The sequence below is a fragment of the Tenrec ecaudatus genome, chromosome 10 (assembly GCF_050624435.1).
Source record: "Tenrec ecaudatus isolate mTenEca1 chromosome 10, mTenEca1.hap1, whole genome shotgun sequence".
Classification (NCBI taxonomy): domain Eukaryota; kingdom Metazoa; phylum Chordata; class Mammalia; order Afrosoricida; family Tenrecidae; genus Tenrec; species Tenrec ecaudatus.
The window spans coordinates 777234-909592 of NC_134539.1; the positions used below are offsets into that span (position 1 = coordinate 777234).

A 132359-nucleotide genomic window follows, 5' to 3' on the forward strand; every position below is an offset into this window, starting at 1 on the left:
AGGACACGGGTCCTAAGAGCTCGTCTGAGCGTGCAGGGGCCTGCCCAGAGGGAGTTTGGCTGCTGACTGCCTTAGTCCTGGCATCTGATTTAGGAAGCTGGCTTAGAAAGCTGAGCTGTAGGACTGGGGTGGGGGTGCTGCTCAGGGCAGGGGGAAGTCTGGAGGGTGGGCAAGAATGAAGGAGCTGGTTCTTGGGCAGTTCCCAGACTTCCAGGGGGTCCCCAGGGCCAGGCTGAAGAAAGCAGGGCCTCCCTCTCAGACTGGCCAGGGTAATGCACGGCCTCTCACCAGGCTGCCCCGTGAGGAGGCCACTGCAGAGCTTGTCCAGCCAGACTGAGGGCCGTAGAGCCCAGGGGAGGCCCGTCCCCAGATTGGGACCTGAGGACAGCGGAGGAGAGGTACCTTTGTCCTGAAAGGAGTGGCAGGGGTGGCCAGACAATCCGTTGGGGCCAGGGGAGGAGCTGGCAGCTGTGGGGACAGAGAGGCCTCTGTATGAGGGGAAGGGCTCAGCTGGCTGGGGCCTCAGGTCCCCTTGAAACCCTCCTGGCACCAGAGAAGCACCCCACCCCCACACCCCTTAAGCTAGGGCCTGTGGCCAGGGAACTTTCAGGGAAGAGTGCCCCAGGGGACTGGTAGAGGACAGGTAGGGTCCCTGGGGGGGCGCACCTCTATCCTTAAACCACGGGGCCACCTGGGGACAGGTTTTCAGCAAGACACCAGGCTCCGCCCCTCTGAGCCATGGCCAGGGTGGCTCAAGAGGCCTGGGAGGAGGGAGGGGGTGCAGCCATCGCAGGAGGCCTGGTGGCAGTCGCCCGAGGGGGGACCCAGAGGAAGGCCCACTCTGGGCTCCCTCCCTATCTCCTCTAGGGTGGGAGAGGAGCCGGAGCAAGGGGTCCGGGCTTGCAACCTCAGCACCCCGCCGACAGCAGCGCCAGAAGGGAGGGCCCCGGACAGGAAGACTCAAACCCGGCTGGCCGCCGCTCAGCCAATCGGGGAGGCGGTGGGTCGGCGTCGGCCAATAGCTGCCGCGAGTGCTAATGAGCGGTGACGCGGCAAGGTGGGCCCCATTCAAAAGTAGCAACTATTGTCGCGCCGGCTGCGCGCGCGGCGCCGGGCTCGCCGCCTGGATGCTGGGCGGGTAGGTTCGGCTGCGGGCCGGAGACGAACCCCGGGGGGGCCGAGCGGGTCCACTCAGAGGTGGGCCTCGGATCGGGGCCCCGGGTGGCCGCGCGGGCGCTCATGGCGGCGGGCGCGATGGCCGAGGCGGGCCGCGTGGTGGCCGCCGGCGCGCCCGCGCCGAGCCTGGGCACCGAGGGGCTGCCGCGCGCCTTCCTGCAGAGCCTGCGCACGCTCTTCGACATCCTGGACGACCGGCGCCGCGGCTACGTGCACCTGGGCGAAATCGAGTCGCGGTGGCAGGGCGCGGACGCGCGGGAGCTGCCCCGTGGGGTGCTCGAGGGCTTGCGGCGGGCGGCCCCGGCCAGCGGCTTCCTGACCTTCGAGCGCTTCGTGGCCGGCCTGCGCGCCTCACTGCTGAGCGCCGAGGCCGGCCCGGGGACGCGGCCGGTCCAGAAGCCGCCGCCGCCGCCACGCTTGCTCTTCGCCCCGGCCGACGAGCCACGCACAGTGCTGGAGCGCAAGGCCCTGCCGCCCGGCGTCCGCAGCCTGGAGCGGCTCTGCGGCCAGCCTGAGCTGGCGACCCGGCAGGCCGAGATGGAGCGCAGCCCAAACGCAGACCTCGGTGAGTAGGGCCGCCCTGCTGTCCTTCGGCCCATCGGTGCCGCGCACTTCCCAGGGGTTCCCGAAGGCAGCCCTTTGTGGACACCTGGCGCCCCTCCGTGGGCCTGGAGGGAAAGGCGACCCCCAGGGACCTGAGCGTGAGCAGTCCCCCCACACCCACCCCAGCAACTCCGTGGATGGCTCCACCGACCTGCCCAGGCTCCCGAGCTGGCCCTGCAGACCCCAGCCTGCCCCGAGGAAAGCCTCCCGTCAGGCCTGCCCACACCTGAGACCCTGAGTCTCCGTGCAGTCTGACAGCTCAGCGGGGTGGGGGGGGGCACCCTGGGGAGGGGGGCTGCTGGACTGAAGACCTGGCATTGGTTTCCTGGGTATGTAAAGGAGCACTTGGGACCCCCAGCAGCTGAGGTCAGGCAGGGCCACACGGGAGGTCCCTTCTTCAATTCCGGACCTGTTGGCAGAGATACCAGGAGACAGCCCAATGTCCCACCTCGGCCTCCCACTCTGCATTCTGGCGTGAGACCATCCAGCCGGCCCATGTGCATTTGAGCATCCCCATCTGCCCACACACCCCTCATCCTGCCCTCCCACCCCATGCACGTAGCATCTGCCCGCCTTTCTGTGCAGCGACCAGCTCTGCCTGGCTCTGCAACCCCTCCCCTGCTCCCCAGCCCTGTGGTGGATGCTTGGGGTGACGCCCGCCCAGCTGGCAGTTCCCCTATCAGGCTTCCCCTGTGCCCCACCCACCCAAGCCTTCTTTCCCTAACCCCATGGGGCACCTAGGGTAAATGACCCAAATGCCAAGCCAGGGCTATCTCTCTGGTGTCAGATGGGCTGGGGGGTTCTTTGGAGGCCCTGGAGCCCTCTGGATGGCTGGCTTCCTCAGTCACTGTCTTCATGGCCAATGCCCACCAGGGGGCAGCACGCACTCTGGGTACCCCAAAACATCTCCCATTAACCCCTGCCCACAGAATTGGCAAGACAGCTCACTCTGGCAGAACTGCCAAATCCCAGCTCTTAGGGACAGAAAGCAGCTTCCCAGGCCCCCCCCCTTCCTTCTCCCCACCTGTGGGTCGCCAACCCTGATGGACATCCAGGTGCTGCAGCCTGGGTCCCGGAGCTGCCTGTGGGTCTGAGTGTGCAAGCCATCCCAGGAGTTCGTCTCTGTGCCTCTCCTGGGGGTGTCCCTGCTCCCACATCCACTGGCAGCTTGAGACAGGAATACAGGCCCCTAGGAGTCATTTTGCTCTGCTGACCACCTGGTTGGGGTCCTCAGGGTCCTAGGGACATGACCTTCGAGTGCGACCCTTGTGCTGTCAGGGCTGGAGAGCTGAGGGAGAGATGCTTTGCTGGGAGCGTGAGGGGTGGGAACTGCAAACACAGCCTCAATCCAGCAAGGCAGCCAGAGCACCTACCATGGCCCTTACCCGACACCCCTGGCAAACGTGTCGGTGGGGGACCCTGTAGGCTCAGGGCTGGCTCCACTGCAGTTACACCCCGCCCTCCAAGAAGTTAGCTCCATCGCTTGCAACCAACCCTGGTCCTTAGAGGGCCATGCATGTGAGGGGAGATGCAAAGGGGACTAGGGGTGCAGGCACCAGCCAGGCCAAGCCCCTGCCCCCTGAGCTGGTTGTGGGGGTTGTGAGCACAACCGGTACACATCTGTAGTGGTATGTGGGCCAGGCTAGACTGGGACTGGAGATGAGGTGGGGGGGCAGTGGGAGGGGTGTGGGGGAACTTAGCTGGCCTAGACCCCGAGGGCAGCTGCACTGCTAGGTGCCAGGGGCGGTCCTGGCTCAGGGCGTAGCGGAAAGCCCCAAAGGTTGTGAGTGAACGGGTAACCCCCCTCTGTATAGGCAAAGTGCTCTGCAGAGCTGCAGAGGTGGACTCGGGGAACGCCCAACGGCCCCCACGTGCCAGAGGGGGACATCGGCGACACACGATCACCAATGGCGTAGACTGTGACGTGGTGAGTGGGGGCCTGTGGCCATCACAGTGGTCCAGTAGAGGCCTCTCTCCAGCAGGAGACCATTGGGGGGGCAGTCAGGAATAGTGTGACTGCATAGAGTGGGCCCCTTCCCCAGGACTGCCCTGCTTTCTGCCATGTTAGGCCATTTCACTCGCCCCCTAGTGTGTCACCTGGGACAGGCAGGCCCCTGAGCTCAGAGGCCAGTCGCTCCCCCATTCTGAGCAGAGGGGTTCAGAGGCCAGGGCCCTTCCAGCACAGGTGGGTTTGCAGATGTGTGTGGCTGTGCACGCATGCCTAGGTGTCCCACAGCGTCATTCCCAGTGTGGGTTCCACACAGGCAGGTATGCACACGTGTGTGCTTATTTGCACGCGTGCATGACAGGTGTGTGCGCACGCGTGTTGCAGCTGAAGCAGCTCCAGGAGCTGGAGCAGGAGAAGGAGGTGCTGCTTCAGGGCCTGGAGATGATGGCACGCGGCCGTGACTGGTACCAGCAGCAGCTGCAGCGCGTGCACGAACGCCAGCGCCGCCTGGGCCGAAGCAGGGCCACCAACGCTGCTGCAGCCGCCGTGAGTGACCCCAGCTCTCACTCATGGGGAGCCCCTGGAATTAGCACCGCCCCCTCAGAGAGGGGAGGGGCCTGGAGTTAGGACTGCCCCCAGCCCAAGTGTCCCTGGAGTTAAGACGGACCCCCCTCTCAACCTAAGGCTCCAGAGTTAGACCACCACCCCACCCCACCCCCAACACAGACACCGGCTCAAGTGCCCTAAGGTGTAGGACTGCCACCCAGCCCAGGGGATCCAGGAGTAGGATGCCCTCCACTGCTAGTTAGGGCCGACCCCCCCAGCCCAAGTCATAGTAGCTGAACCTCCCACCAGGCCGTATACCAGGAGCCCTGAGTCCCCTAGGCTCTAAATCACAGCATTGATGTCAGGACTGTCACGGGGACCCTCAACTGGCCTTGTTCTCTGACCATCAACTCTACGTTCCTCCAGGACTCCGGGACCGAGGGGAGCCCCACCCCACTGGGACAGCTGCTGCCCAAAGTACAGGAGGTGGCCCGGTGCCTGGGGGAACTGCTGGCTGCGGCCTGTGCGGGCCGAGGGGTCCCCACAGAGCACCCTGATAGGGTGAGTGCCCCTCCCATGCGGAGCACAGATTCCCCCCATCATCCTTTCCTGGAGTTTCTGACTGACCCCACCCTCCAACAGGCTGTGCCCTCATCCTCGGGGGCCCTGGGGCCCAGCACTCTGGCCGCCCCCTGGCCAGAACAGACCATCCTTATGCTGAAGGAGCAGAACCGCCGCCTCACTGAGGTGAGTGTCAAGAGGGGACTGGCCCCTGACCGCTGTTCCCCACCCACGTGAGTGTCCGGAGAGGGCCAGCCCTGATCGCTATCCTCCCCTGCAGGAGGTGACGGGTAAGAGTGAGCGCATCACTCAGCTGGAGCAGGAGAAGTGGGCCCTCATCAAGCAGCTGTTTGAGGCCCGCAGCCAGCAGGAGACGGGACCCCTGGATGCCACCTTCAGCTAGCCTCTGCCAGCAGACTGGCTCTGCCCTAGCCTGCCCAACCCCAAGCCAAAGACCCTTCAACTTGGACAGAGGCCTGAAATGGGGTGCCCCCTCCTTTCTCACCCACCCTGGAATGGCCTACTCCCAGCCTAACACCAGGGGTCTTGGCCTCAGGAGCGGACCCTTGGAGTGGGGCAGGGGCTGCCATCAAGCCTGAAGCTGCTACTGCCACGTCTGCTACCTGGTCACAGGCAGCCCCTGGGCAGGAAAGGGCCGTGGCAGCCCCACCCCTAAGTTTATAGCTGCCCCTTCCCCCTGAGCCTGGGGTCCCAACTCTGGTCTCTAGTAAAAGTACTGGTCACACCGGGCTGCACTTCCGTCAGCGGGCAGCAGGCGGCGTCCGGTGAGCGCCAAGCAGAGGCCCTTCATCTGAGTGGGGTTGACTAGTGGGGCTTAGTCCAGGATCCTCCAGACCGCTTCCTTCCCTCCAACCGAGCGAGGGGTTGGGTGGAAGCAGAGGGGCCTTGAGGGGAGAACTCAACTTTCGACAGGTTCTGGGGGAGGAGTCTCAGGCCAAGGTCCGTTGGACTCTGTCTGAGGGTGAAGGAGTCAAGCTGAAGAGCACGCTGGACAGGTTCCTGATTAGGACAGAGAGCAGGGCTCAGCCCCTCCCCACTGGCTCTGGCCTTGAACTAACTAGGGGCCGGGGCATGGGGTGCCAGGTTCCAAACCAACCTCCGGGAGCAGCGTGGGACCAGCTGGTGCCCTGAGTGTTCCTGTCACAAGTGGCTCCTGCCTGGAGGAGTGTCCACCTAGACTGCCAGAGGTGTGCTGTGGGCAGAACCCCCCCCCCGCCCCCCGGCTGGGTTTGCTCCCCACATTCAGGCTCCGGCTCTGCGAGAGCTGACTCAGTGCTGGCCCAGGTGTGGGTGGGGCGAAGACACTTTCCTTGTGACAGGAAAGGCACCTGCAGGCACTGGAAGAGGCTGGGAGCAGGGGTCCCGCTCAAGTGTCCGCCCTGTGCCAGCAGCCCTCATGGGCTGCCGGATGGATGGTGTTCTGCATACCTGGACCACAGGAGGGCTGAGCAACCCTCAGCTCAGGTCACAGCCAGGGTCCAGGCAGGTGCAAGTGTGTGAACAGCAAGATACACCCACAGACACGCATGCCTCCCTGCACTTGCGTTCTCTGCTGGGCCCCTGATCAGCCCTGGAGTGGGGGTTCTAGGTCAGGCTGGAATCCGACAGGGTTCCCCTGAGAGGAGTGGGTTTCCCACCCCAACCTGCGCTGCGTGGCCAGGCTCATGGCCTGGACGAGGGCAGGTGTCCTAGGGCCTGGCCTCGACCACACCGACAGGGTGACCCCAGGACTTGGATACCTAAAGGGCTTATCAAGCGCAGTGGTTAGGATGACCCCAGTCACGACCTTGCTCCCGCCTTCTCTGGGGCCCCTCCATCAGCAGGTAACATTTCCGGAACAGAAACCTAATCCCGTTTCCCCTCCACGCCACCCCCACCCCCGCAGGGGCTTCCTGGAGTGGGCTAGTTCCCACTGACTAAAGCAGGGACAAACACCGCATGCTGCTCATCCAGGCGCACAAGCAGCCTGGACCCTCGCTTGGTCGGCGCCCTGGAGGCGGGCACAGACCTCTGGAAACGCGTTGGCATGTGGAAGGTGCCAGGGGTCGAGCGAGATTCTGCCAGGGGCACGTTGTCTTCCATAATGCTTCCACCCCCAAACCTCGTGCCCCTTTTATTGACTCTGCATTCACTCTGCCCCCTACCCCCAAGGACTTCCCATTTCTGCCTCTGAATTTCACGTATCTCTCATGACCTCAAGGTTTCTTCACCTAGCGACTCTCCAGGGCTGGCTGCGCGAGTCCCAGGCCAGCTTCCCAAGCCCCAGCGAGGCTGCTGCTAGGTGTGGCCCTGGGGCTTGTAGGGTGTTGCATCGCATCCTGGTCTCTACACATTGGGCGCTTGACAAGCAAAAATGTCCCCAGATATTGCTCCATATCCTGGGGGGCGGGGTGCACTGGTCGCCAGCTGCAAAGTCACTGTAGATTCCCGGAAATGATGCGCGCGGAGCCAGAACTGCCACATGACTTTGCAGCCCCAGGACGCTTCTGCTTAGCTGCGTGGGACTTCCTCTAGGTACCCGGCCACAACCTGGAGTGGGCGCCCGCAGCAAATCCTGGCGCACAGCGTGTCCGCGCCCCGGGGCAGAGTGGAGAAGGAACAAGAAATCCACCGGAAGGAGGAAAGCCGGGACCCACAGCCAGGTGGCTTAACTAAAGGAGCGGCACCATGTGTGCCAGCGGGCAGTGTCCACACAATTGTCCACTGAAGCACAGGAGACACTCCCGTCTGTCCAACAGGCCGTTAGCAAGCAGCTGCCCGCTAACAGAGTAGCAGTGAGCTGTCATGTACCGAGGTAACACAAACTCATAGCGAAAGACGAAATAAAGAAATTAAACTCCATAAAAACCAGAACAAACGATGTGTTCACCAGAAGACTTCCAGGTTACCCACTCTCACCCATCCAATATTCCACTAGAAATGCTGGGCCAGGCAATAGGACAAGAACAGGAAATAAGGCACCAGGGTTGGGGCACTGTCCCCAAAAATCAAATATGCAGGAAATTCCCCAAGAAGACGCCCAGAGCAATGGAGGGATGCGCTAAGCTGCAGAGTTCAAGGTCAAGACAGGGGGTTCTTTTTCAAGCAGTGTTATTGGCCTACAATTCACATATCACACAATTCAGCAGTTTAGCCACATCAAGAAGAGTTGTCAGTTTAGAACATTTTCTTCATTGCCTTCATCGAGTTGCCAGTTCCCCATTTCCTTCCAACCCCACTGCCACACCACTAATCCAGTGACTGCCTGTAGATGTACCATACCAGCAACAAAGTAAAACAGATAGAAACCTTGATAGAAAAGAAAGCAGAAAATATTTAAAAATTAGAACAAATTGAAACATCATGCGAGGATCAGATTGATAGGATGTTACATCGTAACCTAACAGCATCAGCAGTCCACTTTCCAGTACATTCTACACAGCCACCAAGGCTGCCCACTACCCGGGTCGCTGCTCGGGGGGCGTTCACCAGGGGCGTCCTTCACCTGTATGTCCCATCACTTTTTTGTTTTTTAAGTATATAAAGTGAAACAACTTTAAAATGGGTCAAAGGGAGATCAAAGGACAAGACACTGCATTTTGACCCGTGAAAGCTATAACCGTCTTCACTGTCTGATAGAGCTATTCACACCCTTTAACTATCGCCAGCGGCTTCCTGCAAATGAATCCCACTGTCATCCACAGCCTTCTGCAAACCAGGTGTTCACAATACCATCTCTGGTACCATTCCCTCTTTTGGATTTGGGTTTTATTATTTACAATCCTTGGATCACAGAGGCTGGTGTGTTTCTTCCACATGGACTTAGTTGACACATCACTTAGATGGCTGCTTGTTTGAAAACAAGCCTCTAAGACCCCAGTCACTCACTCTTTCTGATAGCCCAGCACCATCTAGCTTCTTCACTAGGCTTTGCTATAGCACCCTTAGCGTCATTGATCTTTTCCTGTCCTGGGAATGAATTGTTCTTAGACTGAGCCTAGGATTAAGTGGAAGCCCACAATCTCCTGGTTCACCTTAGCGGCATTATTGCCATTTTGTTAGAGAACAGTCTCCACCATGCCCCGACCTCGCTGCCATCAAGTGGACACTGACCTGGTGACACTGGAGAGCAGGGTACGACTCCCCCAGCTGGGTTTGGACACCAGCAATGCAATTTTGAAAGGGAAATGTGGGGCGCCAGGCCCTTTAGAAAGCCCTAAACCAAACTCACTGCCACTGAGTCACCTTGCAGGGCAGGGTGGAGCTGTTGCGCCAATGGCCGAGAGGAGTCTGCCCATGTGGCACAGCAGCGACAACAGAGACCCTGCTGAAAGACATTCAAGACTTCCCTAAGAGGAAGTGAGCCCTGTGTGTCTGGCCTGGAAGACTGACCAATGTGAGGCTGTTGACGTTGTACATATTCTACAGCATCCCAGTGAGAATCCCCACAATCTGCTTTCCAAACCTCCCGTCTCTGTGGACCTGAGCAGACGGAACGGTATTGAAGGAGAACAAAGTGGGACTGTTAGAGGGGGCGAGGTACCTGCTGTCAGTCAAAATACTAGAAATAGAACATAGTTTAAGGTTCAGTTTGTTGAAATTCCAAACTGCAACAGCCCCAATCCCTAGCAGTAAAAATTCCTTTTACACTTAATCAGTAGACATGTTCTAACTCAGGAACTCAGTGAGCCAGGCATTTTCTAAAATCATTTTTGGGGGGGCTCGTACACAATCCATCCATCCATTGAGTCAAGCACATTTCTACATTTGTTGCCCTCAACATTCTCAAAACATTTGCTTTCTACTTGAGCTCTTGGTATCAGCTCCTCATTTTTTCCCTCTCACCCCCCCTCCCTCATGAACCCTTGATAATTTATAAATTATTATTTTGTCTTATCTTACACTGTCTGATGTCTCCCTCACCCACTTTTCTGTTGTCCATCCTGCATGGAGGAGGTTGCATGTAGATCCTTGTGATCGGTTCCCCCTTTCTATCCCACTGTCCCTCTACCCTCTCAGTATCGCCACTCATCGTGAAGGGATCATCTGTCCTGGATTCCCAGTGTTTCCGGTTCCTATCTGTACCAGTGTACATCCTCTGGTCTAGCCAGATTTGTAAGGTAGAATTGGGATCATGATAGTGGGCGGGGAGGAAGCATTTAGAAACTAGAGGAAAGTTGAATGATTCACCGTTGCTACACTGCACCCTGACTGGCTTGTCTCCTCCCCGAGAGACCCTTCTATAAGGGGGTGTCCAGTTGCCTACTGCTGGGGCTTGGGTCCCCACTCTGCACTCCCCCTCATTCACAATGATTTGGGTTTTTTTGTTCTTTGATACCTGATCTCTTTGACACCTCGTGATCACAGGGGCTGGTGTGCTTCTTCCATGTGGGCTTTTTTGCTTCTGAGCTAGATGGCCACTTGTTTACCTTCAAGCCTTTAAGACCCCAGGTGCTATATCTTTAGATAACTGGGCACCATCAGTTTTCTTCACCACATTTGCTTATGCACCCACTTTGTCTTCAGCGATTGTATTGGGAAGGTGAGCATCATGGAATGCCAGTTTAATAGAACAAAGTGTTCTTGCATTGAGGGAGTACTTGAGTAGAGGCCCAAGGTCCATTTGATACCTTAATACTAAACCTATAAATATATGCACACAGATCTCTTTCCCCATCTTCATATATAAATATATTTACATATGTACATGCCTTTATTTAGACTTCTATAAATTCCCTTTGCCGCCTAGTTCTTTCCTCTATTTCCTTTTACTTTCCTCTTGTCCCACATCATGCTCAGCCTTTAGTTGGGTTTCAGTAATTCCTTTTGGTTACATTACCCTTGATCAAACCCTACCAGGCCTCCTACACCCTCCTCACCATAGATTTGGATCACTTGTTCCCTTGTCTCTGAGTTTGTTAAAACCACTTCCTTTCCCCCACCTCCCCCTCTCCCATGCCCCCCCTCGGAATTGTTCATCCAGCCTGTTTTATCTAGACAGACTTGCTGAGATAATAACATACATAAAAACAAGACAGAACAAAACCAAGCAACAAAAGGAAACAAAACAACAACAAAAACCAATGACAACAACAACAAAGAAAGCCTGTAGTTAGTTCAAGGGCTGTTTGTTGATCCTTAAGAGTGTCTTCCGGATTCTGATGGGTGCCACGCCCTGGCCCCAAAGTCCATTTTTGGTATTCCCTAGGGACTTTGTGGCTCTGTTCCCCTTGCTGTTCTGTTGCAGTCCCTTAGTGTTTTGCCTCGGTGTGGTGAGATCAGATTGGGCGCAATTCCCACACTGTGTGTCCAGTGTGGTCTCCTGTAGGGTACGTGTTAGTGTGGAATGTCGTGTCTCATAGTGGGGCTGGCCATGTGGTCTTCTGAGCCAGGCATTCTGACCAGTAGCCAGACAGGCCTCTTCCACGAGGCCTCAGGGGATGGCTATCTAAAAAGGTGAGGTAGGGAAGCATTTCCCCAATTTGGACAAAAAGGAATGCATGAGGCTTCAGGGGATGGCGGTCTGATGTCCCCGGAGAGAGGCAGGTATCGACAATCTCCTGTGATCATTGCAAAACCTGTCTTTTTTGTCCCACAGTTTACAGTGTCAATGGCATCTTGTCATCGGGAAATCCTGATTGCTTTTCTGCCATCATGGTGAAACCTTTTCTATCACGTGATTTAAGGTATACAATTTGCTTGATTTTATTGGAGTTTTGAAGCAATGTGGGGGTAACGAACCCCACTGTCTCTGTAAGGTCTCTCTCTCCGGGACTAGATTTCAGCCTCGGTCCTTGGCTCCGCACGAGAAAGATTTCACGCCGAAGCCGGGCTTGTGATCCAAGTGAATTTAATGAGAGTTAAAAGAAGCTTCAGGTTTTATGCGGCACCCACAGGATTCCTTTGACCATGCGGCCTGGCAGAGACTGCCCCAGGTCACGCAAGGATCTCTCTGCTTCCACGAAGAGGACCAGACCACCCAAGCAAGCCCCTCTCCCTTCCCGTCCCTGCCTTTTCAAGGGTTCCCGGGGGAGGCGTGGTGAACGACCCCAGGTCGCTCCCATTGGTTGAATTGCAATCACCTGGCCCAGGTGGGCTGCTCCAGGTGTAACGCCCATCGGAGCCCACCAGCGGGAAAATCCAGCTTTGTCCTTTGCTGGCTCTCCTGGGCATGCGTAAATGGACTTCCCCATTACCTAGGCTAAGCTACCAAACATCTCCTCCTGTCTAACACTTCAGAATAAACTCAGAGGTACCCAAATCAGCCTGCTCTCTGTCTTGGGCTGAATGACAAGCATTCTTGGGCCCTTGTTTCCCGGCATCAGGCAGACTCACATTTTGGGATTTTAAAACATACCCTCCAAGGACAGTCATCAAACCAGCCCGCTCCTGGCACCAGGACACCCACAGAGACCAAGGCAGTAGGACCGAGAGTCCAGAAACAGGCTCACCACATCACAGGCCCACTGGCTTTTGGCAAGGGTGGCGGCCTGTTCCGGGGAAAGAAGACTCTGGAATGCATGGAATGCAAATGGATTTCCACATGCAGTCACACAGGTCATGCTCACATCACGCACCCATTCTAAGCAAGCTCAGGACGGACAAAGACCTAAATGTGCAAACCAGAACCAGGGCACTTGGAGAAGAATAAGCAGGGCTATATCGTCACCATCAGGCCGAGCTCTCAACAAGCACGGCCACCACAAGGCCACAGCAATGACCCACTGCCCTACCGTCCATTCTGACTCGCGGCCACCTTTGGATTCCGGAGCGGGGATTCTTTCGGGGAGCAGACAGCCTCATCCCATGGCGGGGCTGTGGGGGTGGGAAACAGCAGAATTTCTCCCAAGCTGTCTCCCGCAAATATATGCCAAACTTAACTGCTGGGAATGACTACACACTTGGAGGTCATCGAGTAGATCAGGGGTCATTATCCCTAAGAGCTATCAGCCATCTAGAGCAAGCTGACTCCACTGTTTATCTCACAACAAGTAGGGCCCACTCCTTCTTGCAGGAGACCCCAGAGAGGTCAAGCCTGCCCAAGGGTGACCAAGGTTAGGCCGCCATCATGACTCTAGGGTCCGCCCTTCTTGTCACATGTACACCTCTAGTCCCTCCCCTTCCTATGTGCACACCCTAGCTCATCCCCTTCCTGTCACGCTCATTCCTATTGTACCGCCCCTTCCTGTGACGTGTGGTGGCCTGTAATGAGACCCCCGCCTAAGGATTTATAACCTAGGGCTAGCAATAGAATTGGGGCTCTCTCCTGCTCTCACGCCGGGCTCTCCCAACAAGGACCACCAAGCAGGGCTGAGGTGAGCATGCTACCATGAAGTGTGTCTGCTCCATGACTTCCATCTCTCGTCCATCGCTCACGTTCTGAGGTCACTATAATCTTTACTTATTACTGCCGTACAACTGCGCCTCCCGGGCCTGTGATGATGTGTTGGGGGCCCTCCATTCCCCCACATGTGGGTTCGAAGCTGGGGCCTTGCTAGCAGGCCAGTGATCACCGGACACACGGCCGGGCTCCTTTGCCTGCAATGCCCACAGACAAAATGAGGCCCTCTAAAAATCAAACGCATCTGCTCACCATGAGACTCTTTTTTTAGAACTGCGAAAAGGTAAGGGACCAATTGGAAGATAGCTTTGGAAACGATCGATCCGGCAAGAGCCTCAAAGCTGAGATATCCACAAAAGGCAATAGCAACGGCAACAACAGGACAAACCGTGCCGACAGACAATGATGAAAGGACCTGAAGGAGGCGCTCACCAAAGAGGACCATTTTGAGAGCGAGACAGTCCAGATCAAAGTGACAACGCCACCTGGGCCCACCGAGCAACGGCTCGGAGAGGGAGGGGAAACGGTTGTTGGTGTTGCCGAAGAATCATTCGACCCAACAGGACACCGCCGGCCCTGTGCCATCCTCGCAGTTGGTGTCAGGTCTGTGGCGGTGGCTGCAGCCATGGTGTCCGTCCGTCGCTTAGAGGGCCGGGCCATCCTCTCGTGCGGCTCCCCCTTTACCAAGCAGGACGTCCTTCTGCAGGGACTGGTCACTCCTGACAACATGTCTGACGTACTCAAGACAACGTTTTGACCTCCTTGCTCCTAAGGAACCCTTCTGACTGAGCTTTTCCCAAGACAGCTTTGTCTGTTCCGCCCGCCACCCCTGACCCTTCTGGCCATCACTGCCAGCACCATCATCCTGATGCATCGAGTCTTCTTGGGTCTTCCCCAGTCCATGTCCAACTCTCACGTGCTGAGGATGTGGTTAAAACATGCCATGGCTTGGGCAGGCCCCCTGAATCCTCCGAGTCAGCCTTGCTCGTCACCACATCAAAGAGAGTGTTTGCAGCAGATGTACCCTTGACTGCTGCTTCCTTGAGCACTGCTTGGGGATCCAGGCAAGCTACAATCCTCGACGAGGTTGGTGCTTTGTGTTGTCACGGTGTTAGCCATTGGGTCTTCTTGACATTGACTTGTGACCCATGCCCAGGGCTGCTGTCTTTGACCTGCACTGGGGCTCTCCCTTCAAGGGCTCCTCACTTTTAGCAAGCAGGGTTGAGTCACCTGCATATCACGGATTGGCAGTGAGCCTCTCTCCAATCCTGATGCCTCACTCTTCTCCACAGAACCCAGCATCTCCGATGATCTGCTCGGGTTTGGGAGCGAAATGGTCGCACCATTTGAACCCTGTCCAGAACGCACAGCCAAGATAGCTCTGGTCTGTCTTTTGTCTGCATCATCTCAACAGTCACCAGCTAAACTAAACACCACCACCAACCAGTAAACACACCAGCTTTACCGATCACCCCACCCCCACCCCACACAGACAATGCACACACACACAGAGGTACTCCGGGTGGGGAGGACCTTTGTCATTCTTATGCTTGGGAATATTCCATTGTCTCTGATCCAGAACTGCAGCACACTCAGGCCTGAGTCATAGGGCCCATGCGTGTTGTGTGTGTGTGTGTGTGTGTGTGTGTGTGTGTGTGTGGTGGATGGAGGAACAAACCCGGAGCTTGAGGAGCTATGGGGCTGTGGTTTGTCTCGCTGGGTGGTCTGCGATGCGGAGGCAGTGGTGGCTGCTTGCCGAGGAGGACAGCGCCCTCATCCCGAGGGGAGGCCGGAGGAGAGAGGAGACCCTTGCCCTCCTGGGGGCAGGCGAGCGGTCACAGAGGCGCTGACCCTGGCCCCCCTCTCTCCGGGTGCTTCTTCCCTGGTTCTTTGGCCACAGCATCTTGCTTTCTCAGAAGAAAGTAGAGGCCAAGTCGGGCTCTCTGTCAGTCCGGTCTGAACCCTCACTTGACTTGGGTGGTGTGCGAAGGCACGGAGCTTCCCGTGACGATCTTCAACTCGAGTGGAAAAGAGATTTGGTAGATGGAGGAGTTTCCCAGAGTGCAGCCCAGTGAGACAAGGAGGTGGGAAGGAGGACAGGACGGGTGAGGAAGACTCACCTAGAGCGGGGTGGGTGTGGGTGGGAGGGTGTTCCTGAGAGTGGCCGCAGAATAAGGAAGGAGGGGCAACAGTAACTGAAGAGAGAATGAGAAACTCCCAGAATTCTCTGAAAACAAGACTCCTCAGTCCTCCCTCAGGTAGGTGCTGGCGAATTCCAATCAAGATGAGCAAACCTAAAGGCGTTGCTCCGACGGAGAGAAAGTCCCGGGACCATCAGAGACAGACTATGGTCGGGATCTCCGGCTGAAGCTGGGAGGGGCAGAGGAAAGGAGCCAGGCCCAGACCAGGGGCGACTCGGCAAGGAGACCACGAGACAGACCGAGGGGCTTTGGGGCTGAGCCTGGGGCTGGCCACCTGGCCCACGGAGCCAGAGGCCAAGGGCCCATCCGGACTCGCATCTGAGGACCAGAGAGAGGAGAGGCTGGTGCCTGAGAAGAGGTGCTGCTGGGGAGTGGTGAGGATTGTATCCTTACTACTTACGGATCCTGACTTGTAGTGACCCGCTCCTTCCCTTAAGAAACGCCCATAGCTGTGGGACAAACAGACAAAAAGGGAAGTAAATCTCCCACAGACGAGTCCCCCCCACCCCCGCCAGTATCAGAGACGAGAAGACAGTGCAAACGCTGCCGTGAGAGGCTGAGATTAGTAATTATTAACTCAGTCTTTGAGAGAGAAACGAATTTTCAAGAACAGAGCATAAATCAATAAATAATGGCCCAGAAATTGGGGTGCACCAGCAGCAGCGGTTCACTTCAGGACTTGCTGGGGCAGAAGGAAAGGCGGCCTAAGAGGAAGCCTCTGCTTTCAAGCAGGAAACAGCGAACAAGCACAAGCAGGGGCAAGGGCTGCACAGAAACCACCCTCCGTTTCACGCCTTCGGGAACTCGCGCTCTCAAAGACGCCGGGGGCTGGGGATTTGAGAGGGTTTGACCTGGGACGTGTGACCTGGAATCCCAGGAGTTTGTGGCCAAGAAGTCAGCTGGGCCTGCATCATCCAAAGGCACGGCCAGGGGCCGGAGAACCCGCTTCCAGGACGGCAACCTTCCAGAGCTATGGGCCGGAGGCCACCGGGGCCTCTCCCGGAGTGTCCACACAACACAGCTGTAGGTTTCCCCTCCCAGGAGCGATTCAACAGACAACCAGGAAGAGGCACGGCCTTCATGGCTCCATGTCAGAAACCTGTTACAAGAAAGTGACCCAGATCAGCCTTCGCTCAAGAGGGGGGAACTGCGCTTCATCTCTTCAGGGGAAACCCCAAACCCACCAAGGACGAGGAGACGGTTCCAACTCAGAGCAACCCGACAGGCCCCATGGGGTTGGTGAGGCTGCAGATCTTTTTTTTAAATTTTTTTTTTAAATTTTTTAATTTTTTAATTTTTTTTTTAAGGCTGCAGATCTTTACAGGAGCGGGCAGACGGCCACATCCTTCTTCCTGGGGGAAGCTGCTGTGTTGCGCCCCCAGCCCTGTGGTTAGCAGCCCAGCAAGGCCCCACTGCACCACCTTCCAGCAGCGCAGCTGAGGAAGACGGCGGCCGTGTGGATCGGCTGTGTCCTTGGGAAGGCGGGGAGGCTAATGTTAGCAGGTTAAAGGGAAACATCATCTCATCATCTCAGGAGGTTCAGAAGAAGCATCTAATAGCTCTCAATATATATGACAGAAACCATGGACGACTGGAGTAGAAACCCCGTCTTTCTCCTGGGGAGCTGCTAGGGGTCTGGAATAGCTGACCATGTGCATTGCAGCTCAATGGGTGTGTGGGTATATGTATATAAAATAATCCATTAAAAAGCCAGCATCAAAAACATGATGCTTATTGATGAAATGCATTCTCATATAGGATCAGGAATGAATGACGAATGTGATCAGCCCCTTCCAGAGTTTTACCAATAAAGTACTGAAGTATCACATGTACCCAAGTGATGGTTACAAAGTTACTACTGAATATAGTCACTGGATGTCTACAGAGAAGCACAAAGTCTTTGGAGAATGTCACTTATTTTTAAATCATTTTATTGGGGGCTCGTACAACTCTTACCACAATCCATCCATCCATCCATTTACCCGTCCGTCCGTCCATCCATCCACCTGTCCATCCATCCATCCGTCCGTCCGTCCGTCCGTCCGTCCATCCATCCATCCATCCACCTGTCCATCCGTCCATCCATCCATCCATTGTGTGAAGCACATTTGTTGCCATCATCATTCTCAAAGCATTTTCTTTCTACTTGAGCCCTTGGTCTCAGTTCCTCATTTTTTCTGCAAGAATGTCATTTCAAATGACACAATTCTAATGGACCAAGGGACTAGATCTTTTTCTTTTTGCAACTCCCCTGTGTGTCGCAAAGCAATTTAAGTCTGTTTCAACTTTATGTTTCCCTCGTTTATGACCACTCAGAGCAGCGTTCAGGTCTGCTGGGTCAGGACTCTGCAGGGTTTCCAAAGCCGCAACCCTTCTGTCTGTCTGTCTGTCTTCCACTTTGCGTTTCCCCTTCGTGTGTGGGGTGCGACACAGAGAAGGGCCTGCTTTGTGCAGGTCGCATCACGAGTTCTCACATGGGCGCTTCTCTTCTTCTTCATGCTTATTCTCCCACCCAACCCTGCTCTCTCTTCCTACTCCCTCCCCACCAACCCTGGCCTGGTCATAGTCTGTAAAGTCTCTTCTTTCGGTGTGAACACCATTTTCCTTGTTCCTTCTGCATTTGTAGCAGTGGCGTCATGAACATTGTCTTTGTGAGACCGACTGACACTGCCTAGCGCTTGTCCACTCCTCCGCAGACGGGCTTTGGGTAGGCTCCGCGGGCCACAGTACACGACAAGCAGAGAGCTCGGCTCAGAAGGAGAGAATGACAATGGGTTGTAAAGATGAAAGAAAACAAGACAATGAGGACATGCGCCAGGGCTCCGGTTTTCTCCTTCGGTGGGCAGGCTGCCCATGCGCTGCCAAGTGTTTGTGTCAGTCTGGGTGGACTGGAGAAACAAATTCATAGACACTTACATGTGTGTGAGAAAGCGGTTTATATACAAGGGCAGTTGAATATTGAGAAAACACCCCAGCCCAGTCCAGATCAAGTCCATAAGTCTGATATCAGTCCCTGTGTCCATACCAATCTATAAAGTCCTCTTCAGACTCATGAAACACATGCAATGACGCGGAATGCAGAAATATCACAGGCCAGTGGGTGGGAAGTCTTGTGGATCCAGTGACAGTGTAAGCATCTCAGAGCTGGCAGGGGTCTCCACGTGGCTTCTTAGCTCGAGGTTTGGTTCCATCAGTCTCTCTCCATGTGTCTTCTCCACAGGGATGTCTTGCAGGGAGTGAGCACATGTCCTGCCTCCAGCGAGCTTATCTCTTTAGCACCTCCAAATGAGGTCATTACACCTGATTGACCCCACCCCTTCACTCTGAAGCCTCAAATTGACACCAGATTATGTAACTACCACGGGGTTTGTCCAGAAATGAGATACGTGGGCTCTAAAGTTCCCCCTGACACTCCGTGGGCATAGAGTCCTGGACGAGGCTGAGGGGAAGCAGGGTGTCTTTCTCAGCAGGCAGGATGCACCATTCAAATACTCAGGCCAGGTCCTGGGGCACACAGTGCTGGGACTACCATCTCTCCATAAGGGACAGTGTGGCCTGAGACCTTCCCTTCCGATGGACGGGAGACATGCGAGCAGAACTAGAACACGGTGTGGAGAATGGCTTTAGAACCACAAGGGCAGGAGAGACGACGGAGGGACCCCAGGCCCCGGGAGCGCGGCGTTCAGAGCGTCTGTGCCATCTCGGGCAGGGGAGCCTCCATCTCCCAGGCTCCCAGTGCTCACAGTTCATCCATGTGCAGCAGAGTCCGACTCTGCTCGCCAGGGTTTTCAGCGGCTGGTTTGTCAGAAGTCAGTCACCAGGCCTTTCTTCTGAGCCTCCTTGGAGTGGACTTGAACCTCTGACTTAGCAGTGAGCACCTGAACTTGTTAACCCTTTGCGTAGCCCGTGTCACCAGGGTCCTGGTGGCCCTGTGGGTTGGTCCTTGCCTAGCCGAGGGTTGAGTTGCTCACGGACAGCTGCTCTGCGGAAGAGATGGAGGCTGCCTGCTCATGGACGGTGGGTCGGTGCTGACTGGTGTTAACCCTATAGGACAGAGCAGAACTGCCCCTTACGGTGTCTGAGCCTGTCTGTCTTTACAGGACCAGAGAGCCTCATCTTCCTTTGCGAAGCAGCTGGTGGGTTTTAACGACTAACCTTGTGGTTAATAGCCCAACACTTCTACTGCACCGCCAGGGCTATACACAGACACACACACACACACACACACACACACACACACACACACTTAAAGCACCAGCAGGGAAACACACACACACACACACACAAATACTAATGAGAGGGCTTCAAAGAGTTTGTGAGAAATTCTATTACCTTTTAGTTCCATTTTTCCATGAACTTTCTGAAATATATATATATATATATATATATATATATATATATATATATATATATATATATATATATATATATATATATATATATTCCTTCCAGACCTTTCCCCCCAAAAAAAAGCAATGCAGAGAAAATGCACTAAACACTTAGACACTTTATGAAAAACTCGCTGTCACCAAGTCAATGCTGACTCATAGTGACCCCTGTGGGTTTGTTTCCAAGACAGTCACTGTTTAATGATTTTTAAAATGATTATTGTGAATCAGGTGGTGGTGGCGGTTACATTTCAGACTCATCAACTCTGCATTCAATGAGCGGTGGCTTTTCAGGGGGGCTGAGGACTCAGAGCCACCCCTGGAAGCTTCTTCACTGGCAATCACCTGGGCGAAATGAAAAGGTTCTCAAGGTGCCCTTCAGCCCTCTTTAATGCCATGCTCCACACCAACTACCATCACATGTGCCTTGGGACCATCAGTTCCTTAGGCTGTTGGAACCAGCTGGTCTTGGGAAGGAGCATTGCTGAGAAGCCAAACTGAGCAGAGGGAAAAAGAAAGTGCAGGGACCAGTGGTCTGTGGAGCTCTCTCCTGATTCTCTCCTGGAGAGCCCGGTTTCGAGTCCTCACCAGCATACAGCACAGACCCGCTGCTCAGATCAGGCAGCTGAGCCAGGAGCTGAGCTCTGTGGGCATACGACTCACCTGCCTGATTCTGCCAGGGGCACCTAGTCTCAATGCTAATCTTCCCTCCCCAGCCAGGTGCCTTCCCCTGTCTGTCATTTACCTCTGTTCCTCATCTTGAGTCTTAAGGGGTTGGCTCTGAGTCAAGGGCCTGTCTTGATTCCTCCAGCTGCTGAGTTCTTAGAGCTAGCTGCCTTGTGGAGGGCCCTTGCCCCTGGCCTGGTGGCATGCTGCCTGTCAGTTACTAACCACTGCTGCAGGTTGCCATCCTGTGACTCAGACTCACCAAGGGCTTTTTCAAAGTAGGCACACTGGGGAATCTTCCCCACCACTACCAAGCCAGTCTGAAAAGTGGAGACGCCATAGATGGGCATGGGGAGGAAATGAAGAAAGGACTCGGAATCTTGAAAGTTGAATGAGGAAGCTCCAGATGTCACCACACCCTCATGAAGGGCTCACCGAAGACAAGGGCACTTCAGCCAAGGGTGGTGAAGAAAGCAGACGGTGCCAGACTTTGACAAAGAATCATGTCTGGGGTCTCAAAGGTCCGTCTTCCCACGCCAGCTGTCTACATGAGGCATCACCCAAGCCCACGTGGAAGGGGCACAGCGCCCATGACTTGGGGAGCCAGGTCCGCGCAGAGAGTGGCAGTAACTGTCTACAGGAGTAGAAAGCTCAGGCTTTCTCCTGCAGAGCTGCTGGTGGTTTGAATGGCCGCCCGACACAAAGCCACTCACCACACCACACACACTGCCCTCCAGTCGATTCTGGCAGAGCAGGACTGTCCCCGTGGGTTTCTGAAACTGGAGCTCTGTACAGAGGAGAAGCCCCCATTGTTCTCCCGGGGAGTGGCTGGTGGTTTCAAACTGCTGACCTTGTGGTTGGTGGGAATCCATGACGCCAAGGGCTCTGTGTTTGAGGTGTGGGAAAATGTGCTCTTTGCGCAGGAGGAAATGCTGCTGAAAACCCTCAGACCCCACTGGACGGTCCGCAGAGTCTCACAATGACACAGAGCGTGGGCCCCAGGGACCTGTGCTGATGAGTGCCCCGCCCCCCACCCTGTACTTCAGGAAGAGCTTGTGTCTTTCCTGAGAAAGCCGGACTGGGCCCTGAGTGCAACCCAGTAAACCCACTCTGACCTATGGACTCCAGGAAGTGCTTGCAAGTGAGCTGGGACTTCCAGCACCTCTTGTCCTGTCCCAGTCACTGCCCATCATGCTCTTCACACCACCACTTCCACGGGGCCGTGTGAGAAACCACACAAAGAGAAGTGACCAGTTAAAAGGACAAGGTGTCCTGGGAGTGGTGAAGCCAGGACCGGCAAAGCAACAAGGAGGCAGCTCAGCGGCGGGGGACACAGAGGGAAGCAGAGCAGTGAACTTCAAGCTTAGGGCAGTAAATATGATGAGGAGGGGCTGCATACCAGGGGTGTGTGGGGGGTGGGGGGTCTCCAATGTCCCCACCACTGCCCCTTTCTTAAGCTCCGCCCGCCCACTCCTCCGGTGGGACAAGTGTGGCTCAGGGGGGCCTCTGGCCAGTGGTGCACTGCTGCCCTCAACACAATGGGCAGCACTCTCCGCTCACAGTGCAGCCTTGGTGGCACAGCCAGGGCTCCGCCAAGTCGGCCCCAAGACCAACGGAGCCCCTGCTGTCGCTGCCAAGGAATCTCAAGCCAGTCCAGCGGGCAGGGGTGGGGCTGGGCATGTAGGGGGGCAGCGAGGAGAAGCGGGGACATTGACTTCTCTGTAGCCCTCGCCTGCACCCACCCGGCAGCTGCAGACCGCTGCTGGTGTCTTTGTCCCGGCCTCTCCCTTGGGGGGCTTTGGAGGGGGAAGCAGGACTGGAAAACGGGCCTGGAGCCCAACGAAGGCCACGTCCAACTCCCCCAAGCGGCCAGGCTGGGCGTGAGGGCCCCCGCAGTTCCCCCCTTCCCTCCAGTCTCAAACTGGAAGAAAGCCTCCTTTGGTTGGGCTGTGACACCAGACCCTCCGAACCAACGGGCTGCGGTCCCAGCCCCATTGTTCCTGCTGGGGGCAGCGCCAGGGCGGTGCCCCTGCCCCGCCTCATCAAAGGCCCCTGTGGCCCCCATGTGCCCAGCCCAGCTGCAGCCGTTCCCTGGTGGTCTGGCTCCAGGCTCCCTGGGGCGCAGCCTGGGCTGGCATTCCTATCCTGCAGACATGAGCCCAGTTCCATGGCACGCAGCTCCCAGTGAGCTCACAGCAGGGAGGATGGAGGTTTCTTAGGGCAGCTAACTCGGGCCAGTGCGCAGGGACCTATGCTCTACTGACTGCCACCCCAAGACGCCTGGCTGGGGAATCCTCTGTAGGGCAGCCCTTGGCACCCTGCTCCTATTCCCCACTGTGGCGAGGCTCCTCTGACCTCCCCTCCCCCCTGCAGGCACAGGGCCCCTCTGAGACCCATCTCTGGTGTAGGTGGCCTGTCCCTCCAGTTGTGGGACTCTGGGCTCCCAGGCTTAGGGCAGCCCATTCCCCATTTCCGCAGGGATCCATAGAGAGGGGATGTCTCCAACCTTTCCCTCCTCACGCTGCAACTGATTGTCTCCAGCCCCCCCAGAAGAGTGTCCCTAGGGCCCAGACCCTCTGTTCAAGCCCAAGCCTGCTCTCCACAGCCTGGCATCCCGCGCCCTGCCAGGTCCTGCCTCCCAGCCAACGTGCGCTTCCACCCCGGGGCACAGCCACTGTGCCCCGCTGCATGTGGCCAGACATTGGCTGGCCACCTCTAGGGACACAGGAGACAGGAGAGGAAGGACGGGCTCCGTGGTGGTCAGGTAGGAAGGAGAGCGGATGCTGATCCAAGGCGCTCAGCGGTGACACGGGCGTTGGAGGTGCGGCGCGGTGACTCAGCTGGGCCACGTCTCACACCTGCATTCGCGGGTCCAGGGCCTGGGGACGCGGAATCGCCAGAGGCGGAGTGGGGCGGGACAGGGGGCGGGCCGGGCCGGGGGCGGTCTGGGGGCGGGGCCCGGCGCCCACCCGGCGACTCTGGCCGGCCCAGCCGGCCAACTCCGCAATCCGCTGCTCCCCGCTGTCCGCTCATGGCCCGGAAGGTGCTGTCCCTGCTGCCGCTGCTGCTGCTGGCCGCGGCGGGCCTGCTCGGCCTGCTGCTGCTCTGCGTCCGCACCCGGGACGTCCAGGAGCCGTCCGGCCTCAAGGTGCTCGCCCGCACCCCGCGCACGTTCCGGCCGCCGGAGTTGGCTGGTCGCCCGCAGCCCAGCTCCCCGCCCGGGGCCACCGGGAGGCAGCGGCGTCTCGGGGCTACGCAGGCGGCGGGGGGGGGGGGGTAGGAGGCCAAGGTCCCAGCAACTCCGCGGCCGCCGTGCCAGGGTCGCACCCTTAGGGGGCCACCTTGGACCGGGCGGGCGCTGGGGCCAGCCACGGCACTCTCCCCGCTACCCGGCAGAAGCCGAAATCTCCGACTCCGGGACCAGAGCCCAGGGCCTGGCTGCGTCCGTCCCGTAACCCCTCGGTGGGCTTCTGCGGGGGACCAGGCTCTGAGGGGCTGGCGGGAAGGAGAGGGGCGCGGTCTCCAGGCGGAGGGTGGGGGTGGGGTTTGGAAGTCTCGAACCCCCGCCCGGGGGAGGGTGGGTTGACTGAGCCCTGGGGGCTCAGGGAGAGTTCCCTGGTGGGGAGGCGCTCAGGTCCAGGCTGACAGGCCCGTTCTTCCACCTGAACTAGTGCTGGAAGGCGGGAGGGCGTGGTCCCCACCTGAGGTCCGCACCCCCTCCCCGTAGGTATCCAGCCTTAGGGGCGGGGCGGGGAGGGGGCAGGTGCTGGGCTTGACCAGGCCTCCTACACCGCCATCGCCATCATTTGGCTAAGGCCCCACTGCCCCCTCCCTGGCTCCCAGGCACTGAGGAGGTGTTTCCAGCCAGAGTTTGTTCCCAGATGGAGGCCACACCCTGCATCCCTGCACACGGGGGTCCCCAGGGACCTCCCCTGGCTTCCGCATCTCTGGCCAGGGGAGGCCAGCTGAGGCCAGCTGAGGTCAGCTGAGGTCAGTGTTGGCCAGGGGAAGAAAGGCCTGCCCGATGGAATTCCTCTCTGGGCACGGCCCCATCTGTCCCCAGCTGAGGCAGAGTTCCAGGTGTGATGCTGGCCCCAGGACCTTTTTATGCATCTGCCCTTGCTTTGGGCAGTCAGAGGGGGTGAGATGGCAGGTGGCGGGGTGGGCTAGGGGGCTCCCCCACCCCCACCATGTCTGTTGGGCTTCGAAGTCTTCTCTGAGCCTGTCTGTTCCTCTCTGAGGTGGGGCCTGCAATCACAGTTTCCCACTTCCCCTCTGGGTCGGCTGGGTCTGGAGAGCTGGGGGACTGAGGCTGACCCCACTGTACCCCACCCTGCTTCTAGTATGGCATTGTCCTGGACGCAGGCTCCTCGCACACGTCCATGTTTGTGTACAAGTGGCCCGCGCACAAGGAGAACAACACCGGCATCGTGGGTCAACACAGCTCCTGTGATGTACTTGGTAAGGGACCATACAACCCGGTGCTGTCACAGCCTGGACGCCCAGACCCTTCGTCCCTGCAGCTCAGCAGCCCCTGCCCCTTGGTATGCCACTGGGCATGACCTGCCCGAGAGCAGCTGGGTCCCTGTGCAGGTGGGCTGTGAACATTTGCTTTCTAGAAAAAGAACCCTACCTAGCAAGGGTTGGGGACTCAAGAGAGCAGCAGGAGGGTCCCAGGAGCCTGCTTTGTCCTGGCACCTGGGCCCACACCCACTGGGAAGGCGGCACTCAGACCCCTTTGTCTCCAAGCTGGGTGTCTCCCAGTGCTTAAGCCCACAAGGCATGAGTCACTCAGCTGCCACCTGGCCTGGGAGTCCAAGCCCCTGCATCCAATTATGTAGGCTTGGGGGCCCTTCTCTCTGCCTCCCCCAGGTGGAGGCATCTCCAGCTATGAATACAACCCCTCCCAGGCTGGCCAGAGCCTCAGAGAATGCCTGGACCAGGCACTACAGGATGTGCCCAAAGAGAGCCACAAGGGAACGCCTCTCTACCTGGGAGCCACTGCGGGCATGCGCCTGCTCCAGTAAGTGTCCTCCCTACCCTGCCAGCTCCCTGCCCCTGCCCCCAGCACAGCTGCCCTGGACCATGAGCCACCTGGAGAGTGGCTACTTAGGGCTCCTGTTCTGCAGGCTGACCAACCCCCAGGCCTCAGGCAAAGTCCTGGCCGCTGTGACACAGACGATGAGTGAGTACCCCTTTGACTTCCGGGGTGCTCATATCCTCTCGGGCCAGGATGAGGGAGTTTTTGGCTGGGTCACCGTCAACTACCTGCTGGAGAACTTCATCAAGGTGGGCAAGGCCTGGGGTAGCTGGGCCCCAGAGGGAAACCCTCCTTCCACACCTGCTGACTCAGCCTCCATTCTCCACAGTATAACTGGGTGGGCCAGTGGTTTCAGTCCCCGAAGGACACGCTGGGGGCTATGGACCTGGGCGGCGCCTCCACACAGATCACCTTTGAGATAAGCGGTGATGCTGAAGATCCAGCTAGCCAGGCTCACCTGCAGCTCTATGGCCGCTCCTACCACATCTACACGCACAGCTTCCTCTGCTACGGCCGAGACCAGGTCCTCCGGAGGCTGCTGGCCAGAGTCCTCCAGGTGCCCACCACCCCATGGCTACCTCAGGGGCCACACTGTGGCTGTCTGCTCAACTCCAAAAGCCTAGCCCCACAATGACCCCATCAGACAGAGTAGAACTGCCCCTGTGGGTTCTTGGAATCTTTACGGGAGCAGAAAGCCCTCACAGTTCTCCTGTGGAGCAGCTGCTGTCTTTGAACTGTGGTCCTTGCGGAGAGCAGCCCAGTACATAACAGATTAGGCCACCAGGGCTCATGGCAAGTCCCAAAGCTGCCGTGAGTGAGTCGGGACGAGGGGAGCAGCAAGGAGTGGGGCCTGGGAGGAAAAGGAGGCCTGCATGCCTGGCTGGCCAGGGAGTTTACTCTTTGTTCAGCAGGCAGTGGGGAGCCCTGGCTTGTCCCTGAGCATAGATAGGGGTTCCCCAAGTGGGAATGGTGGGAGATTCACCACCTTATCCTCTGGGAGGTGGGCCTGGCATGCCGACTTCAGGTCGTGCTTAATGGGTGGGTGATGCTACCTGTCCCTTACCACCCTCAGACCCATGATGCCCACCCCTGCTGGCCGAGGGGCTTCACCAGGGAGGTATCCCTCCAGGATGTGTACAGGGCCCCCTGCACAGAGGCCCAGGTGCCCCAGATCCTGACCGGGAGAACCAGCGTCAGCCTGGCAGGCAGCAGCAACTGGACTCTCTGCCGAAGCTTGGTGTCCAACCTCTTCAATCAGTCCTCCTGCCCCTTCTCACACTGCTCCTTCGACGGCGTCTTCCAGCCCCCCATAGCCGGCAACTTCATCGTAAGTCCACCTGGGCCAGGGGAGGGGCTGCCGCCAAGCATGGGGTGGGGGCAGCAGCCCAGTATGACTGTGACCACCTTCCTTCGCAGGCCTTCTCCGCCTTCTTCTACATCATAGACTTCCTGCACACTGTGTTGGGGTGGCCAGTGACAACCCTGTCCCAGCTGGAGTTGGCCTCCAAGTCTATCTGCAGCCACACCTGGCAAGAGGTGGGGCCCAGGCCCTGCCCCTCCCACTGCAGGGCGTGCAGGAGGCCTCATCCCAGTCACTGTGCTGCTGTCCTGTGGACTGGTGGCCTGAGTCAGACTCTGGGTGGGCTTGGGGGATGGTGGTGGTGTTCATAGCCAGGAGCAGCTTGATGGGGCTGCAGAGCCAGCCCCCCCACCCCCACCCATTATCTGACCATAGAACCTGATGGGGGGAACAGTGTTCAGCCACTGACTGGCCTGGGGGTGAAAGGGGCCAGATCATCTCCCTGTGAAGACTGGCAAGGGTGTGGGGCCGGGCTGTTGAGAATGACCCCCAGGCTTGGTCCTGACACTAATAGGGTGCATTTGTAGCTCCACTGGGTTCTGGTCACGCTGGGTGGGCCATTACAACAGAAATCTGGGCCACCTGACACAGGAGCACCTGTGAACCCCCTGTGGGGCCGCCTGTGAAGCTCCAGCTGGGGGCTTCTCTGCTGCCACATAGCCAGGCAGGCATGCACACCCCCTGGCCTGGCCTCAGGATCACGGAGTGAGCGTTTGGGTGCATTAGAGTGACCTGCGCCTGTGCACAGGGAGGGGTGCAGCGCCCTGGGGCGAGACCTCCAGGGCGTGTGGAACCAGGGCATCTTTCACACACACTGTGGCCCCCTCTCAGCTGCAGAAGCTGTCGCCAAAGAACAACTCACGCCTGGCTGAATACTGTGCGGGGGCCCTTTACGTACAGTACCTGCTGAGCCGGGGCTATGGCTTTGACCACCGAGCCTTCCGTGGTGTGGCCTTCCAGAAGGAGGTGGGTGCGGGCCGCTGGGGTGGGGGCGGGGCCTCCTGGCCACTCCAAGGCTGACCCTGCTGGCGCCCCTGCAGGTCCGTGATACGTCGGTGGGCTGGGCGCTTGGCTACATGCTGAACCTGACGAACATGATCCCCGCTGACCCGCCGAGGCTGCTCAAGAGCTCGGTCCTGGGGTCCTGGGTGGTCCTCTTGCTGCTCTTCTCTGCATTGCTCCTGAGCGCGCTGGGGCTGCTGCTGCGCCAGACGCTCTCCTCCAAGTCGACCAACTTCAGCTAGTGGCCGCGACTGCCCCATGTGTGTCTCCACTGGCAACCTGGCATGCGCCCTCAAGGACGGGGATTCAGGGGCCCGCGCGCACACTGTGGGCTGCGGGGTGGGTGTCAGAAGAGCTCAGCCTGCCCTTCCCAGCCCACCTCCACTGTAGCCCGCCCCCCACCGTCCAGGCTTAGCCGAGTCTCAGGCATCTGTCCTTTTCCACTTCCTCTGTGTGTATGTGTATTTGTGTGTCCCAACCTGTGGTGGTAGGAGGTACGGTTTTATTCTGAAAACCAGCATCCTGCACTCTGTATTTGGGGAGGGTCAGGGTCCACGGGCTGGGAACCAGCCCAGAACCTACTTGTAAAGTTTTGTAATAAATTTTTTCCCTATAGTGTAGTGTTCATGGGCTGGCGCCTGGCGCCCTCCTGCTGCGAAGGCCAAATTTACATCCTGTGACCCACCCTCCTTCCTTTCTCCAGGGGCCCAGCGCTTGGGTGGTCTGAGCTCCCTCCCTGGATGGGTTCTTGGTGGCCTGGAGTTGCTACCCCCAGCTCCAGGGAGGAGCCCAGAGTCCCTGAATCATCTTGGCCAGCCTAGCCCCGGGTTCCCCTGTTTAGGACTGGTGACTTAAGTTGGGCTGAAGGCGGGGCTCTGACCTAGAGTTGGCGTGGGACACACATGGGAGTGGGGGGGTCACAGTTCACTGTCAGATTAGGAGGGGTGCAGTGGGAGGCTGGGAAGAGTTGGGAGTCAGGATGAGATGTCAGTCAGTAATGTGTAGCTCACAGTCCTGGAGGACACTGTGCCCACTGCCTGCCTGGACATGCACCCTCTGTCCAGGTGTCTCCAAGGGGCCTCCTCCCCCTAGGTGATGTCTTGCCTACCCCCTCCCCCCATTGAACTCAGGCACCATTTCTGTCTGGACAGTGCCCCGAGGTGGGTGTCACTGCTCGGCGTACCCTCTCCCACCCCTGCCAACGCAGCACCCCTTCCCAACCCCGAAGGCAGCCAGTCACAGCTTCGGGGTCCTGAGGCCTGAGGGGAAGGGCAGGTTGAGGGTGTGGGGCCAGGGGCAGGTGGTCAGGTGGAGTGACGTGGGGCTCACTCCCATGTGGCAGCAGGGAGGGGAAAGGGGGAGTCATAGGTGTTCCCTATGGTGGGGCTCTGCAGTCCCTTTGTTAGGTCCGATGGAGTTGGCTCTGACTCATAGCGACCCCAGTTGAACAGAAGGGAACTCCGCCCAGTTCTGCACTATCCTAACCACAGCTACTATATTGGGGGCCGGCGTGGCAGCCACGACGTCAATCCACCTAGTTAAGCCTCTTCCCCTTTTCGACCGACCCTCCGCTTTACTCGGCATGAAGCCTGGGGCTGCCTATCCGGGCAGGGAGACCACCTTGGACAGCTCCCAGCTGTCGCTCATCAGCGCCACGTTGGGCTCCGGTGCCCTCCCTGCGCGTAGTCCTAGCCAGCTTCCGTTGCGGAGTGGGGCTGCTTTTCGCCGCGTCTGAGGGCCCCGATGCGTCCCTGGCACCTGCATGTCCGGAACCCTAGCGTGTCCGGTGTCCCTGGGACCCGCGTCTCTAGGCCCAGACTGCTTCCCCGCTTCAGCAGGGCTAGGAAGTCGAATGGGCAGCTGGTAGGCAGGGGGTAAGGAGAGAGTGCATCTCAGGGAAGCCCACCCCCGGCCAGTCCCAAGCCGTATTCGAGGGGAGCAGAGGAGGGCGCCCCAGTTGCCCGGAGGCCAGAGGAGGAGCCAGGAACCGGGTGAGGGGCGAGGAGGCGTTGGGGGGTGGGGGGGACACAGCCTGGAGGCGCCGTCCCGCCCCCTGGATCAGCGCGCAGGCGCACACCCGCGCGCTCCTGGATCCTCCGCTCCTGCATCCCGGATCCTTTGCCGCAGCGTCAGCGACGCCGCCGGGCCTCCTTTTCCTCCTCCTTCACGACCGCCGCCGCCTCCACTTCCTACTCCGCCCCTCGGACGCAGCGCCCGGATCCCGCGCCGAGTCCCGGGCAGCCCGGTGCCATGCTGCCCCGGCGACGGCGCTGAAGGATGGCGACGCCCGTCCCTCCGCCCTCTCCGCGGCACCTGCGGCTGCTGCGCCTGCTCCTTTCCGGCCTGGTCCTCGGGGCGGCTGTGCGCGGGGCCGCTGCCGCCCGCCCGGGTGAGCGCACGTCCAGGCCCCGGGCCCCCCGGTGGCCGCGGGGCCCGTGCTGGCCGCCTCCGCCCTGTGCCCGTCCCCGTTTGGCCCCCGGGGGTTCGTAAACAGTGCGGGTGCCGCGCACCTGAACTGCGCTGAGCGTGCCTTTGTCTCTGGGTCAGCCCGCCGGCGGGACCGGTGCTGGGGGGCTGCAGGACTCCTGGTTCAGGCTGGACCCCGGCCTCCGGTGGTGGTGGCAATGGCAGTGGCGGTGGTGGGCGCGGAGGGGGCAAAGCCTGTTTGTCCCTTTGGTGGTGGCTGGAAGTGCCTGGCCTGGCTGACTCAGGGCCTTGTTTCGTGCGTGGGGAGGAGGCAGGACCCTCTTAGAGCTTACTCAACACTGGCAGCTTGGGTGTGTGCGACCCTCCAGGGCTGAGGAGCCAGGAATCCAGGGTGGTTTGCCGAGGCCGATCCCAATATGGTGACCACCAGCGGTCCCCAGCACTGATTCGTCTCCAGGCACTCCTGTGTCCAGCTCTCCAGCTGCCTCTGCAGGCTGCTCGAATCCACCCACTGCACAGATGAGGACCCGGGCCCAGAGCTGTGGCCTGTGTGTGCGGGAGTGAACATTCCCCTGGCCTTACTGTGAGGCCGCTCTTCAGGCCCCATTCCTTCCCGGGCACAGCACCCGGGGACCAGAAGTTGGCATGCATGGAGAGGCCCCCAGGAGGTCCAAGAGCCAAAGCGGTGACTGGCCAGTGATGGTAGAGGCTCAGCAGAGGCGTCCTCCAGTGGAGACAGCCTGGACCTTGCTGTGCCCCACCCCAGGGGCAATGGTTCCGCAGTGTCCCCAGGCCATTTCCTGTTGGTTATACCTGCCTCTGGGCGCTCCTGACCCCTCTCCCCTGGCCTGTGCTCAGTATTCCAACAGGGACGCTGGGGTATCAGGCTGCCAGCTGTTCTCCAGTTGTTTAGGCTGCCAGCTGTTGTGCCTGGAACCCCGCCCTGAGGCCCAGGATGCGGCCTCCTGGAGTAAGCAGGGGAGTCCTCTCTGGCGTGAGAGGGCCACCAGGGGACTGGAGCCTCAGAGCAGAGCCCAGGCTCAACCTTGTACCTCAGGCTCCTGCCATCCCCTGCCTGGGGACTCTGGGTTACAAGGGACAGGGACTGCCCAGCTCCCTGTGTGCCCAGGCAGTGGGTGGGGTCAGGCAGACCTGCTGACACAGAGTTAATGTTCAACCAGCCGAGCCCTGAGCTCCAGCCTGACTCAGGCGCTTGCTGACCCCATGGTGGAGAGTGAGGGGCCTGGACTGGGAACCTGGGTCCGCCCTTCCCACCTGCCGAAGAGGCTGCTGGAACTTTCTCTGGAGGGATGTCTACAGCCTGGGGCTGAGTGTCAGGTTACCAAGGAAACCAGCCAGGGCCGCCAAGGTCTGAAGAAGGACAGAGTGGGCATTTGCTCATCGCCCACGTCACCGGGCGCCTGATGCCCAACCTGTGAGGAGGACGTGGGCAGCTCCTCAGCAGGGCTGTCGGTCCTGCTTGCCTCCCTATCCCCCTCTTGCTGGGTCTTTCAGAGCCCCAGACCTGGGGATACTCACCTTTTCTACCCTAGGTGAAACTAAGGCAGGGCCCCTGTGTGTCCCCACCCCCAGCATCAGGATGGACTATCTTGTCTGGAAGCCTGAATTTCCAACCTTCTCCACCACCCCTCTCCCGCAGCATGGCGGTGAAAGGACATAGCAGCTGCCCTGGGTCCAGATCCGGGCAGTTGCAGAGTTCCGTAGAGAGAGGGCCGAGGCCAAGCAGGGATCCTGAGCTCTGTCCTCACTCCACAGCAGAGGGTCCGGCCAGTTCCACCCATGTCCGCTTCCCCACTCGCTCTGAGCCCTGGGCATAGACCAGAGGTTGGATGAGGCAGTGGGTGGCTCCGTCAGGCCTGGCTCCCTAGAGCTGCGGGATGGGCGGGTTGGTGGGAATTGGGCAGCCCTGTGCCTTGGGAAAGGGGGGTGGGGGGGTGGTGAGCACATGTTGCTGCTGTTGAGCCAAAGAAACTGACCTAGCCACACCCTCTCGCTCCAGGCCTGGGGCACCAGGCACATGGAGACTGCATTGGGGGCCTTAGGGGTGCAAAACCCAGAGCAGTGCAGCGACAGGCTCCTTCCCGGATCCCTTGGCCCAGGCAGTGGGGTGGGCTCTAGGGAAAGGGTGGAGCAAGGCAGTTCCCATAAGTCAGTATTGTTTGCTTTCCTGGTCCGGCTCCCAGACTTCCAGGCGGAGGGAGGGAGGGAGGGCAGCAGGGCCCGCCCAGAACAATGGCTGGAGGGGAGGAAGGCTGGGTCAGCTTGGGGCAGGGGCTTGGAGGATGAGGGGGAGGTGGCTGATGCTGGGTGCTACTGCTACCCTGGGGCTTCCAAGCAGGACCTGATCCTTCCTGCCTCTGCCTCCCCAGATGCAGCCGCCTGCCCCGGGAGCCTGGACTGTGCCCTGAGACGGCGGTCACGCTGCTCCCCCGACTCACATGTCTGTGGGCCATGCCTGCAGCCTTTCCAGGAGGATGAGCAGGGCCTGTGTGTGCCCAGGACTCTCCGGCCACTGGGTATGTGGGCACCCCTGAAGCACAGGCCACCTTCCCCCAGGACTGAGGTAGCACAAGGTCCCTGCTCTAGGGGTGCATAGGCCTGACAGCAGGGCACTCTGAGGCCTCTGTCCGCACCCTCGAGGGCAAGGGATTCAGTGCAAAGGAAGCCTGGAGAGGAAGGCCCGCGGGCCCTGCCCGTGCTCTCCCCTCCGAGTGCCCCACTTGCCGACCTGCATGCTCCTTACAGACATCTTTCTGTGAGCATTGACCCCAGCCTGCGGGTCTGGACCAGAGTGGCTGCCAATATGACGGGGCCAGAAAGCCCCTGTCTCCCTGCTCTCCCTGTGGGTGTCATCCTGGGAGCTTCCACCTGGGCTATGGCCCCCTCAGCTCCTCCCCACCCATCCTCTCCTCCCACTGTCCCAGGAATAGGGGGCAGAGGTGATGCCTGGTGTTAGCCTTGCTCCTTGGGGAGTCATGCTCCCCAGCCTTGGTCCGAGAAGATGCTGAGTGTGAGCCCTTCAGGCCATGTGGAGGGACAAGGGCCATCCGTGTATGTCCCCCCATACCTCCCTTGCATGCCCTGCCCCCACTGTCCCTGGGAACTGATACTGCTATTCCTAGGAAACGCCCTCACCCATTACCATGACAACCAATGAACCAGGCCGAGTGGGTACCAGGTCCTTGAGCAGAAGCTTGGCCTCAGGCCCAGAGCCTGACTCCCAGATGTCCCCTCCTTCCTGAGCAGCCACCTGAGGCTGGGGTAGCCAGCTGAGGGACAGGCCTCCCAGCCTGACGGCCCTGACCTTCTCAGGGAGGGGCCTGCCCCAGCCCAGGCTGGAAGATGAGATCGACTTCTTAGCCCAAGAGCTAGCACGCCAGGAGACAGGACCCTGGAGGCCCACAGACCAGCCTGAGGCCGGACGACGCCTTCTGCAACCTGGTGAGGCCCGGCTGTACCCTCTGCCGCCTGTGACTCACCGGCCTGGGCCTATATTCTAACCCACCTCTTTCCACAGCCGCCATGCTAGGGCTCTCTGAGCGCGGGCAGGGCCCGGGCCTGGGCCTTCCCTTGCCCCGAGGAGCCCCTTCGCCCACGCCCCACACCTCTTTGGGACCTCCAGTGTCGTCGGGGCCTGTGCACATGTCCCCGATGGAGCCTGGCGGCCAGCGCTGGGACGGGCTAGTCCTTGGTAGGTCTGTCTCATGGGTGGTGCAGGGTGAGGGAGAAGGGGAAGAGGCGGGCTCGGATGCCCCATACCCTCTGGGGGTCCTCACCAATCGCCCCGCCCCTCCCACAGTGCTGATCCTGGCCTGCTCTGTGGCTGGAGTGACCGCCCTCATCATGGCTGCCCTCTGCTGGTGCAGGTGAGCATGTGCAGGTGGCTGGGGATGCAGGTTGCAGGCGGAACTCTCCACCACAGGTCTTATGCCCTGGCCTGCGTCCCCACAGGCTGCAGAGAGAGATTCGCCTGAGCCAGAAGGTTGACTACACTGCCCAGAAAGGGCCCGGCTCCCCCACATCGCCCCGGATCTCCATTTCAGTGCGCAGTCCCGCTCCTGGGGACCAGCGGCTGGCACAGAGTGCTGAGATGTACCATTATCAGCACCAGAGGCAGCAGATGCTCAGTTTGGAGCGGTGAGTGGCCTCATCCCACCCCAGACCTGGCTCTGGCCCCCACCTGAGATTGGAGTGCTGTCCCCACTCCAGGAGCAGCTGCCCTCACCCAGGGATCTGGCCCCTGTCCCCAGACCCCTTCCCAGCACTCAGCCACTGTTCACACCGTGAGGCTTGTCCCTTGCACCCTACACCCCGGCCCAGACCCCACCACCCTCTGCCGGCCCTGCCCAGGCATAAAGAGCCACCCAAGGAGCTGGACTTGGCCTCCTCGGACGAGGAGAATGAAGACGGGGACTTCACCGTGTACGAGTGTCCTGGCCTGGCTCCGGTGAGCACCGCCCTGCAGGGTTCCGGGGGTGGGGTGGGGAGGGGGCCCTGCCTCACTTAACACCCACCTGCCCCTGCCTTTGCAGACTGGGGAGATGGAGGTGCGGAACCCACTGTTTGATGATTCCTCGCTGGCCAGGCCCCCCTTGCTCTCACCCTCGCCACCCCCGCTGCAGTGACCAGGGCCTGGCGCCCACCAGACCGGGAGGGCTCAGCCGGGGTTTCCCAGAGAAGGAACCTGTTCCCACAGCACCTGTGACTGCGAGAGGGACCACTGGACTCCCGTGTGTGACCTGGTGTCTGGCCCCTTCTGCCCACCACTCCTGCTCCTGGGCTTAGGAGCCAGACCCAAGCTGGATGGGGCGGGGCCCCAAGGGCCCCAGAGACCAGGTACCAGTTTTCATTGGTACCTTGGAGATAAAAGCCAATTAAAAGTACACTTCAAACTTTGGCCTTTGATTGGCTTCCTGGGTAGTTGAGGGTGGGCAGGGGAGGCAGGTTACTTTGAAGCCCCCACCCCATTGGAGTCTGGTAGAGGGACCCTGGAGGAGGTCCAGGCAGGCTAAGGGCATGATGCCCCTCTCCTCCGACTAGCCTCCCACAGGGCTGGGGCACTGGGGCCACCCTTGGCCTACTCAGATCCCACCTGAGCCCAATTGTCCATCCCGACCATGAGAGCATCTTGCTGGGGGTTTTGCTCTGTGCAGTTGGGGAGGGAGGGGCTGTACCCTGTCCATCACCCCAGGTCCCATGGGTGGCCTGCAGGAGGGGGGCCCAGGACACAGCCAAAGGCAGGCTTGCCACAGGATGTGGACCCTCCGCCCTTAGCCAGGGTGGGGAATGGGAAGGGTGGGGGGTGTCAGGGCATGCCCGCAGAGGGACGTTGGGGACGGAGCAACACACAATTAGCAAGACTGTGTGGGTCGAGATGGCAGCAGCCTTGAGCTAGGATTTGTCTCCACTGGGAGGCTGGGGACACATCTCACTCTCCTTGTCATCAGCACCGAGGGGACAGCCATTCTTTGTCCCTTGTCCTAGGAAATGGGGTACAGGGAGGCTAGTGTCTTGCTCAAGGCCACATGGTGCTGGGCAGGCTAGAACCTGCAGACGTGGGCAGGTGGTACCCCTGGAGCTCCAGGGGCCTGGGGTGTGGAATTGGGCCAATCAAACTGGAATTCAGTGGAAGGTGGGGGGGGGGAGTTCTCCCCAGGAAGGTCTAAGCTCATCCTTGTGTCCTCAGCCTTCCCTTCTGCCCTGGCCCCAGATCAGGACTACCTGGTCACGTCCCGTGCCAGCCTGGAGCCCCTGCTCCATAGCCTTCTGAGCTGCAGCCAACTTGTCCCCCAGAACCAGGGCCTCTGGTGAGGCCCAGTGGCAGAACTGCCCAGGGCTTGCCCATCCCCATCTCCCTTGCCTTTGTCAATGCCTCTATTGGGGTCCCCAAACCCTTGCTTGTCTCTTGGCCCAGTCCTCCCCAGCAGGTCCTCTGAGGGGAGGGGCTGACCTGGGCACTGAGAATAGCTCCAGCATACCCTGTCTTCTTGGCATTTCCAAACCTGACCCCAGGGCCTGCTGCTCCCCCCCCCCAAAAAGTCCAGGTGAAAATGGGACCCCCCCTTCCAGAGACAGCTGCATTGAGAGGAGGAGTGGCGGCGGGGGGGCTATATCGGGACGGAGGGTAGGGGCCTGAGGTCCTCGGGTATTAGTGCTGCCCATGATCTACCTGCTCTGCCCAGGTCCCCTTCCCCCAAGTCCTGCGGCCTGTTCTCATGTCACCTACACACCGTCTCCCTGTCACACCTGTCCCTACACACCATTCCCTGGCAGCAGCCAGAGTTCCACCCAGACTCAGCCCTCCAGCCCATTCCACCCCTGCCACCGGAGAGGCCAGGCCAGTGGCCTGGGGAGGTGGGTGGGAGGCTTCCACTCCTGACAAACCTCTTAGCTTTCCCTGTACCCCACCCAGAGGTCACAGATGACCCCCCACTCTGCCCGGAGCCTTGAACACAGCATATGGGTGGGATGATCCACTTGATAAGACCCTGCTAGCCCCCAACTACTGTTTATATCACCCTCCTGCCAGCCCAGAGTCCCCTGACTCCCAGATTGGAGCATGGTGGAAGGGCTAGGCACACACTCACCAGGGGAAGCCCGAGGCACGAGAGTTGCTTGGGGAGCTGGACCAGCACTGGGCGGCTTCCCGCTTTGTATCTCCAGGTGTGGGGAGACTGGGGATCCAGAATGGTGCTGGGCTGCCTCTGTCCTTCCAGGTGGGGGGCTCTGCCCCCATTGGCAGGTGGAAGGCACCTATGAAAGGGTTCCTGGCTGCATCCTTGTGCTGCCCCCTTGGTACACACTTTGGTCCCCTGGTCCCTAGGAGCTGCCCAGCTGCCTCCCCCTGAAGGTGAGCCCAGCCCTAGCCCCAGCCCCACCTCTCCCATCTCCACCATCTTTGCTACTTTCAAGGCACAGCCACCAGGGGGCACTCCTGACACACCAGCGTCAGCTGGCCCAAGCAAGCCTAGAGGCCGCTGCCAACTGTGGGCAGGGGAGTCTGAGTTGGCCCTCTGCTGAGGCCTCTTCACTGGTGCTAAGTGTGGTGGGCACTAGAGCTGGGCTCTAATCCCATGATGCCCTTAGGCTGCAGCCAGCCAGGCTAAGCCTTGCCCCTCAGCTACCACCCAAGGACCCTAAGCAGGGGAGGTGGGGGGAGAGGGCTAGGCAGGGCCCTGACTCTCCTGTGACTCACTGTGCTTGCTTACCTCACGTTTGTCCTGTCCATGTCGGGGTCACCGTCTCCTCCTGCTTCCTGCCAGCAGGTTCCCAGGACCACCAAGCTAGGCTAGCCTGCTCCAGGACGCGGAGGGGAGGCTGTGGGTGCGGGTGGGGCCTGTGGTGGGTGGTGACAGGCTGGCAGCACAAACAGGAAGGGTGGCCAGGTCCCTGGCGGGCTGCTGCAGGATTCTGTCCTTCCTGGGCCCCCTGCCCCCACCCACCACAGGAGAAAAGGTAAGTGAAGGTAGGCTCAAGACCAGGGTACAGCTCAAGTGGGGGGAGGGAGCAGCTGCCCTGCCAGAAATGGAAGTGGGAAGGGGGGGTGCCAGGCCCAGGTGCCTGTCATCAGCGGCACCCTAAAGCCGGTGGCCCTGGGCAGGCAGGAGGCCCATAGCACAGTCGCCTCAGGCAGTGCCCACAGCCCTCCTGCTGCAGTCTTACGCAAGTTCCCCCAGGTTACTAGGACCTTGGGCGGGCAGCTCCAAGGGGCCCCACTGCTTCTCCTCCACCCTGCTACTCTGCTGCCCAAGCTAGCCTGTCCCTCTGGTGACTAGGAGGCTGTGGGTCCTGAGATGGGCCAGATCTCTGGGAAGGACATGATGTAGAAGGTCCACCTAGCTGCATAGTGGAGTGAGTCCTAGACAGCAGGCATGGGACATCCAGCTGGGGGGGGGGGCTCCTTGAGCCTCTGGGACCCCCTCCAGGCCGCTGGCAACTCTCCTCAGAGGGACCAGAGCAGGGAACGAAATGGACCCTTGGGGCGGGAGTTGGGGGATGGGGTGGGTTGTCTGGACTTCAAACCTTCCTGTTCCTAGTCAGGGCCAGCCCCCTGCCCGTCTGCGTCAGGGACAGACTGGCTCCTTCCCCTTCCAGTCTGGAAAGCCCCCTCCTGTGCCCTCCCTGCTCTGTGTCCCAGAGGATGAGGATGTGGCCCAGAGACCCCAAGGCAGTCCCCCAGCCCTCCCTGGCCCTGCCTTTTGCTAGTGGGTCTGCTGGAGGCTACACTCAGGATGGACCTCCCTCTATAGAGATGAGTTCTGAAACCAAGGTGCTCCTTAGGGATGCAGGGTGGGACACTGGGCCTGGTTGGAGCCAGCAAGAGAACCCTCAGGCTGGTGGCTCTGGAGTCACCTGCTGTAAGCTTGGGCCCCAGCAGGTCCTGGTGAGTGGGGAGGAGGAGGAGGCCGCAGCTGGCAGGGGTGCCTGCCTCACACCCACCTAGGCCCTCACCTCTGCCCAAGGTTCCCTCGGAGCCTCCTGGAAGCCATCTGGGCCCCGAACCTGTACATGGGCAGACCAACAACGTGGGTGAGCCAGCAGTGAGTATCCGTGTCCCCTCCCCTCTACCCCCAGCTGGAGCCAGAGCTTCTAACAGGGAGGAGGGTGGGGCAGGGGGCAGTGCCAAAGCCTAACCCTCCCCGTCCCCCAGCACAAAGTTGGGGCTGACAGTGCTACAGGCAGGCTGCTGAGGGCGGGGGAATCTGCAAATTCTGGGTGCCCCAGGGGAGGCTGTTGGCAGAGGCTGTGATTTTGGGTGTCCCGGGGCAGGCGGCTGGGTGGAGCTGTGATTTGGGGTGCCCCAGAGCAGGCAGCTGGGTGGAGCTGTGGTTTCAGGGCACCTGTACCTGCCAGTTACTGAGATTTTAAAACCAGACTTTCTGGACGACTCTGGGAGACAGGCTGTGTGGTGGCCATGCCCGTGAGTGCTTTGGTGGGGAGCGTGAGTTCAGGGGTGGGGGTGGGACACAGTGTCCTTGGAGGTAACAGTTTCTTTTCCCTCCATCCCCCATTGCAGGTCCTGGTGGGACGAAGGCTGCAGGTCAGGTGGGGCTTGGCTGTCGGGGCCCTGCTCTCAGCCCTCTGGCTCCTCTGGCCCTCTGGGCTGGGCCCTGAAAGGACCCTGGAGCCCCAGTCTCCACTCACCATTCTCATCTGGCACTGGCCCTTCGCCAAGCAGCCCCCAGACCTGCCTGGGGACACCTGTGCACGGTTTGGTGTGGCCCACTGCCTCCTGACCTCCAACCGCAGCCTGCTGGCCAGTGCAGATGTAGTGGTCTTCCACCACCGGGAGCTGCAGACACACCGGGCCCGCTTGCCCCCGGAGGGCAGATCGCAGGGGCAGCTCTGGGTCTGGGCTTCTATGGAGTCCCCCAGCCACACGCGCGGTCTGGGTCGCCTGAGCGGTGTCTTCAACTGCGTCCTGAGCTACCGGAGCGACTCGGACATCTTCGTGCCCTACGGCCGCCTGGAACCCCGCGTGGGTCCTCCACCGCCACCCCTGCCGGCCAAGCGCGGGGTGGCTGCCTGGGTGGTCAGCAACTTCCAAGAGCGGCAGCAGCGCGCGCGGTTGTACCGCCAGCTGGCGCCACACCTGCCCGTGGATGTGTTTGGCCGCGCCAGCCGCCGGCCGCTGTGCTCGGACTGTCTGCTGCCCACCGTGGCCCGGTACCGCTTCTACTTGGCCTTCGAGAACTCCCAGCACCGCGACTACATCACCGAGAAGTTCTGGCGAAACGCGCTGGCGGCTGGTGCTGTGCCGGTGGTGCTGGGCCCCCCGCGCGCCAACTACGAAGCCTTCGTTCCTCCGGGCGCCTTCGTGCACGTGGACGACTTCGGCTCCGTCCGCGAGCTGGCCTCCTTCCTCGTCCGCATGAACGAGAGCAGCTACCGGCGCCTCCTTGCCTGGCGCAGCCGGCTGCGCGTGCGCCTGCTCGACGACTGGCGCGAGCGTTTCTGCGCCATCTGCGAGCGCTACCCGCACCTGCCGCGCGGGCAGGTCTACGAAGACCTGGAGGGCTGGTTCCAGGCCTGAGCCAGGGTGTCCGGGAGCCGGCTGCGGGCTGCTGCAATAAAACCTGAACCGGACCCTCGGAGTCCCTGTGCGCCAGGGCCAGGGTGGGGGTCAGAGGCCGGGGGGAGGTGGGGGCAGAGGGGCTGGGAAGGCTGCTGGGTGGAGGACGTTGAGCAGGCACGGTGGAGAGAAGAGCAGGGAGGGAAGTGGGAGGCAGCATGTCCTCTTCTGTGGGTTGTGGGTGAGGTGGAGGGAGAGGGGCTGGGGATACCCAGGGGCCCCTGGCTGTGTTTTGGGGTCTGAAGAGGTGGAGAATCACTTGCTCATGCTGGACACTGGGGGCAGGGCAGGGGCAGTGAGGGACAGGCCCGAGGTACGTCTTATTTGAGGTCTGTCCCTGGCCCCTAAAGGGTGGAGGTGGTGGAGAGGTAGTGCCAGGGACATCCAGGGCCTGCAGGAGGGGTGTCTGGGCAGGGGGCTGATTTGTGACTCACAGTCCCCTCTGCCTGCCAATGGGCTGTAGGTGGTGGCAGCCGTCTAGCCAGGGGCCCCCTTGCTGGAGGACCTTGATGGCCTGGGGTGTGAGTGTGGTGGAATCAGACACCTGCTTCCCACTCTGCCTAAGCCCTGGGGCAGGGGATGAAAGGAGGGGGGAAACCAACAGTGCCCCTTGAGGTTATCCCTGCCCAAGTGGGGCTGGGAGGCCGTTGGGGCCCGGAAGCAGTGGTTCGAGGCATCAGTTCCTCCCCTCCCCCATAGCTTGTCAGAGGTCTGCCAGTCATTTCCTGCCCTTGACCCAGCTTCAGGGCTTCCAGGGGTGAAGGATGTATGCCAAGGCTTGGAGATAGGGGTACTGAGAAAGCATGGTGGGGTGAAGGTTGCCCACTTCCTGTGCACCTTTTGTGTGTGATTCAGTGTACACTGCGTTACAGGCCGAGAAACTGAGGCCATGAAAAGTCATCAATCAGCGCTTCCCACTGGGTTCCCTGCCCATGCAGAGTCGCGCAGCCTTCTGCTGCCCTCTACTGGCCGCACAAGAAGTCTGCCATGAGCCCATTTCTGCCCTAGGAGGCGGTCGGAGGTCTGACCCAGCGGACCTGGGCCTCCAGCAGGAACCTGACCGTGGCAATGGGGCTAACTTGACCCCTGAGACAGACTGGATTCTGAGGGTGGACGGTATGGAGAAGCCACTGGAGACAGGGCTTCACTTGTCTTGAGCTCTATCTGCCCCCCGCCCCCCCCACCCCCAGCACACACAGCAGAGTTCAACCAGCCAGTCCTGCTGGTCAACAGAGGGGCCCCTGGTCAGTCACCAGTGCCCCACTCACAGGGGACACAGGAAACTCTGGGTTGGGGGTAGGGGTCAGGGCAGCCAAGCAGAGCCCTCCCACCCTGTTCTATCTGAGAATGCGAGTCAGGAGGTGCCCACCCCCGAGGGTACCCTTAAACACGGTGCTCGGGGGACACTGTGTCCCTGGGGACATGGTGCTCTCGCGGGTGGTGCTCCCAGGACAGTGTTTCCGAGGCTGGAAGTGGTCTTTGCTGTCCACATGAAATTCCTGCCTCCCCTCCCCCAGCTGTTCTGACGGGGGAGCCCTGGTGGAGGAGACCCGAACCCCTTGGCGTGTAGGGACCACTCCGACGCCTCGGAGGGAGGGAGGCTGGGTGTCCGCTGAGAGGGCCTTGGGGCCTACAGGTGGCCTGGACCCTGGAAAGGTGGGTGAAGCTCTCTGTTGGGACACGGGGTTTCTATGAGCCTGGGGCGGGAGCGGGAGCTGAAGAGCTGGGCCGGTCTCCGCTGGGCGGGGAGCGAGGTCCGCCGAGGGGGTCCGGCTCTTGGTTGCCGGTGGGGGTGGAGCCGTGTCCGGCGGGGGCGGGGCTTGGGCGTCCGCGGAGGCCGCGGCGTGCGGCGCCTTTAAGTGGGGGTGCGGAGCCGCCGCCGAGCTGGTCCCCGACGCCCGGCCGCCCCGCCCCCGCGCGGGCGATGGTGCCTAGCGGCGAGGCGGGCAGCGGGGCCCGGCGGGGCGCGCGGGGGAGCGGGGCGCCGCGCTGAGGGCCGAGCCGGCCGGCCGCCGCCATGGGCTTCCTGCACCAGCTGCAGCTGCTGCTCTGGAAGAACGTGACGCTGAAGCGCCGGAGCCCGGTGAGCGCGGCCGCCGAGGGGTCCGCGGCGCGCGGGCGGGGGGCGCGCGGGGACGCCCGCCTGCTGGGCCCGAGCCGCTGGCGCAGCCGCCTCGGGCCCCGGCGCCCTGCCCGGCGGCGCCGCAGCGAGTGCGGGGCCCTGGGCTGAGTCACGGGACGGGCGCCCTGCGCAGCGCCGCCGGCCTGAGCGGTGCGTGGCGGGTGGGGGCTGGCCTCTGGGTTCCAGTCCCAGCCCCCACCGCTTCCCCTGTACCCGCCTGACGAGGTCCCTCACCCCTTCCGCCACCGCTGCCCCTCTGCCCTTGGGCAGAGGCCCCCGCAGGGCTGGGTCCAGGGGTTACACCGCCCCTCCCCCGCTCCGGCACCCGCCTGCAGTCCGCCAGCCCTTGCTTGTGATGGTTCCCCATCAGGCGCGTCCTTGTTCTAGCAGCCTCCTCTACTCTGTTGTCCTCTGGGGCCAGTCCTCCCGGAGGCCATGCCACCGCACGCCCTTACCCTGGGGCTGAGACCCTGAGGTGGGAGTAGCCCTGCATGGGCAGCAGGGTGGAGTGGGCAGCGGCTCTAGATACCCCCACCTGGTCCCTGGGGACAGGCAGGGACAGCAGCGCTTGACCTCCAGGCCTGGCCACCTCTTTGTGAGCCTCTGGGATTTTCCAGGGTGGGGCTGGTACCCAGAGGGGTCAGGTTTCTGTGGCCCCTGGTCCCCTGAGAAGGTCACTTGTCACACCTGGCCTGGGTCTCTGGGGAGGACAACAGGAGGCTGGGGCTGTGGTGGGGAGGAAGGCAGCTGCTATCACCCGGGACTCTGAGGAGCATGCAAGGAGTCAGGGCTGGGGACACTCCTGCTCTAGAGTGGCCCGGGAGACTTGGACCAGGCCCAAATTCCCAGGCAGCCAGGGGTACAGCTCCCAGCTCCAGAATTTGGGCCCCCAGAGCAGAGATGGAATATAGCCCCAGGGTCCCTGGCCGGAAGGACCCTAACTCCACACCCAGGGCAGGGAGCAGTGCTAAGGAGAGGGACCCTGGGCTCCAGGAAGGGGCAGCAGCCTGCGGGGCACCTGGAAGGCACCCCCACCCTCAGAGCAGACCTCACTGCTGGGTCCTAGCCTCGTCTTGACCTCGCCCTGGCTCTCCCAGCCCGTCTGGCGAGCTTGTGGGAAACATCTTATTCTCAGACTCTGGCTGGCACTGGGGTCGGGCTCGTTGGGACTGGGAACATGGGTCTGAGGTCTGAGAGCAGGGTTCTCAGGCTCAGCTGGGTGGGAAGCGCCCAGGTTTGCTTGTGACGGCCATGTGGTGTGTGTGTGTGGGGGGGGGCTGGTATCATGTGGCAGGCACTTTGGAGAGGACAGGCACCCAGCACCTCCCTGCCAGCTCCTGCTTACCCACTTCTGTGCCTCAGTGACCTGTGCCCTTCTGAGCAGCTCAGGCTGCACATGGGGGAGGAGCCAATCATTGGACCTGTCCTTGGCTGGGGATGGCACCACCTCACTTATTACCATGGCAACACCACCCTTTAGGCCTCACCTGTGTCGCCCCATGATGCCACAGGAATAGGGCACAGGGAGGAGGGCTCAGCTCAGGTGGACATCCAGACCCGGGACGCAGGGGACACCTGTGTTGGGCCTGGAGGTGTACCGGTTGGGTCACCTTGCAGGGACTCAGGTGGCTCACCCAGGTGGGGCTGACACCCCGTGGCAGGCCTGTAACCAGATGCCCTCACCACTGCCTGCCCGCCCTCCACTGCCACCAGCCAGGCCTCTGCTCCTTGCAGCAGCTCGTGCTAGGCTGTTGCTATAGCAACGGGGGAGGCAGCCCTGGCCTGTTGCTGCAGCTGTAGCAGCAGAGGTTCCCAGGGAGGGGGGTGGAACTGGCACCGTGGCTGTGACCCTAGTACCCGCCTCTCATGCATCCACCTCGTCCATGTGCTGTGGCCCTCGCCTGCTCGAGTGGCCTCGTGGGCAGCCCTGGGTGGGAAGGGTGGAGGCTGGCACTGGCTGGGGCGGCGGTTGTGGGTCCACAGAGCATCATTGTCAGCGCCACTCCATCAGCAGTGCAGCTGCCTCATGTGGGCACAGGCTGGCACTGGGCCAGACCACACAGGTGCCCAGCACTGCTTGGGGTAGGGTGGGGATGGGAGGGTCTATCTACGGGAAGATCTTGGAGGTCTAAGATAGGTGGAGATAAAATCAGATGTCCCTCAACCGGCCTGCAGGGGCTCTCCAGAAAGCTGCAGGCCACCCCCCTAATGAGCTGTGAGGGGACCGAGGGAAGCCAGCCGCCTGCCCTCCTGCCGCTGGACGTGGAGGAGTCTGGCCTGGGGTTCTGGGGTTCTATAGTTTAGAGCTGGCCCCCGCCAGGGGTCAGCAGCCTCAGGAGCGGGGAGGCAGGGTATTGGTTCTTAGGCCTCAACCATTAGGCTGCACTCCCACCTGAACTGGCTGGTGTTTGAGGGATGGACCAGGGTAGCAAGAGGTAGGCTGCTAGGCTTCCTTACCAGGGTCCTGGCCTGTCTCCCTGGCCTCCTACATGGGGGCTGGGCAGTGCAGCACTGGACGCCGGAAGTGCCCATCCCAGGAGTGTGGGAGCTGTCAGCTGGGGTAGAGACCAACATAGTTCAAATATCCCCGAGGCTCCTGCCTGGCATTCCTGCCAGGTGGGGGAAGGGGAAATAAGTTGGTAGATGCATAGGGCAGAGTGGAATACAAACTGGATGATTTGTCCCTGTGGGCTTGGAGGCTCCTCCAGAAGAGGACCCAAGACCTTGGTGGGCCTCTCGGGCGTCACCTCAGGGAACAGGGCTAAGGGGTTGGGCTGGCCAGCAGAGAGGGGACCTAGTGGGTCTGACGAGCCCCCCAGCACACACAGTGGGTCTGATGAGCCCCCCATGCCCACACAGTGGGTCTGATGAGCGCCCCCCATGCACACACAGTGGGTCTGATGAACCCCCCAGCACACACAGTGGGTCTGATGAGCCCCCCATGCACACACAGTGGGTCTGATGAGTCCCCCATGCACACATAGTGGGTCTGATGAGCGCCCCCCCATGCACACACAGTGGGTCCTGGCCTTCGAGATCTTCATCCCACTGGTCCTCTTCTTCATCCTGCTGGGGCTGCGGCAGAAGAAGCCCACCATCTCCGTGAAGGAAGGTGAGGGTCCCCAAAGGGTGAGCGGGAAATGGGGGGTACGGGGGCGTGTGCTGTGTGCACGTGTCTGCACGCATGTGCCCACCTGCACCCTGGCTCCGGAGCGCCATCTGCATCCCCTTTGCAGCTGTGCTCCGGCCCTGCCGCTGGCCTCCGAGAGGGTGCGGCTGGTCCAGTGGCCCTGGGCACTCACTGTCTCCTCTGTTCTGTTTTGACCCCGTCCCGCCCACGCATGGTCTCTGCCCTCCTCCTTCACGGCCGCATGCAGTCTGTAAGTGAGCAGCCGCTTCCTCCAGGCTGGCCCCAGGCAGCAGTGCGGGTGGCTTCAGCACCCCTCCTTGCTTGCATTAACAGCCTCCCCTGCACCGACAGGGACAGCTGGCTCAAGCGTGGGGGGTGGGTACTGAAAGGCCAGGGGCTGGGCCACAGCTGCCAGCCTCTGTCTTGGGTCACCGCCTGACTGTGCACTCCAGAGGCTCGGTGTCCAGGCTAACCTAGGACTGAGGCTGGGGTAGCCTGGGCTGGGGTCCAGCTATCCTGGGACTGAGGCCGGGTTAGCCTGGGCTGGGGCTGGGTTAGCCTGAGCGAGGGCTAGGCTAGCTTGGGCTGGGACTGGGCTAGCCTGGGCTGGGACCGAGTTTAGCTTGAACAAGGGCTTGGTTAGCCTGGGACTGAAGCTAGATAGCTTGAGCTGGAGCTGGGTTAGGGACTGAGCCTAGATCTCGTGTGGGGTTATTCTGAGTAAGGGCCCTGCTAGCCTAGGATTGAGGCTGGACTATCCTGATTCCTTCCTTCACTCTCTGTGGGCTCCTGCACTTACTTCTGCTAACTTGCTGGCCAGAGGTCTGAGGTCGCTGTCCTGAGGGGGTGGTTGAAGGGAGAGGGATGCCTGGGGGTCTGGGCCAGGGCTGCGGGGGCCCTCCCCGACCTCTGACCTGCTTGCTGGCCAGGCTGTGCTTAGTCTCGCCTGTCCAGAGCCACGCCCCCTTCCTGACTCTGCACTCTCTCCTCTCGGCCTCTGTCTCTCCTTGTTGGCCACTCTCCTCTCTGCCCGGTCCCCCACCACCCTCCCACAGCTTTCTACACCGCAGCGCCCCTGACCTCCGCTGGCATCCTACCCGTCATGCAATCCCTGTGCCCAGACGGCCAGCGGGATGAGTTTGGCTTCCTGCAGTACACCAACTCCACGTGAGCGCCCCGTCCCAGTCTCAGAGAGTATCCCTCCTCTAAACCCCTAGTGTACCCTTTTATGCCCAACAGAGGGCTGGGCACAGGTGACTGTGTTGTTTCAGGGTCACGCAGCTTCTGGAACGGCTCAGCAGGGTGGTGGAAGAGGGTAACCTGTTCGACCCTGAGAGGCCCAGCCTGGGCTCAGAGCTGGAGGCCCTGCGCCAGCACCTGGAGGCCCTGAGCACTGGTCCCACCACCTGGGAGGACAGCCCAGCCAGCCCTGCAGGTGCACTTAGGGGTGCTACCTTGGGCTCCACACCATGCCTCCCTATCTTCCCTCCATCCTCCTGTCCCCCCACAAACATACACACTTAGGCTACTGAGCCCTGGGCTTGGGCTGTGTGGGTATGGGCTGAGCAGGTGCCCTCCCAACCCGCCCGCCCCCTCTCTCCTGCCTGCCTAGCACCCTCCTTCTCGCTGGGCTCAGTGGCCAGGGACCCCGGGGAGCTGTGGCGCTTCTTGACGCAGAATTTGTCGCTACCCAACAGTACAGCTCAGGCTCTGATGGCTGCCCAGGTGGACTCACCAGAGGTGAAGTTGGCCCCCCACTGGGTGGTGGTCTGTACCTCTAGGAGGCAGCCTCTAGCCCTGGCATGATGCCCTGCCTGCCCTGACCTGGGAATGCAAGGGCACCTAGGCCACCCTTCTGGGATCAGGGGCTCCTGAACTAGGCTTTCCAGCTCCACAGCCTGAGTCATACCACCTCTTCTGGGCCCCAGGTCTACCTCCTGCTCTTTAGCCCTTTGCTCACCCTGCATGTGAGCCCTGGGGCCTGCTGGCATGAACCCCCTCTGGGTGAAGGAAGGGGACCAGGGCCCTGGAGAGCACACTTTATGCCCCTGGAGAGGCTCTACCCAGGTTTTGGGGGAAAGGGGCTCAACCCTGGGCAGAGTTGGGGGTGGAAGGCCCTCTTGGGCCAGGCCCTCTGACTCTTCTTGTTTGGGTGGGAGTTCCTTCCTAGAGACCCTCCCCCTGACTTCACGGTCCCCTGCCTTCAGGAGCTGCTGCGGACCCCCGCTCTCCTGGAGAGGCTGACTTGTATAACAGGTTCTGGGGAGCTGGGACAGATCCTCAGGGCACCTAAAGGACAGCAGAGTGCACTGCAGGGCTACCGGGACTCTGTCTGCAGCGGGCAGGCCGCCACTCGTGCCCGCCGCTTCTCTGAGCTGGCAGCTGAGCTCCGGAACCAGCTGGACATGGCCAAGGTCACCCGGCAGGTGAGGTCCCGCCTGCCAACTGGACAGCAGGGCCGGCAATGTCCATGTGGGAGCCACAGGGGCCCCATCAGTACCAGCACCCGAGAACCACTCCCCTACCCGGTGCCCCCTCAACATCCACCCACTGGACTGCAGGCCTGCTTTCAGCCCTGCACCCCTGTCACCTGCCCCCCTCAGCTAGTCCACCTGAAAATCCTACCTGAGGTCCTGGGCCCAGGCACCCCTCCTTGGACCTGCAGTCCCCCACATCTCTCTCCTCGCAGCTGGGCCTGGATGGGGTCAATGGGTCGGACCCCCAGCGGCAGCAGCATCCCCCACCCCTGCAAATCCAGGCGCTGCTGGAGGACCTGCTGGACGCCCAGAGGGCCCTGCGGGATGTGGACGTCCTCTCGGCTCTGGCCCTGCTGCTGCCCCAGGGTGCTTGTGCAGGCCGGAGCCCCTCCCCTGCCAGCGTGCCTGGAGGCGTGGCTAACGGCACCGGCCTGGGTGCGGCCACCGGGGCCAATGCCTCAGTGGAGGAAGGCGCCCAGCCCGCCGGGGCCCCGGCCTCAGCAGACACGCTACAGGGCCAGTACGCAGCCTTCGTGCAGCTGTGGGCCGGCCTGCAGCCCATCCTCTGCGGCAACAACCGGTCAGTGGTGCAGGCCCCACCCTGCCCGCCATTCCCAGGCGGCGCCCCGCCCCGCAGTTTGACGCCACTCCCACTCATTGAAGTCCTGCCCCCCCCTAGTAACCTGCTGCACCCAAACCCTCAAGTCTGGTCCAACCCAGGCGCCCGCACCGCCCTCAAGCCCATTCGGCCTCCTTGCGACCCCACAGGACAACGCAGGAGTGTTCCTGTGGGGTCGAGGCTACAAACCTCGGGAGCGGACTGCCTCTTGGGTCCGCAGCCCAATGCTTAACCCACTGCGCCAACTCCCCACCTCACACTGAGCCCCGCCTCTCTCGGCCCCGCCCCCAGTACCATCGAGCCTGAGGCACTGCGCAGAGCCAACATGAGCTCGCTGGGCTTCACGAATAAGGAGCAGCGGAACCTGGGCCTCCTGGTGCACCTCATGACTAGCAATCCCAAGATCCTGTATGCGCCCGCGGGCTCCGAGGCCGACCGTGTCATCCTGAAGGTGGGGGCCAGCCCGTGCTGGGTCCGGAGCAGATGGCTGTGGGGGCGGCTCCGTTGGGGGCGCACAGGCCCTGGCTCTGCAGGTGGGCTTCTGGGGCGGAGGCTGACTCATGGGCACCTGATGAGCTGCACCTGGGGCGCTCCTGGCCTCAGAGGGGCCAGAGGAGGCGGTGAACAGGTTACGGTGCTTGTTGGGTGCGGGGTCTGGTATATGGGGCTAGGATGGGTGGCAGGCAGCTGAGTGGGCACAGAAGGGAAGGCAGTTCCGTGGGTTGGCTCAGGCCACTGGCCAGTTGGCGGAGATGGTCAGGAACCAGCAGAAACCACCTTGGGAGGGGCTGCTGCGAAGGAGGCTGGAGCTCTGGGAATGCAAGGGGTCCTTAGGATGAGAGGTGGAGAATCGAGGGCAGGAAGCAGCTAGAGAATGGGGTCCCACCGAAGCCCGTGAGGGGTTTGGCTGAGCCAGGACACAGCTGTCCAGCAGCCCAGGAGAGTGGGCTGGCTGTGGGTGAGGACCCTATTTAGAAGCTTCGTGGAGGCGGGACAAGGAGGTGGTTGGCTGCGCCCAGCCGGGGTATGGTGGAGGGTGCTGGCCGCAGAGGACCCATATTGGCTGGGTTTCTTGTGGAACCCCACAGCAGCCCCCTCACCTTCTGCAGGCCAATGAGACCTTTGCCTTCCTGGGCAACGTGACTCACTACGCTCAGGTCTGGCTCAACATCTCGTCGGAGATCCGCAGCTTTCTGGAGCAGGGTCGACTGCAACAGCACCTACGCTGGCTGCAGCAGGTGCTGCCTGGGGCCCGGCTGGTGGGCGCGGGGTGGCAGGGCTACGGCCACACTCTGCTCTTAAGCTGGCCCTGCACCCACAGTATGTCACAGAGCTGCGGCTGCACCCCGAAGCACAGAACCTCTCGCTGGAGGAGCTGCCGCCTGCCTTGCGCCAGGACAACTTCTCGCTGCCTAACGGCTCGGCCCTGCTGCAGCAGCTGGACACCATCGACAATGCCGCCTGTGGCTGGATCCAGTTCATGTCAAAGGTGGGGATGGGGGGAATGTGGAGGGGGCGGCGCCGACCGGCGGGGCCCTGTCCCGCCCCCGCCCGGGCTGCAGCAACCCTGGCCACTCCGCAGGTCAGCGTGGACATCTTCAAGGGCTTTCCCGACGAGGAGAGCATCGTCAACTATACGCTCAACCAGGCCTATCAGGACAACGTCACTGTGTTTGCCAGTGAGCCCCGAGCCCCGCCCTCCCCGCCCGTCCCTACATCCCGCCCTCGCCCGCCCCGCAAGCCCCGCCCCACCTCCGCCTTGGGCCCGCAGGCGTCATCTTCCAGACGCGCAAGGATGGCTCCCTGCCGCCCCACGTCCACTACAAAATCCGCCAGAACTCCAGTTTCACGGAGAAAACCAATGAAATCCGCAGGGCCTACTGGCGCCCAGGGCCCAACACGGGGGGACGCTTCTACTTCCTGTACGGCTTCGTGTGGATCCAGGGTGAGGGGTCTGCAGGGTGGCTGCGGGGGCGGCGCGGGACGACGGGCAAGGGCTGCCCGACGCTGACCACCTTGCCCGCTGGCCCACAGACATGATGGAGCGCGCCATCATCAACACCTTCGTGGGCCATGACGTGGTGGAGCCGGGCAGCTACGTGCAGATGTTTCCTTACCCGTGCTACACGCGCGACGAGTGGGTGGAGGCTGAGGGGCGGGGGCGGCGGGGAGCTCGAGCCGGCCCGGCGGCGGCGGGCGTGCTGACGCCCTTGCCCTGCAGCTTCCTGTTCGTCATCGAGCACATGATGCCGCTTTGCATGGTCATCTCCTGGGTCTACTCGGTGGCCATGACCATCCAGCACATCGTGGCGGAGAAGGAGCACCGGCTGAAGGAGGTGGGGCGTGGGCGGGGCCGCGGTGGGGGGCACGGGGTGTGGGGGCGCCTGGGCCTGCATGCCCACTTCCCCACCCCGCAGGTGATGAAGACCATGGGCCTGAACAATGCAGTGCACTGGGTGGCCTGGTTCATCACTGGCTTCGTGCAGCTGTCCATCTCGGTGACCGCGCTCACGGCCATCCTCAAGTACGGCCAGGTCCTCATGCACAGCCACGTGCTCATCATCTGGCTCTTCCTGGCCGTCTATGCCGTGGCCACCATCATGTTCTGGTTAGGACCGTCAGCGGGCACGGGCATGGGGCTGGGGTTGCCAGGTCGCCAGAAGGCACGGCTGAGCACCCTGCGGGCGCCCCACAGCTTCCTGGTGTCTGTGCTGTACTCCAAGGCCAAGCTGGCCTCCGCCTGTGGAGGGATCGTCTACTTTCTGAGCTACGTGCCCTACATGTACGTGGCCATTCGCGAGGAAGTGGCTCATGACCGGATTACGGCCTTTGAGAAGTGCATTGCGGTGAGCGTCCTGGGTGGGTGGGCAGGCGGGCGGTGGGTGCCCCTTGCCCACCCTGCTCTGCCACTGACCCCGTCATCCCCTCAGTCCCTGATGTCCACGACAGCTTTCGGCCTGGGCTCCAAGTACTTTGCCCTGTATGAGGTGGCAGGCGTGGGCATCCAGTGGCATACCTTCAGCCAGTCCCCCGTGGAGGGGGACGACTTCAACCTGCTGCTGGCCGTCACCATGCTGGTGGTAGATGCAGCTGTCTACGGCGTGCTCACGTGGTACATAGAGGCTGTGCACCCAGGTACACCCACTGGGGCTGGGGCCAGGGGAGGCAGTGCATGCGCCTGAGCAGCTCCCTGATCAGCAGCTTCAGGGGAAGCCCCCTCTCTGGTGGCCTGCCCACCCTCACACCCTGGGTCATCCTCCCTCCCATTCCTGGCCCCTAGGCATGTATGGGCTGCCCCGGCCCTGGTACTTCCCGCTGCAGAAGTCCTACTGGCTGGGCAGTGGGCGAACCGAGACGTGGGAGTGGAGCTGGCCGTGGGCTCACACCCCCCGTCTCAGCGTCATGGAGGAAGACCAAGCCTGCGCCATGGAGAGCCGGCGCTTTGGTGAGGCACTGGGCAGCGGGGTGCGGGGTTTGGGGGCCAGGGAACCCTGGGCACCTTCAGCTCTGCCCCCTGCCCCAGTGACCCTCACCCTGTGCAGAGGAGATGCGCGGCATGGAGGAGGAGCCCACCCACCTGCCACTGGTGGTGTGCGTGGACAAGCTCACCAAGGTCTACAAGAATGACAGGAAGCTGGCCCTGAACAAGCTGAGCCTGAACCTGTATGAGAACCAGGTGGTCTCTTTCCTGGGCCACAACGGGGCTGGCAAGACCACCACAATGTGAGTCTTCCTGAGCTTTGCCTGCCGGCCTGCAGGGTGGGGTGGGGGGGTTTGTCGATGCAGCTGGCTAGTGGTGATCCCCACCGCCCCATCCAGGTCCATCCTGACTGGCCTGTTCCCCCCCACCTCGGGCTCGGCCACCATCTACGGGCACGACATCCGCACGGAGATGGACGAAATCCGCAAGAACCTGGGCATGTGCCCACAGCACAACGTGCTCTTCGACCGCCTCACGGTGGAGGAACATCTGTGGTTCTACTCTCGCCTGAAGAGCATGGCGCAGGAGGAGATCCGCAAGGAGATGGACAAGTGGGCGGTGCTTGGGGTGGGTGGGTGGGGGCTGGAGGGGCGGGGCCAGGCGGAGCATCCCTGCCCACACCCCTGCTCCTGCCTTGTTGCCCTTCCAGGATGATCCAGGACCTTGAACTCTCCAACAAACGGTGCTCGCTGGTGCAGACACTGTCGGGCGGCATGAAACGCAAGCTCTCCGTGGCCATTGCCTTCGTGGGCGGGTCCCGCGCCATCATCCTGGATGAGCCCACGGCTGGCGTGGACCCGTACGCCCGCCGCGCTATCTGGGACCTCATTCTGAAGTACAAGCCGGGTGAGTGGGTTCGCCGGAAGGGGGCAAGGTGTGGTGCCTGCCTGGCCCCGCCCAGCCTCCTGAACCCAGCTCCGCCTCTCCACAGGCCGCACTATCCTTCTGTCCACCCACCACATGGATGAGGCCGACCTGCTGGGGGACCGGATTGCTATCATCTCCCACGGGAAGCTCAAATGCTGCGGCTCACCTCTGTTCCTCAAGGGCGCCTACGGTGACGGGTACCGCCTCACACTGGTCAAGCGGCCTGCCGATCCTGGAGGCCCCCCCCAAGGTCTGTCCACAGACCCCTGGAGGCAGGGAAGGCCCAGGCCTGGTGAGATCTAGCCTCCTCCCAACCCAGGTCTCCTTTCCGACCGTCCTCCCTGCTCTTCTTCTGCCCCCAGAGCCAGGACTAGGGTCCAGCCCTCTGGGCCGGGCCGTGCTGAGCAGCTGCTCAGAGCTTCAAGTCTCCCAGTTCATCCGTAAACACGTGGCCTCCTGCCTGCTAGTCTCTGACACCAGCACAGAGCTGTCCTACATGCTGCCCAGCGAGGCTGCCAAGAAAGGGGCCTTTGAGCGCCTCTTCCAGGTAGGGGACTGGCTGGGGCAGCTGGGCCACTGGGAGCCCTGGGGCCTGGCCCCTGCCCTGCCTCACCTCTGCCCCTGCCCTTGCCCCGCAGCACTTGGAGCGCAGCCTGGAGGAGCTGTCCCTGAGCAGCTTCGGGCTGATGGACACGACGCTGGAGGAGGTGTTTCTCAAGGTGTCTGAGGAGGACCAGTCCCTGGAGAACAGCGAGGCTGGTGAGGGGCCGCAGCCCCGCCTGGAGCCCGCCCTGGTCCCCACTGAGCCCCCTCCTCCCTCTGCCAGACCTCAGGGCAGGTGGTGGGTGGGTCAGCTACAGATCAGAGGTCCTCACGCGTGGCTGTGTGGGGCCCTGCTCCCCAGGGGCAGCTGGAGGCTGGGGTTCCTGGGAGGGAGAACATGGGTGCAGTGGGACCTTGCTGCCTGGGTCTCTGGGTAAACACCCTGAGCACCGCCCCCCCCCCCCAATCCTCTGCCTCCCAGACGTGAAGGAATCCAGGAAGGACGTCATGTTGGGGGCAGGGGGCCCAGAGGCTGGGGAGGCCCCTGCCGGCAACCTGGCACGCTGCTCAGAGCTGGCCGAGTCTCAGGCATCACTGCAGTCAGCAGCATCCTCCGTGGGCTCTGCCCGTGGTGATGAGGGCACTGGCTATGCCGAGGTCTACGAGGACTATCGCCCCCTCTTTGACAACCTGCAGGACCCCGACAATGTCAGCCTGCAAGGTTGGGGGCGGGGGGCCCGGGGGGGTGGGATGGGGTGGGCGTGCAGGGGCTGTGAGTTCATCTGCTCAGCACCCCCCACCCCCCCACCTCCCTTGCAGAGGCTGAGGCCGAGGCCCTCACGAGGGTTGGCCAGGGCAGCCAGCAGCTAGATGGCTGGTGGCTGCGACTGCGCCAATTCCACGGGCTCCTGGTGAAGCGCTTCCACTGTGCCCGCCGCAACTCCAAGGCCCTCTGCTCCCAGATCTTGCTGCCCGCCCTCTTCGTGTGCGTGGCCATGACTGTGGCCCTGTCGGTGCCCGAGATCGGTACAGCCACCGTGGGCTGCTGCACCACACCCCATAGCCCCTTTCTGGGAAGCTAGCAGCACGCTCGGGCTCCTCCGGGGTAGGGGGGGCTCCCCAAGTCTGGGCTGCGGCAGGTGCTTGCCTGCCCACTGAGCCTTCCTGCCCCTTGCCAGGTGACCTGCCTCCACTGGTCCTTTCCCCGTCTCAGTACCACAACTACACCCAGCCCCGAGGCAACTTCATCCCCTATGCCAACGAGCAGCGCTGGGGGAACAGGTGAGCGGGGCCGGGTGGTGCCGACCGGAGGCCTGGGCAGCCAGGGGCAGCCCTCAACTCACAGCTGCATGCCCTAGGCTGCGACTGTCACCAGACGCCGGCCCCCAGCAGCTGGTCAGCACCTTCCGGCTGCCTTCCGGCGTGGGCGCTACCTGCGTGCTCAAGTCTCCCGCCAATGGCTCCCTGGGGCCCACCATGAACCTGAGCAGTGGCGAGTCCCGGGTGCTGGCAGCCCGCTTCTTTGACAGCATGTGCCTCGAGTCCTTCACCCAGGGGGTGCCCCTCTCCAACTTTGTGCCACCCCCGCCCTCACCTGCCCCCTCGGACTCTCCTGTGTCCCCCGACGATGACCCGCTGCAGGCCTGGAATGTCTCCCTGCTACCCACTGCTGTGCCAGGTGATGCCACGGGGCCCTCCCTGTGAGCGGGTGGGGACAGAGGGGAAGGGGGCCGTAGAAGGGGATTGGCAGGTGGCTGAGACCCCGGGGGCAGGACAGGGTGTAGGATGGGTGGGCCCAGGGGTGGGGCCTGGCTGATACACTGTGTTCCCCCACAGAGACCTGGACCTCGGCTCCCTCGCTGCCACGCCTGGTGCGGGAGCCTGTCCGATGCAGCTGCTCCACTCAGGGGACCGGCTTCTCCTGCCCCAGCGGCGTGGGCGGGCACCCACCCCAGATGCGCGTGGTCACGGGCGACATTCTGATGGATATCACTGGCCACAATGTCTCGGAGTATCTGCTCTTCACCTCGGACCGCTTCCGGCTGCACCGGTGAGCAGGAGCTACTGGGAGCTGGGGGCGAGGCCAGTGGCTGCCCACCAGGTCTTACTGCCCCTCCCCCCCCACCTTGCTAGGTACGGGGCCATCACCTTTGGGCATGTGCAGAAATCCATTCCGGCCTCGTTTGGTGCCCAGGCCCCGCCCATGCTGCGGAAGATAGCGGTGCGCAGGGCGGCCCAGGTAAGCGCCTGGGATCCATTGGTGGTTGGCGACCCCAAGGGACTCGTGATCACTCAGCGCCCTCTCTTCCATGCAGGTGTTCTACAACAACAAGGGTTATCACAGCATGCCCACCTACCTCAACAGCCTCAACAACGCCATCCTGCGGGCCAACCTGCCCAAGAGCAAGGGCAACCCTGCAGCCTATGGTGGGCAGGGCTGGGGGGCGGGGCAGGGCAGAGGAGGGGACAGAGGGCAGGGCGGGGCCTGAGGCCGCCTTCTCTTTACCATAGGCATCACTGTCACCAACCACCCAATGAACAAGACCAGCGCCAGCCTCTCCCTGGATTACCTGTATGCCTTGTGGGGGCTGCGGGGAGGCTGGACAGGGTCACCTGGGGCAGGGCAGCCGCATGCAGGCTGAGTGGGGCAGGGCCGTGAGGGGCTGGGCAGGTTGAGGTGGGGCGGGACCATACAGAGAGGGGCCATGCACCCTGGTGCAGGACTCGGGCCAGCTTGTCGTCGCTTCCCATCCATGCCAGGCTGCAGGGCACCGATGTGGTCATCGCCATCTTCATCATCGTGGCCATGTCCTTCGTACCGGCCAGCTTTGTGGTCTTCCTGGTGGCCGAGAAGTCCACCAAGGCCAAGCACCTGCAGTTCGTCAGTGGCTGTAACCCTGTCATCTACTGGCTGGCCAACTACGTGTGGGACATGGTGCGGCCTGGGCGCCTTGATGTGGAGAGTTCCCTGGGCCCCTGCCCACCCCCTACCCTCCAGTAGCACTGGCCCTTGTTTACTCCTAAGCGTGAGCCTGCCCTGGACACCTGCCAGCTATGCCCTGCCTGCATGCAAGGCCTTTGCTCTCCATGCCCACCCTGTATTCCCGTAGCCCCACCCAGGTCTCCCCCTTCCCCAGATCTGCGCCCCTGCACACCAGCCCCGTCCCTTCCAATGCCGCCACCCCCAGCCACTCCTACTCTGCAGCTCAACTACCTGGTGCCGGCCACCTGCTGCGTCATCATCCTGTTCGTGTTTGACCTGCCGGCCTACACGTCGCCCACAAACTTCCCGGCCGTGCTCTCCCTCTTCCTGCTCTATGGGTAAGGGCGGGGCCTGGGGCCTGGGGGCGAGCCGGCCAGGCCAGGCAGCCAGTGACAGTGGCCTGCCCCCAGGTGGTCCATCACCCCTATCATGTACCCGGCATCCTTCTGGTTCGAGGTGCCCAGCTCCGCCTATGTCTTCCTCATCGTCATCAATCTTTTCATCGGCATCACGGCCACCGTGGCCACCTTTCTGCTGCAGCTCTTTGAGCATGATAAGGTGGGCGGCTGGGAAGGGGGAAGGGTGGGGCTTGGGGGGTGGGTTGCTGCCTGGGCTGGGTCCCTGACACTCCATGGTCCTCCAGGACTTGAAGGTCGTCAACAGCTACCTGAAAAGCTGCTTCCTCATCTTCCCCAACTACAACCTGGGCCACGGGCTCATGGAGATGGCCTACAATGAGTACATCAATGAGTACTACGCGAAGATCGGTGTGTTGGCCATGGCCGGCCTGCCGGCAGGGAACGCCCACTGTGGGGAGGTGGCAAGGGGCCCAGAGTCCCTCCCCCCACCTGGCTGAGCCCACTGTTCCACAGGCCAGTTTGACAAGATGAAGTCCCCGTTCGAGTGGGACATTGTCACACGTGGGCTGGTGGCCATGACCATAGAGGGCTTTGTGGGCTTCTTCCTCACCATCATGTGCCAGTACAGCTTCATGCGGCGGCCTCAGTGAGTGGGGCAGAGGCCATGGCAGGGGAGGGGAGGGCTGGCGCTATCCACCCTCCTTGTGCCTGACGCTGTGAGTGGGTGCAGGCCAGGCTGGTGGCGCCACGGGGAGATGACAGGGTGAGTGGCTGGGCATTTCCAACTGTGTTCTCCCAGGCGCATGCCCGTGTCCACCCAGCCCGTGGAGGATGACATTGATGTGGCCAGTGAGCGGCAGCGAGTGCTGCGGGGGGACGCAGACAATGACATGGTCAAGATCGAGAATTTGACCAAGGTGGGTTGGGACATGACTTCGGTAGGGGTTAGGGACCAGGCTCGGCCCTGGGTGAGTGGCTGCTCAGCTGAGCGGCACCCCTCCTGCCTTACAGGTGTACAAGTCCCGGAAGATGGGACGCATCCTGGCGGTGGACCGCCTGTGCCTGGGTGTGCGTCCCGGAGAGTGCTTCGGCCTCTTGGGTGTCAACGGCGCTGGAAAGACCAGCACCTTCAAGATGCTCACAGGCGACGAGAGCACAACGGGGGGTGAGGCCTTCATCAATGGGCACAGGTGTGCACACTGCTTGGGAGTGGGCCTAGGGAGGGTGTGTGGTGGGCGTGGTCCACATGAGTAAGACACAGGGAAGCATGGGGCGGTGCATGTGGTGGGCATGGTGTACCTGTGCATGATGCACGGGGGTGGATAGAGGGGGATGCAGTGGGTGTGGTCCAGGTGAGTGGACTATGCGGTGGGCAGGACTTTAGGGGCAGGGCCAGTGGTGGGCGTGGTCCACATGGGCGGAGCTTGTGGGAGGGATGCTGCAGGCTGGGCACCCGCGTGGTGGCTGTGGTGCATGCTGGTGGGGTGGGGTGGCCTGCTGACTGGGCGCCCTTGGCTGTAGTGTGCTGAAGGAGCTGCTCCAGGTGCAGCAGAGCCTGGGCTACTGCCCGCAGTTTGACGCCCTGTTCGACGAGCTCACGGCCCGGGAGCACCTGCAGCTGTACACACGGCTGCGTGGCATCCCCTGGAAGGACGAGGCGCGGGTGAGGACCCAAGCGGGTGGGCGTGCGGGCCAGTGGCGAGGCTCTCTGCGATGGACGGGCCCTGAGCCTCCGCCCTCCCACCCAGGTGATCAGGTGGGCGCTGGAGAAGCTGGAGCTGACCAAGTATGCCGACAAGCCTGCTGGCACGTACAGCGGTGGAAACAAGCGCAAGCTGTCCACCGCCATCGCTCTCATCGGATACCCGGCTTTCATCTTCCTGGTGAGCCAGAGGGCAAGTTGGCGTGAGGCTGGCCAGCAGCCAGGGCGGGGGCGGTGGGCGTGTCCATGGGGGCTGGAGCTGGCTGAGCTTGCCCTCCCCTCAGGATGAGCCCACCACTGGGATGGACCCCAAGGCCAGGCGCTTCCTGTGGAATCTCATCCTGGACCTCATCAAGACTGGCCGCTCAGTGGTGCTGACATCTCACAGGTGGGTCCCTACCCTCTCCCTCCGCTACCCCACACCCCCACCCCACCTCCAAGCCGTGCCAGTCCCAGCTCTGTCCACAGCATGGAGGAATGTGAGGCCCTGTGCACCCGGCTGGCCATCATGGTGAATGGCCGGCTCCGCTGTCTGGGCAGCATCCAGCACCTGAAAAACAGGTGAGGCCCTGGTGTGCTGGGGGCAGGGCTGCGAGCTCGAGGGGAGAGAGAGAGAGAAGGGCATCCCTGGGACGGGTGTGGGCGGTGGGGGGCAGTGCGGGGGGGGGGGTCTGGCCACAGGGGCTGACAGCAGGACCCTGCCCCCAGGTTTGGGGACGGCTACATGATCACGGTGCGGACCAAGGTCAGCCAGAACGTGAAGGATGTGGTGCGGTTCTTCAACCATAACTTCCCGGAGGCGGTGCTCAAGGTGGGTGTGCCTGGGGGTGGGGAGCGCCCTTCCTGAGCAGCCCTAACCCACCCGCTGCCCCCAGGAGCGGCATCACACCAAGGTGCAGTACCAGCTGAAGTCCCAGCACATCTCCCTGGCTCAGGTGTTCAGCAGGATGGAGCAGGTGGTGGGCGTGCTGGGCATCGAGGACTATTCCGTCAGCCAGACCACCCTGGACAATGTGAGCTGAGCTTACCACCGCCCGCTGTCCCTCCTGACCACCTCTAAGCTGCCCTCTTACCTGGTCGACTTGCCCCCCACCCTGGACAAACTGCCCATCAGCCTGATATCCTCCCCCCTCCCCAGGTGTTTGTGAACTTCGCCAAGAAGCAGAGTGACAACCTGGAGCAGCAGGAGACGGAGCTGCCCTCGGGCCTGCAGTCCCCACTCAGTCGCCTGATCAGCCTGTTCCGGGCCCGTCCAGCCCCCACAGAGCTCCGGGCGCTGGTGGCCGACGAGCCCGAGGACCTGGACACAGAGGATGAGGGCCTCATCAGCTTCGAGGAGGAACGGGTGAGTGGCTGCCCCCTGGGGGTGACAGGGACAGGGGGTGGTGGGCAGCCAGTAGGGGGACACCTGTTCTTCAGAATTCCAGGGGTCAGAGGGGACCACCCAGGTGCCCCCAGAGAAGATCCCCGGTGTGGGTAGGGGGGAGCAGACCCCAAAGCACATTGGGAATGGGGGGCAGACATGCTGAGGTTGGGTGGGGGGCAGAGGCTGAGGTATAGTAGGGGGCCTGCAGGCTGATGTAGAGTGGGGGACTATAGGAGGACAGGCTGTGGCACGGTGGGGTGGAGGGCAGCAGGGACAGGGACAGGCCGGGGAAAGCATGGGGCAGTAGACTCGGAAGAGGGAGGCCTCTGGGAAGTGCAGAGGTGAGAGGGACCAGGCTGGCTTTGGGGCTGGCAGAGGCCAGGATTGGAGGCCACAGATGGAGCCAGGCCTGGGGTGGATGACCCCCCTGAGCGAGTCCTGAATGCTGCCCCCAGGCCCAGCTCTCCTTCAACACGGACACGCTTTGTTGAGCCCAGGAGCTGGAGCTGAGACGCAGCTATGGGACAGTTAGGCGGAGGCCAGGGCCCCCAGGCCTGCCCACCAGCCTTGGAGTGGGGGGTCCAGGACCCAGGGGCGGCACCTCCCTCCAGTCTACCGCCCATCCCGCCCTGCCCATGGTCTCTAGTAGGGCCGCCCACCCTGATTGTGCCAAAGGCCGGCCTGTCCACTGGGCCGTGTACCCCTCACCCTGCTCTGCCTTAACGCCTTGGGGTCTGGCCCGTCCCCTGGCTCTGCTTCTGCTCAGCATTGCCCATTACCCACCAGACTGGCTGCCCAGGCCCTGGCCCCAGGGATCCTGGCCTGTCAGCCTGGGCTTCCTCCTTGGGCCTTGGGGCACCCCAGGCAGGCTCAAGGGGTCTTTGCTTTAGGAGGAACCCCCTACCTGGACTCCTGTGGCTGGAAGGGCCTGCCTTGAGGGAGAGGGCAGGAGGAGTGAGCGGCTGGCCCTGCATCTAGGTGGGCGCCAGTCCCCCCTCCCTTCCAGTTGCTGTTGCCCCCAACCTGGCTTGGCCCTGCCACCAGCTTCCGGAGCCCGGTCTGTACACAGTGCACAGATGTTTGTTTTAAATAAAAAAAGAAGATTCAAACCTGCCGAGCCTCTGTGTGTATGTGTGTGTGTGTGTGTATGTTCCTGTATGAGTGTGTGCTATGTACGTCAGAGGTGCATGCGTGTGTGGAGCATGTCTGTGTGTGTCAGGTGTGTGGTATGTGCATATGATCAAACCAGACCCCCTGCTGTGGAGCCTATGTCAGCTGACCTATCGGGCAGAGTAGACCCGCCCCTGTGGGTTTCCCAGCCTGTCAATCGCTGGGAGGAGAAAACCCATCTCTCACTCCAGGGTGGTTGGTGGTTCCAAACCGCTGGCACAGGGTCAGCAGCCTGATTAGTATCCCACGGTGCTGTCCGGGCATGTGTGTGCGATATGACGTGTGTGTATGTTTGAGGCTGTATGTGTGTGTATGTGAGCTCTGTGTGTGTTTGTTGGGGTATGTCTGTGTGTTGGATGTATGAGTATTTTGAGGGGAGTGTGGATGTATTGTTTGGGTTTTTTAAAATAATTTTATTGGGGCTCATATAACTCTTATCACAATCCATACGTACATTCATTGTGTCCAGCACATTCATACATATGCTGCCATCATCATTCTCAAAACAAATGCTCTCTACTTGAGCCCTTGGTACCAGCTCCTCATTTTTTCCCCTCCCTCTCTGTTCTCCCCCATGAACCCTTGATAATTTATAAATTATTATTATTTTGTCATGTCTTACACTGTCCAACATGCCCCTTCACCCACTTTCCTGTTGTCTGTCCCCCAGGGAAGGATTATATTTAGATCATTGTGACCAGTACCCCTTTTCTACCCCACCTTCCATCCACCCTCCTGGGATCTCCACTCTCACCACTGGTCCTGAGGGATTCATCTGTCCTGGATTCCCTGTGTTTCCAGTTCCTATCTTTAACAGTGTACATCCTCTGGTCTGGCCAGATGTTTAAGATTGAATTGGGATCATGATAGTGGGAAGGAGGAAGCATTTAAAAACTAGAGGGAAGTTGTATGTTTCATCGTTGCTGCACTGCACCCTGACTGGCTCGTCTCCTCCCCGAGACCCTTCTGTAAGGGATGGACAGTTGCCTACAGATGGGCTTTGAGTCCCCACTCTGCACTACCCCTCATTTACAATGATATGGTTTTTTGTTCTTTGATGCCTGATATCTGATCCCTTCAACACCTCATGATTACACAGGTTGGTGTGCTTTTTCCATGTGGGCTTTGTTGCTTCTCAGCTAGATGGCCGCTTGCTTATGTTCAAGCCTTTAGACCCCAGGCACTATATCTTGATAGCCAGGCTCCATCAGCTTTCTTCACATTTGCTTATGACCCATTTGTCTTCAGTGATTGTTTCGGGAAGGTGAGCATCATGGAATGCCAGGTTAATAGGACAAAGTGTTCTTGCATTGAGGGAGTACTTAAGTAGAGGCCCAATGTCCATCTGCTACCTTAATACTAAATCTAAAAATATATGCACATAGATATATTTCCCCATCCTCATATATAAATATATTTACATATGTACATGCCTGTATTTTGACCTCTATAAATGCCCTTTGCCTCCTAGTTCTTTCCTCTATTTCCTTTTACTTTCCTTTTGTCCCACTATCATGCTCAGTCTTCATTTGGGTTTCAGTAATTCCTCTCAGTTACATTGACCTTGATCAATCCCTAGAGGCCTCCTAAACCCTCTCACCACTGATTTTGGATCACTTGTCAACACCACTTCTTCGCCCCCCCCACCTCCCCATCTCCCATGTTCCCCCCAAACCATCAGTCCCATTGTTTTTTCCTCCAGATTGTTCATCCAGCCTATCTTATCTAGATAGACCTGCAGAGATAATAATATGCACAAAAACAAGACAGAGCAAAACAAAGCAACAAAAGTAAAGAAAACAATAACAAAAAGCCAATGACAATAAAAGAAAAGCCTGTAAATAGTTCAAGGTCTGTTTGTTGACCTTTCGGAGTGGTGCGGTGGCATCAGATGGAGCACAGTTCCCACACTGTGTCTCCAGTGTTGTCCCCCGTAGGGGGACAGTGAGGGATGTTGTGTCTCATAGTGGGGCCAGCCATATACAGCCCTCTCTGTGCATTGGCTGCTCTGAGCAGGGATATCGTCTTGAAGGCTTGGTGGGCCAGGAGGTGCTCCTCTCTCTCTTCCTCTCCTTTCAGTTGCTCCCGTGTGCTCTGATCAGACATGTCCCTCTCCCTGAGCTGTGGCTTCAGTGCTGTCCTCTGGAGTAAATTCTTCTGTGGGGAGTGGAGGCTGACCAAGTAGTTGGGATGGGGCCCGATCCCTCAGACATCTCTACTGATTCCCTGCTTCAGGCCAGTATGTTTCAGTCCCATCTTGGCGCACTAGGTTGAAGTCTGGTCCCTCTTTCCCTGGGGAGAAATAAACAATACCCTCTCCTTGCGTGGGTTAGTGCCCTGTTTCCCCGCTACCTGTTTCTTTTCTTTTTTTCTCCCCCCGCCCCCTTTTTTTAGTTGGCTACCATCTGTATCCCTGGATTTAGTCTGGCTCCTGCCATACTATGTGAACCTCATGCCAGGAATGTTCGTATACAGTAGCTTTACCCCTATGTCCCTTTTGCATATTTTGTTAAGCTTACCTCAGTGGACTCATGTTGTACTTGTCCTTTTGTGCTTTGCTTACTTCGCTTAGCATAATTTCCTCCAGTTCTTCCCATGCGGCTTCATGTGTTCATCAATGCTTTTTAGTGATGTGTTGTATGTAAGTAGCACAGTTTTTTAATCCACTTGTCACTTGATGGAAATTTGGGTTGTTTCCAACTCATTGCAATTGTCAGCTGTGTGGTGATGAGCATTGGAGCACAGATGTCTGGCCGTGGTTTGATTTTTTACCTCTTCTGGGGATTGCTGAGTCGTATGATAGCTCGATTTCCAACTGTTTCAGATATCGCCACATAGATTTCCATAGTGGCTGTACATACCTACAGGTCCACCAGCAGTGCATGAGAGTTCCTATCTCACCACAGCCCCTCCAACATTTGTCAATTTCTGATTTTTTCAATTGGGCTGTCTTTGAGGGTATTTGGTGGCATCTTGTTGTTTTAATTTGCATTGCTCTTACGGCTAATGATTGGGAACACTTCTCATATGTTTATTGGCCATTTGGATTTCTGCCCCTGTGAAACTTCTGTTCAGGTCCTTTGTCCACCTCCTCAGTGGGCAATTAGTTTTTTTTCTTTTGGAAGCTAGCAAAGTATTGTAGGTTTTAGAAATAAGGCCTTTGTCTGCTGTGTCATTGCTACAGATGTTTTCCCAATCCGTGGGCTCTCTTATTACTCTCTTGGTGAATTCTTTTGATGCACACAGGTGTCTTATCTTCAGTGTATCCTGCTTGTCAATTGGTGACTCATCTGTATTTGCGTCCTTCCCTATTTCTGATAGCCTAAATATTCCCTGCGCCAAAGTTCTTAGGTTTGTCCCAATTCCCTCATTGATGGCCCTAATAATTTGAGGTTGTACCTCAAGCTCTGTGACCCACCTTGAGTTTATTCTTGTGCATGGAGTGAGATAAGGGTCTTGCTTTATTTTTCTGCAGTTAGATATCCAATTTTTCCAGCACCACTTGTTGATGAGGGCATCAGCTTCCCATTGGATATTTTTTGGGCCCTTATCAAAGATCAGTTGTCTGTATGCTGATGATTTTATTTCTGGGCTTTCGATTCTTTTCCATTGGTCTGAGTATCTGTCATTGTACCAATACCATGCAGTTTTGAGAACTGTGGCTGCATAGTATGTGCCAAAGTCAGGTAAAGCAAGCCCTCCCACAATGTCCTTCTTCTTGAGGAGTTCTCTGCTAATTCTGGGTTTCTTCCCTCTCCATATGAAGTTGGTAATCAGTTTTGCCATTTCTTTGAAGAAAGATTAGGGTAATAGTAACAGGATTGCATTTCACTTATATAGCGCCTTGGGCAGAACTGACATCTTAACTGTATTGAGTCTTCCGATCCACAAGCATGGGATATTCTTTCATTTGTTGAGGTTGCTCTTGGTTTCTTTTAATAATGTTCTGTAGTTTTCCTCATATAAATCTTTGTTCTTTTAGTCAGGTATACCCTAGATATTTCACTTTGTGCTTGGCTATTGTGAAGGGTACCACCTTTTTTGATCTCCTATTCTGTGGTCTTACCCCGTGTGTATAGCAGTCTGATAGACTTCTGTTTGTTGCTCTTGTATCCTACCACTCTGCCAAACTCCTCTATTGCTTCCAGTATTCCCCTTGTGGAGCTTTTGGGATTTTCCACATATCAAATCATATCATCTGCAAATAACGATAGTTTCACCTCTTCCTTCCCCAGACGAATACCTTTGATGTCTTTTCTTTGCCTTATGCTGTTAGCTAAAATCTCCAGTACGATGTTAAATAAGAGTGAGGACAAGGGGCATCCTTGTCTGGTCCCTTTTCCAGTGGGATTGTGCTAGTCTCTTCTCCATAGACTACCACGTTGGGTGTTGGTTTTTCATATATAGCTTGTATTGTCTTGAGGAATTTTCCTCCCAGCCCTATCTTCTTGAGTATCTTAAACAGGAATTGGTGTTGGGTGTTGTCGAATCCTTTTTCTGCATCTATCGATATTATCATGTGGTTCTTATACTTTTTCATGTCAATGTGGCGAATGACACTAATGATCTTTCATATGTTGAACCATCCCTGCATCCCTGGTATGAATCTCACTTGGTCATGGTGAATTGTTTTATATACTTCTGTATTCTGTTGGCTAGTATTTTGTTAAGGATTTTTGCATTGGTGTTCACTAAGGATATTGGTCTATAGTTCTCAATTCTTGTGGGATCCTTGCCCGCTTTAGGTATCAAAGTTATACTAGCTTCACAGAAGGAGTTCAGGAGTTTGCCATCTTTCCCTATGTTCTGGAAGAGTTTGTGTAGGATTGGTGTCAGTTCTTCCCTAAATGCTTGGTAAAATTCTCCAGTGAAACCATCTGGTCCAGGGGATTTTTTTGTTAATCCCTTGATAACCTTGTCTACTTCTTCTATTGCTATGGGTCTGTTGTGATTCTTGACATCCAACAGGGATAGTCGAGGGAGGGGTTGTTTTTCCAAGAATTTGTCCATGTCTTCCAAGTTGCTGAATTTATTAGAGTACAGTCCTTCATAGTACTGTGTGATTATCCTTTTGATTTCATTAGGGTCTGTTGTAATGTCCCCTCTTTCATTACTCATTCTTGCTATTGAAATGTGTTCTCTTCTTTCTTTCGTTAGGTTTTCCAACAGTTTGTTGATTCTGTTTATCCTTTCCAAGAACCAATTTTTAGCAGCATTGTTTTTTCCCATTGTTTTCTTATTTTCCCTCTCCTGAATCTCAGCCCTGATATTTATTATTTGCTTTCTATTGCTATTAGTAGGATTGTCCTGTTGCCTGTGCTCTAGTGGTTGTAAATTTTGTGCCAGAATATCAATCATGAATCTCTCTTCCTTTTTCATGTGTGCGTGCATTGCTATGAAACTTCCTTTGATAACTGCCTTTGCTGTGTCCCATAAGTTTTGGTATGTCATGTGCTTATTCTTGTTGGTTTCTAGAAATTTCCTAGTTTCCTCTTTGTCTGGGCCAGTAAGCACTCCTTTTGCAATAGAGAGTTATTCATTTGCCAATTGTTTTCTCCATCTTCCTTTTGTTGATTTCCAGCCTTATGGCACAGTGGTCTGAGAGAGAGGTCTGTATGATATCAATGTGCTTAAATTTATGTAGATTTCCCTTATGCCCCAGCATGTGGTCTATCTTTGAATATGTGCCATGCGGGCTTGAAAAGAATTTCTTTGTATTTCGATGAAAAGCTCTGTAAATATCTATCAGGTCAAATTGTCTAATTGTAGTGTTTAGCTCTCGAGCCTCCTTATTGAATTTCTTTCTCTGTGATCTCTCTTTCTCAGAGAGCGGTGTATTGAAGTCACCCAGTATAATTGTTGAGGCTGTGGCTTCTCTTTTAATCTTTTGGAGTGTTTGGTTGATGTATTCAGCGGGTCTCTCATTCGGGGACTATATGTTTAAAATGCTTAGTGGTTCTTTGTCTACTGTTCCCTTTTTATGGTTTGCACTTTGAGGTAAATTTTACCCTAGATTAGGATTGAAACTCCTGCTTTTCTTGAATTGGTGTTTGCTTGGTATACTTTTCTCCAGCCTTTGATTCTCAGCCTATTTTTGTCTGTAGCCTTGAGATGTGTCTCCTGGCAGCAGCAGATTGATGGGTTGTGTTTTCTAAGCCAGTCTGCTAGCCTCAGTCTTTTAATGCCTGAGTTCAGTCCATTGATATTTGGGGTAATTGTCTCCATCTGTGGACGCTGTGATGTCATCTTATACCTTTTGTGTTGGGAGTTTTCCTACCTCTCTTTCTATCAGTGTGTTGTGCGTGTGTGTGTGTGTGTGTGTGTGTGTGTGTCATTCTTGACTTCCTTACATCCTTAAGCCAGTGCTATCTTTGGATCTGTTTTCTCTTTGTTGCCCTCTGGGTGAGGTTGTTCTATGTGGCGGTCTCTTATTTATGCTTGGTGAGTGTTGTTCTTCTGCCCATACTGGGTTGGCAAGGATCTTTTGTAGGGCTGGGTTTCTTCTAATGTAATCTTTGAGTTTTTCCTTGTCTGGGAAGACTCTTACTTTTCCATCTATCTTGATAATTTGGCTGGGTAGTCTTCTTGGGCTCGTGTTGTTTCCCTTCAATGTTTGGAACATGTGACTCCACCTTCTCCTCTTCTGCATAGTGTCTACTGATAGGTCTGAGCATAGTCTTATTTGGGAACTTTATATGTGATTGCTTTTTTTGCCCTCACTGCTCTCATGATTTTCTCCTTTTCCTCAAAGTTGGATAGTTTAACTATTATGTACTTTGGTCACTTCTCCTTGGAATTGAGTCTATCTGGTGTTCTTTCAGCCTCCTGAATGGTGGCCTGGTTTCCATTCATTATTCTGGGAAGTTTTCCTCCAAGAATTCTCTCACTATTGTTGCAGATGGCTTCTTTGTTGTGTCTTCCTCTGATAAACGAATTTTTTTATTTAATCATTTTATTGGGGGCTCATACAATTCTTATCACAATCCATACATACATCCATTGTGTCAAGAATATATGTACTTTTGTTGCCATCATCATTCTCAAAACATTTGCCTTCTACTTGAGCCCTTACTATCTGCTGCTCAATTTCCCCTCCCTCCCCACTCCCCCCTACCTCATGAACCCTTCATAATTCATAAATTATTATTTTGTTATATATTACACTGTATGATGTCTCCCCCGCCTTCTTCTTTGCTTTCCCTCCCCCAGGGAGGAGGCTATACGTAGATTCTTGTAATCAGTTCCCCCTTTCTAACCCACATTCTCTCCACCCTCCAGGCATCGCCACTCTCACCACTGGTCCTGAAGGAGTCATCTGTCCTGGATTCTCTGTGTTCCCAGTTGCCCTCTGTACCTATGTACATCTGGTTTAGCCATATTTGTAAGGTAGAATTGGGATCATGATAGTTGGGGGGGGGGGAGGAAACATTTAAGAACTAGAGGAAAGTGATATGTTTCATTGTTGCATCCCTGCACCCTGACTGGTTATCTCCTCCCCACAACCTTTCAGTAAGGGGTGTCCGGTTGGCTGGATAAGCAAATTTTTCTGATGTTGTTTCTCTTCATAGTATCAGACATAACTTTTATGTTTTCTTCAGCTTCTCTGATGATCTTATTAGATTTTTGTTTGCATTTGTTAAAGTCTGGTTGGCTGTTCTCCAAGTCACTGGTGTGGTTCTCTGCTTCCTCCGGTTGATTCTAGAGGTCCGTGAGTCTGCTACTGGTTTTTGTTATCTCCTCCCTAAGCTATTGTATTTCCCTTTGGTGTATGGACTTTATCCTTTATCATTTCATTCTTTTTCTGTATTGCTTCCCTCATATCCTGTATGACTCCAAGCAGCATTCTGAAATTTTCTTTCTGTGGCAGATCAATGTCGGCTTCTTCTATGCACATTGTTAGGTTCAGGACATTGTCTGCCATTGACTTTTGTCGTCAAGGTCGTTGGGGCTGATGACTGTTTGCGTTGAATTGTTTTAGAGGAGCCAGGTGCCATTTTCCAGAGAGTCAAAGAGTACTGGATTTCTCTGGGAGACTTGTAGGAATGCTTCTTCGAACTGCCTACAGCTAATTTCACTATGGAATTAACCTACCACTTTATCCTCCCATGGCTTCCCTCTTTCCCTAGTCAACCAGTATTCCGTGATTTGGAGGTGAAGTCGGATGGTCTTCTCAAGGGACGCTGGTTGGGTGGTTGTGGGCCCATGAGGATGGTGCTGTACTGGGTGATCTCACAAGACGCGTGATGGTGTGGCCCAGAGCAGTTTGGGGCACTGCAGAGGCTGTTTGGGGGTTCCTAATGCAACAGGAGTGCCACAGATGGCTGGTGGGTTGCCCACTTTCATATAGAGCCCCAGGAATGGTGGGTGGAATTGCCCTGGTCAGGTAGATTGCGGTGGAAGTTGGGCAGAGGTTCCTGCAGCAGGGTGGAACCTTGGCAAGTATTGGCGAAGTTGCCTTAGGCTGTGTGAGGCATTACGGCAGACTGAGGAAGGTCCTTTGGTCACGTGGGACCACAGAGGACAGATAGGAGCTTCCCCAGGCACACAGGCAGGATTTCCCCCAAGCAGTGGGTGGGATTTCCCCCACATGTTAAGCACTCCAGAGGGTGGATAGGCAGAATTTCCCCGGGAAGAAGTTGGACAGGATATCCCCTGGTGGAAAGTGAGTGGGCTTTCCCCAGCCTCGGGTTATACTCAGAGAGTGGGCCTCTCCCAGCTTAGTGGAGGGCAGGCATACATGCCCTGGGCTAAGGTGAGTGGTCTGGAGGTCCGCAATGGTGTGTGAGAGAAAAAGAAAGAAAATAAAAAGACACACTAAGCCTGCTGAGACTGTGGGGGCATCTAGAGAAGTAAGGCAAACAAGAGTCACAATATAGCTGAGCCCCAATCCCTGACCGTGGGAGTGGGATGGGGTTTAATTCCTGCCCCTGAGGTGGGGACAAGCTGTGGCTGTGTTGAGATAAAGCCCCTGCTCTGGCTCCAAATGACTCCAGCTCTGGCCAGACAGCAGTAGGGCTAAGGTCAAACCCTAGCCGGCCTCCACTGTGGTCAGCCAAAACCCCCCAGTCCCTCAGAATCTAGTGGCTCTGTGTCTACTTGACTTTATGGTGTTCCTTCTGCACCGGCAATGTGGAGTTTCCCTCTCAGTAGCTCTCCTGGGCTGATTTCTGCAGAGTCCCTCTGGTATGTGGTACTCAGTTGCCATCTTCCTGGAAGTCCTTGGATGTATGTTTATATATGTTATGTGTGTGTATATACTGTGGTAGATGTGTATTGGATATGTCTGCATGTGGGGTGTATGTGCATGCTGGGGGGTTGTCTGTGGGTGTGAAAGTCAGGGCACCTCCCTCTCCCCCAGATCACTTCTGGAAGGTGGAGGTTGTGGGAGGAACAGTCCTTGGTTAAGGGGTGGTGGTGGGGTGCAGTGGATCACCCCCAATGCAAGTGGGGAGACTGACAGACAGGTCTGAATGAGGGGCATGCTGGGGCTACCCTCGTCTGTGAGCCCAGCTGTAAGCTTGTACTCTAGGGCTCTGCACTACTGCCCCTCTGGCCCCTTTGCTGAGACCCTGCCACAGCTCAAATATGGTGGGAGTGGGGCAAGGGGGTTGGGCTATCTCCAGGAGGAAGGTGGAGGACAAATGCCTTGAGGGTCCCAGGGACCTGGGAGCTGCACACAAGGGCCACGGGGCCCAGCATGCCCCGATGAAGGGCCTGGAGATCTCAAACTAGGGATGCCTGATCAAGCCCCAGGAAGATGACTGAGTCCCAGCCTCATTCCCACACATGTGTGTGGCCTGGTTTGAAACCTGCGGGGCAAGACACGATGGGCCATGTGGTGGTGTCAGTGTGGACATGCAGCTACCCAGGGCCATTACTGCCAGACCCACTGTGCATCCTGGGCAGGATGGCAGTGTGGACATCAGCTCCCAGGCCAGGAGCTCGGGGCTGGAATGGGGAGTCCGGCCTGAGAATCTGCTTCGTAAAGGAGCTGCAAAACGTCTGTTAAAGGCCCAGCACAGGCCAGGTATGAGGGTCATTCTCAGGGTGTGTCCCCTGACCCCACAAACCGGCACTCACTGTCATCACTGACAGCTGGGGCTGCACAACTTGCCAGCTGTCTTTGGTCTGTTTGTTTTTACTGTGTGTCCTCGGGGAAGCAGACAGACTTACCTTCCTCCCTCAGAGCAGCTGGCAGGCTCTCAGCCCAAGGTCTCCGCATGGTGCCCTCACATCATGGACACTGAGGCTCGGCATTCACACTCCTTTCTCCATCCCCAGCCCGCTTCCCGTTCAGGGCCCATTATTGAGAATCCAGTTTCTGCTGCAGGTAGATCCCCCAGGCACTGTGGGCCTGAAGCTGGACCCCATGCACTGGCGGGGCAGCTCCAGCCCTCCCGCTTGCCCTCAGTGGGCTCAGCCAGAACCCTGGCCCAGGAACCCAGTAGGCAGTCTCAGGATTCCCCCACCCCACTACTTGCTCCATGGGGACTCTGTCTCCCAGAGGAACAGAGAATCATCAATCCCCAGGAAATAGGCAGGCATCACCATACAGGGTCTGTCACCATCACTGCCATCCTGGACAGTCCAAGGACCATGGACCGGCCTCAGCTGGATGGGCCCTTCCCCACCCTCTCTACCTGCCCCGCCTTCCACGCCATGCCTGTAACAGTCGCCTGTCCACCAGGACCACCCTGTGCTGGATCTGATGCATGAAATTACCGTGAGACTGCGGGAAACCGAGGGGCTGGGTGAGACTCATACAGCTACATCCTCCACGCTCATCCTGACGGGTCTGGAAAGTCGGCTCTGGTTGGGGAAGACACTCATGGCTATGCCATGTAAATCATTCTTAATGCACATTCTCATGACTGGACACAGTCCCTCCAATAACCCCCATAGAGGAGCTAGCATATAAGGCGAATCATGTCTGTGCCCGGCTACTTCACAGTGCCTAAAGGTTATCTGTAGATAAAAGCAATCAGGTTCTAGCGCCAACCCACAGTAAAATGTAGCACCCCTGGTTGTTCAGGGGTTCGAGGTCAGCTAACACGGGGTCAAGACAATGACGCCCCTCACTGCTTGTTTATTATGTTACCAGCTGATGATCTTCCCCACTGACTATGTCACGTGTCAGCTGTATGGCGTGCATGCCTTACGGAAGCCCTGTCAGCCCTGTTCTATACACCGCCTGGAAAATACATGCGCGCTCTCAGCCCTGACATGGAACGAGGAGCCCCTGTGCTCTGCTGTCTGTCTCTCTGGCTTTAATATTTTCCACAATCACAAAGTCGCTCCCGAGGACCTGTTCCAGTGTTGGGGATCTCCTCACCCTGACAAAAACCACCACCACCGAACTCACTGCCTTTGAGTCAATTCTGACTCACCATCTCCCTATGGGACAGACTGTCCCTGTGGATTTCCAGAGTGTAACTACAGGAACAGAAAGCTTCATCTTTCTCGCTCAGAGTCACAGGTGAGGTAGCAGCCCACCTATAACACCCCCCACCCGCCAGGACTCTGAGGCTCACTTAGCTCCCTGGCACTCCAGCCTTCCTGAGGGCTTTCCTGAATCCACCCTCCGCTCCAGCTCACCGTCCCCAGGCCACCAGGGCACAGAGAGACTGCGTGCCCTGCACAGAGGGAGCAGAAGGGCTGGGTCTGGACCCAGGAGTCCTGGGTCCAGAGTCTTCCCTCTTCCCCAACTGAGGAAGCCTCTGGTGGAGCCCGAAGCACATTCCTGGTCAAGTCCAAGCTCACCTGTCCAGAAGAAATGGTTTTAAATGTTGACTGTTCTCCTAAATCCCCAGCCCTGCCCCCTCCCCGGTGCTGCGATTGACCAGTGAGCTCACCACCCCCACCCCAGCGTGTCCCACAGGGTGCTCCTGTGGAAACTCGTCAGGAAGGCCTGGTGACCCCTGATGAGGTGTTGACTGTTTTAGAACCACTGTCCGACAGGTACTGCCTCTCTGGCACCCCAGATGGATCTGAGAAACCTGGGGAGGACATCTCAGCGCAAAGGGCCAGAGGAGACAGTGCCCAGAGGTCCGCAGCCTGAGGGACCTTGCCGAGGGCCAGGCGGCACCTGCAGGAAGCAGCTTCTGCCTTGGCATTGAGAGCTGAGAAGGTTCGGGGTTTCATCCCACCAACTGCAGCCGCCTCGTGGGTGGTGGCAGGAGACACAGGTCCCCTCTGTCACAGGCAAGGGCCTTTACTGCTCAGGGCACAGTGGCAGTAATAGTGCAGGCCCCTCAGTGCCCAGTCTCCACAAGCTGATGTGACGGGCACCAGGGGAAGGTGCCCTGGGAGTTCCCTTCTTCCTGGAGCTTGTTTATGAAATTCCAGAAGGCCGCTCTCTGGGTCATGAACCCTGTTGGAGAGGGAGTAGTTGGCCCCGGGGTGACGACTGACCTCAGCTGTCCATGCTGTGCCGGCTCAGCCTGAGGAGCAAGCATGGTAGGTAGTGCCGGCGAGCACACTGCCGGGCTGACCCTGCGGCGTGGAGAGCAGGGAGGACCAAGGGCAAGGGTTCCCAGGATGGGGTTTCATGGAAGCAGATGGTCACACCTTCTTCCCAAGACGCAGCCTGAGGGTTTGAACTGTCCTTAGGTTGGCAGCCGAGTGCTTGAACTATTGTGCCACGAGTGCTCCTTCAGACTCTAGTGGACCCCAATAAAAGGCAGTTCCACATTTCGCCTGGCAGGGCTTTTCTGGGGAGGGGGGGTGCGTAAGGCCCTTGAATTCTCACAAGTGTCCTGGCTTGGATGGAGGATGACTACACTCTTCTACAAATGTGGGCTAGTGTGTCCCCTGAGGGACAGCCACGGACACAGCCACAGGGCAGCTCTGTGGCCAAGGGCGGGTACTCCCTGTAGAAGGTTCTCTGCTCTGCCAGACAGGCAGCTCCTGGTCCAGAGCCAGAGGCCTTCCTCACTGTGTCTTTGAGGACTTGTAGGTAAGCTGGGACAGGTGTGTGCTATTCTTTTTCAGCTTGCCCAGGCTGAAGGATGCGGCTGCGGGCTCTCGTGGGGATCTACAGCATCCAGCACCTACAGACAGGGTCGCCCCCTGAAGGTGGTGGGCTGGAGTGCAGGAGGAGCCCTCGTGGGACTGCCTGTTGCACGTTGGGCTGCAAGTCAAGCCCACCAGCCCGTTCTGGGGTGGGGCTGGGGTGAGGCGGCTCCCGGACTAGCTTAGCCTCAGAAACCTTACAGAGTCCTTCTGAGTCAGCACCAGCTGGCTGGCGGTGCGTGCAGTTGGGTTGGCTTGGGGCAAGAGGAGGCTGCAAGTCACCTCGGTCAAAGCTCCAAAGGCAGCAGGTGAGGGCAATTGTGATAGGCTTGTGACCGGGGTTGGCTACAAAAGAGAGTAGATTTGGGGGTGAGAGAGAGAGAGAGAGAGAGAGAGAGAGAGAGAGAGAGAGAGAGAGAGAGAGAGAGAGAGAGAGAGAGAGCTCCCATGGAAGCAGGCAGCAATCTCTCTGAGTCTTTGATTGAGCACAAGTAGCCCTGAGTGCCCACCAGTGCGCTGGCTGGCAGATCCCTTCAGGGCTATGCTGAGAGCTCACACTCTTGGCTGCCCATCGGCTGAGCTCCCCCTGAAGTCCAGCCCGTCAGCTGCTAGTGATGACTATCAGGGGCAGTCCCCAGGATTGCTATTTTAAAAAATCTTCTTGCATTATGTAATCATCTTTTAAAGTTTAAAAGATGGTAAAAGCTACTGTATACAAACATTCCTGGGGTGAGGTCCAGGTAGTATGGCAGGGGCCAGACCAAATCCAGGGATACAGATGGTAGCCAACTAAAAAGGAGGTGGGAGAGAGAGAAAAAAAAGACATGGGTATCGGGGGAACAGGACACTAATCCACCCAAGGGGAGGCAAAGAGGGACCAGACTTCAACCTGGTGCTTCAAGATGTGAATGCAACATACCGGCCTGAAGCAGGGAACCAGAAGAGAGGTCTGAGGGGGCAGTCCCAATCCCAACTACCTGGACAGCCCCCCCTCCCCACAGAAAAATGTACTCCAGAGAACAGCACTGAAGCCACAGCTCAGGGAGAGGGACAGGTCTGATCAGGGCACATGGGAGCAAATAAAGGGGGAAGAGAGAGTGGAGCACGTCCTGGCCCACCAAGCCTTGAGGACAACATCCCTGCTCAGAGCAGCCAATGCACAGAGAGGACCACAGGGCTGGCCCCACTATGAGACATGACATCCCTCACTGACCCATAGCCCTACAAGGGACAACACTGGAGACCCAGTGTGGGAATTGCACCTAATCCGTCCCCAACACACTGAAGTAAAACACTGAGGGCATGCAACAGAACAGTAAGGGAGTAGAGCAAGGAAGTTCCGAGGGAGTACCATAAATGGACTTTGGGGTCAGGGCGTGGTACCCCATCAGTCTCGACCAGAAAACACTCCTAAAGGTCAACAAACAGACCTTTAACTATTCATAGGCTTCTCTCTCTCTCTCTTTTTTTTTTGTCAAAAAGAAAAAAGTTTAAAAGAATCTGAAGCTATTCTGTCAGGAAGGCAGAATGGGCACCCCCCCCCATCAGCGTCTGGACGATGTGGGCACCACACCGCTAAGGATTTCCACAACCCTGAAAAGGGACCCGGCCCAGGCGCAAAGTCAGTGACCGTTGGCTGGCCCGGGGTTACTTTATGTGGTTCTTCTGGACACACAGAGATCAGGCGGTTGGCTGCTGACCCCAGGCCTGGGCTTCAAACCGCCCCACCCCTCCTCAGAGAGAGGGCTCTGTCCCTCGGGAGGCCTGCTGGCAGTTGGGGGGTGGGGGCGAGTTGGAACTACTGGCTCTGTGGCTTGGCCACAGTCTTCGTAATTCCCATGCAATAATTGGGTGGGGGTATGAAAAGAAGGTGCTTGTGGCCCTGGCTTCTCCTGTGGCCGAACCTGCCTGGGAAGATCTGCAGCCAGACCCCCCCCCCCACTCCAAGAGGAACCCACGTATAATTCTGCACAGGCGGCTCCAGCGTGGTCTGGGGGATGTCCGGGCTCGGGGTTCATGAGGGATAGCCAGTTAGGGTCCCTGTTCAGCCTCGTATTATCCAGGGGAATGAGGCGGCGAGGCAGGCCGGCTCACGGACGAGTGTGCAGATGAGATTAGCTGCTGCCTCCCCACTCCATCCTCTGGGCGGTGGTCTGGGGGCAGTCCCTCAGACAGCATCCCTAGACCTAAGACCTAGCAATTCCCTTCCTAGACGCAGATCCCCAAAGCTTTGACCAAACGGGTCCCCGTGCCCCAGAGTGCACTGCAGCTCAGGTCACAGCACCCACAAGGTGGAACGGTGGCCTTTTGTCCCAATAGGGGACCCTCAAGCCTGCTCCTCCACTCACACTGGCTGCTGGCTGAGTGATAGAGTGGTGGCCGGAGCAGGCCAGTGCCACAGAGAAGGGAGGAAGTACTAAGTGCCAGGGGCTGGGGCGTTGCTGCTCATGTCTGCATTTCTCTCTGGGCTTATACAGATATACACACATCACATATACACACATATGTACACACACATACATATCCATACACATATGTACACACATGCACACACATACAATGGTGGACGTGGGCAGGGGTGGTGTGGAGCCTCTGGCTGCCTCTACAGGGACAGGGCAGCTGTGTGACATTAGTGAATCTTTGGCACAAGTGGTCTTAGAAGGGGAAAGAAGATGAGACATTCCAAAGGGTGCCTGCCCAGACTTTGGGGTCCCCTTGGTCCCTGACCACTTGGGGCACCAGTTAGCTGCAAGGAAGGGCCAAGGGGCCTTGATGGGCGGCAGGATTCTAGGGGTCTCCAGGGAGAGGAGGTGTCAGGGGATGGAGCACCTGGACAAGCCTGCAGCCCAGACCTCTGGGCAACCTCCATCAGGTCAGCGCTACCCTCCCGCGCCATGCGACTCCGATCGTGGCCACCGGGCGGCAGCAGAATCCCCGAGGACGCCCTGTCAGTTGGTCGTTCCCTTTGCGGGAACCCGCAGGGGCCTGGAGGAGGGCAGAGGTGAGGGGGAGGGGGGTGTCTCACTCTTCTCCCGGATTCTAGAGGCTGGCGGAGAAAATCGAGCGACCTCGTCCCAGCCTGGCCTACCTGAGCCGCGCTCAGCTGTGCCCCGTGAGCGGAGGGCTCCGGAGCCGGCGCTGCAGAGGCGGAGTGAGTCCCAGGCTGGGCGGTTCACACACACCCCCGGGCCCACGGAGCGCTCAGCTGCCCCTCGGTTTCCCGCAGAAGGCCGAGGCTGGGGACAGATCCTGAGCCCCTGTCCTCAGCCCACAACTGCTGACCCGGCCGTCTCGGCGGGCCCCAGGCACCCCACCTCCTGCACAGCCCAGACCTGGAGCAGGGCGGGCCTGGGTGCTCATCCCGCCGGCGGCTCCCACCTGGGCTGCCGTCTCGAAGCCCGCCTGGGCGGCTGTCGGGGCGGCTCTGAGCCCCGGAGGGCGGGGCAGCCCCGAGCCTTAAAGAGCGCCGCCCCGCCAGTGTTCTGCGCCTTGCCAGTTCTCCCGCGCCCTCCGAGTCAGAGGCTGCAGCTGCCGCCTTCCGCCATGGCCGAGACTGCCAAGCTTCAGCTGTTTGTCAAGGTGGGCGTGGGTGAAGATGGAGGTTGGCTGGGAGCTGGCAGCAGGGAGGGGGCTGAGCGCTTGGGGCTGGGTTGGGGCTCCCCCACTTGGCGGTTCCCCTCACTCTGCTGGGAGGAACCCAGGCAGCCCTTTGGGGAGTAGGTAAATAGGGGGCAGCCTGGAAAAGACCCTCCAGAGAGGCACCCCTGAAAGGGGGGGGGGTCCCACTGCCAGCCTGGCTTGGAGCCCAGCCAGCGCTCTGGGGAAACGGTGTGCGGAGCGGAGGAAAGGCTGGGCCAATCAGACTCTCAGCCTCAACGCCATCGGGGGGTGCGGGACTGCCACCCCCTGCTGCTCCCCGCCCTGAGGGTGGAGGAGCCCGCCGCCGCCATTTCAGCTCTGGGCCTGCGTCGCCGAGAAACTGAGCCACCGCTCGTCAGCCCGCGGCTAGGCCTCCACCAGGGCCAAGATCAGGGTCGCGACTGAGGTCCCACCCAGTTCTGGCGCCCTCTCCAACTCAAGGGCCCTCGCGGTCTCTGGGCGCGCCCTGCCAGACCCGCCGAGCCAGGATTCCTGGGGCTGCTCGAGGCCTGACCCGCGCCCCGCCCACCCAGGCGAGCGAGGACGGCGAGAGCGTGGGACACTGCCCCTCCTGCCAGCGGCTCTTCATGATTTTGCTCCTCAAGGGCGCACCCTTCACGCTCACCACGGTGGACGTGCGCAGGTGAGCGACCCCCGCCCGCGCCCCGCCCTCCGCGGGGAGGGCTCCTCGGCCAGCGCCCCTCCTCCTGTGCCGCAGGTCCCCAGACGTGCTGAAGGACTTCGCTCCAGGCTCGCAGCTGCCCATCTTGCTCCACGAAGGTGACGCCAAGACGGACACGCTGCAGATCGAAGAGTTTCTGGAGGAGACTCTGGGGCCGCCCGAGTGAGAACCCCCTCACAGAGGGAAGAGGCCCCCAGGGACACGCGGGCAGGGCGGTGGGGGTGGGGAGGGCTGGCCACGTCTGATAGAGCCCCCCCCCCCCGCATGGCCAGCTTTCCCAATCTAGCGCCCCAGTACCCGGAGTCCAGCACAGCGGGCAACGACGTCTTCCAGAAGTTCTCTGCCTTCATTAAGAACCCGGTGCCGGCGCAGGACGACGGTGAGCTGAGCGCGGCGGGGCGGCTGACGGGGCGGGCACGTGGGGACCTGGTCCTCACCGTCCCTCCTCCCCGCACCCTCCAGCCCTCTACCAGCAGCTGCTGCGCGCGCTCCTCCGACTTGACCACTACCTGTGTTCGCCCCTGGCTCACGAGCTGGAGCGCCAGCCACAGCTGCGCCAGTCTCGCCGCCGCTTCCTGGACGGCGACCAACTCACGCTGGCCGACTGCGGGCTACTGCCCAAGCTGCACATCGTCGACGTGAGCGCCCGCGGCGGGCGGGCGGGCTGGGGCGCAGGCTTCCAGGGGCTAGGGCTGACCCGTATCCTGGCCGCCCACTCTCGCGCAGACGGTCTGCGCGCACTTCCGCCAGGCGCCCATCCCCAGTGAGCTGGGCGGCGTCCGCCGATACCTGGACCAAGCGCTGCAGGAAAAGGAGTTCAAGTTCACGTGCCCACGAAGCTCGGAGATCCTGTCGGCCTACCGGGCTGTCGTGAGGCCCCGCTAGCCCTCACTCGCCTGCAGCCCACCTGCCCACCATCCCAGCCCCGGAAAGGCACCTGGGCCCCCAAGCCTGTCTACTTGACGTCCCAGGGCCCAGACCCCCTGACCACCGCCACCACGGACATCAGCTGCAGGAGGCCTGACCCGAGTGGTGAGGTGGGGTGGGCAGGGGTGGTGGGTAGAGAGGGGAGGGCAGTGCAGGCCTTCCCCAACTCCAGGCAGGAGCACTGGCTGTGGCTGCCTGCAGTCGCCCCAGGCTGAGGACAAGGATCGGGACTAGATTGGGTTCCCAAACCAGTCAGGCCAGGGCGTGGCGGCAGGATGGCCGAGGAGGGTGGGGAGCACAGGCTGGCACAGCCCTGGCCACCCTGGGGCTCCGGGTCAGGTGGGCGGGGGCTGGCCCGAATTCCTCAGCCCCACCTTAGCCTGGACTACCGCCCCCTCTCCCTTTTTGTTCCTGAGGGGGTAGTGGTGCTGTTGGGGTGGAGATTCCTACAGGTGACCTCGCCCAACAGCACATGCTATCATGAGGTCTGTCCGAGTGGGAGGAGGACCCCAGGCCTGCAGGCGGAGGACTGCACAGGCGGGGCCCCAGACCCAGGAACTTGCAGATTTTAGCCTCGACAGAACCAGTTGTCGTCCTGTGGCCCCGCCCTCTGGTCAGCCCGTCCAACCTGGGTCAGGACAAGTGCTGTTTATTTGGTGGGAGGGGGCTTGAAGCAGGTTTCTGGGCTGGCAGCAGGAGAGCGGCAAGGTAGGGGTGGGTCTCTAAGGGGGCTCCCTTCCCTACCCCCCCTCAGGCAGCCTGCTGATGGAGCTCGGCTTCTTGCTGTAGTCAGGTGTCCTCAAAGTCCACACCTGCGGCCGGTTTCTTCCTGGGAAGCGGAGGATGGGTGTGTGGGAAGGGCAGCCGGCCGGCAGGAGCAGGGGCGTCTTTGGGGGAGAGTTACCTCTTGAAGCCTGGGTTGATGATGGACTCTCCAGGAACTCGCCTCCGGACCCCTGGTCCCGGTCCACCCCTCTGCGAATCCGAGTCTGAGGAAAGGGGGGCTCCTGCTTCCAGCTGCACACCCACTCTCTAGCATGCGGCTCAGGGTGGGCTTGTTCTGGGGAAACTTACTTTCCACCCCACACCCATCCCCCGCCCACTTCACCCCGATTGGAGTGGGCCTCACCAGGAATAAAAAGCTGAGGTGCTGCCCTCCGCGGGTCCTTCCTGGGGCTGGCGGCTGTCTCCTCCGCGGCTGGGGAAGGAAGGCAGTCAAGTCAGCGTCCAAACCTAGCCAGACGGGGGGGCCTGGGCAGGGGGTTCTTGTGGAGGGCAAAGCCTACCTGCCAGCCGCTGCTCCAGCCTGCACACTCGCTCTGCCAGGCCCAGGGTTAGGGCCTGCAACTGGGGGGCTGCCTGGGGGCCCGGCACCTTAGAGAGGTCAAGTGTCAGGGTCCCAGGCCCCCCGGAAAGCGTCAGGGAAGCCGTGTCCTCCTGCAGGGTCAGGGCTACGCCTTGCTGCTCACAGGCTGCCCTGGGAACGAAGAGCTCTGAGCCTGGGGGAGGGTCAAGGCCAGGCCCACCTGTCCCTGTGCCTTCGGACTCACCTGAACCGCGGGGCGAGGTCCTCAGCAGCACTCGGGCCGAAGCGGGCTTTCTGCAGGTCATGGGGACTGGTCAACAGCGGCCTGAGACCCATCCCAAACCGGCTGGACCCTAGCCCTCCCGGAGCCCCAGCTCTGCACCTAACTTGGGCCCACTCGCTGAACCCAGATCCCCTGAGGCCCCCGCAAGCAGCTCGAGCCCTCGGGATCTGGAGGCAGGGATGGGGTGTTGGGTACCCCGCCCGTTACCCACGAGGGCTGACAGCTTGTCCGGCGTGAAGCAGGTGCTCCAGAGATCCACGGCGTCCGTGACACTAGGGCGGGAGACCTGTCAGGCGGCGGGACCCTGGTGGCCCCAACTCCCCTCCTCCAGCGACCCATCACTCACTAGAGGTTGAAGCTGCAGGCTCCTTCCCCGTCCTCGCCGCAGTAGCATACAAAGCGGGGGGCCCCAGGGCCTGCCGGCAAGGTGCACAGCGGCGGCGGCGGCGGCACCATGACACCTCGGCCTGGGCACGGACTTGGGAGGGGCGGGGCTCAGGAGCCCGGAAGGAGAGAGGGCCGCGGCGCCTGCGCAGTAAGGACGGCTTCCGGAGTCCGAGGGAGGCTTAGGGAGCCTGCTCAGGGTGGGTGGGGCTCCTGAGGTCTGGGCGTGGTCTTGCCCTGTGGGCGGGGCTTGTCGCGCCGGGCGAGGCAGGATTCCCCGCCCTGAGCGCCAGCTGCTTCGCCCCTGCTGCTCCGGCGCCCGGCTTCCCGGCCCTTCCGGGTTCCTCTCGTCACCTTCCATTCGAAGGCGAAGCTCCCTAACACCGGCCGCCACCTGTGTCAAATACAGAGGAGCTCGTGCACATTCATTCCGTCCTTCGTCCGTTCTTCCCCCCATTCCAGCGCCGCCTCTGCTGCGGAGCCGAACCGCGGCCCAGCGGGCACACGGGGGCGGGGGGCCCGCGGTGGTGGCTATGGACAATGCCTTGGCCTTGTGGACACCGCGGCGCGTTTGGAGGTCATGAGGTGAGATGGGGGCTCAGAGCTTCAGTGTAGGGGAGCATGGGCGGAGAGGAGAATGGGGGTGGGGTCTGGAGCCCACTGGTCCCTCCAGGTACAGCGTTCAGGGCCCGGGACAAGGTGGCAGAAAGACCACACAGCCAGCAGTGTGCATGGGAACACTCGGGTGGGGTGGGGGTGGGGAATGCTGCCAGGTAGACCTCTCCTGCCCCACCCATGGTGTGTCACAAGCATAGCATGATGGGTTCCCCAGCCCAGACATGGAAGAGGCCAGGAAGAATTCTCCCTTGGGCCCCAGAGGAAGCAGGACCCAGTGGTACCCTTTCCAGCTTGTGGTCCCCAGAAATATGCAAATTCACGTAAAGTTTTACGCAGTAGCAAGATGCTACAGTGATAGGGGCGGGAAACAAAAGTTCCAAAGGAAAACGAAAAAATCTACATTTCAGTTTATCAGCAACAAGAGAAATACAACTTAAACAACAATGAGATAGATATCACCTCACACCGACAAGCACAAAATTCAGAAGACAAAAATCATAAATGTGGAGAGATTTGGAACACTCATTTTTGCTGGTGGGATTGTAGAATTGAAAAGTCATCGCAGAGATCAATACAGCAAGTCCTGACACAAATGCAAATACGACCTTCTGATCCTGCAGTCTCTCCACTGGGTGATGCCCTAAATAAACCAGCCCCAAACAGACCCATGCACACCTCTGCTCACGGCAGCACTTTCCATAACAGCAAACAGGGCAACAACCCCACACACCAAATCTGGAGGCATGGATAAGCAAACTGGTACATTCCTACACTAGGATGCTACACGTCAAAACCAATGGCAACCGCTTAAAAAGACGTGGACAAAACTAGAGAACATTATGCTTAGCAAAGTTGGTCAGTCTGAGAAAGACAAATATTTAATGACATGGTTACTAGAAGGAAAGACAAAGAAAAGGAAAAGCGGGTTCCAGACCCAAGGACAAGACTGAAGATCAGAGAAGGCCAAGGGTGGGGGTGGGGCAGGGAGGAGGAAAAAGACCCACGTTGCCCGGAGCTAGGAGCCAGAACTGACTCCATGGCTTGAGGTGCTCCTGGCTTGGTAAGGTCGGCTGTGCAACCACACTGAAGGGTTTCCTTTACAAACCAAATAACTCGGGACAAGGGAGAGGGTGAAGGTTCATAGCCTCAAGAACCCTGCAGAGTCCTCACCTGGGATTCACACATTCACCCGAGTGCCTATCAAAAGGGCAAAAGTCAAAAGGAGGTGCACTTGAATCCTTTAGCGCATACAAGTTCATTTCCAACGAGTCCAAACTTAAGAAATGTTTGCAGGATTGACTGCACAAGACAAACTATTGGGCCATCCGCAGAGCTCGGCACCCAGTCTCACTCACTAGGTGGGGGGGGGGGTGAAAGCCCCTGGGGAGTGGCACAATGGCTGAGCACCCAGCTGCTAACCACAAAGTAAGGGATTCAAACCCAGGAGCTGTGCCACGGCCGAAAGGTGTGGCAGTCTGCTCCTGCGGAGAAGTGCTTCTCTGTCCTGCAGGCCTCAATGAGTCCGGACAGAGAGGCTGCTATAACTGGACCACAAGTAGGGCCTGGCTTTAATGAACAGAAAGGTGTTCTCGCACAAGTTTAAGAGGCTGAAATCCACACCCAGAGCTCCGACTCCAGGCAAGGGGTTCTCTGCGGTCGACTGCAGAGGAAGGTCCTGGTCTCCCTTGGAGATCTCTGGGTGTCTGGCATCCCTCTTCCGGTGGCTCTAGGAGGTTCTCAGCACAGGGAGCCTAGGTCCAAAGGAAATGCCCTGCTTCCCATCTATATGTCCAAAAAGATTGACTCAAAGGCAGCCAGGTCTTGTCAAAGGCATCCATCCTGCCTCATGACCATCACAGGGATGAGATGGACTGCCCCCGGGGCCATTACATCGGATTGCAAAACGGAGGACGATTATTACATCAGGAGAATCCATACTGAATGGATCACACAACTCAATCCCTCCCAGAAGGCAAAAGGCTCCTGGGGCTGTGGGGGCCATGGGACACGGAAGGCCAGGGTGTCTCCAAGCAGCCTGGGTACTGAGGGGCTAGTGAAGGAAGAAGGCCAAGCCCACAACATGGAGACGAGGCAGATGATGAGCAAAGGATTCTGGGAAGGGGCAGCCAAGGAGGGAGGAGACCATCAAGGATTGGGGGTTCCCAGCCAAAGGGAGAGAGAAAGTATGCCTGAAGGGGGGGGCGAGGCCTGAGCAGTGACCCCACCCCAGGGGTCAGGCCACCGGTGACCAGGGAGGGCCAGGGGCAAGGGTGCTGCTCACAGTATTTGATCTGATGACACTAAGGGCGGGGCGTGACCAACCAGCCTACTAACCTCAGGCAGGGCCACCAGGTTCCCTAGGTCAGTGCCCCGCAGGTGGCAATGACAGACAGGTGTCTCTGACCCATGCTTCCCACGCGAACGATGCGAGAGGGGGCTCTCTCTTTCCTCTCTGCCACCCCAGCCGGGGCGGACTGAGCCGTGGGTCCACAGAGGTAGGTTGCACATCCAGGTCTCCCCGGGTGTCCTGTGCGCTCCTCCAGCCCTCCAGCCCGCAGCCACCCGCCATGGGGTCAGTACCACAGGACAGTTAGCATCTCCCCAAGCGGAGGCAAGGCCCTGAGGCAGGTGTGGCCAGTGGCGGACCTATCAGGAGCCAGGGGGCCCCTGGGGGCAAGGGCAAAAGCACACATGTGCTTAGAGGGCTCCCTGCTTCGCGAGCTCTGCTGGTGCGCTGCTGGCTTGAGGCTGCCCCCAGCTGGCCAGAGCTGGGCAGTGCGTGACCAGACGGGTGGGGACTGCCTTGCCGGTGGCTGCCCCGCCTGACGGGTGTCCCCACCAGGCTTCTGACCAGCTCGGACCCCTTCCGAGAGAGGTGGTCCCCGTGGGTGTCTATGACCCCTTCTCCAAGCCCAGCCTTCTCTAAGATCGGAGCCCATGCCTTGGGCGCAGGGGCCTGACAGAGCGCACGGGTCACCCACCGGTGGGTATGTACACGGCTCCCACTTCCATGCTGGCGCCGGAGGCCAGGGGCGAGGACGTGGTCCAGGGACCCCCAGCCCAGAGGGCTCCATCAAGAAAAGCAAGAGAGGCTAGGCTGTAGTTCACTTCTGCTGAGAAAGGCTGGTGGCTGGACCTCACAGCTACACCCAGGCAGGCTGGGCACTGGTCTGGCATCCTGACAGTCTGGGGAACTTTCTGTTGAACTATAGGACTGACTGAATCACGGAGCCCAGTGATAACCGCAAGGTCAGGAGTTCAAAGCCACTAACCGCTAAGCAGGAGGAAGACAGGCTTCCTACTACCTTTAGGGGTTAGGTATCTAGGAAACCCACAGGAACCTTGGAACAGGGTTGCTAAGAGCCAGCGTCTGTCCACAGCACCATGCTCTGTAGGCAGCCCTGGGTGCCGCCGTGGGTCCAGCTTTGGGCTGCAGTTCAGATCAGCCAGCCTTCCTTCAAGACCAATGAGACTGTGGCTCCCCCAAAGGCCCACAGTCTCACACACAACCACCAGACAGCCCCACGGGGTCACCAGGCATCCGAACGGACTCAGCGGCAGTGACTAAAGGTGTGCTCAGGAGGCCTGGTGGTGCCGTGGGTTAAGCGTGGGCCTGCTAACCACGATGTCCGAGGTTCCAGTGGGGTTGGGGAGAAAGAGGAGGCTCTCTGCCCCAGTGAAGATGGACGGACAGACAGCCTGGGACATCCAGGTCTGCTCCGGTCTGCAGCACCGTGGGTCAGATTCGACTCCGCAACCATTGGCTTGGGTCGATTTGTGGTGTTTGGCCCCCAATATCTCCAGGGTGTGGCTTCGGGTCACAGGGAAAGGGTGGGCTGCCCACACCTATGGCAGGGGGCGCCAGATTCCAGCCCCCATGGCACAGAAGGAAGGTCATCGGTGCTGCAGGTGTGCCCACCGGCTGTCCAGGGGACGCAGGAGTCGGCACCTAACTCACCCTTCAGGCCCATGGTGGGGGGACAGGATAGCCGGTCCCTGCCTGGTTACTGTGGAGTAGTCGTGGCTGACCCTGGGTCCCTGAAGCTGCACTAGCCCCTCTTCCAGCCACCCACCCCCCAAGAAACACACCACAACTGGCTTTCGGAACCCTTTTATTATGCTAAGCGGGGGGAGGGGGGTCGAAAAGTGGGGTGCTCATCAAGGAGTCGACATTCGGAGACCCCTGACTTCTACTTCTCGGTGGGTTTGCTCACTGCAAGAGGCATAAAGTCAGTGGCCCCCTGGCGGGACCGCCCATCCTAGGACAACACCCCCCTCTCCTGACACCTGTGCCCCAAGTTTGATGCCCACAACCCAGCAAGCGGGACTTTTGGGAGCCCCAGGAAGGAGAGAGGGGCACCCACACTCACCTAGGGGAAGGCTTGGGCGCACTCGTCTGTGGAGAGAAGGAGGTTGAGGACCCCCGTGCCCCTTCCCCAGACCTACATGCCTCACAGTCTCCCGCCCCTCCTGGGGAAGCTCACACTGGGCTCAGGGCATGGCTCGGCCTGCTTTCCCAGGGTCCCTGATCCCTGGGCTGAGGGCAAGGTACTCACCTGACTTGGGCATCAGGGCGCCCTGGCTGGGGTTCAGGCCCACTTCGGGTGCCAGCTTTTGCATCTTCTGGGCACCTTGTGGATACAGCTCAGGGGCCCGGGCTGTGGGTGTAGGGGGTACTGGTGAGGCAGTGAGGGGGCACAACTGGACCCCTAGCCTCGGACTCTGAGGGCCTCAGGAGCCCCAAGGAGCCAGTGCTTCTACCCCACAAAATCAGAGCACTCTGAAATGTGGTGGAACACGCCCAGAGCGGACCTAGCTGTGCAGGAGAAACTGTGCCCCGGGGACTGGAAGATTCAGGGAGCATGAGAGACACCAGCGCAGCTGGGGGCCTAGGGGGCCAGGGTCTGGGCACCCACCAGAGCAGGGGGCTGGGGCGGGGCACCCACCGTAAAGCTGCAGCCACGTGCTGTGCACACCGCCCTTGTCTGTCTGGAACAACATCACTGCAAAGTGGTTGTAGTCCGTTTCCACCACCCGGATGTCCGTCTGTGCCATGGCTGGAGGTGAGCAAGGGCTGAGCCAGAGCGCCCCACAGGGTGCCCTGTGGGCCAGGGTAGAGGCCTCACCAGCCCCCAGCTCCAGCCCCCCGGCTGCAACCCCCCACCCTCGGCCCTCACCTGCATTGCTGAATTCCCCATTCGCGGGTCCTTTGGCAAAGGTTGTGTCCACCTTCTGGCACCCGCCATCTGGCCTGTGGATGCGGCCATCGAGCCCTGAGCGGCAGTCCAGCAGCCCTCCTGGCAGCCCAACCCTTGCACCCTGGCCAGACCGCCCCCCCCCCCGCCCCCGTGTCACGGCCTGGGCCCCTGATTCACCTCCCAGCACTTCTCCAGGGCCACGGCTCCTTCCTGGTCCCCTCTAGGCGGGAGACATTCAGAAGGGAGTGTAGGGGTCACCCCTCCAGTTACACACCCAGACAGGCAGAGAGACACAGACACACACTCATACACACATACACAGGCAGGCGGGCAGACACACACAGTTTCAACACTGAGCCCCCCATTGAGGATGACCCCCAGGGACCCAGTCACTCTGGGGAGGTAGGGAGTGGCCCCCACTAAGCTGAAGTAGCCCAGAGAGGAGGCGGACACCTGGTCCTGTGGGTCTGACCCCAGTGCACACGTGCACACTGGGCTCACACTTGACCTCACTCTGGCCCTTGCCTAAGGTCTGGCGAGAGCTCCTGGGGCACTTACATGGGGTACCCAAACTTGATAGCCAGGTCACCGTTGGGCTTGGGGGTCACTGAGACCACGGGCATCTTCATGTTGTCCTTGGATTCCAGGAAGCCCTGGTCATCCGAGGCGATCCCGACCACGTACCAAATGCCCTGGAACTGATGGGCAGGAGCAGGGGGAGCTATGAGGAGGCCCGGCAAGCACCTGGGGCCCTCCCCCACCCCACCCCCATCCTGGTGGCTCCTGGCTTTCCCCAGGAACTGCAGCCTCCATGCCTTCACCCCTAACCCTGAGCTGGGGAGCAGCCTCTGTGCCTTCACCCCTAACCCCGAGCTGGGGAGCAGCCTCTGTGCCTTCACCCCTAACCCTGAGCTGGGGAGCAGCCTCTGTGCCTTCACCCCTAACCCCGAGCTGGGGAGCAGCTGCAATCCCTCTTCCCCAGCCCTGAGCCAGCCCTGGGGCACAGGGACAGGGATCTCGCATGGAGAGTGGTCAGGGAGCAGGGTCAGATGGCGGGGCATACTTGGCTGGCATCGAAGTTGGCCTGGGCAGGGACCTGTCCCTGGCCTGGAGTGGCCCAGAGCAGGCCCATGAGGGCAGCGGTCAGCACAGCCTGCAGCATGGTGGAAGTCGGCAGCGTGGCAACAGCGACAGGGCAGGAGAGCCGACAGGTGGAAGAGCTGGGGTGGCCGGCCCTGGCCATGGCCTTTATGCCCCTGGAGATGCCCCAGGGCACTGGCCAGCTATCCTGGGAGAGCGCCCACTCAGATAGGCCGGCGATCCAATTGCACCCAGCAGCACCCTGGCACTGGTGCCCTCCACCCACCCTAACCCGCCCCCTCCCCGGATTTCCTCCTGGGGGCGGGTTACATAGTTCTGTCAGCCTCCGGGACAGGGCCGGCCTGCCAGCCCACCCACCCTGGCCCCTGCAGCACACTGCTCCAAGACTTCCAAGGAGCAGCTCCCCTGCTGGCTCAGCCCCGGGCCCTGCCTCTGGCGGCTCGCCCAGCTCACCCTCTCCTGGGCGTCACTCTGGTGGGATGCAGGGTGGGCCGGGCTCTGCCACAGGCAGATCAGGGCCACATGTCATGACCCAGGAGGGCCCAGGATGGAGGCCTTGGAGGGGCATCATGTGGCCAGGAAGCTGGGGGTGGTAGGATAACAGGGTGTGGGGGGCACCCAGGGGCACCAGGGCCAGCGTGTGCTGGGCTGAGCTGTGTGTTCTTGAGGCCTGCTTGGGGTATGAGGGGTGTGTGCACAGGTGACCAGAGGGCATCCCACTTGGGAGAGGACAGCCATCTCCCTCTTTTTCCCCAGAAACCCACTCCCCACCCAGCCTCTGAGCGTGAGCGCAGCCCAGGATGGAGGCTTTCCTGGCAGAGGGGCGGCGGGCAGGCAGGGCACATGGCTGAGGGTTAGAACTTTTCATGCAGGACCAGGGGTGGCATGGGCACTCTGGTCAGGGCTGCCCAAGCCCAGACAGGCCTGGCTGCAGCTGGCAAGAGGAGGGAGTGGGTGGTGAGGGCACAGGGGAGGGGCAAGTGTGGGGGCAGCTCTTCCTCAGCTGTCCTGACTGTTGGACCCCCCCCCACCAGGAACAAAGGGGCAGTCTTTGTCTTCCTTCTTGGTGGTGATATTGGGCACAAAGCCAGGCTCCCCAGGGGTCGGAGACTGCACAGACAGAGGGACTGGGGCTGCCTCAGGGCTGCAATGGCTTTTATTTCTCAGCAGAATCAAGAGCCAGGAGGCGGTGGCGGCGGCTTGGGGGAGGCTGGGTCTTGGAGCATCATCGCTGTGGGTCTTGGAGGAAAGCGTGGAGCAGGTAGGTGGGGGCGGGCTGGGAGGCTGGGTGGCCTGGACAGGAGAGCAGGGCTGTCTGGTGGGCAGGTACTCGGCACCCCACTTGCCCCAGGAAGGTCCTCCCCAGCTCCACTTCCTTCCACTTCCCTGGACCCCACCCATCCTGGCTTTTGGGTTTCCCTTCTTACACCCCATTCCAGAGCCGCTGAGTGCCCCCACCCCAGCCCTGCCCTGCTGGAGCCCCTGGAACTTGGGGTGAGGCTAACTCTCTGACTCCCAGCTGAAGTCCCAGGGGACCTTTGGGATACTGTGTACCAGCCTTCATGAGTGGCTGAGTGAGTGAGTGAATGACTGAGTGAGTTGGTGGATGAGTAGGTGAGTGAATAAGTGAGTGAAGGAGTGATTGAGATGAGTGAGTGGGTGAGTGAGTGGGTGAGTGAGTGGAGGAGTGAGTGAGTGAGTGAGAGTAAGTGAGTGAATGAGAGTGAGTGAGTGAGTGGAGGAGTGAGTGAGTGAGTGAGTGAGTGAATGAGTGAGTGGGTGAGTGAGTGAGTGAGTGGGTGAGTGAGTGGGTGAGTGAGTGGGTGAGTTAGTGGGTGAGTGAGTGGGTGAGTGAGTGGGTGAGTGAGTGGGTGAGTGAGTGAGTGGAGGAGTGAGTGATTGAGAGTAAGTGAGTGAATGAGAGTGAGTGAGTGAGTGGAGTGAGTGAGTCAGTGGGTGAGTGAGTGATTGAGTGGGTGAGTGAATGCGAATGGGTGAGTGAGTGGAGGAGTGAGTGGGTGAGTGAGTGGGTGAGTGAGTGGAGGAGTGAGTGCTTGAGTGGGTGAGTGAGTGATTGAGTGATTGAGTGAGTGAGTAAGTGAGTGAGTGAGTGAGTGAGTGGGTGAGTGAGTGGAGGAGTGAGTGAGTGAGTGAGTGAGTGAGTGGGTGAGTGAGTGAGTGAGTGAGTGGAGGAGTAAGTGAGTGAGTGAGTGGGTGAGTGAGTGAGTGAGTGGGTGAGTGAGTGAGTGGAGTGAGTGAGTGGAGGAGTAAGTGAGTGAGTGAGTGAGTGGGTGAGTGAGTGGAGGAGTGAGTGAGTGAGTGAGAGTAAGTGAGTGAATGAGAGTGAGTGAGTGAGTGAGTGAGTGGAGGAGTGAGTGATGGAGTGATTGAGATGAGTAAGTGAGTGAGTGGGTGAATGAGTGAGTGGAGGAGTGAATAAGTGAGTGAGTGGAGGAGTGAATAAGTGAGTGAGTGGAGGAGGGCACAAGGGAAGGGCTGGCTACCTGGGGTGAGCTGGCCCACAATCCACCAGCACTCACCTACTTGGGCTCATCCATGCATTTATCTGGAGAAAGAAGCCAGTGACTGGGGTCAGTGCCTGGACACCTCCCTAACCCAAGAATTCCTCCCTATAGCCCCCTGAGCTGGTCCCCTCTGAGCCCCCAAGTGAAACCACGCCACTTCACCCCAATAGGTGCCATTCAAAGGACCTGCTCCCCACTCCAGGGCCTGCCGCCTCCCACCGGGCCCCCTGGGTCACTGCTGGCCACACCACAGGCGTTTGTTTGCTTAGTCAGTGGACATGGGTGGAGTGTTCTGGGTCCCAGGGCCACCGACCAAGGGGTGAGGGGTTCAGGGGTCAGTGGACCATGCCCTAGCACACCCCAAACAGGAGACAGCTTGTCAGCCAGCCTTTAATCCGAGGTAATCCCCTCCCTGTGGATTGAGGGCCCTCACCGCTCCGGGGCAGGAAGACAATGGAATCCTCTGTGAAGCCCTGGGCCTTGGCGAAAGCAGCAAATTTCTCCTTAAACTCGGCCTTGGGGCTCTGGGTCCGGCCTGGCAGGGCGGGGGAGAAGCAGAGGGCAGCCTCAGGGTGGCTACCGCGGGGTGGCAGCACCCTGCGCCCGCGTCCGCCCCGCGGTGGGGCACATACTGTAGAGGGTGGCCAGGCGGAAGTCGCGCCCGGTTCCTTTGAGGCCTTCGGTGTGCAGCAGGGCATACTGGTCGTAGTCTGTCTCCACCACCCAGATCTGATGGTCGCCGCCCCAGCCTGCAACCGCAGAGGCCCTGGTTGGGGCACCGTACCCCAAGCCCCTAGTTTGCCCTTGTGCCGCCTCCCCAGCCCTTCTGCCAGCATGAACCCCCCAGCCCTCTCTGGAGTCCGGTACCCCGCAGCCAAGGAACCTGGGGTCAGGGAGGGGCAGACTGTCAGAGAGGTAAGGAGGTCGACCCATCATCCTTCCGGGCAAGGGTGGGGTTACAGGGTTGGGGGTGCCAGGGGCACTGTGTGCAGGGGTGTGGGAAGGACTTGGTGGGCTGCCTTCGGGCGCCAAGAAGAGGGGACATCCGGTCACAGACCTGGAGGGGTTTGGCAGGAGGCGGGCTTCAAAGAAGCTCCAAGTCAGGGGCAGAAAGATTGAGGGTTCCTGCCCACCTGAGGGGCTGCCCCACCCCTTGAGCTGCGCAGAACCCAACCACTGAGCACCGCCCCCTACCCCGCCCACCTGACAGTGCACCCCGCCTCCTAAGCGAGGGCCGCCCCCTCCCTGAGCGTGCACAGACCCCGTCACCCAGTGTGTCCCGCCCACCTGAGCAGGGGCAGACCGCCCTGTCTCCCCCAAACAGCCCACCCCCCAGGAGGGAGCTCCCGCACAGGCGCCTCGCTCAAGAGGGGCCCTGGGCTGCAGGTGGAGGTGCACTCACGCGGGAGCTGGTAGCTGTAGTGGCCCGCGGGCCCAGCCGGCCGCAGCACCAGGGTCCTGGTCTCACACTGGTTGTTCCTGCCGTGGGTCACTTCGGTCAGGGTCAGGGGTCAGGCCCGGAGCGCCCCCTCACCGCTCCTGGGGAACCCGCCCGCGCCAGCCCACCTGACAAAGGTGGAGGTGAGGTTGAGGTCACCGTCGGCGGTAAGGGACAGCTCGGACCGGCACATGGACAGCACCGCCTTCTTCTCTCGGATCCATGAGGAATTCGAAGCCAGGCCCGCGCTGAACCAGCGGCCCAGGAACTGCGTGGACGACGGCGCACCCAGTGGGGCCGTGCCCTTGGTGGATCCACGCCCCACGGTGTCCCCTCCCCGTGTCCGGATCGCCCCTCCTCCCCGCAAGCTGTATCTGATTCCCGGGGTCTCTATGCCTGTATCTATCCGGCCTGGAACGGAGGTAGGGTGTGTATCACGACTGCAGGAACACACCCGTGACCGACCAGTGCATGCACACATGAGCAGGTGTTTCTCAGCCCATCAGGGGACAGAGGGCTCAGCCCTGCCAGTTGGCGAAGTGCAGTGGCCCTGCGAAGGGACTCTCCCGGTCACCCTGGGACAGGTGCCCCCTGTCCCGGAAGACCGTCAACTTCTGCCGGGCCTGGGCAGCAAACCCTCACCTTGTCCTGTTGGAAGTTGGGCTGCAGAGAGAGCTGGGCCTGGCCAGGAGTCTGCAGGACCCCCAAGACCCCTAGCAGGACCAGCCCCATCCACAGTGGGCGTCCCACAGCCATTCTCTGGAGCAGGTGCTGGGGTGCGGAGTCAGCTGTGTGGGCAGCGAGCGGAACAGGCAGAGTGCAGCAGGGCTCGTGAGAAACCGATTTATGAGCCCTGCACGGCCGCGTCCCTGCGCCAAGGACAGCCCCTGGAAGCTCGTGATGCTGAGGAGGAGGGCCGGCCGCCCGCCTGGCCCAGCTGCAGCCTCACCCCCCACAGCTGCTTATGCAACAGGGGGGGTGGGGTGGACAACACCGAGCGGGACCCTCCCCACTCCTGCCTCCTCAAGCTGCCCCAAGCTTCCTACCTCCTTGGCCCCCGATCCCCTTGTCCCCCATCACACCTCCTCTGAGACCACTGACCTCAGGGAGACACAGCCCTGTGTGTGCCCCAGAGCACGTCCTGAGGGGTCAGCAGACCCGGGTGCAGGAGAGGCCCAGCCAAGGTAAAGAAACCCGACCTGCGGAGCAGACCGTGTGGAGAGTGCAGGTGCAGCCTGCAGGCGCAGTGGGGCTCCCCTGGGGAGAGGCCCCTGCCCCCTCCACTCTGCATCAGCTGCGTCTTGCTGGCCCTGCCCAGGCTTCCAGAGCTCCACAGCAGCAGCGTGAGCCTGGGTCTCCCCTGCGTCTGGGGGGCTGAGCCAGACTGCTCACAGCTTGCAGGCCTGATCCAGGGGTGAATGGGGCAGATGTGACCTAGGTAGGAAGAGGAGGCCTGGGCACAGTTCTTGGCTGGGGTGGGCAGAGCCCCCAGCCCCAGGCCCCAGGCCCCTCCGGGCAGTGGGCTCAGCTCTGTCTCGGGGATTGGAGGCTGGGTCCCTGGCAGGGAGATCCCCTCCTCTTGACTGCAGTCATCAGAGATGACTGCCGGGAGAGTGTGGGCTCAGGGGCAGCACCCTCATGGAGGCAACATGAACCTTGGGAGGTGGACACCCTGCTCCTCCTGCCCCTCCATCTCCTCAGCACTGGTTGGACTTCCACTGAGGGGACTGGTGTAGGCAGCTGGGCAGGGTGCAGCAGACAATTGAACAAAATAGAGGAAAAAAAACTCAAGCCTCAAGTTGCAATGTTGAAAGATCCTATGAGCAAAACATTGAATGAAGCAGGAAGCATTGAGATAAGAATTTGGAGTCACTGTATCAAAAAGAACCCAGTCGAGGGTAGCGGGAGGGTGGGTTGGAAATGGGGAACCGATTACAAGGATCTACATGTGACCTCCTCCCTGGGGGACAGACAACAGAAAGGGGGGTGAAGGGAGACGTCGGATAGGGCAAGATATGACAAAATAATAATTTATCAAGGGCTCATGAGAGAGGGGGGAGCGGGGAGGGAGGGGAAAAAAAGAGGACCTGATGCCAAGGGCTTAAGTGGAGAGCAAATGCTTTGAGAATGATGAGGGCAAAGAATGTACAGATGTGCTTTACACAATTGATGTATGTATGGATTGTGATAAGAGTTGTTTGAGCCCCTAATAAAATGTTTAAATGAAAAAAAAAAAAGAACCCAGTCAACATTCCACCATGTGAGCAAGACCCAGTGGGCTGAGGGAAGACGTTCCACTGGCTGGAAGTGATCATGCTGGAACCCACTCCAAAAACAGGTGACCCAAGAGAATGCTCAAGTTATCGAACAGTATCATTGATGTCACATGCAAGCACAATTTTGCCGAAGGTCATCCCACATGGTTGTGACCGTGCACAGACGAGGACATGAGCAAGGGTTATCATTGCCGATGTCAGATGGGTCTCAGTGATGGCCGAGAACATCAGAAAGATAGTTGCGTGTGTTTCACTGACTACACAAAGACATTCGTCTGTGTGGACCATAACAGACTATGTAGCCTGAGGAGAGCGGGAGTTCCGGAACATCTCATGGGTCAAGAGGCAGTTGTTTGAACAGAACAGGGGAATACTCCATGGTTTAAAGTCAGGAAAGCAGTGTGCTAGGGTTGTATTCAAACTGTGCAAGCCTAGCACATATCACAGAATCTGGATTACAGGAAGAAGAGTGTGCATCAGGATGGGAGGAAGGCTTCAGATGACACACCTTGCTTGCTGGCAGTGAGGAGACTTGAAGCCCTTGACGATGGAGATCAAGGACCGGAGCCTTAAGTGTGAACCGCAACTCAATGTAAAGAAACCAGACTCCTCACCACTGGACCCACTGACGACACCCTAATCAATGGAGAGACGGTTGACATGGTCAAGGATTCCCACAACCAGTGCCCAGAAGCAGTCGAGAAATCCAACAAGGCATCGCCTTGGGCACATCTGCCGCACAGGACCTCTTTAAAGTGTTGAAAAGCAAGGCAGTTACCTTTAAGGCTTAGGTGTGCACGACCCAAGCCAAGGTCTTTTCCATCACCTCCTATGTACGTGAAAGTTGGACGTTGAGTGAGGAGGACCGGGGAATATCCTCGTGGGTGAGACCGAAACCTCCGCCACAAGAACGGGTTGTCTGTCTTGGAAGAAGGACAGCGGAATGCCCTGGAGAGGTGAGGATGCTGAGACTCATGTTCTTTGGACACATTGTCAGCAGAGACCTGTCCCTGGAGAAGGACGTCAGCTTCCTACAGCAGAAGTTGGGGGGGGGGGGCGGGGAGAGGCAGGCCCTGAGGAGAAGGGCGGCCGCAGCCATGGGCTCTAACGGGAACAGTGGTGAGGGCACCAGGACTAGGCGGGGTTTCCTTCCGTTGTCCATCGGGTTCCTGTGGGTCAGATCGAGGAGACCGCGCCTGATGACAGCAACACAAACAAACTTGAAGAGCCTTTGAAGACCACCCCGTTCTCCTCCGTGGATCACGGAAAGGAGACTGAATGCATTGAGCAATTAAATCCCGGCAGTCTCCCTCCCTGTTTTTAAATTTTATTTTCCCACTCCATCTTCCCACCAACTTTGTTGAAGCCCCCTCCCAGTCACCACGAAGGGTCCCCGGTGGGGCAATGGGCTTCGAGCCGCAAAGACGAGGCTGTGGACCCCGTACAGACCGACAGTCTCAGAAACCCACAGGGCAGCTCTGTGCTGTGGGCGCGCCGCGAGTCAGGATGGACGCGTGGAGGTGGACCTGGCCATATTGGCAATAGGTGGGAACGGCCTCACAGTCCAAACCCAGTGAAAGGCTTCATCGGGGTACACTACTCAGCCCCCAGGAGACCAGGGCTCCGGCCCTGCTCACGGCAGGGGGGGGGGGGGCGGGCCTTGACAGCCTTCCCCGGAGAGGCCGGCGTCAGTGCCTGGTGTGGAAGGACAGGCGCTGTCCCGAGCGGTTTGTGGGCACCCGTGTGGGAGGGCTGCGGGTCAGATGTTCAGGAAACAGCAAGCTTCTCTTCACGATGCCCGTGGACATGGGGCTGCAACCTGCTGGACAGCAGCGAGCACAGCAGATGCATGAGGTGAGAGGTGGCCCCACAAGCTCCAGTCCTGTGGCTGAAGAGGATGTTCTTGTTACGTTCGCCAGGCCCCGGGTGCAGGGCTCCTGGTGCCACCCCTGTTGTGTGGCCTGAGGGGCAAGCACACAGTGGGAGAGGCATGCTGGGTGTCCACTGGCAACCACAAGACAGACGGACACCAACTGCCTGAAGCCTGCTCTCAGAGGAGGTGTGGCCCTCTTGCAGCAGCAAAGGGATGAGGACACCCCCCAGGAGAAGGGGGAGCCCCCCACTCCTGCATGGCCCCCACCCACTCTCCAGAGCCCCCTGGCCCTGCTATTGTCCTGGTTCTTCAACCTTGAGGATCCTGTGGTCCCAAGGCAAGGGCACCCCAAGAATGAGCAGTGAGAAAGCCCTGGGACAAGGTGGGGGGCCCAGGACGAAGGGACCTGGGAGTGTGGGGAAGGTCAGGACAGGTAGGCCAGTGTGGGTGTGGGAGAGGTCCAGGGCAGGGGCATGCAGGACAGGGGGAACTCTGGTGTATGAGGGGATGGTAGCCCAAGAAAGGGGGTCCCAGTGTGTGAAGGGGGTGACCTGCATGTTTGCTGCCCTGAGGTGAGATGGAGTCCTTACTCAGGATGGGGCCCACTGACCCCCTCACTCCCCTAAGCTGGGCTCTGAGTGGGGGGCTTCGAGGAAGGCCTCCAAAGGGGTCCTGAGCAAGGGGCCCTCCTGAGGCGGCAGGACCCCCCGGGTCAGCCCTCCTGCAGGGCTTGCCCGAGTCTGCAGTGACGTATGTGTGTTGGGAGGTGGGTGGGTGGAGCCTCCCCCAGACTTGACCTTCAGGGACAGTCCGTGCCCTGTCCAGCGGGCGGTCTTGCGACCAGGCTCAGGCTCACTGGTTACTTGAGATCAGTACAGGCACATCCCACTCTCCCCAGGCTGCCCTTCACGGCTGGTCGGCTCCTCAGGGCTCTGCAGCCGTGGGTCGTGGCCCATGCAGCGTGGCACCTGCTGACCGGTACAGCGGCTGCAGACAGTGCTCTGTCCCTGGGCGCCCCCGATGGATCCGCCCACTGTCTGTCTCCTCACCGTGCCCGGAACATTATCAGAAGGAGGGGAGGGCAGTGACCTGGCTCTCAGAGGGGCCCTGATGGACAGGTCTGGGCTGTGTTACCTGGGCTGGGGAGTGGGCACAGGGCCGGAGCTGCCAAGGACCCTGACAGTGTGCCTCTAGCCCCCCCCCCAATGACCCCTCTGTCCCTCTCAGCCTGGGTGACCCCAGACACTCAGGACAAGTCGGGTTGAGGGCAGTGGCAGGGGGAACGGGGGAGGGACGCCAAAGGGTTAAATGGGGATAAGTGTCTGAGAGCTGCCCCCATCCACGCCAGCCTGGGGGTGTCTAATGAGGCTGATGCTTGGGGTGCTCCATCCCCCTCAGTCCTCCCTAAGGGTCCGGCCTAACCCTGTCCGACCTTCCATGTTGTCTTATGTAAGGGGCTTCTCCAAGCCCAGCTGTGTCAACTTCCAGCCAGGAAGCTGGGCTCTGCAGGGAACCACCCCCACTGCAACTTTCCCTTCCCAGGAAGAGACCCCTGGCCTTTCACTCACTGGCTCTGCCCCCGGCTGCCTGCAAGGCCCAGCACCTCCAGCCGGAGCCCTCTCCCACCTACAGGCCTGCAGGACCAGCAGCCCCGCCCAAGAGAGCTCTGAACACTGACCTGGGCACCCCAGTCCCCCCCTCCGACCTCTCCTGCTGCCTTCTGCCCATGCCATTAGCGCCCACCCTGTTCCTGAACCCCCAGACCCAGCCTTTTCTCCTCAGACCCTGTCCTTGTTGGCCCACTCTGGCCAGGCCTCCAGATGAACCCCTCTCTCTGAGGGCTCTGGGGCCTCCCTCTGTCTCTCTGTGCAGGCCCCAGGCACCAAACTGGTCTTGAGCAGGACAATGGAGCCCACTGTAGGCAGGGTGGGCCTGGGCAAATCAGGAACGCCTCCTCTACCCCAACCCCACCCCTCTTTCCTGCCCCCACCCAGTCCGCTGTAGGCCCCACCCTTCCCTCCACCCCTTGCCCTGCCCTGGCAAGGCCAGCAGACCCCAAGAACCCCCCAGCCCACAGCCGTCGAGTCCGTTCTGACTCATGGGGCCTTGAAGGACAGGGTAGGACAGGGTAGCCCCTGTGGGTTTCCCAGACTGCTGCTCTCGAAGGAGTAGGAGGCCCACCTTTCTCCTGCGGAGCGGCTGGTGGTTCAAACTGCTGACCTCATGGAAGACAGCCCAGCGCGTGGCTGCTGAGCCACCGGGCTCCTCAGAGCTCTCCGACCCACCGACCGTGGCAGAGGGGAGCTGGCTGCCCCCACCGCCCAGCCCCAGAACAGCCCTTGCACAAGTGGAGACCCCAACGGCTAATGGCTAATCTCGCGCTGACACACACCCCCCGCCCCGGCCCACTGGCTGCAGGGACCCCAGCTGCCTGCTCCTGACAGAAGACCCCATGCCCACGTGGAGCTGCGCTGCCTGCCGACGCATGTTGCTTGTTCCTGGGATGGGGTTGACAGCGTGCTTTGAGCCTTGGGGTGCAGGTCTCCCGACAGTGATGGTGGAGACAGTGATGGTCTCTGTGAGGAGTCCTCCCTTTCCCCACCTGTTTCCACTAGGCCTAAGGCATCTTTCCTGACCCCAAGCCCAAGCGTGGCCTCACTGCCGACTGGGGTGGAAGTGCCCCAGGGTGGCTTTAGCTCAGGGCACTTCCCTCGCAGAGGCCAGCCTCCAGGGGCAGGCCTGGACCTCTGACCTTGTCCCAGAAGACATGGGCCGAGACGTGGCCGAGACACAACCCAGCCTCACTCACGTCTGGGGGCAGGGTCACATCCAGCACAACTGGAGGGTGGCTGACTGCGGAGTACTGGGGATCGCTCCTCCTCGAGGGGCGCCCGTGGCTCTGCCCATCACAGCCCACCTGTGTCGGGCCAAGAAGAGCCCCGTTTTTGCCACATGTGAAACTGTGCTTGCCCTCTAGCCCCCCTCAGGTACTGAGGACGCCTGGGCCTGGGTAGGGGGCACCACAGGTGCTCTGCATTGGACTGTGACCCCCACACGGTGCCCCAGACCCTGTGACCAGGACTGTGCGCGAAAGGAGGGTCTCCACAGATGGCCTATTACCCTGAGGGCCCTGAGGGTGTGAGTGGGGGCCTGTCAGGAGAGGAGAGGTGGGGAGAGAGACACACAGAGAGACCTGGGAGAGAGGCTGCCCTGGAGCCACAGACGGAGGCTGAGGGCTGGGACAGCCTTGAGGAGCCTGATGTGGGACTTTGGCTCCAGCGACGAGTGTGACGTGTCACCATCATTGTCCGAGGGCATCCAGTTGGGGTACTGGCTCCTCAGTGGTCCAGGTAGCCCCAGGAGGGACTGCCCACAAGCAGCCAACTCCGCCAGTGCCTTCTCTCTGCTGCCCCGAGGGTGGGGCACAGCCAGGGCCACTGGCTGCCTCCAGCCCAGGCACGCAAGGGGCCTGCTGGACTCCTGTGATCCGGGGTCTCTGGCTCCGGGCCAGGGGCTGACAGAATGGAAAATCCTCCCTGTTCTTCCCCACAGGGCCGCCGGGCCGCCCACATTCCTCCTGGGTTGGGGGGCAGGCTCCCCAGGAGTCCCCCTGCAGGCATCTGGAAGAAACACAAAGAGACAGTGTGTCTCCGGAGGAAGGGAGGGTGTGGGCGCTGGGGAGGGAGGGTGGACACACTGTCCCAACCTCCCTGGGAACCTGCTGCTTGGCCTCCACACCCCTTCCCCAGCCCACTCCCACTTACTGGGTGCTAGGCCAGGTGCCCTTCCCCTGGGCACACAGGGGGTAGTGGCCAGGCTAGAGCAGCACCGGGCACAGGACGGGGTTAGGAAGGTGCCTTCAGGATTGGGCCTGGGCCTCTGTGTCCAACCCTGGACTGGTGGCCATTGGGTGTGGCTGGGGGTGTCTGTCCCAGTCAGATCCCCTTCCTAGCCCCAGGCTGCCCCCTGGGCGATAGGACCTGCGTTCCACCAGTTGAGGGTGCCTGAACTAACCAGGGGTCAGGCAGTCTGGACCACCTTGTGGCACTTGGGGTGGGAGGGGGCCGTTAGTGGCAGTGGGAAGGGGTCTGTCCATCTTCCTTGGATTGTGTCTGCTCCCCCTGCTAGGGACAGTCTGGCCAGTCGGTTGTGGCCCTGCTGTCACTGACTCTCACACATGCCAGTGCCCAGGCTAGGTCAGAGGCCCCCACACAGCCAGAGGCCATCTTCCACTGTGCTTGCACCTCAAGGACATGGTGGTCGGGCGGCATTTAGGGAGAGGCCGCAGGCGCTGGAGCACTCCAGGGCGAAGGGGCGAGAGGCTGAGCCGGAGGCCAGCCAGGCGGCAAGGTGGGGGGCTCAGGACCCAGCAGTGTGTTCGACAGGGCTAGAATTCTGAGACGGGACCTCGGTTCTGTGGCCAGGAGGCAGCCCCTGGCCCCCACCGCCTAGCACCCTCTGGGAAACAAGTGTGGGTGCTGGGAGCCTGCAGGGTCTCACAGAAGGCCTGGCTCAAGTGCACACAGTGGGCCTGCGGACACATATGGGGCCGAACCTCCTCCACCCCGTCCTCCCACCATGCCCAGACCAGCACCCCTTCCCCATCCCCAAATTGCTGGCTATGCTCAGCTGGTCACATTGTCTACTCAAAGCCTTGTCCCTACATGGTGGGGAGGCAGGGTACGGGGGCAGGAGGAGCTGTGTTATCTTCCTAGATCCCACCCCTCACAGCGCCCCCCCCATGCAGTTCAGGAACTCTCCCCCGGCCTTTGACCCTATGCCTGACCCCTCCTCTCCACCCCACTCCCACTCCGGGGTCCCAGGTGGCTCAGGGGCCTTGTTGAAGGGGGTGAGAAGTTACGGGGACACTGGCCGGGGCTAGGCCTGCCCTCAGCCCTCTCAAGTGGGGCCAGCCTGGGGGCTAGAGAATGCACTCCCCCTTGCCCCTGGCTTGGGGCCCGGCTTCCTGTCCCCCAATGGAAAGCAGTGGCTTTGCCACAATGTCTAGGCACAGAGGCAGCAAGCCTACCTGGCCACCCTGGGCTGGCTGGGAAGCCACAAGTTACTGCCCAGACCCCATGTGGGGGACTCCTCAGGGGCCTATCTCCACCAGGTGACCCCACCAGGTGGCCGACATCTGGCCACTTGCCCTTGGAACCTGCTGGTTCTCATGGGACTAAACGAAACCTTCGGGAGTGTGGCTCTGCATGGAAGTCAGGGCTTTGTGTTTTCAAGAAGTGACACTGGCCTTAGCCGGGCAGCAGGGAGACCAGGATGAGCTGCCACGGGCTGGCCCTGGGACAGAGGTCTGGGCAGTAGAGTTTGGCAGTGGATTGACTGAGCCTTATACAGAGCGGCCTGACGTAATTCAGCGAGTGGCCGCCAGGGGGAGACCCCTTGCAGCCCAGGACTGCGCTTTGCGAGGGGGGGGGGGAAGGGGGGAATGCGGGGGAGCCACGTCCTTTGGGAGTAAGGCTGGGGGAAGGGGGCAGGGACAGGGCGGGAGGGAGGGAGACCAGGGGGAGGGAGACAGAGGGAGATATGAGACAGGACAGGAAGACCTTAGGTTTGGTGGTGGTGGAGAAGCAAAGATGATGAGACCCTGGGGGGCACCTGGGGCCAGCTGGGGAGGACACTGCCCCTGGCCACAACGGTTTCCTTTCCCCAAGGGGGTGGGTGAAGGGTCTGTTCAGAGTGGCTGTGCAGGAGGCTTCCCTCCCCCGCAGGCTACATCAGCTGCAGGACACCAGTCCTCCCCTCCCCCCACTCCAGAAGCTGGGCCAGGAGGAACCAGCAGAGAGGCCACTTTGGGGAACTCTGTGTGTCAGGTCCCAGTGCCCCGGGGTGGGGGTTGGGGTGGGGGTGGGGGGCTGGACAGGAAATCTCACTGGGAGGGGTGTTGGCTGCTCATGGCAGTGGGGTGTCCTTATGGTCACCTCCAAAGTTGTGGCTTTAGTGTCTGGGCTCAGGCTCACCTTCTGGCCCTGAAGGGGCAGCTGACAGGGCCTTAGCTGAGGTTTGGGGTGTCTGGTCTCCAGGAAGCTCTGGGGAACAGTGCCCAGCGAGGGGAGGGGGCAGCCAGGGTGCTGAGGGCATAAGTCCTTCCAGGGATGCTCCCCCACCCCAGGGAGATGGGATTTGGCCCAAGCCTCCTCTAGAAACCAACATCCAAACCAACCATGGAGCCAATTCCCAGTCACGTGACTCGCGGGGCAGGTGCTGGCTTTGTCTTTCTGTAGCAGAGCCTCTGGTGGGTTTGAACCGGAGACTGTGGCCAGCTATCATACACTGGTGATGTCCCCACCTCAGGCGCTAGACTGGGCATTCTGCAGAGTTCATGAGGTCACATGAGTGGGGGGGGGCTGGTCCCAGCTGACACAGAAGGAAAAGACAGGGGGAGCGTGCAGCTGGGCCATTCCTTACACACCGGAGCACACGGGGCAGCAAAAGCCGGTCTCCCATCACCCTGGGCTGTGTGCAGGCAGCAGGAGAGCCTGGGACCCCCGACAAGGCATGGAGATGGTGGATGACCCCAGGGCTGGCTCCTTTCAGTGGGGGGTGGGGAGGGAGCTGTTGAAGTCCCTGCCCTTGGTCATTCCAGAGCCCGCTTGGCAGGCTATTCACACAATTAAACACTGTGTGTGTGTGTGCGCGCACGCGTGTGCTGGCTTCAGTATCACCGGGCAGACAGCCCTCCTCTCAGCCCCAGGGGCCACCATGCATGACTGCCGTGACAGGCTGCTGTCCACCAGGGCTGGGGCTGGTGACTAGTTGAGGCCCCTTGCTGCACCCCAGGGAACTTCACTAAACACAGACATCCAGGCAGAAAGTCTGTTCCCTCTCAGCACCTCCATCCAGGTCGCCACCCCCACCCCAAAGACCCCAGCCCCCATGATGACCACCTGGCCAGGCCAGTCTCCAGGGACTCCAGTCCTGGTCCCTGGGCACGCCCAGTTTGGAGAACAAAAGGGAGTCTGAGGAGCAAGGTCAAGGCTGGAGGGAGTGGGGTTTCCCGCAGAACCCCTGGTCCGGCTGTGGGGGCGGGAGAACACCTGGCAGCACAGTTCTCCACCTTCAGAACAGAGGCTCTTCCTCATGAGGCCGGGATCGGCCTGTGTCTTAGAAAAAATGTAACAAGATGATCCCTTTGGGGTCCCCTAAACCAGCACCACCTTCTCAGGGGACCTCCCTGCTGTGGCTGTCACCGGCCCAGTGGGGGCCCTCGGGAAGCTGCATTGGGACTGGGGTTTGTTTGGGGACCAAGACAGGAGTCATCCCGAGGGTCTGGTCCCCACAGAGGTGGGTTACACTCGGCTCTTTTGTTCTCTGAACCCGAGCTGTTTCCGTGGCTGGTATTTTTGGACCACCGTCACGTGGTCACCACGATCATGCCACTGCTGGGCTCCACCTGCTTGCCCATCCGACCCCCGACCGCCTGGACAGGCAGTCACAGGGCAGTCATGCTGTTGGGACCACGGCCAGCTGGGAGGGGTCCTTGGGAAGGGCCTCTCCCCATTTAAGGCTTCTGGGGCCAGCCTTCACCATCATATCACTGCCCACTCCCAACCGTGGACCCCGCTCTGTGGGGTGAGTGGGCCAGACAGCAGGAGCCCCCACCATCCTGTTTACCTCGGGGTGCCTCTGGGAACCCCTGGGCCCACCACCACCTCCACCAGCATTCCTGGGCCTGCCCCCACCCATCCTCTGGCAAGAAGCAGAGAGTCGGGGACAGGAGCCCCAAGGGGCAGTCACAGGCTGGAGGAACTGTTGGTGTAGCGGTCAGGCGCTCTCCTGCCCACAGGATGGCTGGTGGTCCTAGCCCACCAGCCACCCCAAGAGAGACAGCCCTCAGAGGTGCAGAAGGGAGGGAGGCAGGCACCCAGAGGGCTGTGCAGGCCGGCACTCATGGCCAGAGGGCGGTGGGGCAATGAGGACTGGGGACCGGCCCACTGGGGTGGGTGTTAGGCAGTGGTCATCTTTGTGCATGCAGGGCCCAGGTGGTCAGTTCAGAGACATGGGCACGACACTCAGTCCTGCCTCTATGGAGCTGAGCACCAGGCACCCTGGACCTGGTGGGGGTCCTACAGACCCCTGGGTTGACGGTGGGCTTACCCGGCCCCACTCCTGTCCATCCAACGGAGCCTTACCCTCTGCCCACCAGCTCTAGGCCCTGGGGACCTCCAAGGCCGGGGGCCCGCCCGCACCACAGTCACGCTGACCAGGGGTCCCAGTGGGGTGGGGTGACCATTGGTTCCCCGCTCCCCCTCCCCACCCCACCCTCAGGCCCAGACCACGAAGGCTGGAGGCTGGTGAAGTTGTTTATTTGTCTCTGAGGGGATGGCGACGGGGGCGGGAGGCAGAGGTGGTGGCGAGAGATGGGGCTGCAGGGCAGGGGTCCCACTCTCCTTCAGCAGACGCGGGGAGCAATCTCCCAATCTGATCAGGAGACAGAGACCCTGGGATGGGAGCTATCTGGGGGAGTGTGGAGGGTGGGGCCTGGTGCAGGGCAGGTTGTGGGGGCCCCTCCCCAGGAGACCCAGGACCCTGCTCTCACCCTCCCTGGGCCCCCACCCTCACATACAGCCTCCACCCACCCGGGCAGTGGCCGGGCAGTCCTGCACAGGGAGGGGCGGAGCCAGGGAACATCAGGAGCATGCATGAGGGGGTGTGCAGATGAGGGGGGAGGAACGGGAGCCTAGGGGCCAGGCGATGGGGCTCTGGGAAGGCTAGGGTTGTGTAGAGCCCCCAGGAGATATGCACACTCTCCCATCTTCCCTCAAGAGACTAGTCCAGCCTGTGGCCCCAGGAGACCCCCCAGTCATGCCTCCCCAAGACCCCCCAAGTCTGTGCCCTCCAAAGATCCCCCAGTCTGTGCCCCGGGGGACCTCCCAGACTGCCCCCAGAAGACCCCCCAGTCATGCCTCCCCAATACCCCCCCAAGTCTGTGCCCTCCAAAAGTCCCCCAGTCTGTGCCCCGGGAGACCCACAGCCTCTCCCCCTGGGAGACCTGCCCCCATTACCCTTCACGACTGGGAAGACCACTTGCTCCTCAGAGAGGTTGTGGCTCTGAACCAGGCACAAGAACTTGTCCAGTGCATCAGGGCGCACTGCCCAGGTCCTGCCTGCACCCCAGGGCCAGCGCGAGGCTCTGTGAGGGGTGGCTGGGCCCCACGCTCCCCATGCCCCCGGCTCACCCAGTCTCCCCGCCCCCTCAGGCCCCCGGCTGTCTCACCCAGCAGGCTGAGCCTGAGCACCAGGTGCCCTAGGACCCAGCGTCTGGAGCGGAACAGGCCGAAGGTGGTGTAGTTGGTGTCCGTCACCTGGACCTCCTCGGAGTCAGCCTGCAAGTCTAGGGCAGCGGCAGCCGTCAGTGCAGTGTCCCCTCAGCCGGCACCCCGCCTGCCCTGTCCATTGCCCCAGGCCTCACCCCTGCTCCTGTCCACCTCGAAGCAGCCGGACTTGTTGGCTGGGTTCAGCGTGTACGCCCAGGTGATGCAGCGCCGGCCCCTGGGGGCGGGGTGTGTGTGTCACATCACGTGGGGGAGGGAGTGGGGCAGGAGTGACCCTGTAGTGGCACCCACTAGGGTCCTGAGTGCCCCACACGAGCCAGGGTTGCATTTTAACCTACCCACAGGGGCTCCTGTACCCTCCTTTCCCCTTCCCTCCCTCCCCTACGCCCCTCCTGAGTTCTCCCCACATGGGTGCCCACCGGCCCCCATAGGCAACATGGGCACTATGCACGGTGTGGCCTCAGTAGCGAGAGGCGGCCCTGAGGGGCAGGCCGGTCACTCACCGGGTCATGGCATAGGACACTTGGATTTGGCCACCTTCTTGGAGCTCGAAGGTGGCCGTGTACGGGCTCAGCAGCTCCCTGTCCTCCTTCCGGAAGGTGTTCCCCGCCAGGCCCACCACGTACCATGACCCCTGGAACTGCAGTGGGCAGAGCTGGGACCCAGAGACCCTGGAACTGTGTGTGGCAGGCAGGCAGTGGGTGGAGCCTGAGCCTAAGGCCCCTGGAACTGGGTGGGGGTGGGGTGGGCAGAGCCTGGGGCCTGAGGCCCCCTCGTGCCCTGTCCACAGGCCACCTAGATCCCTTCTCTTGAGGATCCAAGTAGGCAGGGGTGGACTGGGGCTGCCCCGAGGCAGGGCAGGGACAGGTGACGCTGAGCCTGTTTCCTTGTCTGCAGAGGAGTGAAGGTGGTCCACTCTCGGGACTGGAAGAGCTGGACCCAGGGCCTGACCAGGGGTCGTGGCGGGCTCCTCGTCAGCTCTTGTGCTGGGAAGTGGGTCCATTCCCCTTCCCTGTACTCCAAGTCAGACTGGCAGCCCCCTCCCCGGGGCAGGCAGGCCCTCCCCTCCCCCTCCCTGCGGCCCCAGACCTGGTCTTGATGGAAGTCCAGCAAGGGTTTGTCTGTGGGGGATGAGGTCTGGCCCTGTGCGGCCTCCAGCAGGGCCAGCACCACCCACAGGGCACACCATGGCCCCATGCCTGGTGGCAGTGAGCGGTCACCTGGGAGACACGCCTCTTATGGGCCCTGGGGCAGGGTGCCCTCCCCTCCACCTCCAGATTGGCAGGACTGGACCAGGGAGAGCTGGGGGGTGGGGGCAGATCAATAGGTACCAGCCCCTCTGTCCTCCCACCCTCCTGGCTGTGGTCACCAAGTCCCAGCCCCCGAGGGAGACCACCAGCTCGCAGCCAGGCCCCTGGCCTCTCTCTGACCCACAGGTAGAACCAGCCCCTCAGCCCCGCACGGTGACTAATCCTGGACACTGCGGGCAGCAGACACAGACCTGGTGCTGCAGAGGGCTCCCCCTCGGGGTAGGGGGTACCCTATACTGGCCCTTTGGGCTGGAGGGCTGAGGGTGGGACTCCCCACTGCAGTCCCTGAGTTGGGGGGGCAGGGTGCCAGTCTGGGACCTCCACCCCAAGCCCCGAGTACTTCTCCCCACTCCAGAAGACAAGGGCTCCCCCCAGGAAGAAAGGTGCTCCCGCCGACGACCTCATTTGCTCTGGGAACCTCCCCAGGGAGTCCCGGTCACACAGGTCCCTGCAAACCCAGCCCACACTGACCAGCCCGGAAAGAGCCCTCTCACTAGCCTCAGGGTCACTGCCCGGGCCCCTCTCGGGGGCCTTCTTCACACCAAGGCCCGGCGACGTCAGGACAGCCCTTCTGGATTGGGTCACCCGCAGCGACACTGCGGCAGGTGACAGTTGTGACAGTGGGGTGCGACTGGGCCAGCTCTCTCCAGGAGACCAGGGGCCTGAGATGCAGTGACCCCCGGGCCAGAGAGGACCCCCAGATTGTGCAGGTGCAGATAGCGGTCCCTGTCCTAAAGGGATTCCACCGGGGAGGCAGTACACATGGGGGAAGGGCGGCTTCCACTGCCACACAGATGCGGGTGGAACGGGGTGGGGGCACACAGGAGCCTGGAGCACTCTGGCACCCCCTGGGGAGGGTCTCTGCACCCCCCCAGCAGAATGCACACCTGCATTGGCCCTAGCACACCCCTTCAGCGTTCAAAGCCTCAAAGGAGACCAGACCCTGCCGACAGGGTGATGACCTCCGTTGGCTCCCAATCACTCTACCCCACCCACCCCGGGGCAGTGGGGGTGCATTGCTGCCTTCTCTGCAGCCCCTCCCCAAGGCTCCCTCGCCGGTGTACTGTCCCCCCAGCTCTGCAGAGGAGCCGGGTGGGGCCAGAGACACCTTCCTTGCTGGACTGAGCTCACCCGGTACCCATGCCCGCCCCCCAAAGAGGAAGTCGTGGAAGGAGGACATGGAGGAGTGGCACTGGGACCCCAAGTCAGTTTCTCACCCTGTGTCCTGAGGGGCTCCACAGCTACTGGCCCCTCCCGTCACCTGCCCACGACGGCTGCAGGGACCTCTCCCTGCTCCCAAGAGCCCAGCACAAGGGGTCCTTCATGTCCCATCAGCTGACCTCCAGGGGCCCTACGGCCATACAGTGGCCCAGAACACACAGTGCCTGGACACACAGTGCCCCAGGGCAGCCGAGCAGCTCTGATGATGGTGCTGCCCCCGGGGGGGGGCCATGGGCCCGGGTGTGCCCCCCCCCCCAGAGGCCCAGCCCCTGCTCTTCCTCCCTGGAGCTCAGCATGTCTCAGTCTCTCTCAGCCCCAGCTTCTCCGTATCTTCCAAGGGAGTGTGCCCACTTCCTGGGGACCCTTGGTGAGGGTCAGCAACTGGCTGGGGCCATCTCGCAGGGGACAGTGGGCACTGGCCTCTCAGGTGTGATGGAGGCAGCCCGAGTATATAAGGTGGGGCAGGAGTCACCCCCAGTTCTCAGGCCCCCCACAAGCCTAACTCCAAGCCATTGAGTCGGAGCTGACGCACAGCCCATACAGGACGGGCAGAGCTGCCCTGAGGGTCTCCCAAACACTCCATCTTTATGATGGCAGATGGCCTGCTTTGCTCCCCAGGAGCAGTTGCTGGACTCGAACCACTGCCCATGTGGTTAGCGGCTCAGTGCACAGACTCCTGACCCCTCCCAGTGACGATACACCTTCTCTGGCCACTGGCCTCTGTCCGCCCCCCCTCACCCCCAGGGTGGACATGCCCCTCCGGTTTGGGGCACAGATGGCCAGCCATGCTTCTCTTCTGACTGATTGGCTGGTGGGCGTGGGGCTGCCATGGGCACTATGGTCTCTGGGCACCGAGGCTGGCATTACCCTCTTGTCCCACAGCGTGGGGCAGTCCCTCAAGGATCAGTGACCCAGCCTTATCCACTCATGGCCGTGGTGGCAAGGACGGGTCAGAGGGGACATCTGAATGCATTTAATGAGAAAGAAGTGCTAGGGGACGGAAGGGCGGTCCACTTCACCTGGTGGTGGCCCCTGAGGAGGGGGCCAGTGGGCCCACCCTGCCCAGGGGTCTTCTCTGTAGATCATGCCTTGCACGGGTGCCTCCTGTCCCCTTCAGCCCTCGCTGGGGACTCAGCGCCTCACCTCTGCAGCAGAGACCCACCTCACCAGCTGTGTCGCCCCACCCCTCCTTTGCTGGGAAGCCCCTGCCATCCCCAACTCAACAGCTGTGCTACCTCCAATCTCAACCCCCTCTGTCCCTCCTCTGCCCCCTCCCCACCAGGGCAACTCCCTTACCATCCAGGAGGTGGAACTGGTCTGCTTCCTGGCAGAAACCTGGGGGTGCAGAGCAGGGTCAGGGGTGGTGTAGCCTGCCCCAGAGCATGGCTCTCGTCCCTCAGTGGGGCTTGGGGCGTCAGGGCCGCCCAACTCCGGGGCCTGGGCACGCACCGTACTTGGGGAAGAAAACGGTGTGCTCCTCGGTCAGGCGGGCAGCCTGTACCTGCCGCTCAAACTCGCTCAGCACGGAGTCGCTCACGGGGACTGCGCGGGCTGTGGACACGGCGGGGATGTTCAGACAGGCGCCCTGTCGCCCTCACCATCAGCGGGCTCCGCAGGCAGGAGGGGTCAGGGTGTGGGCTCTGGCTTGGGGATGCAGGGGCTGGAGGGTCACTGGGCTCTGGTTCAGGGTGTTTGGTGTGGGGTCTGGGTTGGGGGGCACTCAGGCCAGCATGTGTGTCTTGTGTGTTGTCGCCCCACCCCATCCCAGGGGAGCGCTGATCCTGGACGGGCCCCATGTGGACGCACCATACAGCTTCACAGTGAGCTGCCTCGCCCGCTCCAGGAACAGGATGGCGAAGTCCCTGTAGTCTGTCTCTGCGACCACCACATCCACATCCCCCCGGGCGCCTCGGGCTGCGGGCACAGGGACATCAGCACGGCTGGCCTCGCTTTGCCCACGGCCCCGTGTGGCAGCCCCAGCCTCACCTGGGAGCAGGAACCGCCCAGGGACCCCCGCATCTCTCCAGAGCTGTCGAACCTGCCAGCAGATCCCGTCCCTGCGGGGCGGGCAGAGGACACAGCTGGCATGGGGGACCTGGCCAGGCAGGACCATGGTCACGGGGCACTCACTGTCTAGGCCACAGGTCTGAGGGGCAGCAGGCTAGACAAGAGGACAGGAGCCTGGGGGTAGAGGGGTGGGCTCAACTTGTGGTGGAGGTGGGAGGCCGGGGTGGGGACTCACAGTTTTCGGAAGGTGCTGACAGCCAAGGCTGAGCCCTGGGGGGTCACAGATAGGGCTGTGGCCTCAGCTCGGTGGCTCTGTTCCTGCAGGAAGCGGCACTCAGAGGCCACCGCCACCAGGAGCCACGTGCCTGCAAACTGACACCAAGGCCTGAGTCCTGCAGCAGCATCAGCAGTGGGCCCTCGGCTGCCCCCCACCCTGCACCCCTACAGCTCCCTCCCCTCACCCCTGCCGCTCTACCACAGCTCCCTGCCTGCTACTCCCCCTGCCATTACCTGCTGGGTATCAAAGTTAGCTTTGGGGTGGATGGAGCTGATGGGGGACGGTGGCCTCAGGGGCCTGGGAACCCGCTGGCCCAGCAGGCAGGGGGGCAGGAGCAGGGTCAGGAGGAGTACTGGCCTGGCGGTCAGCATGGCGTCTGCTGTGGAGCCTGGACTGAGGCAGCCAGGGACTGGGAGGCCACGTCCCAGGTCAGAGTCCACCGCCCAGTGTTGCCCAGAAGCCCAGCCTGGGGGAGGAAGTCCGGCCCAGGGGGAAGTACACACCAGCTCTGCTTCTTGTACCCCAAGCCAGAGGTGGGGGCTCCCCCAGCCTCCTGGGTCTGCCTGCCCCGGTGTCTGATCCAGGCCTGGCTTCGCTGCAGGGAGGAGCAGGCCCACGTCCACCCGTAAAGGCCCTGCTGACCTCTGGCCAGGGTGCTGCGAGCCCGTCCACTTCCTCTGTGCCCTGTGCTCAGCCCTCCGAACACTTCTCTCCTTGGGCCGCCGGCAGGGCCGCGGCAGGAATTTTGTCCTTCCGAAGCGCCTTCCCGGAACTGGAGGCGGGTCTCGAACGGGCGACTTGCGCCTCACTCACGGGCCCGCCCTCCTGGCCGCCAGGGGCGCTGTTCTGGCCGGGCTGCGCGCGCAGGCGCACTGGCCGCAGGCGCTCGGCCCTCGGCGGCCATCGATCGCTCCGGGCTCGTGGCGTCGGGCCTGCGGCCCCAGCGCGGCGGCGGCGGCGGCGGCGGCGGCGGAAGTAGTCGGGGCGCCGAGCGAGCGGGCCCGCGGGCGGCGGGGGCGGCCGCGGTGAGTGGTCCCCGTGCCGACCGCTGCGCCGGGGCCGGGGCTCCCACTCGAGGGGGCGGGCTGGTCGGAGACACGACCGCGCCCGGAGGCGCAGTGGGCAGCGCGGGCCTGGAACGCCCCGGCGGGCAGTTGGCCGGGGTGGGGAGGAGGGGCGGCCGGTTCGGGAGCCCGGGGAGCCGTCCTCGGGCTGAGGGCAGCGCCGCTTTGCAGAACCGCCGGGACAGCATGCCACGATGGACCCGGGGGGCTGGGCGCTGCTCCCCGACTGCCTGGTCTACCAGATCTTCCTGAGCCTCGGGCCCGCGGACGTGCTGGCCGCCGGCCTGACCTGCCGCCAGTGGCTGGCCGTGTCGCGCGATGAGTTCCTGTGGCGGGAGTTGTTCTACCGGTGCTACCAGGTGGCCCGCGACGTGCCCCGACACCCAGGTCAGCGCGGAGCCAGGCGGGGATGCCCCTCCCCGGCACTGACCGCACCCCCAGCACTGACCCCCTCCCTGCAGCGGCCGCGTCCTGGCTGGAGGAGTTCCAGAGGCTGTGGGACAGGGTGCCGTGCGTGGAGGTCCAGACCCTCACGGACCACACGGACCAAGTGCTGCACCTCAGCTTCGCCCACTCGGGGGCCCAGTTCGCCTCCTGCTCCAAGGACTGCACCGTGAAGGTCTGGAGCAGCGAGCCGGTGGCGGCCCTGCTGCACAGCGCCAACATGCGGCCCTACAACTGGAGCTACACCCAGTTCTCCCAGTTCAACGCGGACGACTCGCTGCTGCTCGTGTCCGGGGTCTTCCTGGGGCCGCACCACTCCTCGTCGGGGGAGATCGCCGTCATCAGCCTGGGTGAGTGCGCCCGGCCGCCCCCCACTTCCTCACGGCCCATAGTGAGGCCCCTCCCCACACCTTCGTGCGCCCCCTCCCCGCTGTCCCCCAGACACCTTCGTGCTGCTGTCGCGAGTGAGGAACAAGCCCTACGATGTGTTCGGCTGCTGGCTCACAGAGACTAGCCTCGTCTCGGGGAACCTACACCGCATCGGAGACATCACCTCCTGCTCCGTGCTCTGGCTCAACAACGCCTTCCAGGTGGGGGCGGGGGCGGGTGGGGAGGGGGCCACTCACGCCAGCTCCGGTGCCCACTGCCCTGTGTCCGCAGGACGTGGAGTCAGAGAATGTGAACGTGGTGAAGCGGCTCTTCAAGATCCAGAACCTCAACGCCAGCACCATCCGCACCGTCATGGTGGCCGACTGCAGCCGCTTCGACAGCCCCGACCTGCTGCTGGAACCCGGCCCGCCGGCCCCCAGCACCAGCACCTGCCGTGTCTTTGACCTGGGCAGGGGCAGTGGCAGCGGTGGCGATGAACCCAGGGCTCCCTTCCGCGCCAAGGAGGGCCTACGGCGCTTCCTGGACGACATCCTGGATGGGCGGGTGAGGCCCTCGCTGTCTGAGAACACGCTGGAGACCAGGGTGGCGGAGCTGCTGGCCCAGGGCCGCACCAAGCCCCCCGAGCCCACCACCAGCGAGGCCAGGAAGTACCTCATCTTCACCACGGGCTGCCTCACCTACTCGCCGCACCAGATCGGTAACGGCACCCCCCCAAGGGTCCTGTGCCCCCCACCATCGTGTAGGTGTTGGGTGCGAGCATGCAGACCCAGCCCTAGGTGTGCACCCCCCTGGGGAGGGCCCTCTCCCTCTCCCTCATAGAGACCCAGCCCTGGAGGCACAAGCCCCCCAGGGGGCCTGGCTGTGGTGGGGCACTGGCCGTGCCCTCAGCCCTGTTCCTCACAGGCATCAAGCAGCTCCTACCGCACCAGATGACAACGGCGGGGCCGGTGCTCGGGGAGGAGCGTGGCGCTGACGAGTTCTTTGACTCACTGGACCACGTCATCGATGTCCATGGACACGTCATTGGGATGGGCCTGTCGCCCGACCATAGGTGGGCCTGGGAGGGCAGCGCCCACCTGCAGAGGCAGAGGTGTTGGTGGGCCAGCCGCCATCCAAGCCATGTTCCCTGGCCAGGTACCTGTACGTGAACAGCCGATCCTGGCCCAGTGACGCGGTGGTGGCCGACCCCATGCTGCCCCCACCCATCGCAGAGGAGATCGATCTACACGTGTTCGACCTGAAAACCATGAGTGAGGTGCGGCGTGCGCTTCGGGCCCACCGCGCCTACACCCCCAACGATGAGTGCTTTTTCATCTTCCTGGACGTCAGCAGGGACTTCGTGGCCAGGTGAGGCCCGGTCGGGGTGGGGTGTGGGGGGGTCACGGGCTTGCTCTCCAAGCCTCATGGCTGCCACCCACAGCGGGGCTGAGGACCGCCATGGCTACATCTGGGACCGGCACTATGGCACCTGCCTAGCCAGGCTGCGGCACGAGGATGTGGTCAACTCGGTGGCCTTCAGCCCCTGCGAGCAGGAGCTCCTGCTCACCGCCAGTGACGACTCCACCATCAAGGTCTGGCGCTCTCCACACACTGTACGCGCCCTCCAGGCCCCGCGCCCCCGCCCCCGCCCCTTCTTCTTCTGGCTTGCTGGTCAGAGGCGCTGACCTGCGGAGGGACAAGCCCCAGGCAGGGGTGGGGTGGCAGCTGCCTGCTGTCCTTGGACCCCGCCTAGGAAGTTGCACCCTCTCCTTGGCTGAGCCTCTGGTTGCCCAGGCAGATGTGGGCGGAGCCTACAGCAGCACTGCTGCCGGAGGGAGTGTGCAGGCTGAAACACCCCCCTCCCCGCTGGGTACCCAGGGGCCAGATGCCCTGACCACTCAATGCACGGCCATCGGCCATCCCCACCTCCCAGCTGTGACACTGGGCATTCGGGGGACAACCACAGCCACACTACGCACCCCCCCCCCCCACCTGCCTCCTGCCTGGCCCTGAGCAGGGACACAAGGACATGCTACCCAGCTAGACAGCCCTCAGCAGGGTCTTTGCTCTGGTCTCACGTGTGGCACCATGTGGCCAACAAGCCGCTGCAGCCCACAGTCCAGTACTGGATTCGACTGTCCAGAACCCAGGCCCCTCCACTGGCCGCAGCCACCTGCCACACTAGGGGTGCATGTCCCCTGAATAAAGGCCCGCAGCAACACTCGCCTGAGCCCTATGCTATGTCTGTGGGGCCAGGCTGTCCCCATGTGACATGGCCTGGGGCCACCGTGGAGTAGCGGGCAGGCGGCCGGGTGGGTCTCTGCCTCCGGAGGCTGGGTGTGAGCTAAGCCTGCAGCACAGGGTTTTTCGGGTCCACCACCCTATTCCCCTGGCATGGACTGACCACAAGGGGATCCTCAGGAAGCACCAGGTGGTGTACAGGGAAAGGAGAAAGCACTTCGGCCAACGAACAACACAGGAGGCCACTCGGAGCTCAGGGCCTCCAGGCGGGCAGGGCCTCACCCCCCGCAGCAGAGGAAGAGGAAACAGCAGGGCACCGAGAACTAAGGGAGCCTGCAGACAACGCTGTGCCCCAGTACACCCGAGAAACAGCCATCCAAACTGCACCCAGACGAGCAAGCCCGTGGAAGCATAACTAGCCTGGAGAAGCCCGAGGTGCTCTGACCAGCACGTGTTCAGACCGACTCCACGGGGAGCAGCAGGGCCCAGTCACTGACCACCAGCCCCCAAGCATATGGGTCAGAGTCCTTGGCAGCTGCCACCCTCCATGGGGCCAAGCCGGCCTCCTAGGTCAAACAGGTGTATGAAGCTCTGGTTTCTCAAAATGCAGACTCGGCACCCCTCTAGAGCAGGCAGGCCTGGTGCAGTGATCCCAAAGTCGGCACTTCAAAACCACCAGCCCTCCGTGGGCTTTCTACGCCAGCAAACAGTCTGGGAAGTTCTACCTGCCCTATAGGTGCCTCTGTCTGAGAGGCCCCCACCCCATGAGTGTGCTGTCCTCAGGGCCGTGCCCCGTGCTGCACAGGCGACCAGTGGGAGTGAAGGCAGTGACCAGGTCCCCCCCCCCCGTAGCACAGCGCAGGGGCAGCCACAGCCCCTTGAGATGGGGCTCTGCCCAGTCCTGTTATCAGCCTCATAAGCCCCCATACAGAGGTACACTCACCCTACGGGGACATGCAGGGCCCTGTGTGCCGCAGGAGACTGCGCCGAGGAACATGTGCAGGGACCTCCTGGAAGCAGTGTCCCGCCCTGTCCAGGACAACTTGGGGGGAGTGAGGTCCCACTCCTGCAGCACCTGGTCCTCTGAGGGCCCTGTAGTAGTGAGCGGCTGCTGCCTGTCAGCACAGCAGGGTGGCTCCAGAGGGTCCCTGGACTATGACCTCTGTGGGATGAGGGCCACTGGCCAGAACCCCAGTGCAGTGGCTCTGAGAGGTTCTCCCCCGTCCAGACTCACTCAGCACAGACTGCTGGGATGTCTCAGACTGGACTGGAAGGCACAGCTCCAGCTGCTGGGAGGGCATTGCATGTGGCTGGGCAGTGTGGAGTGTGCTCATGATGGTCAGCCAAGAGCTCAGCAACACACCATGTGCTTGTGCTAGGGACCGGCGGGGACACCAGCTTCAACTCAGGTCTGAGTGCGGCCATCAAGTAGAGGGGGGAGGCCCCCACTGACCCAGGCAGCCTCCCTCCCTGGTCCCACCTGCTAACCATAGGATAGCCCGTCCACCCTCCTGATACCGAAGACCAGCTCCTCTTTTCCCCAGGATAGCCCATGTGCCCAATGCCATTATCAGACTGGCCCCAGGACTGCCCACCTGCTAGCATTGTCCAGCATGGATACCTGCCAGGTGTCAGCTCATGGCAAGGCCCTCCTGTTCCACAGGGTTGCCATCAATGCTCCCAGCAGCCCGATGCGCTAGAGACCTGCCTGGGACCAGGACGCCAGGCCTACAGTGCCACACTTGTCCATCCCCCCACCCCCAGAGGTGGATGAGGCATTGGTCTCTGCACTGGGGGCCACCAGGTGATTGGCAGGGAGCAGCCAGATGGGTAGTTGGGGTAGCTCAGTGTCTGGGGCACAGACCCCCATCCACCACACAGTGGACAGCCAGGAGGACACCACATGTCCTGCAGGTTTGAAAGGTTTAATGGTGAGTCCTTGGTCAGCTGGTGGTGCTGCTGACTGGCCCTGAGGGGGCGGGGCTGGAGCATACACCCACCCCACCTGCACCCAGGGGTCCAGCACCCCAGTGCTGCAGGGATAAGGACCCGTAGCCCCCTTCCCTGCTTCCACGCCTGAGTGCTCCTGGAGGGTCCTGTAGGCGCTCTGCCGGGCTGCAGTGCCATGCTGCAGGAGCCATGGCCGGCCACCATGCTGACCACTGCTATGCCCTGCTCCCCAGGCTGTCGCCCTAGTGGGCCTCCTGCCCTGGTGCCCATGCCTGGCGCAGATCCCAGATGGGGGTGGCTAGAGACCTGTCAGGTCCACGATGGCTTTGATGAAAATGGCGTCATTGCGCACGTACGAGTTCTTGGCCTCCATTCTGGAGACGGGGCAGAAGAGGGGGCAGCCGCTGGCGATGTTCATGTCGCTGACCGGCCGCTGGAAGGAGGTGGAGGTCACATCGGGCCGGAAGGCGTCGATCACGTGCTCCCGGTTGTTCTGGTCCAGCAGCATGAGCGTCACCTGGGGGGTGGGGCATGAGGGGTCAGCACAGGACCAGCTAGAGCCAGTGAGACAGCGTGGCCCGTCCTCAGAACTGCCCAGTGAGCTGTGTGGAGCCAACTTCTAGCACCCTCTGCAGCGGAGGACAGAGTGGGCCGTCCTCAGAAGGAGCACACACTCAGCAAATCTCCCGCTGACAGCAGTGACTGGTCCGAGCCACCATTCGCAACACTGGAAGGTTCTACAGACAAGGAGACACAGCACCCAAGACGGCAGGCCATGGAGTCAGGGTAGAAGTAACCGGGCACAGGAGCAAAAACAGGCTGCGTGGAAGGTATTAGCTCAGACAAGGCTCCAGGAACCGATGGAGTACCAACTGAGTCTATCTCAGCAAACGGATGAAGCGCTGAATGCTGGTCTACCCAGGAGAGCTGGAGGACAGCTCCTTGGCTGGCTGCCTGGAAGGACCCACAGCTGTGTCCATTCCAGAGAACCGTGGCAGGAATGACTCGACTATATCAATACCACATGCAAACACAATGTTGTCGAAGATGATTGAAAAAGAGTGTGTCAATACATTTGACAGGAAAATTGGCAGGTACTCCAGCCAGACTCAAGAGGACAGGGCAGGAGGAAGCAGAGAACGAATACCAGAAGACATTCACTTGAGTCTCCCTGACAGGTGTGCCCCTGAGCAAGCTACTGACGATGTCCCCCGGACAGGAATTCCACAACGCTTCAGTCACTGATAGAGAGCAAGGGGACACAGTGGGGTTGAAAACCAAGGAAAACCACCAAGGTCTGGGTGGTGTCCTCCTCCATCTGTGTGCTGCCGAGCTGGCCACTATGAAGCAAGTGGCCTCAGGGTCGGGAGATGACAGACTGGCCACCCCTGAGATAAGCAGGGAGGGGACAGCACACCCCCTTGCTTGCTGGGAGCCAGGCGGGCGTGAGGCTCTGGCTGACTGACAGACGTCAAGGACAATTCGGTGGAGAGGACGGAGACTCAACATGAAGGTCAAGGATCATACGGTCAAAGCAAAGCCCAGTCCTCACAGCCGGCCCAACAAACAAACACGATGAACGGAGCACAGACTGACGCTGTCCAGGATTTCACCGTGCCTGCGTCACCCCACACATGGCACGAAGCAGTCTGCACAGCCCTTTGAAGGGCTGAACCTTGGGGACGCCACACCCGACCCGAGCCGTCATGAGAGTGGGCAGTGGATGAGAGAGCCAAGCAGAGCCGGTGCCTTGGAGACTGAAGGCACCATGGACGCAGCCAGCGGGCCAGGCAGGTCTCCAGGAAGCAGCACAGCCGGATGCTCCTTGAAGGCGAGGATGGAGACCTGTCCCTGGAGAAGGACGCCATGCTTGGAAAGGTGGAGCCCGCGTCAAAGAGGAAGACCCTGCGGAGTCTCAGAGGGCGGCCAGGGCCGGCACCACCAATCACCCACCGAGTTCACCACTCTGCCTTGGTTGGGTGTGGCGAGCCAGCCCGTGCTAGCAGGCACGGCGCTAACTGCTCTTTTGAAGGCCCCTGAGGGGACTTGCATGGACCCGCACACTCCTGAGGGAACACAGGGTTAAACACGACTTCCCAGAATAAACCTGTGCCTGGGCGAACGGAGCTGTCCTTCCCTGGTGTCCCCTGCTGTCCCCACAGATGAAATGTGCCACCTCGCCACACCCGAGACCCATCGCTCTTGCACCAGCTTCCAGCACCCCACCCTGCAGGGTGTGCTCTCCCCAGGGTTCTGAGGGCTCCCACTGAGAGGGGCCAAGCTCCTCTGAGAATACCGTGCGGCAGGACACACCTTCTGGTTGAAGGGCCAGCGCAGCAGCGCGTCGTTGGGGCCTCGCATCACCACGAAGAAGAGGGACAGGTGGGTGCCGCGCCCAGTGCCGTCTCCGTTCAGGTAGATTCGCAGGCACATCTTGTAGCCATACCTGCTCGTGTAGAAGGCTGTGGGGGCGGGGCGGGAGTGAGAGAGCTGGGCGGGGCAGAGGGGATGGGGCGGGCTCCAGCCCCAGAGGCAGCAGGCACTCGATCCACTAACCCCGCCCAAGGGCAGCCTCCCAGCTGGTGGCAGCACCTGGGGAGAAGATGGCAGGGGCGCGGCCAGCCACTGCCTCCTGGCGCTTCCGGGCGAAGTCTGTGATCTTCCACACGAAGACTCCGTCATAGGTGGCTGCCTCCACTTCCCTGACCTTCTGCTCCAGGTCGGCCAGGGCCAGGTCCTTCAGGCCTATGCTGCGCTCCAGCTGCTGCACCTGCAGGGCGGCCAACCGGGCAGCTCTTGACTGCAGCCCCTTCCTGACGGTGGGGTTGCCCCCGTGCGGTGAAAAGACACACACCCCAGGCCGCAGGCGCAGACTGTGCCAGGCCAACATTGAGGACCCTGGGTGCACAAGCTGCCCCCCTCGGTGCCACCACTCACCTTGCTGCTCAGGGCCTCGATCCTCTCCTGGTCCAGCTGGTGCTGCCGGCTGCAGGCCTCGGCTGTCATGGCCACTCGCTCCACCTCCCGGTTCAGGACACAGACGATGTTCTCGAAGGTGGCTGTCTTCCTCTCCAGGGCGTCCCACCTCTCGGGGAGCCCGGCCGACTCGGGGGGCTGTGTCGCCCAGGACCCATTCCCCGACAGACGCTTGGCCTCCAGGACTCGGTCCAGCAGTAGGCCCAGGTGCTCCTGAAGCCGCTGGGCCTCGTGCTCTGGCTGCCGCTCGCTCTCCATCTGCCAAGGGCCCAGCAGCTCAGAGCCTGCGCAGGGGCAAGCCATGCCACCCAGTGTGCAGGGCATGGATCCACCCAGGAGACCGCCTGCCTGCCCACACACTGCGGCCTTTGGCATGGTTAGATGCAGGGAAGTGAGTGAGGTCTGGTGGACGAAGACCACCCAGGACAGGGTTGGGGCCAGGGGGCCACTCTACTGTGAGGCTGGGCAGGCAGGTGGGAAGTGGTGGCCCAGGGTGAGGTGTCCTGGAGGGGTGGAGGAAGGGCTAGGGGAAGGGGGATGGGCCTGGAGACCAACGGGCAGGGCTCACCAGGTCGGGACAACCCAGGGCCTGGAAGCGGCAGGGCACTCTGCACTTGGCACACGTCCTGACATGGTCCTGGAACTGGAGAGGCGCCACTCAGCCGCTGGCCCTCTCCCTGCAGGCAGCGTCCCACCTGCTCCCAGCCCTGGCCCAGTCTCTACAGGGCGCCACAGGCCGGCCATCTCCAAAGCTAGGATTCACACGTGCACACACCATGTACTCGTTCTGTGCACACGTGTGCCCAAACATGTGCCATGTGCTTAGCCCACACCCACACACATCTACGTCCTCACTCCACACCCACAGGGTCCATGTGTTTACCCTGTACCCACACACGCACATGAGCTCCTTCCATGCACACACTGTTCGTGTACTCATTCCACACCACAGTGCCCATGTATTCCACATACACAGATGTGCCTTTGTACTTTCTCCATACCCCCACTCATCCACCTCTTATTCTAATAGACACACACACAGTACACACACACACACACACCTTATTCCTGAGAGACGTCCCCATGGGGTTCAGGGCTCAGGATGCCGGTACGGCCACCCCACTTTGCAGAGTGTCTGTCCCTCTGTAGGACCCAGGGTAGGAATTGGAGGCCAAGTCACACTCCAAACCCAGCTTGGGGGCACCTCTCCAGGACCAATGCCATCGTGACCACCAGTGACTGTGGCATGAAGGGCAGACAGCCAAGGCCCTGTCTGGATTGGTGGGGATAGGCAGGAGGCATCCCCTCCCCCATTCCCCGGGCCTGGGGGACCTCCCGCTGGAAGCAGACCTAGCAGCAGTGCTGGGAAGGCCTGCCCACGCAGCACAGGGCTGGGCAGGACTGCTGCTCACCCCTGTGGGTGAGCTTCCAGAAGGTGAGGAGGAAGGCGTGCTTGAGAGCCGGCAGCCTCCACCCACACACACTGCCCTGGGAGCACTGCCTGGGCACTTACTGGGACATAGCAGAGGGTGGGAGCCCTCTGGGAAGTGGGGTCTGCATGGCCTGAGAAGGGCGGGGATCTGAACAGCCCAGGGAGCAGTGCTGCATAGAGTGTCTGCGGAGTAGGGGGCTGCGTGGCCCAAGGAAGGGGTCTGCACATAGGGCCCCGCGTGGAGCAGGGACCTAGAAGGCTGCTTGTGTCCTCAGCAGCACCATGTGCTCACAGAATCTCACTGGCCAGCTGAGGCCCTGGGAGCAGTCCGAAACCCAGGCAAGAGGGCCTGCCTGGCCCACCAGCTGTTCCCTGCCTTCCGCTCTGGCCGGGAGCCCACGTGGGCTTCCCCAGAGGAAGCACAGCCAGGACCTTGCTTGCCCCACCACCCCAACTGGCCCAAAGGCATGCAGAGAAGTCGGTGGGAGGACACAGGGCCACCATCACAGCGGACTGGTGGTTTGTGCACGTGTCAAACCACGCAGGACCCTGCTCACCAGGCCCGTCCTCCAAAGCACCTGTGGGTGGATACCGCTCACCCTGGCACCCAGGGCCTGGACGCTGGCCCGCTGGCAGTCACTCACCGTCTCCCGAGGGATCTTCCTGTCGCCGCAGCTCTCGCAGGTCAGCGGGACCTTGGGGCAGACCTCACAGTGCACCTGAGGGGTGGGGGTGGGCTCATGCATGAAGCTCCTCCTCACACCGCCACCCACAAGCAGCGGCTGCTTGTCAGGAGGGGCACGCCCAGCCAGACATGCAGGCACCCTCCACAATGTGTCAACCGTGCACGGAAAGCCAAGGGCGTGGGCTTGGATGCATTCAGCAAGATGTAGGACACGAGGCACATCTCGGCCACCAAGCCAAGGTGCCAGCAGCCAGGGTGGCTACAGGCAGGCTGGCCACAGACCGAGAGGGCAGCCACCACCTGTGGGCGTGGCCCAGGGAGCCTGGTGACAGGGCACAGAAGCACTGAATCCCTCAGATTGGGGTGCCCTCTGGGACTAGCTGTCAGGGAGGGGAGGTGGATGGGGGGACTGGGAGGCCACTAGGTACAGCCTAGGACGCCTCTCACAGCACCCCAGGAGCAGCCTATCGGCCCCACCCACAGGCCCACTGCCCTTCTGCACCTGGATCCCCGCCCAGGGCTCACCTCCAGGTCGGCACGGCAGCAAGGGGCCTGGCAGAAGGGGCAGTGGAGGCTGCGTTGTGGGCACTCCAGTTCCTCGTGGTGCGCCCGCTGGCTCAGGCGCACAATGGCCTTGCAGGCTGGGCACTCGGTCGGCATGAATGGGCAGTGTCCCTCGTGGGCGCTCTGTGGCAGCAAAGAGCAGTGTCACCCAGGCAACGATGTCCCCGGCTGTCTCCTCACGGGGCTGCATCTGCCCTACGCCTACACCCAGCTGCGTCACAGAGCCGTCCACCCGGCCCTGCCACCCGAGGTGAAGACGACCTGGGAGGGAGGGCAGGGGCTGACAAAAGGCGCCCTGGCACAGGCCCCCGCTCCGTCCCCCGGGCAGACCATTCTCCCAGGCTCCCAAGGGCTTCCTGGGAGCCGTACACACGCCGCTGCTCTGGAGCTGTCCACACTACCAACAACAGGTGCTGCCGCAGCCGGGGTGACTCCGCCGGGGCTGGCAGGCAGCTCCTGGGGTCATCAGCGGCGTGCTTGCCTTCCTGGGGCTGTGAAAGGCCTGCCCCTCCCCTCCACACTGCTTCCCTGCCCCGTGAGGGCAGCTGCCGCCTGCCAGGAGAGCCCAGTCCACACCTGTGCTCCTGACAGCCCCTCCCTGCTGTCACAAAGGGGCAATGGAGGGACACAGGTGGGGCTGGTCGGCCACACACCCAGATGACCAGGGACGGTGGTGCTAAGGGGCTGGGCCAGGCAGCAGAGGGCCTGAGGCCCATCCAGCTGCCTGTCCACCCTGGGACACTCGGAGCTGGCCACCGCCCAGAGCAGCCCTGGCCGCCCACACCACCAGCCGGCCTCCCCGCCTCAGGGACTTTCCGACTCACTCGGGCCCAGCCAGGGACTTTCCACTCTGCCTGCTTCAGGTGCAAGGGCACCACAGCCTCACACTGGCCTTGCCCTTGGCACTCAGCGGGACACTCAGCTGCTGACCCCAGAAGGACCACAGTCCCAGGGGCAGGGGACAACTACACCCCCAAGGGGACAGCTCCCAGGTTCCTGGAGTGACCTGCCCCCAGTCAACCCCTCCCACCTACAGGCCAGCACAACTGCCCAGCTGAAAGACCACAATGCAGGCTGAGCATCAGGGGCCTCAGCCCACACAGCCCTGGGGCAGACAGTCCAGGACCTCCCAGCTTCCCAGGTCCAGATCCAAGCAAACACCTCTGGACAGCCAAACCCCCACCCCAGGAGGAGACGCTACCTGATCCCCTGTTCACCACCCCGCCTCAAGCCCTGCCCCTGAGATACCAGGACAAGCTCTCAGTTGGCCAGGCTCCCAGTGCTCGGAGGCCATATGGGGCTTCCAGCCGGACACACCCAAGGGGCTGCGTGAGGGCTCCCCAGACCCACTGCGGCTGGACAAGACACAGAAAGTGCAGGTAGCCAAGCCACACGGTCCATTGGGGGCAGGGCCAGGAAGGGCAGTGTCCACAGGGATACACAGAGCAGAGAGGGGCTGGCCTGGGTCACTGGGGTCTCTGCTCTGATCAGCCCTACGCAGTCCAGGCAGGCCTGGTCCCGGATGCCCTGGGCACCCCTGGTCCATGTCCCAACGGTACCTCATACTCCTTGATGGTGCCTGTCCAGGAGCACCCAGTGTGGGGGCAGATGGCCGGCAGGCCCTCTACCTCCCTGCGTGCGGCATTGTCCGGGAAAGCCTGGGGAAAGAGGCAGGCGGGCAGGTGAGGGCAGAGCCGGCAGGTACCACGCTGGCCCAACCCCAGGAGCCATAAGGGGCACTCACAGAGCCACTGTCCAGCAGGGACACGCCCTCCTCGTATATGCCCTCCTGCACGCAGGCGGCGCAGTTCTGAGGCCCGGAGCTGCGGGCAGAGGGACCAGCGTGGTGAGGCGGCAGCGGGTGGGTAGTGGGCCTCATCTCCCTCCCAGGTCAGCGACTGCTTGGCCATCGGAGGATGGGACACTGCGGCCTCGAGCTTAACCCCTGGACACTGGCCCTTCTGGACGAGTCGTCCTCATGGCCAGGTCCTCGCCGGGGGCACAGCACGTGTGTCCAAAAAGGAGAGCAGAGCACCAGTGCCCAGGGGCAACAAGGCGGGTGGCGGGCCACAGCCGCTCACCTGAGGATGCTGGCCAGGCAGCAGGAGCAGTAGCGGTGGCCACACTGGGCCTGCACGGGCCGCCGCAGCACGTTTCCACAGGCCGAGCACAGGTACTTGTCCTCCGGCTGCGTGCCCAGTAGCGTCCGCGAGAAGCCAGGCTGCTGCAGCTCCAGGGAGCCCGGGGGCGTCACACTGGCCGCCGCCATGGGGCCCACGCAGGGACGCTGAGATGGCGAGGCGAGGCCTGCCGGAGACATGCACATGGGGCTCAGCCACGCCGCCCACCACAGCCCCCGCACCAGGCCTGGTCCTGCCTCCCAAGCCTGTGACAGCGGGGCTGGCAATGTCACCAGACCGGCCCTGCTTCAGTCTTCGGGGATGGAGGGCAGCTGGGAAGGAGGTCCAACAATGTCTCTTGAAGCCCTGCCCAGCTGTCAACAACCTCCCACTGTCTCTGGGGGGTGCCATACAGCCACATCAGCTGGTGACCCTTCAGGTGGCCCCTGTAGCCCTCCAGGCTCAGCAATGCCCGGCTGCATTCCGGGTAACCACCAGCCCAGACACCGCAGCCAGCTGTCTGTGTCTGGGGCCAAGGCCACGGTGCCACCGTGCAGCTGATATGGGGTGCAGAGCAGTATGCTGGGCCGCCAGCCCCTCGGACAGGTGGGCCAGAGGAAGGGTCAGAAACGCTGTTGGGCAGGTCATGCCCACGTCCCCCCAGCAGTCTCCTAACGGCTAGGCTTCTGCTGCACACTGGGGTGGCCCAGGCAGCAAGGTCAGTGGACATGGCAAGACGGGGGTCAGTTGGGCCCGAGGCCAAGAAAGCTGCAAGTCGACAGGGCCTGATGACCTGCCCGGGTCATCTCTGGGTTGGACTGCTGCCACGTCTGATCAGTGGTCAATTCTCATGGGCCCTGCCCTCTGCTGTCCTTTCCTGACAGCAGGTCCCCCACACCTGCCACTGTCCCACGGGCATCTGAGCGGCGGCAGGTCTTCTGAGCATGAGCTGTGGGTTCACCTGGAGACTGCTCACCAACACGGCCCTTCTATGGTGTCCATTCTGCCCGTCCCCTCAGAAGGTCTGCCCAGTGGTCCCGGTGCTGCTCCTGGGCTAGTGGGCCAGGCACAGGAAAGGCCAGGCAAGAAGGCGGCAATGGGAAGCAGCCGAGCACCAAGTGGTGCTGGAGACTGGTGGGCATCACAGTCCCCGGGCACCTTCCAGAGAGAGGCCACCAGGAAGGTGGGCACAGTAACACACTGGCCGCCCCCGGAGCAGAGTTGGTGATACAGTGATGACACACGGGTCACCAGGAGTGCAGGCATGTAAACGCTGGCCACCCAGCAGACTCAGGGATGGGGACACAGTGTCAGGAAGACCCCAGGCCACGGCTGCAACCACCATAGAAAACCACCACAGCCGTGGCCACAGCGAGCTGCCCAAGGGCCTGGCCCAGCCTGAGAGGCCATGGGACACTAGTGTCAGGGTGCTGGCCGTGTGCGTCCCAGATGGCTGTGCGGCCATGAGCTGACGTGCGACAAGGGCGCTGACCTCACAGAAGCCCACGTGGGGCAGAGGGTCCGCAGCTGCTGGCCGTGGTCTCTCCCTGCCGAGGTGACTGTGAGCACAGGCTGCTCAGGGCCCAGCACCCTCTCGCTGCGTGGGCATCTCTGCTGCACTAACACCCCCCCACCCCCGCCTCCACGGGCTCTGAAAGCCCCTGGGAGCACGGAGCCAGAACCACACCCAGCACCAAGGGGGCCTGGCTTGCTGGCACCAGGGGCAGGAAAAGGGGATAGGAGGACAATGGGGTCCTCACGGGGGACCTGGACAGGGCAGAGGAGACCCCTGTGGAGGGAGGCGACACTGTCTGCAGGGAACCCCAGGTCCTCTCACTGGAGCACACCCTCGGTGGACACATCCTGCTGAAGGCAGGCTGGCTACTGCCCTGCTCCGTCACCAAACTCTTCTCCGGCTGCTGCCACTACCCACTCTTCCTCCCTGGGTGGCCCAGGCGAGAGCTGAGGCCCAAGTGAGGACTATACTGCACTGCCTCAGCAAGCTGCTGTGGACCCAAACCCCGGTGCCTGTGGATGTGCCCCTCTGCGCAGGACGGGCAGGGCTGGGGGCCTGTCTGGGTCTCTGGAGAGAGTTGAGAGCCATCCCAGACGAGGCTCGATGGTGCCACATGGAGGAATCAGTGCTTCCCAGTGTGCAGGGCACGGTACTGGCAGCTGTGGCAGCGGCCCAGGGGAGGACACAGCAAGCAACCGTGCTGTCCACTGACAAGCCGTCCCTGAGGGGGCTCTGGCTGCAGGTGTCCACGGGCACTAGTAAGACATCTTGGTGGTCCTTTGAGTTAAACCTGCCCCCATGACTTGCACGGGCAGGCCCTCCTGGTCACCCTGCTCCTCACACACACACACACACACACACACACACACACACACACACACACCCTGAATCCCTGGGGAGCCTTAAAGGTGAGCCCCAAAAGCACCTACCCTCCAGGGGGCACCCAGGCCAAGCGACCACCGGGCAGAGCCTGCAGGTAGGCTGGAGTGTCCCAGCAGGGCCCAGCAAGCTGAATCCTGTGGACAGCCAGAGGTGTGTCTGTGGCCCCCAGGACCAGTCTTCTCCCCTCTACCAGCATCCCTGGAGAGTTAGAAGGGCCATGCTCCCGGCAAGCCTGGCTTCTGGAAGGCAATCTCCGTTCCTTCCTTTGATTCACAAGGCAAGCAGGGAACATCTCAGAGAACCCAATTCAGAACCCAACCAAGCTGTCTGAGGAAAACACGCAGGAAGTGACACACCCCACTGGTTGGGCCTCACTTGAACCCAGCAGCAGCAGCATGTTCCTAAATGCCACTGCCCATCAGAAAACACCATTGCCAGACCAGCAGGATCAGGATGGCCAGCGAGAACCTCTCCCCTAAGGCCAGGGTCAGCCGGCTAGCTGGGTGCTGGCCCTAGACACACAGCCAGCCCAGGTGTCTGAGGGCCCGCTCCTATCGCTCAGTGCCCCACAGTGAGGCACCCCAGATGCACTCTGGGCGCAGCCTCTGCCACTGGACAGCATAGGACCCCGCAACCCCAGTCCCAGCCAGGCAGGCAGCATAGAAAACGGGGCATTGCCTAGCCGAGGTTCAGGCGAACAGCTGGGGAGGGGACTCATTTGGGCTGGGGGTTGTGGCATGGGCAGGGGTGTGTACTGAGGTCCCAAGCAGCAGGAAGGAGGCGTGGTGCCACAGGCAGGTAAACCGAGGGGCTGGGAAGGTGACCCAGCAGGCCCAGGGTCCCAGAGCTAGCAAGCTGTGGGGCAAGAGCAGGGGTCCCTCAGCGGCCAGGACTGGTGGGAGGGGGCAGGGGGCTAGTGGGGAAGATGAGGGTGAGGGTGCGGGCACAGATGTGGGGGCAGAGGGCACACCAGGGGTGTGGGGACTGATGGGCTGGGTGGGAACAGGTGTGCAGGCGGGGCAGGCGGAGGGCACAGATGGGCGGGCTCAGACGTCCGCGGACAGGTGACCCCGGACCGGAGGCAGACGCTCCGAGTCCGCAGGACGCGCGCCCCGCCCCTGGGTCCCCGCCCCGGGCACGCGGACCCGACATTCGCGAACTTTCTGGCTCCCGCGCGCTCCTAGTTTCAGTTTCCGGCTCTCCGTTCCCGAGAAATCCCCAGCGGCTTGCGGGCGGTGGCCCGTCTGCCCGCCCGGCCCCGCCCTCGCCCCCAGCCCGGCCCACGCCCTCCCCTCCCCACACCAGCAGTACCACGGCCGCGCGACCCCCAGTCCCGCGCGCCCCGAGGCCGACTCACCCCAACGGTCGCCGCACGCCCGGAACTGAGCGCCCTCCGGGCCGCCGCCGCCCCCGCCAACCCCGCCCCCAGCCGCCTGACAGACGGCCGCCTCGGCCTACCCCGAGCGTGCAGGCAGTCGCAACGGAAGCCGATTGGTCAGATCCGACCCCGCCTCTATCCCGTCTGACAGACAGTTGTCCCGACCTACCGCTAGCGCGCGGGGAGTCGCAGCTGGTGCCGATTGGTCGACTCTGCTGCCGCCGTTGCCCAGTCCCCTCGTCCTGACAGGCAGTTACCGCAGCCAATCCCAGGAGCGCAGGCAGCCGCAGCGAGCGCTGATTGGTCGGAAATGCCGGGAGGCGACTCCTGAAGTCGCGCCCAAGGCGTTTTTCGGAGAAGAGCGTGGCGGCGAGGTGCTGGAGGGTGTTCGTTGTGTGTTCCTTCCTATGGCTGGACGACCCGCTGTCAAGCCTCGCCCTCGTCCTACCCTCGCCTGCCCGGAAGAGCGAATGGGAAGTCCAGAACACTTCACCGTGTCCGTGTGAAACGAGGCATTGTGCAAGTGCATGGTTTGAAAATCAGAAAGGGTGGATTGCAGTCCATTGAGCTCCGCAGAGACGGCGCCGGGCCAGGCAGAGCCGGACGGCACAGGATGAACTAAAACACCACTCAACATGTGCAGAGCGATCCTCAGAAGCCGACACCAAAATGTCATCACAGGCATTCAGTGTGCAAACTTGCCGGGAGGACCGCTCCCGAGGAAGCGCCCGATGCTCTGTCAATTGAGAAACCGAGTTTTCTAAGAAATGGTCAGAGAGGTGGGAGAGCATGTCTGCTACAGAGAAGGGGAGACGAGGGGAGACGTGAAGACAGGGTAAAGGCGGACAAGGCCCCTGATGAGAGAGAAATGAAAATATATCTCTCCTAAAGGGCAGAGGAAAGAAGTTCCAGAATCGCTGCACCCCAGGGGCCTCCTTCGGCCTCTTTCTTGTTTTGTTCTGAGGATGGCCCCCAAATCAAAGGCGAGCACCCTGGCCTGTCCATCAGGGACGTTGTGAACAAGCTGGGAGGGCCATGGCATCACACCGCAGCTGATGACAAGCAGTCTTACCAGAAGAAGGCCGCCGAGCTGGAGGGGAAACGCGAAGAGGATTTGCTGCATACCAGGCTAAAGGGAAGCCCACGGCCTCCAAAGAGGCACCCTCAAGGCCAAGAAAAGCAAGAAGGAGGACAAGGAAGGTGGTGAAGAAGAAGATGATGATGAATAAGTTGGTTCTAGCGCAGTTTCTTCTTCTTGTCTATCAAGCATGTACACAACTCACTCCTTTTAAAGAAAAAAATGTAATAAAGGAAAAAAATCAGGAAAGGCGTGCGTCAGGGTGCTTCCTTGGCACGATGCTTAGGTAGTCTGCGTGCCGAGCAGATCCTCCGACGACCTGGACTAGAGGAAGAACAGGCCTCAAGGCTGGAGGAGGGCTTGAAGCACTTGCTGAGGGACGATTGCAGGCCAGAGCCCTCATTACAGATGACAGTACAAAGTCCTCACAACGGCGCTGGCAGGTGGAGGCAAGACTGAAGTTGTCATGGGTTTTGTTCTGCTTGGGCCCCCTGGCGGCGGAAATGGCGATCAAAGAATAGCTGGTGCACCGGGCATGTGAACTACACAGACCCTGGTCAAGGGCCGAAGAGCAGCGGTTCACTTGGAGAAATAGCTAACCCAAGCCGCGTGTCTTCATGGACGCTCCATGAGGAAGGCCACAGAAGAATGGACGGCAGGCTGAGACATGAAAGGTACCACAGGTGATCAGAAGAGCAAGCTCATCTGTCCAGGAGGAAGGACAGCCAGAATGTGCCTTCGACGAGAGGCTGGTGAGACTTTGTCTTGAGCTCTTGGGACATGTTTCAGGATGTACGTCAGCAGTGGCATCGGGGAAGAGGAAGACCTTTACGTCGACGGGCTCGACCCCGTGGCTGCAGCCTCGGCTCAGCCACGATTGTGAGGCGTTAAAGACCAGGCGGTGTTCCCCTCGGCTATGTATACAGCTGCTCTGGGTTGGCACAGCATCCAGAGACAGCAGCAACGTCCCGGTTAAGACTAGCACTCTTGGCTGTGGGCACCACCCCCCGTTTGGTAGGGAAGAGGTGGGCTCGGAGAGGGCCTCGCGGTGCGTGCAGGACCTCCATCCCAAGAGGAGCAACTGTTCCTGGGTGGCTGCTGGCGGCACCAGTTAGTGCTGTGTCTCCAACAGGAAGGCTCTCCAGGGGCAGGAGATTCTGGCGATCTGGACCAGGGGGACAGCAGCCGTGGAACTCCGCAGGGTGGCTATGAGTGGGGATCCAGCCCCCAACAACAACGTTCCTGTCACAGGGCCGATAGCTCGGTCCCCTGGCCTCTTAGCACATCCACGCGTGGCAGTGCTTGGGCATCATCACATCCCTGGGCCCCAACAGCCAGCCCTCCTGGCCTCTGAGAGACCCAGACAAACCATCCCCCATAGCTTCCTCTGAGACTGGGCCTCACCCACAGCCCCAGAAAGAGGGCGCTTTTGAGAAGGAGGGGCTTCTCTCCCTGCAGCAGCACCTGGGACACCCTTAAAGCAGCACTCCCCACCCCCCACAGCTCCCCGCAGCCCCCCAGCCTCTAGTGACCAGGAGACACAGAGCTGGACTTGCCCTTCTCCCACCCTTGCTGGACGATGCCCCAAGTGGCCAGGCCAGAATCTGTGAGAATTCTCCCTGCAATCTAGACTCGGGGTGACTCTGCTGGATCCACCCCCATGTCCAGAAATGACTCTCAGGTCAAGGTATGACCGGCGGGGAGGTGACCCCAAACCAGTGGCCTGCGTGTGTGTCTGTGCCTGTATGTACAAAGACCCTGCTCACATGGGCACATGGGGGCAGGTCCAGCCCATCTGCAGGCTCCAGGACTCTGAAGCAGGAGGCAGGAAGAGGGAGCAGGCAGACCACAGGCCTGTGGGTCCCGAGCCGAATGAGTTCGGAGCCTGCAGTTCACCGAAGGATCCTGAGAGTTGCAGGAGCTCCAGGAGTCGGAAGAAGTAGGATCCAGATCCTGATCCTGCAGAAGCCTGGGGCCCGAGAGAGCTTGGTTCTGAGCAGGGTCTCCCTTATTCAAAGGCTGCACCCCCACAGGGGTGTCTCAGTCTGTGGCCTGGTTCTTAGGCTAGGCTTTACCCTTCCCCTCCCCCAGTACACGGAAATGAAGTCAAATCTAACCACCTCACCAACACTCAGCCTAGGGAAGAAACCTTCCTTGTGTCCCTGTGGCCTGCCTATCCCCATGCACACACACAACACTTGGAAACGGCACCGCACGGCTCCCACACACTCACACAAGCATGCGCACATTTCCTGATTCGTTCTCTCGGGGGTCCTGGGGCTGCAGGGCTGAGAACCCTGGAGAGAGGCCTCTGACCTCTGGCTTTCCCCTGTAAGGGTGTCCGGGACTGGTGTCTGACCATGATGGGGCTGGTCGCGCTCAGCAGAGGCACGGCTGCTGGGGCGAAGCTCTCAGATTTGGGGTCTTCCCTGGGATGCAAACAGGGACCTTGGCCTGGGGAAGGGGGTGGGAGGATCTGCCTGAGTGTAAATCGGAGGGGCCACTGCTCCTGGTCACACCTCTGGGACCTTCAGAAATGGAGGACAGACCCCTGTTAAAGAGAATGAAAAACCTTGGAACATGCCCTTTGGTCGCCCCCAAATCCAAACCACACCCACTACAGCGGGTACCTCCCAGTGACCTTGGCCAGGAGCAGAACAGCCCCAGCCCGGGGCTGGCCAGGAGCAGTTAGACTCCTCTTTCTCCAGGAAGCAGCTGGTGGTTGGAAACCGAGTCCTTCCCAGCACGTAACCCCTGGGCCCCCTGGCGCCCTGGACCTGCCTCCCACCACCCCGGCCACAGCGAAGCTCCAGGGGTCTCAGAGGATCGAGGACTGCGGGTCTGGACAGCCACACTGGCACTAAGAAGCCCGGCCCTTCCCGGCAACCCCGCCAAGGCCTCCAGGCCTCCGCTTGCTCAGTGACAACATCTCCTTTGGCTGGTCCCCTCCTCGCAGGGCCAGGACTGGCCTCGGGGGCAGGAAGGACACAAGGCTATAGGCTCGGGGCGGGGTGGATAAAGAGTGGACACAAAAAGGAGGGGAAGAATGTGCAGCAATTCCCCACCCCAGAACACACTGGGTGCTCTGCGGGCAGAAGAGGGGGCTGGAGGCTCCTGCCCAA

The 132359-nt window shown here is 60.7% G+C and overlaps 12 protein-coding genes and 1 pseudogene across 19 annotated transcripts; 8 read left to right on the forward strand and 5 right to left on the reverse strand.

Annotated features, from left to right (window-relative positions):
* Positions 1-817: 817 nt before the first annotated feature.
* On the forward strand, positions 818-7674 carry SAPCD2 (suppressor APC domain containing 2). Its single transcript, XM_075559766.1, has 6 exons — positions 818-1741; positions 3594-3706; positions 4112-4273; positions 4700-4834; positions 4916-5020; positions 5115-7674. Exons 1-6 carry the CDS (start codon positions 1240-1242, stop codon positions 5235-5237), a joined length of 1140 nt encoding a protein of 379 aa, XP_075415881.1. The 5' UTR covers positions 818-1239; the 3' UTR covers positions 5238-7674.
* A 15748-nt stretch (positions 7675-23422) lies between these two features.
* ENTPD2 (ectonucleoside triphosphate diphosphohydrolase 2) lies at positions 23423-28448 on the forward strand. The gene is made up of 9 exons (XM_075559767.1): positions 23423-23578; positions 24774-24891; positions 25303-25453; positions 25560-25719; positions 25800-26027; positions 26544-26798; positions 26888-27007; positions 27663-27797; positions 27872-28448. The coding sequence occupies exons 1-9, from the start codon at positions 23462-23464 to the stop codon at positions 28073-28075; spliced, it is 1488 nt and encodes a 495-aa protein (XP_075415882.1). The 5' UTR covers positions 23423-23461; the 3' UTR covers positions 28076-28448.
* A 1480-nt stretch (positions 28449-29928) lies between these two features.
* Positions 29929-35173, forward strand: NPDC1 (neural proliferation, differentiation and control 1). 2 transcript variants are annotated; one of them, XM_075559768.1, is made up of 8 exons: positions 29929-30222; positions 32651-32797; positions 33594-33722; positions 33799-33972; positions 34081-34147; positions 34233-34418; positions 34602-34728; positions 34814-35173. In XM_075559768.1, exons 1-8 carry the CDS (start codon positions 30111-30113, stop codon positions 34904-34906), a joined length of 1035 nt encoding a protein of 344 aa, XP_075415883.1. In that variant the 5' UTR covers positions 29929-30110; the 3' UTR covers positions 34907-35173. The 2 variants fall into 2 exon arrangements, with proteins under 2 accessions (XP_075415883.1, XP_075415884.1); XM_075559769.1 differs by having other exon boundaries at positions 34632-34728.
* Positions 35174-39195: 4022 nt separating this feature from the next.
* Positions 39196-40314, forward strand: FUT7 (fucosyltransferase 7). The gene has a single exon (XM_075562468.1). It carries the CDS (start codon positions 39196-39198, stop codon positions 40312-40314), a length of 1119 nt encoding a protein of 372 aa, XP_075418583.1.
* Positions 40315-42256: 1942 nt separating this feature from the next.
* ABCA2 (ATP binding cassette subfamily A member 2) lies at positions 42257-61111 on the forward strand. Of its 2 annotated transcripts, none has more exons than XM_075559770.1 (47): positions 42257-42436; positions 45494-45587; positions 46661-46772; positions 46877-47040; positions 47218-47345; positions 47813-48031; positions 48295-48662; positions 48993-49152; positions 49811-49939; positions 50023-50190; positions 50284-50380; positions 50473-50646; positions 50736-50838; positions 50923-51037; positions 51119-51309; positions 51397-51547; positions 51632-51836; positions 51982-52146; positions 52244-52424; positions 52521-52733; positions 52832-53028; positions 53114-53299; positions 53412-53596; positions 53688-53808; positions 54074-54313; positions 54412-54618; positions 54771-54873; positions 54951-55270; positions 55429-55642; positions 55726-55831; positions 55908-56019; positions 56104-56164; positions 56353-56527; positions 56798-56913; positions 56986-57133; positions 57219-57342; positions 57448-57580; positions 57734-57851; positions 57946-58124; positions 58456-58597; positions 58683-58817; positions 58921-59024; positions 59105-59197; positions 59345-59447; positions 59512-59649; positions 59775-59981; positions 60458-61111. In XM_075559770.1, exons 1-47 carry the CDS (start codon positions 42371-42373, stop codon positions 60491-60493), a joined length of 7206 nt encoding a protein of 2401 aa, XP_075415885.1. In that variant the 5' UTR covers positions 42257-42370; the 3' UTR covers positions 60494-61111. The 2 variants fall into 2 exon arrangements, with proteins under 2 accessions (XP_075415885.1, XP_075415886.1); XM_075559771.1 differs by having other exon boundaries at positions 48364-48662.
* A 16615-nt stretch (positions 61112-77726) lies between these two features.
* On the forward strand, positions 77727-80590 carry CLIC3 (chloride intracellular channel 3). Its single transcript, XM_075559772.1, has 6 exons — positions 77727-77762; positions 78356-78465; positions 78541-78666; positions 78777-78883; positions 78967-79142; positions 79231-80590. The coding sequence occupies exons 1-6, from the start codon at positions 77727-77729 to the stop codon at positions 79387-79389; spliced, it is 714 nt and encodes a 237-aa protein (XP_075415887.1). The 3' UTR covers positions 79390-80590.
* On the reverse strand, positions 80065-81526 carry PAXX (PAXX non-homologous end joining factor). Its single transcript, XM_075559773.1, has 7 exons — positions 81367-81526; positions 81232-81292; positions 80982-81031; positions 80718-80908; positions 80561-80629; positions 80336-80420; positions 80065-80260 (listed from the first exon to the last, which is right to left on the reverse strand). The coding sequence occupies exons 1-7, from the start codon at positions 81474-81476 to the stop codon at positions 80221-80223; spliced, it is 606 nt and encodes a 201-aa protein (XP_075415888.1). The 5' UTR covers positions 81477-81526; the 3' UTR covers positions 80065-80220.
* A 4866-nt stretch (positions 81527-86392) lies between these two features.
* Positions 86393-88463, reverse strand: LCNL1 (lipocalin like 1). Its single transcript, XM_075562469.1, has 6 exons — positions 88284-88463; positions 87779-87918; positions 87200-87273; positions 86969-87079; positions 86579-86680; positions 86393-86418 (listed from the first exon to the last, which is right to left on the reverse strand). The coding sequence occupies exons 1-6, from the start codon at positions 88461-88463 to the stop codon at positions 86393-86395; spliced, it is 633 nt and encodes a 210-aa protein (XP_075418584.1).
* Positions 88464-91196: 2733 nt separating this feature from the next.
* Positions 91197-93040, reverse strand: PTGDS (prostaglandin D2 synthase). The gene is made up of 5 exons (XM_075562470.1): positions 92927-93040; positions 92413-92552; positions 92249-92325; positions 91479-91595; positions 91197-91381 (listed from the first exon to the last, which is right to left on the reverse strand). Exons 1-5 carry the CDS (start codon positions 93038-93040, stop codon positions 91197-91199), a joined length of 633 nt encoding a protein of 210 aa, XP_075418585.1.
* Positions 93041-105665: 12625 nt separating this feature from the next.
* On the reverse strand, positions 105666-111346 carry C8G (complement C8 gamma chain). Of its 3 annotated transcripts, XM_075559780.1 has the most exons (10): positions 111042-111174; positions 110772-110947; positions 110497-110633; positions 110241-110311; positions 110061-110168; positions 109704-109805; positions 109551-109589; positions 106227-106363; positions 105861-105940; positions 105666-105782 (listed from the first exon to the last, which is right to left on the reverse strand). In XM_075559780.1, exons 2-10 carry the CDS (start codon positions 110907-110909, stop codon positions 105770-105772), a joined length of 825 nt encoding a protein of 274 aa, XP_075415895.1. In that variant the 5' UTR covers positions 110910-110947; positions 111042-111174; the 3' UTR covers positions 105666-105769. The 3 variants fall into 3 exon arrangements, with proteins under 3 accessions (XP_075415895.1, XP_075415896.1, XP_075415897.1); XM_075559781.1 differs by having other exon boundaries at positions 110772-111346; XM_075559782.1 differs by lacking the exons at positions 105666-105782; positions 105861-105940; positions 106227-106363 and adding an exon at positions 109213-109399 and having other exon boundaries at positions 110772-111183.
* A 78-nt stretch (positions 111347-111424) lies between these two features.
* On the forward strand, positions 111425-114636 carry FBXW5 (F-box and WD repeat domain containing 5). Of its 2 annotated transcripts, XM_075559774.1 has the most exons (8): positions 111425-111563; positions 111774-111989; positions 112064-112396; positions 112488-112636; positions 112707-113133; positions 113340-113487; positions 113571-113783; positions 113857-114636. In XM_075559774.1, exons 2-8 carry the CDS (start codon positions 111797-111799, stop codon positions 114098-114100), a joined length of 1707 nt encoding a protein of 568 aa, XP_075415889.1. In that variant the 5' UTR covers positions 111425-111563; positions 111774-111796; the 3' UTR covers positions 114101-114636. The 2 variants fall into 2 exon arrangements, with proteins under 2 accessions (XP_075415889.1, XP_075415890.1); XM_075559775.1 differs by lacking the exon at positions 111425-111563 and having other exon boundaries at positions 111614-111989.
* Positions 114637-116568: 1932 nt separating this feature from the next.
* TRAF2 (TNF receptor associated factor 2) lies at positions 116569-128199 on the reverse strand. Of its 3 annotated transcripts, none has more exons than XM_075559777.1 (11): positions 128139-128199; positions 124345-124570; positions 124008-124086; positions 123823-123921; positions 122225-122386; positions 121659-121733; positions 120151-120225; positions 119544-119840; positions 119199-119376; positions 118920-119068; positions 116569-117123 (listed from the first exon to the last, which is right to left on the reverse strand). In XM_075559777.1, the coding sequence occupies exons 2-11, from the start codon at positions 124530-124532 to the stop codon at positions 116905-116907; spliced, it is 1521 nt and encodes a 506-aa protein (XP_075415892.1). In that variant the 5' UTR covers positions 124533-124570; positions 128139-128199; the 3' UTR covers positions 116569-116904. The 3 variants fall into 3 exon arrangements, with proteins under 3 accessions (XP_075415892.1, XP_075415893.1, XP_075415894.1); XM_075559778.1 differs by lacking the exon at positions 128139-128199 and adding an exon at positions 126829-128012; XM_075559779.1 differs by lacking the exon at positions 120151-120225.
* Positions 128200-128828: 629 nt separating this feature from the next.
* LOC142457777 (high mobility group protein B1 pseudogene) lies at positions 128829-129388 on the forward strand (annotated as a pseudogene).
* The last annotated feature ends 2971 nt before the right edge of the window (positions 129389-132359 follow it).

Bases quoted from the DNA above. Each gene is read 5' to 3' on its own strand.
- SAPCD2 (XM_075559766.1), top strand. From the start codon at position 1,240: ATGGCGGCGGGCGCGATGGCCGAGGCGGGCCGCGTGGTGGCCGCCGGC. The intron at 1,742-3,593 runs GTGAGTAGGGCC...CCCTCTGTATAG, and splicing joins CAGCCCAAACGCAGACCTCG to GCAAAGTGCTCTGCAGAGCT. The intron at 5,021-5,114 runs GTGAGTGTCAAG...CCTCCCCTGCAG, and splicing joins AGAACCGCCGCCTCACTGAG to GAGGTGACGGGTAAGAGTGA.
- ENTPD2 (XM_075559767.1), top strand. From the start codon at position 23,462: ATGGCCCGGAAGGTGCTGTCCCTGCTGCCGCTGCTGCTGCTGGCCGCG. The intron at 25,720-25,799 runs GTGGGCAAGGCC...CATTCTCCACAG, and splicing joins TGCTGGAGAACTTCATCAAG to TATAACTGGGTGGGCCAGTG. The intron at 26,799-26,887 runs GTAAGTCCACCT...CTTCCTTCGCAG, and splicing joins CCATAGCCGGCAACTTCATC to GCCTTCTCCGCCTTCTTCTA.
- NPDC1 (XM_075559768.1), top strand. From the start codon at position 30,111: ATGGCGACGCCCGTCCCTCCGCCCTCTCCGCGGCACCTGCGGCTGCTG. The intron at 30,223-32,650 runs GTGAGCGCACGT...CTGCCTCCCCAG, and splicing joins GGCCGCTGCCGCCCGCCCGG to ATGCAGCCGCCTGCCCCGGG. The intron at 32,798-33,593 runs GTATGTGGGCAC...TGACCTTCTCAG, and splicing joins CAGGACTCTCCGGCCACTGG to GGAGGGGCCTGCCCCAGCCC.
- FUT7 (XM_075562468.1), top strand. From the start codon at position 39,196: ATGCCCGTGAGTGCTTTGGTGGGGAGCGTGAGTTCAGGGGTGGGGGTG.
- ABCA2 (XM_075559770.1), top strand. From the start codon at position 42,371: ATGGGCTTCCTGCACCAGCTGCAGCTGCTGCTCTGGAAGAACGTGACG. The intron at 58,598-58,682 runs GTGAGGACCCAA...CCTCCCACCCAG, and splicing joins CCTGGAAGGACGAGGCGCGG to GTGATCAGGTGGGCGCTGGA. The intron at 59,650-59,774 runs GTGAGCTGAGCT...CCCCCTCCCCAG, and splicing joins GCCAGACCACCCTGGACAAT to GTGTTTGTGAACTTCGCCAA.
- CLIC3 (XM_075559772.1), top strand. From the start codon at position 77,727: ATGGCCGAGACTGCCAAGCTTCAGCTGTTTGTCAAG. The intron at 78,466-78,540 runs GTGAGCGACCCC...CCTGTGCCGCAG, and splicing joins ACCACGGTGGACGTGCGCAG to GTCCCCAGACGTGCTGAAGG. The intron at 78,884-78,966 runs GTGAGCTGAGCG...CGCACCCTCCAG, and splicing joins GGTGCCGGCGCAGGACGACG to CCCTCTACCAGCAGCTGCTG.
- PAXX (XM_075559773.1), bottom strand. From the start codon at position 81,476: ATGGTGCCGCCGCCGCCGCCGCTGTGCACCTTGCCGGCAGGCCCTGGG. The intron at 80,909-80,981 runs GTGAGTCCGAAG...CTTCGTTCCCAG, and splicing joins GACCTCGCCCCGCGGTTCAG to GGCAGCCTGTGAGCAGCAAG. The intron at 80,421-80,560 runs GTGAGGCCCACT...CCCTTTCCTCAG, and splicing joins ACCTCAGCTTTTTATTCCTG to ACTCGGATTCGCAGAGGGGT.
- LCNL1 (XM_075562469.1), bottom strand. From the start codon at position 88,463: ATGGCCAGGGCCGGCCACCCCAGCTCTTCCACCTGTCGGCTCTCCTGC. The intron at 87,080-87,199 runs GTGAGGGCCGAG...GCTCACCTCCAG, and splicing joins TGGGGAATTCAGCAATGCAG to CCATGGCACAGACGGACATC. The intron at 86,681-86,968 runs GTGGGTGCCCCG...CTACACCCACAG, and splicing joins CACGTGGCTGCAGCTTTACG to CCCGGGCCCCTGAGCTGTAT.
- PTGDS (XM_075562470.1), bottom strand. From the start codon at position 93,040: ATGGCTGTGGGACGCCCACTGTGGATGGGGCTGGTCCTGCTAGGGGTC. The intron at 92,553-92,926 runs GTGAGGGTTTGC...TCGTCCACGCAG, and splicing joins CCAACTTCCAACAGGACAAG to TTCCTGGGCCGCTGGTTCAG. The intron at 92,326-92,412 runs GTGGGCTGGCGC...GACCCACGGCAG, and splicing joins CTCACCTCCACCTTTGTCAG to GAACAACCAGTGTGAGACCA.
- C8G (XM_075559781.1), bottom strand. From the start codon at position 110,909: ATGCTGACCGCCAGGCCAGTACTCCTCCTGACCCTGCTCCTGCCCCCC. The intron at 109,806-110,060 runs GTGCGTCCACAT...CCGTGTCCACAG, and splicing joins GCTCACTGTGAAGCTGTATG to CCCGCGCAGTCCCCGTGAGC. The intron at 106,364-109,550 runs GTAAGGGAGTTG...TGCCCACTGCAG, and splicing joins CCAGTTCCACCTCCTGGATG to TTCCAGGGGTCATGGTACGT.
- FBXW5 (XM_075559774.1), top strand. From the start codon at position 111,797: ATGGACCCGGGGGGCTGGGCGCTGCTCCCCGACTGCCTGGTCTACCAG. The intron at 112,397-112,487 runs GTGAGTGCGCCC...GCTGTCCCCCAG, and splicing joins GATCGCCGTCATCAGCCTGG to ACACCTTCGTGCTGCTGTCG. The intron at 113,488-113,570 runs GTGGGCCTGGGA...TTCCCTGGCCAG, and splicing joins GGCCTGTCGCCCGACCATAG to GTACCTGTACGTGAACAGCC.
- TRAF2 (XM_075559777.1), bottom strand. From the start codon at position 124,532: ATGGCGGCGGCCAGTGTGACGCCCCCGGGCTCCCTGGAGCTGCAGCAG. The intron at 121,734-122,224 runs GTGAGCCCTGGG...CCCACCCCTCAG, and splicing joins GCTGCCGTGCCGACCTGGAG to GTGCACTGTGAGGTCTGCCC. The intron at 120,226-121,658 runs GTGAGTGACTGC...GCGCCTCTCCAG, and splicing joins GGAAGATCCCTCGGGAGACG to TTCCAGGACCATGTCAGGAC.